At 46.6% G+C, this 117,199-nt stretch overlaps 2 long non-coding RNA genes and 2 pseudogenes across 2 annotated transcripts; 3 read left to right on the forward strand and 1 right to left on the reverse strand.

The window, feature by feature from the left end:
- The first annotated feature begins 9,609 nt into the window (after positions 1 to 9,609).
- On the forward strand, positions 9,610 to 12,064 carry LOC102548832 (uncharacterized). Its single transcript, NR_190610.1, is given in 4 exon segments — positions 9,610 to 9,726; positions 10,297 to 10,410; positions 10,749 to 10,900; positions 11,213 to 12,064. It is a non-coding gene; the product is annotated as an uncharacterized LOC102548832 (long non-coding RNA).
- Positions 12,065 to 33,465: 21,401 nt separating this feature from the next.
- Positions 33,466 to 48,258, forward strand: LOC102548900 (uncharacterized). Its single transcript, NR_190611.1, has 4 exons — positions 33,466 to 33,583; positions 42,319 to 42,415; positions 45,797 to 45,920; positions 47,740 to 48,258. It is a non-coding gene; the product is annotated as an uncharacterized LOC102548900 (long non-coding RNA).
- A 19,921-nt stretch (positions 48,259 to 68,179) lies between these two features.
- Positions 68,180 to 85,147, reverse strand: LOC148002005 (bolA-like protein 2 pseudogene; annotated as a pseudogene).
- Positions 85,146 to 90,753, forward strand: LOC148002006 (intraflagellar transport protein 25 homolog pseudogene; annotated as a pseudogene).
- The last annotated feature ends 26,446 nt before the right edge of the window (positions 90,754 to 117,199 follow it).

The raw sequence follows: 117,199 nt of genomic DNA on the forward strand, positions 1-117,199 counted from the left end.
CTCTCTCTCTCTCTCTCTCTCTCTCTCTCTCCCTCTCTCTCTCTCTCTCTCTGTGTGTGTGTGTGTGTGTGTGTGTGTGTGTGTGTGTGTGTGTGTGTGTTCGGGGGGAGGTGCTGGTGGTTCTGAGTAACTGTTTTCTGGCCTTGAATTGAAGTCCCGAGTTCTCCCTCTCTACCTATAATTGGTTCCTGAATCATCTTAGCTTACAGGTAGTTCCTAATCTGATGCTATTCTGGGCTTCAAAGCCAGGGCTCAGGTTCTCCGTCCATCACCTTGAAGATGAAAACCAGGGGGTGGAAGGTTCAAAGTTCCCTTGATTCTCATAGCAAATGAAACATGAAGAAAAGAGTTTTCCTAAGCCGTGCATGGAGCAAGGAGGGGACCATAGGGCATTGCTTTCCTAGTGTGATGTGTGGGCGCCTTCCTCTGAGAGGAGACAGAGCACAAAGTGAACCTCTGCCCTCTCTGTCCTCCACCGAGGACTTTATGACAAACTGGGTACAATAGAGACGGGTCAACGGTCGGAGCCCACAAGTCCAGCAGTGACATGTTGCCATGGGCTTTAAGTGACTCAGAGCAGGGTGGCGGAAGGTTAGAGGGGCTCCATGGGCCCTTTGCCCCCAAATATTTACTTCACTCATGCCCATGATGTCAGAGTTGATTCTCTTATCCCAAGACTTTCTTTACTGAATCTGCCTTTTGTGAGAGTCCCTCTCCTCGGTGAGCTGCCTGAATGGTCTCAGTTATGGTGTTCTATCAGGTCAAGATATTTACTTCAGACCATTTTATGCTGTTACAGGTCCGAGGACAATGATGATGATGATGATGATGATGGTGGTGGTGGTGGTGGTGGTGGTGATGATGGTGATGATGATGGTGGTGATGGTGATGATGATGGTTGTTATGGTGGTGGTGATGACGGTGGTTATGGTGGTGGTGGTGATGATGATGATAATGGTGGTTATGGTTGTGATGATGATAACAATATTTTGTATACTTTTAAAACCTAGTTTAGAGATGAAAGATAAACACGAACATTCATCTATTTTTATGCCCTAACAACTTTACTGTGAGTCACAGATTCCATCTAGGGTCCCCTGTCTTCCAGCCTGAACCCTTCCACTTTACCCCCAATAGTTGGTAAGGACCCATTTGTCCACTATCTCCAAGCCCTAAAGTCTCCGTTGATCCCTGGCTGTCAGCTTGCTGCCTCTCTTCCCACGGCCATCCTTCTCTCATGGGACCTAGAATGTGAAACCAAACCCATGACTTCTCTTTTCTTCGTTTTCTTTTCGTTTTCCGAGTCAGGGTTTATGTAGCCAGGACTGGCCTCAAACTCACAAAGAACTGCCAACTAGTTCTGCCTCCTGTGATGGGATTAAAGGCACAGAGCACCGTGTACAACTCATTAAGTGTCTATTGTATTATTTTTGTTGTTACTGTTGTTGTTGTTGTTGTTGTTACTCTCCCAGGGAAAAACCAAGCAATATTAGATGTGTTCTCTGGTAGCGCACTGCACCACATGCTCGGCTGTAATTTAGAAGGGTCTTAGTCCTTTGCGCTGTCTGACAAACTGAGTGGCAGGAACACAGTAGACCTTTACCCCTCTGTCTGGAGGCCAGGAAGTCTGAGCTTCAGGTGGCGATGGGTCTGCTGTCTGGCTCATACACCAGCTCTTCACCCCTGGGAGGTCTTTCATAAGGACATTATTAAAAACTCGTTAAAATCATGTCCCAAAGTCTTTGCTTCATGGCCATCATGTTGTGGGGTTAAAGTTTAACATTTAAGTCTGGGGAATCACACATTGTACCCAGCAGCTGGGACTTCAAACATCTCTTCAGTGCTAGGGAAGAAATCACAGAATACCAGGAAAATCAGATCTCACTCTTCGAAGGTATTTTTAGATACATTTCTAGACATTTGGATGATCCCAAATACCATGGGTCATCAACTTCTTTACTGTAGTACAAGACAGGATGAAAAAAAATTAAAAGGAAGGCATGGCTGTTCCTTGGTGTGGTGGAGGAGGAAGTTTATTGAGGGAGAGCACAGCCAGAGGCAGGGGCATCTGGGAGAGTCCAGAGTGAATGCGACCTGAGGAGGAGGGAGGGAGCACCAGGAGACCAAGAGACCAGGAAGGTAAATGATTTTTTGTTTGTTTTAATTAATTTATTATATATAAGTACACTGTAGCTGTCTTCAGACACACCAGAAGAGGGCATCAGATCCCATTACAGATGGTTGTGAGCCACCATGTGGTTGCTGGGATTTGAACTCAGGACCTCTGGAAGAGCAGTCGGTGCTCCTAACCTCTGAGCCATCTCTCCAGCCACCCCCCCCCCTTTTTTTAAAAAGTAAATACATCAGAATAGCCAAAATGCCTGGCTCACCAACCTCATAAAGGGGACAAAACCAGGCAGAGGTATGGAAGGTAACCCTCAGAAAGTTAGAGCGAACAAAAGCAGGCAAAACAGGAAGTGAGGACCAACCGTGGAAGAGTGTTCTTACCAACACATAACTAAATTAGATGTCACTTATGATACTGTGGACATCACAGATGCCCTCATGTACGATCTGAATCTTTTCCCGCTATGACATGAGTTCCTCAGAGAAGGCCCCAAACATGAGGACAGTCTACACCAAACACTGTGTGGAGTTTAGTTGTTGAATTAGCCAGTGTGAGAGATAAAGAGGAGAAGAGAGGAGAGGGCAGTCAGAGAGGCTGCGGGTGTTGGGGCAGGCAGGACAGACTTCTGTAACCAAGGAAGTAAATCAGAAGAAAAGTCAGTACATTCCTGTTCATCTGGGCTGACATTTTCAGCAGCCCTCATTCCCTAGAGCAGAGCAAGGGGCTCCATTGCTGGTGGCGGTTTCCCTCCAAGTGAGGGTGGTTTTCAAGAAGTTAGACATGAGCAAACCTATTAAGAAATGGGGTTCAGATCTAGACAGAAAATTCTCAACAGAACAATCCCTAATGGCTGAGAAGCACTTAAAGAAAAGTTCGATGTCCTTAGTTATCGGGGAAATGTAAATCAAAAGGACTCTGAGATTCCACCTTATGCTGGTTAGAATGGCTAAGATCAAAAATTCAGCTGACAACTCAAGCTGGTGAGGATGTGGAGCAAGGGGAGCGAACACTCCTCCCCTGCTGCTGGGATTGTAAACTCATACGTCCACTTTGGAAATCAATTTAGCAGTTTCTCGGAAAATTGGAAATAGTTTTACCTCAAGACCCAGCTGTTGTTGCAAAAATAGAAAAAATAAAAAAGTATGGTTGTCTTTTACCCTCTTTAGGTCCAGTACTGCAGTGCCAAGATATCTTCTGGATATCTTAATTCTCAGTCAGCAAAGCTTCTCACCCAATTTGCTCCATCCCATATCACACTGCTGTAGGCCTCTCTCTGAGCCTGGCAGCAATCTCTCTACCTATCTAGATCCCAAGGCAGGTTTCCCAACTCTGTGGTGGCCCAAACCAGCCGCCCCACACTCCATTACACTTAAATCTACACATGAAAGGACACACAACACAATAACCTTTGACCCAACTGGTAAGATATAATTGCCCACTTAAACATACAAAATCCAGTACCATCCATCCCTTAAGAACATTAATAACAACCTTCAAATACACAGAGCAGAATCTTAACATCAGCCTCCATTGTCCTGCCACGACTTCTCTCTCTCTCCCTCCTGTCTATTCCTCCTTTCCGTTCCAGTCTCCTCCTCCTCCTTCAAACTTTTCTCCCGCCCATCCTTCCTTCTCCTCCAATGACAGGCCTCCTTCTACCCTTTACCTGCCCCTCACCTGTACTTTACAAATTCAATGGAGAGAAGGTTCTGGTGAAGTCACCTGAGTCCTGAGCATGTGACAGGGCAGCTGTCCTTGGGGGCAGTGGAATTAGCATCAAAATACAGATAACTCCAGGGCAAACCACAACACCCAGCTATACCACTCCTGGGCATATACCCAAAAGATGCCCCACCATCCCACAAAGACACGTGCTCAACTGTGTTCACAACAGCTTCATTCATAATGGCCAGAAACTGGAAACGACCCAGATGTCCCTCAACCGAAGAATGGACGAAGAAAGTGTGGCGCGTCTACACAGTGGAACGCTCTTGTGTGGCGCGTCTACACAGTGGAACGCTCTTGTGTGGCGCGTCTACACAGTGGAACGCTCTTGTGTGGCGCGTCTACACAGTGGAACGCTCTTGTGTGGCGCGTCTACACAGTGGAACGCTCTTGTGTGGCGCGTCTACACAGTGGAACGCTCTTGTGTGGCGCGTCTACACAGTGGAACGCTCTTGTGTGGCGCGTCTACACAGTGGAACGCTCTTGTGTGGCGCGTCTACACAGTGGAACGCTCTTGTGTGGCGCGTCTACACAGTGGAACGCTCTTGTGTGGCGCGTCTACACAGTGGAACGCTCTTGTGTGGCGCGTCTACACAGTGGAATGTCTAGAAAAACAAAGACATCGTGCAATTTGCAGGCAAACAGATGGAACTAGAAAATGTCATCCTGAGTGAGGTAACCCAGACCCCGAGAGACGTTGTGGTGTGTGTAATCACTGACAAGTGAGTATTAGCCATGAAGGATAGCCACGCTACAACCCCCAGACCCAAAGAAGTAATAAGGAGGGCCTGAGGGAAGATGCTCCGATCTTCCTCAGAAGGGGACACAAGTTGGGAGGTGGATGGCAGGAGGGACTGGTCGGGAGTGGGGTGGGGTGGGGGTGGGAATCAGGTGTGGGGAACAGGGATTGATGGGGCTGGGAGAGGAAAGGGAAATCTGTGGGTATGGGGCTGGGTGGCGAGGAGGCATCTCTGGGACAAGCAGCAGGCGACCTGGCTTGGGGAAGCTCCTGGGAGTGGATGGGGGTGACCCTAGCTGAGACTCCTAACATCAGGGGATACAGAGGCCGGGTGGCTTTCTCATATAGCCAGGTAGAACTTCCAGTGCAGGAAGGGGGACACCAACCCATCCACAAAACCATTGATCCCAAATTTGTCCTGCCTACAAGAGGAGCAGGAATGCAGATGGAGCAGAGACGGAGGGAATGGCCGACCAGTGCCTGGATCAACTTGAGACCCATCGCATGGGAGAGAGCCAGCCCCTGGACACTATTGTAATATTCTGCTAGGCTTGCAGCCAGGAGCCTAGCACAACTGTCCTCTGAGAGGCTCCACCCAGCAGCTGGCTGAAACAGATGCAGAGGCCCGCAGCCAAACATTAGGCAGGGCTAGGGGAGTCTTGTGGGAGAGCAGGAGGAAGCATTGAGGAGAAGGGGAAGGGAGAGTGGGGGAGGGGTGTGTGTGAGGTTGGGTGTGGGAGGAGAGGAGGGGAGGCTGCGATTGGGACGTTAAGTGAATAAGTAAATTAAGGGGGAAAGAAGATAGGCACCTGTTCTTGTATGAAGGCAAGGTGCTTGAGTGACTTGGCTGTTTGGATATTTTATTTATATAAATATATATATATATAAAATTTAAATGTATGTATATATAGTATATATAGTATGCATGTATGTACAACTGTTAAGAACAGCCATAAACCTCAGACCTGGGCTCTGGAAGGCTCCCTCTCTGGCATCCGGTAACTTTTTCTTGAGACTGTGAATCTGGCTTCCTTTCTGAAGCGATAAGCAAGCCCCGGGGTCCTATGCAGAGATGTTTAGCATGTGCCTGGTGGGAGGGGGCGGGACTGGAATTAATGCCACTGTGCAGTTCAGATAGCACAGCCTCAAAGCCCCACAGTGTCCTCCACCACACACCAGCAGCTGAGCAAAGGGCAATGTCCCCAGGCTACCAGCTTGTTCCAACAGTTTGCCTAGGGACAATCACAGTAACAGAGCCACCTGGATGGCCAGAGCTGGGAAAGAAAGTAAACTCTTTTTCAAAAAAAGCATTTAAGAGGAAGTGGCTAAATAATGTTCCAGGCCCCAAATGAACTGCATTCTTTGAGACTTTATCTGTTTTCCTGGTGTCATTTATTCAGTGTCACATTGTAGGCATTCTTGTCACACAGTAGGCACCTAGGAAACATTGATAAATTTGGTTTCTGTCTCTGCCTTTGTAAGTGGGGATTTGGGAATCATAGGTAGTTGCAAGCTATGTTTTTATGTTTTTCTCTTCCTAGGAACAACATATATCTAAACAACCCCCTTCTCCCCTAAGACAGATCTCATCATGTAAGTCTGTCCTTTCCTCTCCACTCTTTCTCTCTCCTACGCACAACAGGCTCTTTCTCTGTAGCCTATGCTAGCCTTGAACTCACAATCCTGCTTCAGCCTCCTGAGACCATGTCAAGATGCGTGGACAAAGTCCTAAGGATGAATTGCAGCCTTGTGTCTTAAGGGGCATATGTCTTACCTGGAGGGTCTTTTCCAGGGCAGGCTTTAGTTCTCGGGGCCTGCAGTGGGGCTTACAAGTCTGCATTCCGGTATATTTTCCGGATCGTCGTATGTAAACTTCTGAGTCCTGTCTATCCTGTTCAAGCACAGGTTTCACAGTGCACACACCAGGGGCATGTGGGGGCAGAACTCAGCCACAGGGATGGCTCCCTTCCTAGAGACAGGTTTGAGGGCACCAGGGTCCCGGGTATTAAGAGAAAAGGGGAGACAGAGGTCTGATCCCCAGGGCCAGCTCTCAGCTTTTCCTGTCTGGATTTTCTTTCTCTTCTATAACATAGTCTCACTGAGAAGGTTGTAAGCCACTTGGAATCAGGTAGTTGCCCGGGGGTCCAGAATTATAACAAAGGAGCTGATCAGTGGGATTCTGGCTCCTTGCAGGTTTTTCTTGCGGTTCCTCCCATCAGCACGTGTAGAAAAAGGACCTTAGAGAGCTCCAGTCCCATGGCAGCCCCTCCAGCTTGTTCCTCCCTCCTTCCTGGCCTGTATACTCTCACCCCTCACCCCAGCAGCAGATCACTTTTTTCTCAGGAGAAGTTTGTCCCTTGGTGGGTGTGTTTTTGGAGGGTGTAGGGGAAGAAAAAGGGAGAAAGCTTGGGCACCCAGTTGGTGTCTTGCTTCCAGAACTTCCCTTCCAGATTTGTGAGTGGAATGTGAGCTCAGGTATCTGATGTGGTTGACCTCTGGGCTTTAAAAATTGCCATGATTTTATTGAGTCTCATCTGGTTTGATTTGGAAAGATGTATCCCAGAATGATTTGAATACCTTCAAATGCTTCCCTCAAATGAAGGAATTGCTTGACCACTGGGAAAATGTGCTGCCCCCTCCTCAAAGGCATTTGTCTCTAAGTGCTAAAGACCTGGAGAAAACTCAGTGTATTTCAAAGGCAGGGTTGCCGCTCTGCTGGTCTGCTGTTCCCTGTTCTGAGGCCTAGGGAAGCCTGCCTTCTCCAGATAGAACACAGGGCCCCACAGGAGTACAAGAAAGCTCTCTAGAGCCATGGGGTTTGCTGCATCTGACTATCTGACATGGCTTGGAGACAAACCAGAGCCACATCAAATGCTCGGGGACCTGAGGAAGGCCAGAAATATGACAAGAGTAAACATAGAGATCAACCTTCAGAGCACCACCCTAGCTTCCTGGAGGAAGCTGCCTCTTCAGACTGTGCAGTTCTGACTCCCATCTCTCCTGCTTTCCAGCTTCAACCAAGTTATTTATGAATTTGTCTCCACTCCCTAAGTTATACATTTCTTTGAGACTCTGTTGACCCTGTTCAACTTGGGAAGTCTTTGTGCATGGGCTGGAGATTATACATATACATATGCATATGCATACACATATGCATACATCATACACATCCACGTATACATCAAATACATCATATACATCATATACATCCACATATACATCATATACATATACACATACACATATACATCAAATACATCATATATATACACATATACATCATATACATACACATATACATCATATACATTATATACATCATGTCCATCATGTACATCATATACACCCACATATATATCATATACATATACACATATACATCATATACATCCACATATACATCGTATACATTATATACATCATGTACATCATATACATCATCTATATCATATACATCCACGCATGTATCATATACATATACACATCACATATACATCATATACATACACATATACATCATATATCCACATATACATCATGTACATCATATACATCATATACATCATGTACATCATATATGCCATATACACATACACATACACACATATATGACATCTACATATATACCATATATACCATATACATCATATACATCATATATACCATACATACACACACACACACACACACACACTTATGTTTTGTCTTGTTTTCTGTGGAGGTGTGGGAGCATTTTCTTGTTAATGTAGGAAGGCCCCGCCCACCAGCACAGGTGGCCCTGACTGAGAAGGTCAGGAAGCAGAGAGTTCCTCTGAGGAGACTTCCAAGAAAGTGTGATGGCACTTGGTGTGGACCCATCTCTAGCTGACCCTTCTGATGAGGGCTGACTCCTCAACCACAGCCTGGAGGAAGACAGAAGCAGGGTACTGTATGTTCCTACTTCCTGACTTGTAGAAACTGTGAGGAAGTAACAGTTGTTTTAAGCCACTGGGTTTTAGGGTGGATTGTTACGTATAGAAGAGCAGCACATACCCAGTGATTCTTACTGATGGGATACCCAGACTGAAGCAGCCCCTCTCTCTGCCTTCCCTAGTCTTCTGCTCTCTCTACTGAATCCCCTATGGCTTCCTGTCTGCTTGTGACCGGCACTTAGACACATGCTGTATGGGTTCCTTGCACTTTAAAATAAGTTAGACTATAGAGATTGATAGAGGAAACAGATTTATTTATAGTTTGGTAGAGAAGTGCCAAGCCCAACTTCCTCCCGACAGTGCCTGAGGCTACCTTGTTATTTATTAGAACCCAAGACCAGGGCTAGCGCGTGTGCACTTTATACCGTGAGACAGGCTTGTCAGTCCTTCTCTGGGGAACGTGGGGACCTGGGCCCCAGTTATCTTGATGCAGCCTATTTTATTTACATCTGGCAGAAGAAAACGGAGTCTGAGAGATCCGTCTTTGTGAAAGCTAAAAGGCCCGGGCTTATCAAAGGACTCTACATCGTAGCACAGGCCCTTACACATCCCTGCTCTCTGATGCGCTCTGTGAGACGGCCGGGAAATGGGATCCATCTAGATGTCAACGGATAAACGGATAATGAAATCGTGGTGCAGTTACACACAGGAAGACAACAGAAAGCCATGAAACTTTCAGGAAAATGGATGATCTGCGAAGTATCGTGTGAAGCAAGGAGACGCAAACTCAGAACAACACACACACACATTCTCTCTTACGTGTAGCCTAACGTTTAACATTTGTACCGGGGAATCTAACTAGATGTGAGTGTGAGTACAGACCTAGAAAGTAGAGAGTCAGTCGGAAAGTGGGAAAAGGTGTGTGGATGTGAAAGGAGAAACTGAGGCTGGGAGGGAGAAAGCAGGGGAGGAGGGAAGAACAACCCAAGAAAAGAACAAACTGAAACCTAATATTTTGTATGATAAAAGAAAATGGGGGCTTGTCAGAAGGGAGGGGCTCGTCAGAAGGGTGGGGCTTTCAAAAGAGTGGGGCTTGTCAGAAGGGCGGGGCTTGTCAGAGGGGCGGGGCTTGTAGATGTTCCATTCATTCTGGGCCAGGTAGAGTTCTCACTTGATGTCTCCCTTCCTTTGATTGGAAGATACTTTTGTATCTTTCTTCGGAGGTCAGTGTCAAGACCAGGGTTCCTATGCTCCTGTTAAATGCACTAATGTTGCAAGCGAGGAAAGAGAGATCACAGACCGGTGGAAGGGTGGGGCACGGGTGTGGAGTTGATTTTGAATATTTGTTGGTGCCTGCTTCCCTGCCAGCCTGATACTCAGCCCAACATCTGGCCTCAGGAGCGGAGGAGGAACCCCGGAAGAGTGCGGGGGTCCCAGAGGAGCTTGGGAAGAGCCCCAGAGCCCTTTCTCATTCTTCCTGATCCTTTATGCTATGTCTTCAGTCCTCCTCCCACACAGTGGTGTGCCTGCTTCCTTTCCAAGGCCTGTCTGCTATAGAGATCTCCAACAGACGTGAGACTCCTCTCTCTTCCCAGGCCATGCTGGTATCTCCTTCCTTACTCTGTTTCCACATGCTCAACCAAGATGCCAAATTAACCCTTCACTGTCACTCTCTGAAGAGTCTATCAAGAGCCCTCCGTGGCTAACTCTTTTCTCCTCCTCTTCTACCAACTGGCCTGCTTCTGAGGTCTTCTTAGGTCTGACCCCCTCACACCCCTTTCCCTCCATGACAGTTAACTTTGAAGGTCAACTTGATTAGATGGAGAAGCCACCGAAGAGGGAAGAGAAGTACACTTCCAGGCGTGTCTGTGAGGAAATTTAACCGAGTGAGCAAGAGCCTGTTGAAAGTGAGTAGCATTGCTTCATAGGCTAGGTGATAGAAGGGAGAAAGGCCAGACCCACCATCACAGCTGGGAATTCTTCCCCGGCTGTTTTCTTCTTATGTGAACCGACACATTCTCCCTGGTATTGATGAACTAAAACCCCTGAAGCCATGATGCATAAAAAGCCCCTCCATCCTTTCTTGGTTTTCTTGGGCTCTTTGTGACTTGGATGAGAACTCTCCGGCCCCCCTCCCCCGCTTCCGGCCCTCCTCCCCCCCTTTAAGTTTTGGATGTCTCCTGAACCTTGTCTAGGGATTGTGCCTTTCTTTGGGTCTGACTTGTAAATTCTATACTCCCCTCAGAGTTCATCTCAAGCTCCTGTCAGCATCAACTAATACCAGATCTCATCTGAGTGGCCACTATGAGGTCAGATTTTGAACTAAGGGCCTGAAGTTCAGCAAGAAGGAACCAAGCCGCCCTGTACTCACCTGTGGGAAGCCCAGCAGAGAGACAGGTAACAATAGATATAAAGTAAGCCAACACCACAAGTTGAGACAAACTCTGAGGGAGAAAAAGTGAGGAAAGGCTTGGAAGTTCCTAGAGGAGGTAACTTGTTGATAAGATAGGCAACATTTGCCAGGCAGAGAGAACAGCATGTGTGTAAGGATCTGAAGCACGGCCAAGTCGAGACTCTCGGTTCTGCTGTGTCTTTGTATTCTCCAGTTCTCTACAGACAGTTAATGACTGGCCATGTTAAAAGAACTTGCAAGCTTTAGTCATGTCTTCCAGTGATGTTACAAGACGACATCTTGTGTTATTTCTTTAGGACATCAGAGTGAGTTAAGATTAAACCTCATCAGCTGATGGCCTGAAACCCAAGGGCCTCCCATGGAATCGTCAGTGTGGATACGAACCCAGAAGGAGGCACGGAACACACAGAAGTTCTGGTTCCAAGAACAGCACTGTTCCACTATTGTAGGATGAGTCACTGGTGACTCCATTAGAGCTCTCAGCAGCAGGATTGTCCCCTGCTGGGCACAGAGGTGGAAGGGGCTTGGGGGTGGGGAGAAGGAGGGAGGAAGAGACAGAGAGAGACAGACTGAGACAGAGAAATAGAAAGAGACAGAGAGATAGAAAGAGACAGAGAAATAGAAAGAGACAGAGAGATAGAAAGAGACAGAGAGATGGAGAGACAGAGAGACACACACACACATACAGAGAGAGAGAGAGAGAGAGAGAGAGAGAGAGAGAGAGAGAGAGAGAGAAACCATAGATTCCTCCCACCTCTTCTGGATTACCTTAAAGCTCAGAATGGGCTTTGAGTCATTAAACTCAGTCATTCTTCCACCAAAGTGTTGACTCACAAGGTCCCTGTCATCATCTGTGCAACTGTCTCCAATTCCTAGTGACGTTAACTCAGTGACAGGAGACATTTAGCCACTGTGACATATGTAGGTCTACATTCCACTTCCCTCTGCACACATGTGAGCCAGAGCCTACAGGACTGCCCTGTGGAGAGATCCAAGGGTGTGAGCAGAGGCAGGAACCTTCTGCATGATCAAAACAAATGGAAGTGTCAGAGAGGGATAAAGGTCTCCCTAGGATCTTGTTCTAACTTCCCCTCTCGACTCCTCTGGTCCTTGTGATCCCTGTGGGAAAAATAAAACAAAGCAAAAAACGGACAGACTCATCACCCACAGGGTTGGGTGGATGGATAAGAAATGGAGTTTACTGCATGAGAAAATGGCATATCTTCCAGGTGTGAGAGTGGGCAGGGGTCAGAGGGACCATGTGGAGGAAAACACTGTCGCATGAGTGTAGACAAAGACCAGAGGTCCCTCTGGCTGTATTAACCCATATTTTTAAGGAGGATTTTATACTATCTGTTGTGTTTATAAAAAGATAGAGAGAGGACATGTCCCGGGGTTTGTCACCAATGTTGTGTTGATAAAAAGATAAGGGGGGGTAAGTTCTGTGGAGGTCTGGGAGAAGGGGGTGCCTCAGTAGGCCCATGCTGAGACATCCCTTCCCCTGAGGGACCAGCTACACAACGGTATATATAGAATAGAGTTTATTCAGGGCGTGGGGAGGGGAGTTAAGAGGGTAGTAGGGCAGAGAGAGATAGACACACACACACACACACACACACACACACACACAGAGAGAGAGAGAGAGAGAGAGAGAGAGAGAGAGAGAGAGAGAGAAATAGATAAGTAGAGAGGCCAGTCGTGAGCACGTGGAGAGAAGGGGGGAGCGGAATGGGGAGAGAAGGGACAAAGGGGGAAGAGGGTAAGAGCAAGAGAGCAAGAGAGCAAGAGTGAACAATAGAGAGAAGAGGGAGCAAGCAGCTCCTTTTATGATGTCAGGCATACCCGGCTGTTGCCAGGTAACCGTGGAGCTTAGACAGAACGCTCACACTATCTGTTAAAGTCTCTAGAACAACATGAGTTGGATAAACTCTTAAGGGAGTCTTTGCCTTTAACAGAAAGCCTCAGACCAGAGAGTCATTTTACAATCTGACCCTTTGGGCAGCTCAGAATGTCAGGTCTTACAAGCGTCCGTTTCTGAGAGCAGATGCCCGATGTCGAAACACTAAGAAGTGCCCAGGATATCGGGACCCCAAGTCACAGGGAGATAAAGTTAGTAATGGTTGTTGCCATAGGGGTCAATACTACCTTCTCCCCCCATCCCCGGCGCCTAACCTCAGCTGTCAACTTGATGATAGAGTGACCAGGGACATGCCTCTGGACATGCCTGGGCAGGATTATCTAGGTTAGTTGAGGTGGGCGGCACCATTCCCTAGGCTGAGATCCTGAATCACGAAAAAGGAGAAAGCGAGCTGAGGACAGGTACGCGCCTCTCTCTACTTGTTGACTGTGAATGCCGTGTGGACTCCTACCATGGTGGACTGTAACCGGAAGAGTGAGCAAGACAAACCTTTCCTTCCTCAAGTGGCTTTTGTCAAGGTCTTTTATCATAAGCTCAGTGCTCAACACTTCACTGTCCACTGCTACTCAGGGTTGTCAATCTCTTGTTGCTTTGTGGAGTTCATTGGCCTCTTGATTGTAGTTTGTACTCTGTATAAAAATATAAAGAATTTTGTAAAATATAAGCAATTTCTGGGGCTGTGTGTATTTTCTGAACCTTTTCAGAGGAAGGACACGAGGGTTGAATGATGTCTCCTCTCTGGCTCCAGGAGGTGGGGGCAGCAGATCGAGGATGGTCCCTTCCATGGGGCGGTTTTCCTCTGTGGAACTTGGTACAGACCGACAGCTGTGTGCAGTGGTCCAACCAGTGAGAGTCGGTTCTCTCCACACTGTGCTTCTGCATCTGCCCATCTCAATACTTTTTCGAGCAACATCTGCTCCTATTTCCCATGCGATATCTCAGACTACAAAAATAATTGCACACTTGCACTAAATAACCAGCCCCTCCCGAATCTTCCCAACCAGAGAGCCGGTAAGTGCTATTTCAACAGAAGTTACTCCAGGGTTCCACAAATCAGGAAACTTTCCGAGGCCCTTGGCTTTGGATGCAGCAGGAGAGAGGCAGGGATGGCTTTGCCTCTCAGAGTCATGCTAGACCCAGGACATCTGCCTCCTTTTCCTTCTTGGAGCTGAGCTGTTGTATGGGTGTGAGAGGAATGGTACAAGCGAAGAAACAAAGGATGGTGTTAGCCAATAATAGCAGAATTAAACACATTCTCGATAATGCCCGAAAGGTATAAATTAAGCCAACTGTAAAAATCCAAAGGTACACAGTGCACAGCAACAACATCATTGCTGTTTGAGCCCCTGCATGTCACCAGACAGTGAGGGGGTGGGGTGATGTTCTGAACTCCTCCCCTTCCATAAATGATGGTCCTCGGGGAACTGGAAGTCTTCCTGTGTCCTGTGAAGAGGTGATTACTAGACTTTTAAAAAGCAACAGTACCAGGCATGGAGGTGCATACCTTTCAGCCCAACGCCAAGGAGGCAGAGGAAGGCAGATCTCTGTGAGTTCATGGCCAGCCTGGTCTATAGGTCGTAGGTCAGCCAGGGTGGCGGAGTGCGAGTCTATGCTAGATATTAAGGAGACCCAGTGTACCGGCTGGTTTTGTGTGTCAACTTGACACGAGCTGGAGTTATCACAGAGAAAGGAGCCTCCCTTGAGGAAATGCCTCCAGGAGACCCAGCTGTGAGGCATTTTCTCAATTAGTGATCAAGGGGGGAGGGCCCCGCCCATTGTGGGTGGTGCTGTCCTTAGGCTGGTGGTTCTGGGTTCTATAAGACAGTAAACTGAGCAAGCCAGGGGGAGCAAGCCAGTGAGTAACATCCCTCCATGGCCTCTGCATCAGCTCCTGCTTCCTGACCTGCTTGAGTTCCAGTCCTGACTTCCTTTGGTGATGAACACCAGCATGGATGTGTGAGCTGAATAAACTCTTTCTTCCCCAACTTGCTTCTTGGTCACGATGTTTGTGCAGGAATAGAAACCCTGACTAAGACACCCAGAAAGTAAAGAATGGTTCTAGATCTTGGGCATTTGATAGGGACACTTGCTATAGTAACTAACATACAAGTAAGCACCAGGGTTTGTGGGGTTACAGAGGCTTGACGAAAGGGCTCCTTGGGGCACACGAAGTGTATCTTGCCGGTTAAAGGTGATAAACATATTAACAAGTCCAGAGCAGAGCAGGCGTACTTCCGGAAGATGGATCAATTCAGTGGGTTTGTTTTTTTAAGATTTGTATTTTTCATCTTATGTATGAGTGTTTGCCTGTGCGCATGCGTACTGCGTGTGTGCGTTGCCTGCAGAGGTCAGGAAGAGGGCATTGGGTCCTGTGGAGTTGGAGCTACAGATGGCTGTGAGCGGCCATGTGGGTGCCGGGCACTGAAACCAGGTCCTCAGCAAGAGCAGTCGGCGCCCTTTAGCTGATGAGGCGTCTGTCCAGAAGGATTTGAGTCCTTGTCGTGGAGTGCTCTAGAGAAGAGTAAAGGCCCAGCTGTCATACTTGGGAACTGGAGGGTGTAGGCCTGTGGCATGAGCGTTCCTGTTCCGATGAACACACATGTTCTGAGAATGATGTAAAAGTACAGGATCTCGCATCCTCCCGAAAATGCCCAGAAATTACTGACCCAACCCAGCAAAGATTCCTCTTAAATGGGAAACCGGCTTTATGAGAACGTGGGAATGTCCAGGCGTCTAGAAACAGAGAGAGAATGGAAGACCAAAGGGATAAATCCACGTTTATTCCCTGGGTCAGGGAAAGACATAGCCAAGAAGTTGGATTTTAATCCTCATCTGGGAAAGGGATCTGAGCCGAGGATCCAAACTCCTCCCTTAGCCCAGATGTTCCCATGGCTGTGTCCTCAGTGAGAGTTGACATTTGTGCCCTAGCTCAGAAATACAAGAGCGCCTTTGTTGGTGACTCGTTCTTTCTCTCCCCTAATTCCATAACTACATGTGAGCTTTAATTAATGACGTCGTACTATATTGGGTTCAGCAGTGGTCAGCTTTAAAAAAAATCTCCCAGATTGGGGATGTAATTAGGAATAAATGTAAACATTTGTTTTTTTAAAGTTCTATCTATCTATCTATCTATCTATCTATCTATCTATCTATGAGTGTGTGTGTGTGTGTGTGTGTGTGTGTGTGTGTGTGTGTGTGTGTGTGTAAGAGAGTTGCCCTGACAATCTGGCTCAGGATATCATATGTGGGAGAGAAAGTTCATTCTTTAAGCCACTGTAGCCTTGGACCTTCTGTTATAAGAGTTCAGTGCCCCCACCTTAGTGCAACAGGGAGTGTTTGTGTAACATTTAGCAGTCATCTCAACTAAGAAACCCAAATTATACTCAACATTTATATCTTACTATTTATTTATTTATTTATTTATTTATTTATTTATTTATTTATTTATCTTTTTTTCGGAGCTGGGGACAGAACCCAGGGCCTTGCACTTGCTAGGCAAGCGCTCTACCACTGAGCTAAATCCCCAGCCCCTTACTTCTTATTTTAAAACAACTTTAGACTTTCAGAAAAGATTAAAATAAATCTGTCAGGTGTTTTACGCAGGCTCTTTATGGCTACCCCCTAATATTAACTCTCCAATTTATCTGCAGGATAGTTACAGAAACTGGGTACTTTAACATTGAAGTAACACTATTTTTAGTAAAATTTCCTCCAATTAAGGTACTTTTTCAAGGCCAGAGTTTGACCCCAAGTCCCAGGTCTCATTTAACTGCCATATTCTCTGCTTTTCACAGTCTTGGCTAATATGTTGGCCGCCTTCTGTGTCCTGTGACTCTGACAGTTTTAAAGAGCCTCATCAATTACTTTAAGGAATATCCCACAGTTTAGGCTTTCAGATATTGTCTCGTGGTTAGATCAAGGCTGTGCATTCCTGACAAGACAGTACCCAGGTCCTGGGACATTTTGGTCCTTCAGTCAAGAGGCAGTGCTGTTGACCTACCTTTTGTATCTTAAACTTTTTTACTGGTTCTTTGAGTTTCACTGCATGTCTTCCAATGCATCCCGTCTCTTCATACCCACCCTCTGACCTTGCAACTACCCCCCCAAAGAAAATAAAAAACAAAAATAAAAAATTAAACAAACAAAACATAAAAAAGCCATGTCATTGTGGAAGCCATAGCATGTTACACTGTGTCCCATACATCTTTACTTGCAAATGTCCATTTCAACGAGTCATTCATTGGTCTGGTTTGAAGCCTCTGGTTTGGATTACACCATCAATACCGGATCCTCACAGGGACTCCTCTGGGATATCCTGTTGTTGTCCTATGACTTGGAGTTTGGGGTCTTCAGGACTGGGCCTTGGATGTGCTTCAGCTGTTCATTCCTGAGGCAGATGTTGGGACGGAACAACTCAAAGCTTTGGATGTGGGCCTGGGGTGGGAGGTGGTTGAGTTAGTCACATGCCAGCTGTCTCATGCCCACACTGCCACAGCGGGCTCTCCAGTTAGCCCTGGCTAACTTACCCAATGCAGCCACGGAGGGGCAGAGCCTGCTCTCCTGTTCTCATGACCTCAGGGCCAGCTCTACTGTGTTTCTCAGCTTAGGCATGGGACCAGCTCTCCCAAGCGCTGTAGCTGGCGACATGTGATCGCATGTGTTTAAAACAGTGTCTGCTGAATTTCTCCACTAATTGGCTACTGTTTTCTCTTTTCATTTAATACATCTTGGGGTGTTGGGAGGCAGGCTAGTCAATTGAGTGCTTCTTGCATAAGTCTGAAGAGCTGAGCTTGGATTCCACTTCCCATGTAAAGAAACTGGGTGTGCCAAGGATCCCTGTCATCCTAACTCCGAGGAGATGTTCTCAGACTTGCTGGCCAGCTATTAGTCAGTGAACTTCAGTTTCAGTGAGAGATTCTGTCTCATAATCTATGATAAAGAGTGGTTGAGGAAAACATCTGCTATTGATCTGTGGCCTACACACACACACACACACACACACACACACACACACACACGTGTGCACGCGTGTGCACAGGCACACAATCTAAATATCTAGAGAGGCAATACTTATAGATAATGCAAACACTATGCCACTTCTCATATTTTTGCCTCTTAGCCTACCACACATAAATTTTCCTGCAATTGCAATGGGTATTTGCCTACTGATTACCCCTCTATCCTTCCCTCCCTCTCTTCCAAATCCAGATGAAAGTGGAATTTGGAGGCTGCACAGGGAGTGAGTAGATTAACCCACTTAGGATTGGCTTTGCTATCAAAGCATGGGGCACATTCACGGTGCCTCCACTAGGTCACCAGGCGGCAAGAAGGCCTTGATCACGGATTTTGTAGCTTCCAAATCTGTGAACCAAATAAAGTGCTCACTTATAAATTATCTAGTCTCAGGCATTTTGTCATAGCTTGTTCAGTGCTTGGATGCATGAATATCTTTACCTATTGCTGTGATGAGACACCATGACCATGGTAACTCTTATAAAGGGGAACATTTCATTGGGGCTGGCTTACAGTTGCAGAGGTTCAGTCCATTATCATCATGGCGGGAAGCAAGGTGGCATGCAGCAGACATGGTGCAGGAGAGGGTGACTGAGATATCTACATCTGGATCAGCAGGCAGCAGGAAGAGAGACGTTGGGCCTGGCCTGAGCATTTGAAGCCCCAAAGCTCACCCCAGAGACGTACTTCCTCCAACAAGGCTTTACCTCCTAATCCCTGTCAAGTAGCACCACTCCCTAAAAACCAAGCACTCAAACACTTGAGTCCAGTGAGGGACATTCCTATTCAGACCACTGCGAAGACCTTGTACTAGTTGGTAGAACGGCCTTCCATTTAGGGCTAATGAAGGACCCTAGTTCTTACTGAAGCATAAGAGCTATTAGGAGGCTTGGCATGGTAGAAAGTAGGTAGGTAATGAGGACCCTAAGGGCATTCACCAGCCTTACACCCACCGCCTCAAGTCAAGATTAGGCCAAGTACCAATTTCTTGCCTCGGGTCAAGGCTAGGCCAAGTTCCATTCACCACCACAGTTTTGGGAGGAGCAGGGACATTCTTGAAAATCCACAGAATGTACTGACTGGTAGTCATCTGACCTTCTTGTCCCAGATAGAGCTCAAAGGCATGTCATGTAGGTTTAAACTGTAAACTTGCTGATGTAACCTGTACCCCTAAAAGTATAAAAACTGCTTGTTATAGCCATTCGGGATCGCCTTCTAGTCACTCACCATGAGGGGCTGATTGAAGGTCAACCCTGACGCGCTGGAAATTAAACCTCTTGCATTTGCATTGAACTCTGTTCTCGTGCCTCACTTCGGGGGTCTCCTGGTAGTTAAGACTCACTTCAGGCCTTACATTACCAGGGAGATGAGAATACAGGGCAAAAAATTGTCCAAGCTACAGAGCTTCCTTTAACCAGGGAGAAGAGTATCATTTTTACCACCGGTATAAGGGCTAAGTCTTGCCCATCCAACACATCTAGCTGCCAGGAAGACAACTTTTTCATCAAAGCTTAGGAAAAACTACATTAGTTTTTGAAGAGAGTAGGAAGCAGCTTGAGTGTTATTTGTGGGTGTCAGTGACCTTGTAATTTCAAGCAAGATCCTCTCCAGTTTTGCCGCCCTGGGGTCAGTTCTTTCTACAGAAGCATCACTCTCTTCCCATGCCTGCTCTGCTAGGATGCCTGGCTGGCCATCAGGGGGCAAAGTCAAGTGTGTTCTCTTGTCATTTTAATACATCTTTTTCTCCACAGAAGCAATCAAGTCTCCTTGAGGGATGGAGACAGAGGCCTGTTTCTAGCACTATTCTTTTCAAACTTATTTTCTAAAACCCCAAGATGACAATTCAGGATGGAGACTAAAAATGAACCACTGCTGAGAGTTACAAGATAAAGAGATATTTATCATTATTAATTAAATAGTCTACAAGTAGCTTAAAGGGCCATGTGACTCAGACAGAGAAGGATGAAACTGGAGTTGGTTTGATCTCTTCAGTGAACCGAGGACTGGGGCCAGGACTGGGAAAATGACGGTGGGGAGTGCTTGGTAGAAGGGGATTTGGTTGGGTCTCTGTATAGAAATACAGAGAATGTCAGGTGCATCGAGTCTCCCAAAGGAAGGCCTGTATCTATGACACTTACCTTCTCTCTGTTTCTGTGGATATAAAGGCACTGTGTTTGTAGCAAGTTGAGGTCTGGGGTTTCCATCTTGTCTGTCTGTCATGCTGCAACACTGTTGGTTGCTCTCCCTCTCAGCCCACTGGACCTTTACAGGGCATCTCAGGTGGAGGCAGCTTGAAGGTCCCGGAGGATGGGAAGAAGGATTGGTAGCACCAAGAAGGATGGTGAGGCAGAAACACTTACCATCTACTCTGCTTTTGGCATAGCCTGCCCTTGTCTCCACAGACCTAGACCTTGATCCACCACTGCCCATCTGTGGGGACATGAGGAAGGCCACTTGATTTGGTAGAGAGAATGTTTGAACAAATTTGGGGAGCCTGAAGCCTGGCACTACCCCATTTTAACAAAACCAACAGTTTCCCTCCTCTCTGGCTCACTGTGAGGTTCTGGGGGTGGGACATGTAGCTGACAGTTCAGCCTTTGACCTGGATTCAAGAATTAAGGCTCTTAACTGGGTGTGGTAACACACACACATTTAATCCCAGCACTTGAGAGGCAGAGGCAGGTAGATGTCTGATCTCAAGGCAAGCCTGGTCTACAGAGGGAGCTCCAGGCCCAGCCAGGGCTACACAGAGAAACCCTCTTTCAAAAAAAAAAAAAAAAAAGAAAGAGGGGCTGGGGATTTAGCTCAGTGGTAGAGCGTTTGCCTAGCAAGCGCAAGGCCCTGGGTTCGGTCCCCAGCTCCAAAAAAAAAAAAAAAGAAAAAAGAAAGAAAGAAAGAAGGAAGGAAGGAAAGAAAGATCAACAAAAATAAAACCAACTGACCAAACAAAAGAATTAAGGCTCTTCCCAAATTATACCACAACAATTAGTAGGAGGAAATAGTCAATGAGAAGAATACCAAGTAACCAGTAAATAATGTAGCTCTATGTTTAACTTGATCTAGCAGAACCCGCTGGATTGGTTGCATCTCAGTGGAACCCTCTTGTGGCCACAGACCTCTGCTTGGGAGCTAAGTCATCATCACAGAAGATTTCCCTTGGTTCCTTCCTTATATCATCTTCGGACTTGTTCTCTTGATGTGTCGTACTCCTTCCTGTGTCACAAGTTGAAAGATGTCCCTTCTCCAAGCTCAGCTTACCACCTATGAGTCCGACTATTTCTGCCCTTTCTATAGCCTCTGGGAACATGACTCTCCCTCTTGGGCCTTCAGCTCCTCTATTCTGCTCATGGTTGCATCTTTTTTTGACCAGTCTCAGTGCTGGGCAGGGCAAAGGCAGGGCTTAGGGCAGCAGTTGTTCATAGGGACTTGATGGCGCCTTCCTCAGTGGACTAATTCTACATGGTTATTTTGGAACCCACTCTCATTTCTCCAATGTCTGGGGAAACGCTGCTAACAAAGGTCGACCAGATAGCCTTCAGGGGCTCTGCACAATATGGAGGACTTCCTTTGTTTGACAGAGCTTTTCCTTCTCTGACCTTGTCTGGAGAATTCAAACCCCTACCTACTCCCAACCCCACCCTCACCCCCACTCCACTGTCCCCTGCAGAATGTCATGCAGCCTTAGATTACAGGTTTGACTTCCTTCTGATGAGAACCCATTCAGCGGGGCTGGGGATTTAGCTCAGTGGTAGAGCGCTTACCTAGGAAGCGCAAGGCCCTGGGTTCGGTCCCCAGATCCAAAAAAAAAGAACCAAAAAAAAAAAAAAAAAAAAAAAAAAAAAAAGAACCCATTCAGCTAGCACCTGAGATTCCTGAAATGCTTCCCCATGCTAATGAGGCATTTCAGTGCCTTCAAGCCTTCAGCCAATGACCTTTGTTCATCCTGGATGTTCCTACCACCAGTCCCCAAAACTATATAAGCTTTGAATTACCCCAAGTAAAGTTGATCTGTCTCCCTGCAGCTGGGCCTGCTGTGGTCATTCACTGTAAGCACTCACAGGGCTTCCATACCCCACACCACCCCCTCTTTGTTGTCTCTGCTCCCTTTGCCCTCCTGTCCTTGAGGACCTATATTGGCTGACAATCCCCCAGGACAGGGAGAGTCATGTTAATGGACTATGGGGAGAGAGTTATTTATTTCATTACGAATTTTAAAACCTGCATTGGAACATGGTTGTTTAAATTACTATCCTATTGCTCTGAAGAAACACCATGACCAAGGCAACTTAGACGAGAAAGCATCTAACTGGGGACTTGCTTATAGTTTTACAGTTACACGGTGGGGAGCATGACCGCAGGCTAGCAGGCGTGGAACTGGAATAGTAGCCGAGAGCTTACATCTGACCCATAAGCAGGAGGCAGAGACAAAGAGAGACTAGGCCCCCTGTGATCTTTAAAACCTCACAAAGTCATCTCTGGTAACATATTTTTATTCCACAAAGCCACTCCTACGCCATCAGAGCTACACCCAATCCTTCCCAAAAAATAGTCCACTAACTAGGGACCAAGCATTCTGATATGAGCCCGCCAGGCCATTCTCAAGCTGCCAGAGTCGAGACCGTTACACATACCTGTAATCTAGCAATCTGGAGGTTGGAGCAAGACTGGGAGTTTCAGCCCAGTCTAGGATACGCAGCAAGACCTGTCTCAAAAGCCAAACAGCACAGCAGCAGCAGCAGCAACAACAAAAATGAATAAATGAATGAATGGACAAACAAACAACAAATAAAGCTTTCCCAGAGCCCTTGCCCATCCAGACTCAGCTAATAGAAGGGCGTCCTGGGCAAACTAACTCAGACTGCTTCACTGCTCTCTGCCTCTTCCTCCTCAGCCGTGAATTGCTGCACAGATTGTGGTGAACAAATTGGCATTAAGAATTATTAAAGGAAGGGGTTGGGGATTTAGCTCAGTGGTAGAGCGCTTGCCTAGCAAACGCAAGGCCCTGGGTTCGGTCCCCAGCTCCGAAAAAAAGAAAAAGAAAAAAAAAAAAGAATTATTAAAGGAATGAGTTTACAATTAAAGGAATGTGAAGTTTTCACAGAAGAAGCAGGCAGGGCTACTGGGTGGGGGTGATTCATAGAGGCCCCTGGAACCTCAGGGCAGCCTTGTCTGTACCCTAACTTTGGTGGTTGGTGGTGGAGAGTGTGTTAAGTCTCTCCTATCTTTACATGGGCATCAGTGGTTTCCTGGGTGCCCCACCCCTCCCCAAAGTGACACTTGGCTTTTCCCTATCACCTCATTAGCATATTCGCAGGGAGCACAGCAATCTGTTGCTCCTCTTGGCTCCTCTAACTCAGCTCTTGTGTGCCACCTGTGCTTGTATATGGCTCATTTTCTCTACCACTTTGGGACTTTAGGGGTGCAGGAAAGATGGCCCCTTCCTGATGTGTAGGAGCCTGGCTGCGCTACAGAAACTGACACACTTCTGGGGCAGACATCTGAAGGAAGATGGTCCGTCCCCGTGACTTCTCACGTGTGGACAAAGGGCAGATACACTCATGGGAATTCACTTCGAGACATGATGAGGCTGGTCTCCATGTTAGTGACCGTGCTCTGGTGCCTCGGTCTGTGTGAGGTTTGTTTGGTCATTTCTTAGATTGTAATGGCTTCCGAATCACGGTGGGATTTATTTACATGGTTATTGGGCAGAGAACATTCTGCAGACTGTGTGTGTGTTAACGCATTTAATCAAGGATTGCAGGAGAGGCTAAACCTCTTATGTTTCACAGATGTGGGAATGCAGATGTATAGAAATGAAGTACCAGGCTCAGGAGACATGGCTAGCCAATTAGGAAATTACAAATTTGAATTCAGACTATCTGGCTCTGTGTGGGTCATATTTTTTTTAACAGAAATGCATTAGGAGAACTTAAATAATTTTAAACACATGCCCACTTGCCCCCCAGTAATCTAAGATTCCTATGAAAAAATAGATTATTTAAAATGGCCATGTCCTTGAGAAAGGCATTAAATCTTTCAGGCCAGCTGCTCTTAGCTGTTAGCTTGGGCAGAGAATGTCTGCAGAAACAGCAACCTTGGGGAGGAGCTTGCCAAAACACCAAGAGCTGACTGTCTGAGATACTTTGATACCATATCTAAACATCCCAGAATCCCTTGTGTCATCCATATCTGCAAGGGGAGTTTTCTCTTGTTTTCTGCATCCCATTCGGTGTGTTAATTTGCAGTTTTATATATGTATTATTACTATTATTATTATTATTATTATTATTATTATTATTATTATTATTTTGAGACAGGGTTTCTCTATGTAGCCCTGGTTGTTCTGGAACTCACTATGTAAACCAGGCTGGCCTTGAACTTCCTTGAACCTGCCTCTGCCTCTTCGAGGCTGGAATTAAAGGTGCGCATCACCATGCCCAACTATAGTTTTGTATCTTTTTCCTCCCTGAGCTTGCGAAGGCTTTCTACCCACTAAGGATTAAATAAGGTTATCCACGAACGTACCTTTGGTCTAATGGAAACACCACCGGCTCCTTAAAGCAGCAAAAGGGACTTGAAGTAGACCTGGGACTCGGGACTCAAGCAGCTTCCTCCCTTGTAAGGGAACAAAGTGAAAGACCCAAGAGCATTCATTCTATTGCCCTCGCTTCCCAACATTCCTAGTTCTGTTTCCGGAGGACTAAGCATGCTCACTGCACGTTTTTCTTACTGTGCACGTCACCATCACACCTCATCGTCGGTACTGGGATTTTGGCATCACAATGCTTAGACGGTCCTTTCTATCTTGGAGAAATAGCATGCACCAAAAGGAATGATTAAAATTCTCATTTTAGACCAGTTTAAAAAGAAAACTCCTCCCACTGCTCTTTGGAATTGCTTGCACTTTACCCTGCTCCAGCTTTGGGGTCCAGGGGCGGGGGTTGGGGTGTTCCCATCACCAAGCAACCTTTAATGCTGAGCCTTGACCTACAACCGCTCTCTGAGCTGCTGCAGAACCACTTCGCAGATTAGCAAGGCCTTTCAACGGGGATAAAATGCTGGTGCAGCCTCCAGGTCTCTTGGCTCTCATCCCGGAATTTTGCTAATGTCGTCTTCATATTCTAGATTTGGCTCTTTATGCCTCCTGTTCCCTTAACATATCTTTGTTGTTAAAAGAGAAATTCAACACCATTGAAAACCAAAGCAGAGGGCTGGAGAGATGGCTCAGTGGTTAGGAGCACTGATTGCTCTGCCAGAGGTCCTGAGTTCAAATCCCAGCAACCACATGGTGGCTCACAACCATCTGTAGTGAGATCTAGTGCCCTCTTCTGGTGTATCTGAGGACAGCTACGGACAGTGTACTTATATATAATAAATAAATAAATCTTAAAAAAAAAAAAAAAAGAAAACCAAAGCAGAGGAGTCCGAGACCAGCAGCAACTTCGTGGCATGAATAATAATAGTTAGCATTTACTGGAGACGCCTTGCATCAGACAAAGACAGACAGACTGACAGACTCATTTGATTTTTTTTTTTTTAACGAGGTGGATATTATCTGTTCGAAGAGAAGTGAGCTGATCCATGTCACATGATTAATCTTAAGGGTGGAGTCTAGGTAGGTTCTAGGTTAAAAGTCTTGCTCAAAAGATGAGGGAGACTGTAGTTGATAGGAGATGGCCAACTACATTCTTGATGTTAGCATTTTTTTTTAAAGATTTATTTATTTATTATATATAAGTACACTGTAGCTGTCTTCAGACACACCAGAAGAGGGCATCAGATCTCATTACAGATGGTTGTGAGCCACCATGTGGTTGCTGGGAATTGAACTCAGGACCTCTGGGAGAGCAGTTGGGTGCTCTTAACCACTGAGTCATCTCTCCAGCCCTGATGTTAGAATTTATTGGGGAGAGATAAAAACCATTTCCAGATTAGGGCAAAGACATCGATGCAACATCTGGTATGGATAGCGGCCTCTGGACCCTTTGAAGAAAGTGCTGGCGAATTGAACCACTCCCTGGATGGGAGTAGGATTGGGGTTGGCGCTCTCCCAGGGAAGGGGAAGCCCTTAGACTCAGGATCTCTTGTTTCCAGGGTTGTCTGGGATGATGTTCATTCTGTAAAGAACTAAATGAAGACTTTTCCACGTCAGTGTCATTAGAGCTTCAAGAAGTTGGCTCATTCCAAAAATATCTGCTTTACCGTCAGTTTCATGAAGCCAGAATAAACTTTTCAGAAGTTCCCTATTGTAAGGGGAACATTATTTAACATCAGAGATAAAGTTTATAATTTTTTATGGTAATGATGACAAATGTAAATTTTAGTGGGATGGAGTATTGTCTTAGGGTTGCTGTGAACAGACACCATGACCAAGACAACTCTTATAAGGGACAACACTCAATTGTGGCTGGCTTACAGTTTCAGAGGTCCAGTCCATTATCATCGTGTCGGGAAACATGGCAGCGTGCAGACAGACATGGTGCTGGAGAAGGAGCTGAGAGTTCTACATCCTCATCTGAAGGCAGCAGAAGATCATCATGGGCCACACTGAGCATAGTTTGAGCTTATAAGAAATCTCAAAGCCTGCCTCCACGTTGACATACTTCCTCCAACAAGGTATTCAAATACATGAGTCTGTGGGTGTCCCTAATCAAATCACCACAACTATTGTGGCAAAAGTAATGCTTTTTAATTTTCTAGAAGATTTTATTTGGTGCTTTGTCTGCATGTATGCCATGTGTATGCATGGCTGGTGGAGACGAGAGCTTCAGATTCTCTGGAACCGTAGTTATAGATGTTGTGAGCCTCCGTGTGGGCGCTAGGAACTGAACTCCAGCTCTCTGCAACAGCACCCAGTATTCTTACCTGCTAAGATGTCTCTCCAGTCCCACCAATGGTTCTCACTAAAGAACAAACAGGGAAACACATCTGGAGCTTGAACGGAATGGGCCGTGAGTCATACTTCGCCAGTTAAGCTGAAGTATTTTGCTAATAGAGAAAGAAGGTGTGATATCACAGTGCAACATCATCGCAGTGACAGTAATTGAGCTACAACATTTTTGTGATTTATATTATTTTTTTTTCCATTCACCAAAAATGGATGAAACTTCCTCTCTGCTTCAAACTAGGATGCAGTGCTTGGTTACATCTGTGCCACTGACGGGTGGCTTTGTGTTACAGTGGCAATGAACTTTCTGAATTTCGTTCACAGTTAGTTGGCATTTTTTTGCTTCCTTTATTTAAAGGATGACACACGAGCAACTTCATCCTCATGAAACTTCTGGTGAATTGTAAGTTTTGAGAAAACAGTTTACAAATGGGAAGATCTTAAATGTCACTTTAAAGGAAAACTAGGGCAAAGCAGACAATGATATCTCCCATTTTAAATTTTGATCTTCGGATTAGTCTGTTTTCACCTTGGAATGTGGTGACTTGCACAAAGGTGTTTGATGGTAACTCTTACTTTAATTAAAACTTTGTGTTCTGTATCAAAAGAAAGTCTTTGAATCGGCAGTCGTGACATTTGGTGAAACTTTGGAAACAATTGCAGAGGGAGACAATGACGTTGTTGTTTCTTTTTCCTCATAGAAATATCTGATGCCAATAATTGTTCCTTTTTTTAAAAAAAGTACTTTGTTGAAATGCACTCACGCATTTCAGGATGAGAGCGGCAGAGGATGCAGGAAGCCTTCACGCGTCTAAGAAGGGCATGTGTGCAAGTGTTGGGAGAGGGGAGGTGGACGTGTGCTCTTCCTACGACATCGAGGCATGACTTCTCTCCTGGCAGTGACTAGGACACTCTGGAGGGCTATGCCATATCGGGGGCTCAGTGTTGACTTCCGTTTCTGGAGAGCAGTTGATCATGAACAGTTATAATGAACTCAGATGTTAAAGAGGAGGCCACACGTGCAGCATGTCAGCCTCTGACGAGCCATTCCTGAGCAGCTGAGTGCCAGGCACCATGCATGCTACTTTTCCATACCTGGTTACCAGGAATCTCCTCCATCACTGATGTCAGTCAGATGTGTGTGTGGGATGCAGATACGTTCTTGCTCTGTGCTTGTTCTGAAAGGGACACCCACACATCTCCGCCCCCCCCCCCCGCACTTCTTTGTCACTTATTCTTTGAGTGGCCATCAAATGAGTCATTGGGGATTTGTTCCCCAGGCCATTTCTCCTTCTGCATGAAGTGTGTGACCGGATGTACCACTCAATATTCTACCCACAAGGTTAATTACCCTTCGTCTACACCTTACCTCACCCCTGGGGCCTTGTGGTGCTGTAAATAGTCACTTCTGTCGAGTTTCCACATACCAGCCTGATTTACCCTTACGTAAAGCCACTGCTTTATCTTCTGCACATACTGGACTCACTTCAGAGCCGTGGGTGTGGGTGTAGGGCAGTCTGGAAGTAACAGAGCTGGGAGAGCTGGCAATTAGAACCAATTTTGTCTATTTTTTTTTTCATCTCTCTTGACTATTCCGGTGTGTCATTAGCAGTGTGCAAGCAAGTGTCACTGTGAGTATTCAGTTCAACCATTTGGTAGATAAAAATCACAATAGGAAATTGGGTTGCATTCAACTCCATATTCCCTAGTAAGATATAAAACTTCTCTTGGGGACCAGTAGCCAAAACTGGCTTGCTTTTAGGATGGGGAGTAAGGGGCTGTGGTATTAGGCTTGCTGTCTACTACACTGGGGCTCCTTTGACACTTCTATATCATTGGGTCTGCTGTGATACCCTTTAAATAACGTCAGGGGAGCTTGAACCACAGCCTAAATCTGCTGGGAAACCCTTTCTTGATGTTTACTTACCACTCCTAAAATTCTGGCTTCTCAGAAAAAAAATCAATCTATCTATCTATCTATCTATCTATCTATCTATCTATCTATCTATCTATCTATCTATATCTTCCCTAAAAAAAAGTTGACCCAGGTTCATGTTTTTTTCCTCGTAGTAAGTGGTGGATGCCACACTGGAGAGAGAGAGAGAGAGAGAGAGAGAGAGAGAGAGAGAGAGAGAGAGAGAACGCGTCATACTGTGTCTTGCCCTAGACTCATAGAAACTTAAGTATAGATGATCTTAGAGATTCTCTCCTGATCTGGAATGCAGATATAGTTTTAGACATAAAAGGAACTTGACACAACCTTCTCCCCATGACCAATTAGCCTGTCATGATCAATATAATAAAAGCACACAGAGATTTGTGACACATCGAGACAATCTTGGATGCATGCTGGCATTCAGCCAGTCTTGGCGCTAACTGTTCATCCTGTCAGTGCAGATCCTGCAGTCAGAACTGTGCCTCCTGCCGTCGCACACAGCACAACCCACAGTCATTCTTCACAGCTGATCTGACGTTTGCTCCCACCAAAAGAGTAACTAGGGGCGAGACAGGACCCACATTGTTTTCTCTCTCAAAGTCTTTGATGCTGGCACTCACGTCTGACGTTCTAGCTTCTCCTCCTCACATTAAGAAATAGAGTAACGTTTGGCCCATTGGTCTGTTATCCTGGTTCTACTGCACAGTACTTCTGGGTTGGGGGGTTTATGGTCCCACAGTTAGATGGATGAAGACCATGACTTCTAGCACCTTCCACAAGTCCCTACCCTAACTAACTGAGGGTCCAGAAGGAACTCGCATGTCTTGTCTGTGCATATGAAACCGAGGAGATCTGCAGCCTCTAGGGCGGTAGCAGTGTTGATTCCTTGACCGTGACCTTCTGTTGTGTTGGAGACGATACTGTCACAGAGGGAAGGGAGGGGGCGCGGGACTTCCTAGTATAGTCCTCTAACCTTTGGTATATAATTAGTCCAAAGTGAAAATGTGCCAACTCTTGCTTTGCTCGAACAAGTTCAGTGTCTAGCACAGGGCCTGGGCCTCTATACAAATGTGCACACATTTCCTGCTGGTGAGGCACAAATGTCGAGCTGTTTGTCCACCACACGTAACTCTGTAGTCTTCCCTTTGACCAAGGGCACCTCCGATAAAACAGCAGGTGGAGATAAACCCCTCCCCAAAGTTGCTCCCTAACCAGCCTCTGTCAAGATGACCTTTTGAAATCGGGCATGCTGAAGCTCCGCTCCCAGCCCCTGGGGGCATCTACACAATGGTGCAGAGGACACAGTAAGAAAAGTAGGTTCTGTGAACCTCGTTTCCACAGAGGAGGATGCTGGGAAGAAGGATGGGGGTGAACAAGAGACTTCTCTCCTGCTGAAAAGGAATCATCTAGAAACATGGCGTTGCTGTTCGTTCCCCGGCTCAGGCTTGTCTAAGAACCTGGGCCCAGAGTCTAAATATGTAATTAAAGTTAATCTTGTTACCATTACCTTACTCATCGAGGAGATTTGCTGATTGCTTCTGAGGATCATTGTAAAACTAGTTTCGAAGGAAAGTTGTCGCCTCACTTTTCTACTGTAATTTTTGAGAGTGCCTATATTCTTCGGTTGCTAAGAAACACTCGGATCATGAGTTATCATGGTTCTATCTGGTGCCATTTGGATAATTTCAGTAACCACTCAAGAGATGGCTTTAATAGTATATCTTCTTAAATGAGAAGAAATGACTAATTCTAGGCTGTGTGGAGAAAAATGGCTGAAGTATTTCCTCAGAGGCCGGAGGTTCAACGCTTGAGGGAGAGAGGCCAGTGCAGGCTTCACCCCTGCCTTTCAGAAGTTCTCTGCTTTCAGTGTCTTAGCAGATGCACATACCCAGAATGCTCTGGGCTGTCTGCAAGCTGACAGATTCAGAGGAGGGGTTTTTTAAAAAAGGACTATTTTGTTCCAGGGACTTTGTTGTTCTTAGTAAAACTGAGTAGAGATAGAAGAGGGCTTTAATAAGGAGATCCCATGACATACGTTGTCACTGGTTGGAGTTACTGGACCTGAGACTTGCTGGACTGGTCAATGACATATCTCCTGGATGGCACATTTTCCTCTGTCTTATCCAAGTGTCCTGGAACAGGAGGCCCACACTTTGAAACTGCTCACTTGGGCACAGGAATCAACTAGAAACGACTGCAGATCTTAGCACCTTACCTCCTGATCTCTTCAAGGGCTGCTTCCGGCTGTACAAACACCACAGCAGGTCTCTCCTGATGAATCAATACTTCCCTCAACCCACCCTTCTCTTCCTTTGTCTGTTTTCTTTCCTTTATCTTGGAAGGTTTGGAGGGAGAGAAGTTGCGTCTATGTGACCTAACTGTTCCTTCAGGCTCTACCAGGTCACTAATCCATTGTTTCCAGCAGTGACCCTTGCTTCCCAGGTCTGTCCGTGACCCTCATCCTGCAGGTCGCATCTGTAAAATTTCCCACAGGACAGCATCCACTCCTTATCCCTGAATCTCCACTGTTCTTTTGACGCTCTGTCTCCCAATGCTCCATCATTTCTTACCATTTCTTCTTCGCTAGCTCCTCTTCTTCCTACTCCTGTGGCTCTCCGGGGACTCTTTTCTTAATCCTCTATGCCGTCACCTGTCTGGGACACCCTTTGCCCAGACCTATAACTGTCGTCTCTGTCCTACTTTGTGCCTGCACCATGCGTGTGCTGAAGATCCACAGATGATCAAGCTCGTGACCTCTGGCCTTCCCAGCACTCCAGGTCAAGAAGGAAAGACGGACAAAGCTGCAAAGAACACATTAGTCAGCTGCGAGCTGTTCCATGGGTAGTCAGCTGTGAGCCTTTCCTCAGGCTCTAATGGAGGCCAAATCAACTGCGCGTGAGGGAAGATAGGTTAGAGGATGCCCTAGTAGGAACTCAGTGTGCTGTTTGGTAATTGAATGGGCTTGGATCAGGAGGGGGAACGGCCACGAAGGGATATGGGGCCGGGAGGCAGATGGACCTCTTCAGAGAACATCGCTCAAAGCGCGTCCCCCAGAAAATCCCCTTTAGGACTAAATTCCTTGAGCGAAGGGAAGGTTTGACTTTTTATAACCGTTAAGGATGGCGGAAAGTGTCCCACCTGAGTTAGTGTAGCATTTGCAACAAGAAACATGGAGGAGCCAGGAGCCAGTAGTCGCGGCATGGACCGTTTATGAATTCTGTTCCAGAGAAAGCTGCGGGGAGGTTTGCTCTGACTGAGGCTATGGAGCCAAAGCCTCAAAGCACAGGCCAGCCAGCCACTTTTATGTCAGCTTGACACAAGCTATAGTCATCTGAGTGGAGGGCACCTTAATTGAGAAAATGCTTCCCTAAGATCAGGTTCTAAGCAGACAAACCTGAATGATATTTTCTTAATTAGTGATTCATAGGGGAGGGCCCAGGCCATAGTGGATGGTGCCATACCAGTGCTGCTGGGTCTATAAGAAAGCAGGCTGAGCAAGCCATGAGGAGCAAACCAGTCAGTAGTACCCCTTCATGGTCATCAGTTCCTGCCTCCAGGTTCCTGTTCTGTTTGAGTTCCTGTCCTGACTTCCTTTGATGGTGAACAGTGATGTGGAAGCATAAATAAAACAAACCCTTTCCTCCCCAAGTCGCTTTGGTCATGGTGTTTCATCACAGCAATAGTGACCCTGACTAAGACACCAGCATTCTGGTAAATGTGACTTGAATGTGATGGGACATTTGAGAGCTCTGCTCCACACCTCCTCTCTCTGGACCCAGGCTGATGAAGAAAGCCACCACTTGACATGAGAGGTCACTAGGACAGAGGGAGAAAAGATGTGACAGGTTATGGAATCTGAAGCTTCTGCCAGAGAATGACATCACCTCTGCTGGAGAATGACATCACATCTGCTGGAGAATGACATCACCTCTGCTGGAGAGTGACATCACCTCTGCTGGAGAGTGACATCACCTCTGCTGGAGAATGACATCACCTCTGCTGGAGAATGACATCACCTTTATTGGAGAATGACATCACCTCTGCTGGAGAATGACATCACCTCTGCTAGAGAATGACATCACCTTTATTGGAGAATGACATCACCTCTGCTGACATTTCTTTGGCTGCCAAATATCTTTTATAAAAGATGTGTCCAGTCCTACTACAACTAGATATACCAAGGTGGGTGAATATCCATGGGAGGTCTCCCCTTCTCTGAGGAGAAAGGGAAAGGGACATGGGGGAGGGGAGTCTGAGGGAGGAACTGAGAGGAGAGAAGGGAGGGGAATCACCCATCAGGATGTAAAGTAAATAAATTAATTAATAGGAAAAAAGGATGGTCTTCCTAGGTAAAATGTGCTTGTTCACTCTGGGCTCCACACCTTCAGAATTTGCTAGGGGAACAGTCAGAGATAAAGTGGTGGCCTGCTGTGGAGATGAGATGTGCACCACGGCTGATCTTGAAGGAGGAGCAGCTTTTGGTTCAGAGAGAAGGGAATTTCTTAAGTAAACTCTGCCAGTGGCGTAGTATAATTGCCCCACCCTAGTGGAGCTTAGGCTCAAGTCCCACAGACTTCTGTGTCTAATGTTTGTTTTAAGATTGGTTTTTATTTAGTGTATGAGTGTGTGCCTCATGGTTTGTATATGCTTGGCCCAGGGAGTGGCACTTTTAGGAGGTATGACCTTGTTAGAGTGGGTGTGGCCTCGTTGGAGTGGGTGTGATCTCATTGGAATGGGTGTGGCCTTGTTAGAGTGGGTGTGGCTTTAATACCCTTGTCCTAGCTGCCTGGAAGCCAGTATTCTGCTAGCAGCCTTCACATGAAGATGTAGAACTTTCAGCTCCTCCTGCCCCATGCCTGCCTGAATGCTGCCATGTTCCTGCCTTGATGATGATGGACTGAACCTCTGAACCTGTAAGCCAGCCCCAATTAAATGTTGTCCTTATAAGAGTTGCCTTGGTCATGGTGTCTGTTTACCCTGTAAAACCCTAACTAAGACACACTTATATGTGGAAACTAAAGCAATTGAACTCCCAGATAAAGAGAGTAGAACGGTGGTTGCCAGATGGCATGGGGTATGGAGACATAGAAAGGTAACTCAGGGCACCTTGTTTCTTGTGGCCAAGAAACCTAAGAGCAGAGAGAGACTTACCTGTAAGGTAAGGGGTTACTTCTAAAACAATGCCCCTGATTCCTGACAAGGGAGAGGAAAATGTTATTAAGGCAGTTAATTATATGTTCACATAGGATAGTCACTTTGGGGGTAAGTTCATCCTGGAGCACACTCAGTTTAAAGTCATAGTTCAAGAGTTCAAAGATATTGGACACAGACCAGCCCTAGGAGATCCGACATTCTCTTTTGGCCTCCACTGGCATTGCATGTATGTAGTATGCACACATACATATATGCAGGTAAACTCCCATATACATACAACAAAATAATGAGTCTATTGCCCAGTGTGCTGACTACAGTTAATAGTGATGAACTGCTTCCCTTTAAAAACTGTGAAGAACTGAAATTTCAAATGTTTGTTGTCTCAAACAATAAGTACGTGAGGAGATGGATTTACTCACTAGTTTGATTAAATAATTTTATATTATAACATGACCTCGTTCCTCATGAGTCTACGGTATTATAATTGGCTAAATCTCAACGGCCAAACAAATAAAAGCACGGGGACCTCATTTGGAAAAGAAATACCTTGGCAGATGCATTTAATGAAGATTAGGCCGGATGGAATTAAAGGGGCTGTTGACCCAATAACTGGGGTCTTAGTACGAGGAGACGACAGAGCCAGGGGCGCATGCGCAGCCCCAGCCAATGTCAGGATTGAGGAGAGGTGGGAGGGCCCTTAATGGAGCTGCCACGGAGTCCCTCTGACCTTGTTACTCTGACATCTGTTCTGTGGAACTGTTCTCTTAGGCTGCTCAGCCTGTGGCATGCGCTTAAGGGAGCCACAGGAAGTGGACACACATGCGGCTTCCTGTGCTGGGCACAGATGGTAACTGGGGAGGCAGCCCTCAGATGTATAGCGCTTCCTATTCCCAGCTCCCAGGGCCTCCCAGCTTTTCACACGGCTTGAATGTGAACCCAGTCATCTTGGATTTCTGCCTGTTCTTCCCATGGCTACCTTGTCTTCATCTTGCTCAGGAGGCATTTCAGAGAACTATTTCAGTGCAGACATCTTTGTTTGTTTGTTTGTTTTAACAGGTGGGAAAGGCACAGGGGCTCTTAAGGAAATTGTTCAGCCTTACTGTCTGGCATCCCTGATGGTGGAAAGTGAAATGGTCTAGGACATCATGATAAATAGTTAACGTCCTATGAGCTCTGTCCTGTTTGTGCCTTTGCCTTGTTCTCTGCCACCTGGACCCCATTCTCAGCTGCCCACCTCCACTCCCCAACCATAGAATTAGATCGTGCTGTTGTGATGCCAATAGCTGGCGTTTGTTAAGTGATATAGATGCCACACAATCTATTTAGTGACACAAATAGAGAGCCCTTTAACCCTTTGTTACTGAAATTCCTTCTTTAGGGGAGACAAACACCATTTGCCCTTCCTTCTGAGATCCCAGAGACAAACTGAGTTCAGTCTAGGAACCAATGAGTTTATTGGGCTCAATTACAGAGTGATGGGTTAGGGGTGAGGGGCAGAGGCATGGGTGACTTTAAAGCTGCTGAATTGTACCCCATGGCTGGATGGATCACCCCCTCATCCTCCCACACTTATGTCCTTTAGCCCTCCCACTAGTCCATACACAATTAGGCAGAAGTATATAACTGGGTGGAAAAGATGGGTGGATACTCATGGAGAGGATCATGGGACCGTGATCCTCTCCAGCCTCCCATTCTATGAGAGAAAGTCAGCGTCAACAGGCTATGATGATCTTCTGTGAGAAGGCCCAGCAGAATTCCTGAAGATGGCAGCTGTTTGGCTCAGAAGATGACCCTTTACGATAGAACGCCTCCTCACAGACGAAGAGGCAAAGACTCAGAAGCTATCCCAAGGTCACACGGCAAGCAAGTAGCAAAGGGAAAACTTGAACTCAGATAGTGAAACCACAAAGGTCCTGCTCTTACACGACCCCCGTCCCAAAAGTTATGCTCATCACAACAGCCTAGTTCTACATGATCCCAGCTGATGGGTAATCTATCTATCTATCTATCTATCTATCTATCTATCTATCTATCTATCTATCTATCTATCTATCTATTCAAGTGCAAAAGGCTGGGGCCATATAATTTATTTATTCTTCTTAGGTGTCATGCATAACAGGCCACGTGTGCTATCACCCAATGTGAATAGGCTTGGGTTTGCTAGGTTTTTATTTGAAGCTTGACCCTGTTATTTACTGACCAAATGTATGTGTATGCATGATGATTTATGTGTGCAGATGTGCATGTGTGTGTGTGTGTGTGTGCACGCATGCATGTGTGTGTTCGTTAGAGAAAGAGAGACAGAGACAGAGAGAATGTGTAGGTGGGGTGGGGGTGGGGCATCATTCTTCAGGTCCCACCCACCTTCCAAGTGCTTTTAGGACAAATTATCTCCTTCGTTTAAACTCCGGCTTCAGTTCTGTATCTGTGTGAGGTTGCAAGGAATGAAATAGTGTTCTCAAGTGCCTAGAACATAAATAAATGTTACCACCGAGGCAGCACTCACTGTCTCTCCCGCTCAAGAGGAGCAAGCAGAGTCGTCCACAGATGGCTCTCACACACGCACACTGACAAGTAGAATAGCCTTGGCCAGCCGGCTGACCTCAGGGTGCAGCTAAAATGAAATTCAGGCTCTTCTTTCTCTTGGCTCTTTTTGCTGTACAGGAGTGGGTATTGAACGGACCTGGGGACAATCCTTTGATGTCAGGTGGTGACCTTTCTCTCCTCGAGAAGCACAGGATATACACCTTTGCCTTCTGACTGGCTGAGACAAAGATGACAGCAGGAGGAGGCAAGGCGTTCTGAGAGGGGGATCCAGGATCAATGTCGGAGACATCGATTAGATGAAGGCAGTACAGAGCAAGAGACACAGGATGCTGGCCAGAGGAAGGGACAAGGGGGCACATGGGAGGGGGGAGCCCTTCCTGTTTGCCTCACTCTATAATTACTACAGAAACAACAATCACTATGAAGTAGATTTGTCCTCAAAAGTGCCCGAGGGACATGTACGCCAATGCTGTCTTTTCAGTGATAACCTTATTTTGGCAGAAGGATCATTAGCCTGAAATGACCCCATCTGAGTCATCTGATAAAATGAGAGAGAAAGATTAAATTTCGCCAGTTAACCCTGGAAGGAGTGGCTTGCCTGGCTTGTCTTCCGTGTTGTTCTCAGTGAGTCCTTTAAGGTGGGGCGTGGGATGGTACAGGACGCCTGGGTAAAGGGGTCAAGGCCACCCATTGTGTGGCTTCTCTGGTTCTCCCAGGCGCACCACCAGACACTGATAGCAAGTCAGTTTATGCTGTAAACAGAAGTCAATGGCTCAACAGCACTAAGTACCAACTCATGGCTCCAGGCTGGGGTGGGGGCTGGGGATAGGTGGGTGGGCTTGGGGGGTTGGATGTCTGGGAAAGGTCTCACCAGGCTAGCACCATTGTGGGTAGGGCTCTGTTCCAGAGTCTGCCACCCATGTCTTGGCTCTCTGCCCTGTTCAGTCTTTAGAAAAGGTGCTTCTCTCATGGTACAAGTCCAACTTTTCTTCCTCCCTCAGAAATAACGTTGGGTGTCTCTGGACAGTCGACCATAGTCTCATTCTACGTAAGGCTGATTAGCAAACTGAATCCACTGCCTGTCTTTAAAGGGGCTCTAGTGGGCCCAGCATGGTGAACACGGCTCAGGCAGGCCTTGTCCTTCTCCCCTTCACATTCCTGAGGCTAACCACAAAGATCTATCTGCTTTTTTGGACACTTCCTCCTCCCGAGGCTGACCACCAAGGTCCAGCTATCAAAATATTGAAGTCCAGCAAGCAAAGCCCCCTTTGGCTCACCTGATTAACAAGCCCAATTAAAGTTAAACACCTCTTCCTTACCTTTATTAAGTTGCCATTTGCCTTTGTCCTCCTGTCCCCCTCCCTTGTTCCCCTCCCCTTCTCCCTCATCTTCTACCTCCTGTCTTTGTTTCTTATTCCCTGCCCTTTGTCCCCTCTGGGACAAACAAATCTCCTTTGTGCTGGGAGCTCATCTTGGGGTGTCCTGAGCCGGTTCATTCTTCATGGTTCTTCGCTTCCTGGTTTGATGGATTCCCAGGTCCTAGGGGTTTTGGTGAGGATTTTCTTTTTTTTTTTTTATTTTATTTTTTTTTTTTTTATTTTCTATTTTTCGGAGCTGGGGACGGAACCCAGGGCCTTGTACTTGCTAGGCAAGCGCTCTACCACTGAGCTAAATCCCCAACCCCTCTTTTTTCTTTTCTTTTTCCCTGTTTTGTTTTAGTTGAGACAAGGTCTTACCAGATAGGCCAGGCTGGCTTCATACTCAGGATCCTCCTGCTTTTTGCCTCCAAATACTGGGATTATAGGTCTAGCCTACCACATTGGGATTTTATGGAGTCTTTCCTATGACCCCATTCTCTCTGTCACTCGATCCATGGTCCCACTCATCCCAGCCAGACACAGCTATCATAACACCAGTCTAAGGTCTGGAGGAAATCCACGGTCAAACAGGGTGCTGGTTCTCTTCCTGGGAAAGGCTCTTTTTTGTCCTGGCTTCCGGATAGCTACCCTCATTCTGTGACCTCGCATGGAGACCAAAGCAAACCTTCCTGGTGTCTTATGCTAATTCAGTTGTAAGACCCCATCTCCAGGTCAAAGGGTTAAAGGGTGTGTGTGTGTGTGTGTGTGTGTGTGTGTGTGTGTGTGTGTGTGTGTGTATGACATGCAGGTCAATGATTTATGTTGGATTTCCTCCTCATCTGCACTGAAGCTGGAATATGCCAGGGCTGGCCAGCAAATACCAGGGACTCTCCCGCATCTGCCTCCCCATCCATTGGCTTGCACTACCTGGGTTTTTACTGGGTGTCTAAACTCTGGTCATGGAGCATGACTTAAGCTATATCTCCAGACCCAGGGGTTAGACTCAGGATTCTGGGGTAAGAGGCAACCCAGCCCTTTGCGCTCTCTCTCTCTCTCTCTCTCTCTCTCTCTTTCTCAGATTTATTTATTATATATAAGTACATTGTACACTGTAACTGTCTTCAGACACATCAGAAGAGGACATCAGATCCCATTACAGATGGTTGTGAGCCACCATGTGGTTGCTGGGACTTGAACTCAGGACCTCTGGGAGAGCAGCCAGTGCTCTTAACCACTGAGCCATCTCTCCAGCAGTCCTTTGCACTCTTGTTGATGTGTTGAATCTTCCATCCAGTTATTCCATATTAGACCCCACAAAGAAAGTCCTGACAGTCTTTGAACGTCCAGGTCAAGAAAAAAAAAAAGACCACTGACTTTGTTCTCCTGTTTGCTAGAAGGACCATCTCATAACCATGGTCCTCTAAGCCAGTGGTTCTCAACCCTCCTAATGCTTCAAACCTTTAACACAGTCCCTCAGGTCGAGGTGACCTCCAACCATGAAATTATTTGCGTTGCTTGCGTCATAACTGTAATTTTGCTCAGTTATGACTCACAGCGGTGTAAGTATCTGCTGTGCGAGGTATCTGATAGGAGTCCTCTGTGAAAGGGCCCTTTGACCTCCCCAAAGGGATCATGACCCACAGGTTGAGAACTGCTGCTCTAAGCCATGGAGTCACAGACATACTCCCTCCATAAGGAGACGTGATTGCAGCAAGGACAGGTGTGGTGTTGGGGGCTTCCTGGCTCTAAGCTGGGCAGCAGAGGCCTTGCTCACACGGCCAGTCCATGAGTTGTGGCTGGTGAGGATCTTCGGCTCTTTCCTACTTCATGTGTTGATGAGGACGTGAAGGTATGGGGTGTGGTGGGGCAGGAAGCTGGGCCTGGAATCCAGGTCCTCTGACCCTGGCTGGAGAGGGACCATTTCATGGCCCTGGTGTCTTTCTCCCTTTTACTTAAGAACTCTGAAAAGCCAGAGTCCCCCGCACATTAACATGAAAGACCAGCCCTTCCCACCAAAGTTAAAAAACAGTTGCAAGTGTGTCATCTAGAGTGCTGTGTCCATTCTGTGGGGGAGAACAGTCCTGAAATGTGAGCCTAGGATCAAGGCTGTTGAAGGCCTTGTCCCCTTGGGTAGCTGTCGGTTTGGGTGTTAGCTTATTGGCAATTCTACTAATCCTCCTGGGGACCTATCGATGGCTTACTTCACCTGCCAATGTCATGAGGTGCACATGGTGTGGATTTCGTATAAAAGGATTGCTTGACACTCCAGCGCTGGCTCTCTCTCTCTCTCTCTCTCTCTCTCTCTCTCTCTCTCTCTCTCTCTCTCTCTCCCTCAAACCCAACCCCTTTCTGTCCTTCTCTGTGCCCCATCCTCTTTTCTACCCTCATGGCTCTGCTTCTGTCTGTCTGTCTGTCTGCCTGTCTACATGTCCACTCATCTGCCTCTACCCCTTTTCTCCAGGTCCTCACTTCTCTCCCTATCTGCAAAAACCTCCCTTTAAACTAGATCTGTTGCATGGCACAATTTTGCAGGGGGTCACCTTGGCACAGGCCTGTCAGGTATCCCCTTGCCGCATTGTATTCCATAACAGGGAGCTCATAGTGAGAAGAACTGAAGTAAAAAGGGTGGAAGAGATGACTAGGGCTGCATCATTACCGTGACTGTCTCAGACCCCGGGGATTTTACTAAGGATGTCAAGCAAAGCACCAAAGCACACACACATGCATGCTTGCCTGATGCTTAAGGTCCTGTTCCCCAGTTGGTTCTTGATTTGTCAGTAAAGAAGGCTGAGGAGGGCCAATTGTTGGGCAGGAGACAAACGGGACTTCCGAATCCCAGGAGGAAAAGGCAGATTCGAGGAAGGAGAGGGAGGAGGTTTGTGCCATTCTTTGGAGGAAGAAGAACACAGCAACCATGTGAGGTCTCAGGGAGAGCTGGGGCCTGTGGCGTGGATGTTTGGCAGGGGCTAGGTGGGACAGGTGGAAAGATGGAGATAATAAATTGGTAAGGGAATGCCTTTCCAGGTGGGAGACAGCAGCACCCAGAAATTGTGCCAGCAAGGGAAGTTGTAAAAGAACGAACTGTGTCTATCTTTCATCCAAGGATTCAGGGAAGCTGGGAGGGGGATAGTAGCCCAGGTCACCTCCCAAAGCAAAAGGTGGCAGCTTAAAACTACAGGCCACATGCCCGTAATGCATTCACAGAAAACACACTTAACATTTTTAGGTCAGCAAAAGGTGAGGAGGCTGCACTGGGGCTGCATTCATGACTGATTGTCTGAAGGACAGAAAAGCCCACAAATCCGGTCAAAGACATCTTCCTTGTGAAAACACTCTCCTTTGATAAGTGCATTGAGGTAGAATGAAGCGTGAATCAGATTCAAGGCTTGGCCGCTGCTTCTTATTTTCAGGAAGCAGCATATAACCCGAGTACCTGTGGACAGGCAGGGGCTGAACAGAATTCTCAAAAGTCCCCGTGACTGTTTGCAGCCCCTGCACAACTGTGGCCAGAAGACCAAGATTCCAGACTGTGACAGTTCATCTCCATGTCTCCTGCACCTTGTGGGGACAGAGCCATGTGCCTGGGGCTGACAATGTGGAGAGTTCTGGACACATCACAGTGCTTGGCTTTATACCAAGATTTCTGCACAGCCCACAATGAGCTCAGACATGAGGGAGAGTGATGTAGAGGCTTGTGTGGGATCAAAAAGGAAGCAACGGGAAAATAGAGAGAACGGGGATGGGAAGGTGCTGGGTGTGATGGGGCATAAGGGGAACAGATGTGGAGAGGAAGCTAACAGGGCTTCACTTTTCCCTGTACCACCCTGTGCCCAGATAATTTGCCTCCTTCCTCAGCACTGACTTTGGGGGACCACATGGCAGGCCAATGCAATAGAACTAAAGCAAGAAGGTCTTCACTGTGGTTGAGGGCGTGCTTCTTCTTACATTCTTGCACTAGATCATTGTCCTAGGCCATGGGAATGGTGTCCCTCACCCTTACCTGCAAGATGTAGAGTAAAATCTTATTTCTGAGGTAACATTTTTCTTGCACTTTCCTTCCATCTTGGAAGGAAGCTCTTTAAGACATAGGGTGCCTACAAAAAGGGAAGGGAAACAACAGGATATTTAAGACAGTTTGTTTACAGAGAGGTAAAACATCAGGATGTCCTAAGGGCAAGTGGCACTCTCTATCCTGCAGGGAAGCACCTTAAGACAGGAAGTAGACAACTCATAATAGTTTCAGGAAGTTCCTGAAACTGTCCAGACTCACCAGGCCCCTTCCTTTCTGAGAATATATATAAGGCAATAAAGAGTTCAGAGAGTCACTTGTAGACCAGCTGGGCTCCCCGGAAGAGGTTCAGACCTGCTGAACCACTTGGAAAGAACACAAGTGTCACCTGTGTTGGGGAGGGCTTTGGTGATGCAACTCGGTGAAACATTTTTGCTTTTCTAAATAACCCCTCACGCCAAGTCCTGTAAGCAGCCCAGTAGAGCGCATTGGTATGCCAAGTTGGACTTTGGTGGTATCTGTTCGGTCTGTCATGGGTTCCCTCTCTGGAGTGAACAGACATTTGCTCATCTCTTCCCAGGAATCATTCCACAGAAAGTCATGTGGAGCAGAGCATCCCAGTGATCAACAGCTGAGCTGAGCAGAGTCATCGGTGACCTTCTGACCCAAGGAGGACAGTGAGTGTGGATTTAAGCCATTGAGTTTTGGAGGGTGTTTGTTGTACGTGTCAAATACCCTACCTTCCTGACCCTTTTTTTCTATCTTCTGAAATTGTGATTTCTTTTTAAACGAGGTCAGTGGGTTGCCATTCATGTAACCCAATCAAGTCAATTTTGTTACCCTATTGCCAGACACCTTATTTCCCAGACTTCCTCGCAGCTAGAGGTGACCGTGGATCTAATTAGGGCAGTAAGATGTAGAGTAAAATCTTATTTCTGAGGTAACATTTTTCTGATGGAACCAAAAGTCCAACCCCCCCCCCCAACTCATTTCCCCTTTCTTTTCTCTGGGGACACTGGAGTGATTATACGATGCTCAGACCTGCTGTAGCCATCCTGTCACCATGATCCAGAGTATCACAGATACTCTGGATAAAGGAAGGCTGAAAAGATGGGGATGTCTTATTTGTATTACTGAGTATTAGCATAAACCTTGGGACTACCTCCCTCTATTCCTCCAGTACAGAAACTATGACTGTCCTTAAACCACCAATACCCACACTTCTGTTGTGTGTGACAGTCAAATGCATTCTGGGGTGACAAGGGATGTGCTGAAGATGCAGAAGAACAGTGTCAGGGATGCGCTAGGAGAACGTGTCAGGGCACGGGGAGATGAATATTGTTTGGGGAGTCAGGAGCCTTCTGCTGAGAGGCAGTGTGGCCTTGAATTAGCCAACCCTCTCCTGGCTGCAATGCCCTCCAAGAGGAGAGCCACCTAACTAGATGTCTCCAAGAGTTTGGAGTTCTCTCATGAGCACAAAGGGAGGGCTCCAGGTACCCCAGTAAATATTCACAAATGGTTTTGAAAGTCATCGGATTATTTGTGAAAAGGGGAGACTGTGGTTGGTTGTTCTGTAGCCAGTGTTCTACTCTTCATGGAAATGGTGGGTTTTTCATTTCCATTTGGCTTTGTGTCCTCCTCTGTGCTACCTGCTCTGGGAACACACTGAGTGGACTCATGGGACTTCTCATTTATGGAAACCATTTGCATGTGCTCACGGTTAGGGAGCAGGTGCTGTGGGGTGGACATGCTGGCTAATGCCTTGTCATCCAAATGCCCAAGAAATGTCTGAGCCCTTGGGCAGGTTTGACAGCATTCTGGGGAGAGAATCCATGGGGGGGGGGGAAATGAGTCAGGTTATTTAGCTCCTGATTCAGCAGAAGAGAACCTTGGCGGGACCCCAGGACTCGTGTTATTTCAATTACCAACACCTCCTGCCCAGACCCCGCAAATCAAACTGCTGCTCCTGGCAGCCTCCCTGGACTGTGGTGCTTCTTCTTTTCTGCCTCATGCCCCTCCCCCACCCATCCTTCCCGGCTTCCCCCTCCCCCCGCCCCCTCCCCCATCCTCTCCACCCCACCTCCACCCCCGCACCCCTCCTGCTCAGTCAGTTGCTCTCAGTCCTACTGCTTGCTTGCCCCCCAAACTAGTTCTCTTTTGTTCTGCACAACTACTGCATTCTTTTCCTCCCACCTCTCTGGTCGCCCTCTCTTTCCTTGCTCGTATATTCTGAAAGGCTCTGTGCGCCTTCGCCTATTATCCTAGAAACCTACCCAGAGTTCAGTCACAACCGTCTTTTTTTTTTTTTTTTTCAAGTATCACAATGTTTATTGATAGATACAAGTATATAAAATCAGGGCATGAACATGACTTGATAAATTAAGTAGACTTAATTTCAATACTATAATAAGAGGGACCAATTCAAATTCTCACCATTTGTTTCACACCCACAAAAACCACTTCAAGGGCATTAATGATCTCTCAAACTGATCAGTTTTGTGCAAGTAAACCATGTTTCTTTTAAAAAGACTTGTGCACTTGCCCAGGCTCAAGGATATTAAAATCTAGCACATAAAGCCCATTACTAGAGGTAGAAATACAGGCAATATACTATTACGGCAACAACCATCAATTACAGTTAAGAATTTTTCTGTAACAACCAAATGGATAATCAAATATTGCAACAACTCAAGTATTACTGAGCAAAGTGCATCTCTACAGTATTCAGTGTTGCTATTCAGTTTTCTAACTTAAAACAGCCTATGGTAACTGGCAGCAAAGAAGGTCCTTGCAATAGTCAGTCACAACCGTCTTATGCAGTCACAGGCGAGTATTTTAATTGCCGACACTTGCTCCTCAAACTGAGGTTCACAGCATGTGCGCTTGGCCTACTTTTCTCAGAGTAGTCCGCACTTTAACCGTTAGCTGTGTTCTTGTACTGAGTGAGCAGCGCAGTGGCCTGAATGACAGCGGACCCCATAGGCCTGTGTTTGAATGTTTGGTCCCCAGTTGGTAGAACTGTTTGGGAAGGATCAGGAGGTGTGGCCTTTTGGAAGGAGGTATGTCACTGGGGGTGGGCTTTGAAGTTTCTGAAGCTCATGTCAGGTTTGGTCTCACCTCACTCCCCACCTCTGCTTGTTGCCTGTGGATTAGGATGTGAGCTTGTAGCTACTGCCTGCCTGCCACCATGCTTCCTACCATGATGATCATGGATTCAACCTCTGAAGTTGTAAGCAAGCCCCCAATTAGTGTCCTCCCTCCCCCCTTTCTCCCTCCCTCCTCCTCCTTCCCCTCTCTCTCTCTCTCTCTCTCTCTCTCTCTCTCTCTCTCTTTCTCTCTCTCTCGTGTTTCATCACAGCAACCGAACAGTAACTAAGACAAGTGGAATTCAGAAAGAAGGGCAAGTGCCAGGCACAACCAGGACGGAGCAGTGGAAGCCTGCTGAGCACCAGAACTGTGCTCACACAGACATAGCTCTTAGTACCACTGCTTCCAGGCTCGCAGACTCAGCCAGATGCAGATGGAAAATATCTGAAAAAAATTGTCCTGAACATAGACAGACTTTGATTTTTCTCATCACTTTTCTTGAAGAGCACAGTTTAGCGAGCACAGTCTAGGACTGTTTGTTTAGGGAGCACGGTCCAGTGACTGTGTAGGGAGCACTCTCATATCAGGCATTACAAGCAATCTAGAAATGACTCAAACTCTACACAGGTTATATGCAGGCACCATGCTATTCTATACAGCAGATTTGAGCATCTTCTGACTCTGTCATTGGTTACAATTTCTGAGCCCATGCCCTGTAGAAACAGAGGACCACCTGAGACACACTGTGCATTTGCCAAGGATAACTGGAAGAGGAAACAGATCTTGTCCTCATTTACTTGTCATGCGTGGAGTTTCGTGTGTGGTGTGGTGGCTTGTAACTGTAATCCCAGTTCATAGAGACCGGAATCTGTAATAAATAAATAAATTAATTAAACTTTAAAAAGTTAAAAAATCCCACTTTCAACTCCAATTACCTCCGATCTCAAAGTGAATGTGTTTCACCCCAACAGACTTCGCAGCAGACACAGACGCAGACGCAGACGCAGACGCAGATGCAGACGCAGACATCAAACCTTGATGGGACCAGCCAACAACCATTTCCTAACCAACAAACAAATGGGCCATCTCTTGAAGGTTCATGTCCAAGCTGTCTTAGTCTAGCGTAGTCGTAGCCTCTTTCTAGATTAAAAGCCTCCAACTCTCCCATTGCTGTGGTTCAAGTGTGAGAAACTTGGTCTTCAGTTTGGCAGTCTTGAGGAGTGATGGGAACTTCCAAGAGCTGGGAGCTAGTGGGTGGTCATCAGGGCTCTGCCCTGGGAGAGGATTAAGTAGCCCTCAAGGGAGGCACCCAGGTTTGTTATGAGAAGAGGTTTATTTTAAAGAGAAGGCAGATTCCTCCCTGGTTTCTTTAGCTTCCTGTCACCCTCTGACATCCCTCCCCCAAACACATTCTTCTGCCTTGAAGCCATTTGTCAGGGAGTGAAGGGGCCTTTCCAAAGCCACCTCATGCTGTTCACACTTTTGCCCTCTGAAAGTGTAAGCGAAGTAAACCTCTTCTTTACGTTACGCTATACAACTCAGTCGTTTTGTTGTTAAGCATGGCGAATGAACCAGTATCCCTTGTCAGTTACCTTTATGGCTTGCGCTTCCGGGCCCAGCAAGTTAAAAAACTTGGCTTTCATTTTTATGACTGTGTAGCTCTGGTGGGAGCGCTGCATTTTACTGCCAAAGAGTTCTGTAGGGAGTCACACTAACTAACAATTACCATCTATGGCAGCCTAAGACAAGCGTGTGAGTCCTGTGAAAGGTGGAAAAACCAAAACTCAACCCTCAACCGACCTAAACCCAATCAAAAAACAAGAGCTCAGTGACAGTTAACTCCATCAGACAGACCACACGATTCAGCCCCGAGGAGTTCCCAGTTAGGAATTGGTTTCAATGGAACCCAGCGAGTCTCTTCAGTGGTTTCAACTTGAGTGTGGCTTCTAGATGTATGTGGGGTGTGTCTGTGGTTTAGCATTTAGTTTACCAACTGTTAAGGATCAGAAGTCAGGATTTTTACAACAACAACCAAACCAAAACCAAAACTTGTTACTTCTTAATTATTTAGCACATGTACTACAAAAATCTAATTAATTTTGGCAGGGTCTGTGCCTGCTCAACTCTCATGATACAAAACCAGGGCTTCTCAGAAGAACCTCCCACCCCAGAATGTTAGCTAATCTCCCTTCCCAGTCATATCAAGACTACCTGGGAGACTTACACTCTAATTAGGGTTTCTATAGCACAACTTTGAACTTGGGGAATTACCCGCATCCCAATCATTATGCCCCAAATAAGAGTAACATCCAATGTTTTCCCTGTAATAACCCTTTCCTCCCACTTCAAGATGCTATTGCAATGTGCTTCTCTTGTTGAAGATTATTAATGTGCTTTGTATTTGGGAAGGGAACACCTGACAGAGTCTATTTTGATGTATTTCTCGCTCTGCTTCTAAACTATTCAAACCAATCTTGCTTCTGCCCCTATCTCTGCCTTTTGGTAAGTTTGTCTCTTGATATAAAATGCACAGCGTTTTGTGTGTTGTTGGTGTGATCAGACCCAGTGTCTTGAACAACAGCATTTCCTCTTACTGTTTCCAGAAATGATTTGCTCAGTTGCTGCCATGAGTGGGTAGCAGCACCAGGCACCTACATTGTGACGTTGGAACGTATTCCCTCTGTTCTTACAACTCAACTCTGAAGTGGGAATTTCTGATTTTTTTTTTTTTTTTGGAGGTTCAGTGATGTCCTGAGCTGTTTTTCTGGACGTTGACCTATGAGAGGATGTTTGGCTGAAACAGACACGTGAGAGGACACATTACGTTTGGAAACAGTAGCAGTAGAACCCAGCAGACACTGAGTGATGCTCTTGCGCTGGTTCATCTTGCAACAGTTCACTTGTGTCTTTGTAGAGAGAAGGGAGCGGAAGAGCTTCATGTGCTACTCTGGCTGCTTCTCGCTGCTCCCGCGGGATTGTCCTGACTTGGCAGAGCCTTGCAGGTTCTTCTGGATGGAGCCACTGCTACAGACTCGTGTTTGACGTTTTAGCCTGGGCTGCTGAAATCCTGACAATGAAGATTGAAATAGCCCCAAAGAACTACTTCCTGACAGGTCCACATCCTCCTTGTCCTAGTAACCATCTTTCTCCCCTTCCTTTGGTCAGTGGGCTAGAAGGGAAGCATTTAAGAACCCTTAGGTTTTGAAAAAAATCTAAACTTACACAAGTTATTTCTTTTTTCCTTCCCTCAAACATTTGATAATGGGCTGGAGAGATGGCTCAGTGGTTAAGAGCACTGGCTGCTCTTCCAGAGGTCCTGAGTTCAATTCCCAGCACCCACATGGTGGCTCACAACCATCTGTAATGGGATCAGATGCCCTCTTCTGAAGACAGCTACACTGTACTTACATATAATAAATAAATCTTAAAAAAAGCATTTGATAACAATTTGATTCTAAAACATCCTCTGTGGGTTGATATATTTGAATATCTGGTCTCCAGTTGGTAGTGCTGTTCTGGAAGGTTATGGACCATTTAAGAGGTGGAGTCTCAATGGGGGATGTTGGTCACTGGAGGAGGGCCTTGAGGTTGTATAGCATGACTCATCTTCCTGTTGGTCCTCTGCTTCCTGTTCCTCTAACGTGTAAGGAGGCCAAGAGTCCCTAGCTCTACTCTCCTGCTGACAGAGAGCCCTGTTGCCACACCTTCCCCTCCATGATGGACCCTACACGTTTAGACTATGAGCCAAAATAAATCCTTCTTTTCTTCCTTCTTTCCTTTTCTCTACCCCTCCTCTCCTTCCTTTAGCTATTTCTTGCCAGGTATCTGGTCATAGCAACAGAAACGCTAACAAGTGCACAGGCAGAAGTGTGAGCATAAGATAACTTCTCTCTGACTATAGAGAAACCATAGCAGAAGCTGCCTGCGGTGGATGCCTAGTGCCATGTTGTCTCTGGAATGTCTGTGGTAAGACTCCTATGTGCCGGGGCTGGGAGACGGTGGCCCCAATGACGGCAATGATTGGCTATTGTCACCATTAAGGTTGAGAGTCATCATCAATAGTTGGTTCTGGCTGAGGGCTGATGGATAGGTGTGGGGGGTGGTATTTGAGGATGTGTGTGTGAGGTGAGAGAGGATTGTAGTGTGTGGGTGTATGGGGAGCAATACATGTGCATGTGTTAGGAGAGAATGGGAGGGTTGGGTAGGAAGAGGTGTACATGGTGTGTGTATATGGATATTTCTGGGATCTATGTGCATGTATGTGTAGGGTCTGCTGGTGTGTGTGTACACGTGAGAGTGGGGGGTGCTGTGTGGGGGAAGTTGTGAGAGGTTGTGTGTAGGTGGAGGTTTATGGTGTGTGTTTGTGTTAGTGCGTGTTTGTGTTGGTGTGTAATTATATATGGTGTGTGTGTGTGTGTGTGTGTGTGAGAGAGAGAGAGAGAGAGAGAGAGAGAGAGAGAGAGAGAGAGAGAGAGAAAGAGAGAGAGTCTGGGGTTCTGTTCCCTTTCACATATTTCTTAGCCTGAACTTGCACACATGTTAAAGGTTCACAAGAGTGAGTCACTCCCTTATGTTTTGAATATATACTATAATATTTTTTAATAAACCTGCATGGGGTTGCTTCTTGCCTCAATGGTTTATTTTCCCAAATGAAAGATACACAACAGGCCTTCACATTTAATACGCCTTTAAGCAGCACAATGCTGGGCAGCTCCTCCCCTCCAGGTTGCTAGAATCTACCTCCCGCTGAGCAATCCCGAGTTACTACTGACTGATTTCTATGTTCTATCTTCGCTGCTCTAGACCCAGTCCTCTGGGCTATGTCCTGTGCTCCTCTCTCCTGTCCGCACCCCAGCCATGGTGTTTTTCCTTTTTCTTCTCTTGCTTCCTCGCTGCCCCAAGCCTGGGAGCCCTAAGTCCCGCCTCCATCTCTTCTCCCCAGCTATTGACTGCTGTCATTCTTATTTACCAATCAGAATTAAGTGGGGGCGGGTTTCCAGAAGCCGTGTACAGATTCTCTACGTGTAAACAGTTTTGGGGAACATAATTAGCATTAGAATACTAGTAGGTACACTAATACCTTCTTTTTTTCTTTCTTAAGCGGGACAAGTCAGGTAAACAAGAAAATAAAAATCACTTGGAGGTGACCACCCATGAGCATGCATGCGTCTTAACTATAACTTCCCAGCTGAAGCACTTCTTGCAAAGTGTTCTAGTTAGTTCTAACAAGCCTGCCAAACTGATTTCACTCCATGCCTCCTAGAGAAAAAAAGGCAGATGAATGTCCGTGTCCATTATGAGAGGCCAGCCTGCACTCTGTTTTAAACTGTAGTGTTGTCTCTCCACGACTTCCTGTCCAGAGACGTGTATGAAAATCTCAGAGGGGTTTTGTTGTTTTTGAGAGGTAGGGGTTTGAGACAAGGTCTCATGTAGCCCAGGTTGGCCTCAAGCTTGCTCTGTTGTATTGTTTCTGTCTCTAATGATCTGGTGCTAGAATTCCGAATGTCAGGCACTCACCACAGCTTGTAGCCGATTTTTTCTTGTTTCCCAGTGTTCTGAAGGGAGTTCTGGTGAGTAGTTAGCCCACAACAATGGCATCCCCAAACTTTATTTCAGTATGACAGGGAAAGGTCAAAACCCAAAACCTGCTCAATCTTGAATTATCAAAGTTGGATGAAAGAAAAGTTGTTCCAGGCCCAACATCTGGTGTTGTAGCCCCAAGGTCCTAGGCAGGATCTTAGGCTTGGAAGCGTCATAGCCCTTACCCTTCATGTAGTACCATTACAGCTCCCACGGCTTGAACTCAGTTAATTCCCACCATAAAAGTGGAAATAAATGTGTCAAAAGTTTCTGCATCAGAAGCAGTGTCCTGCTGTCATTCTGTCATTAGCAGGAACACCTTGTCTGCAACTCCAGGAGTCATCAGGACCTGCGAGTCTCTGGCCTGGGCATCAGGGACTGCAGGGGTCTCTGCTGTAGACCACCGCTGCTCTCAGCTAGCCTTTGGTAGGCAGGCGTAGCCGTGACCGAGGGCAAGTGCAGATATGGCTGAACTGTCTGTGGACAGACAGCAGTACATGGATCATGACTCCCAGTGCTGGTGAGAAGGGACCCAGAGGAGCAACTGGGGCTGTAAGAGCAATGAGGTCTGGGTAAGTTGGTCAGTGGCTGTGCTCTGGCTTAGCACAGGTGAGTGCAAAGGGTGAGGCTCTGGCTTCTAACTCCACACACAGGAACAATGAAAACTAGAGTGGTGGAGAGAGGTGGCGCAGTAGTTAGAGCCCTGGCTCCTCTTTCAGAGAGTCTGTCTCAGCACTCGGCGTGCACATGGCAGCTCACGACCAGCCACCCAACATCTCCAGGCCATGGGATGCCTTCTGGCCTCTGTGGGCACCTGCACTCACATGCAGTTATACATAATTAAAATACCCAGATCATAAAGATATCACAGTGCTTCTTTTTTTGGAGCGATTTGGCAATATGGTTTCAGGACAGCTACATACCGTTGTTTTAGTTGTCCATTTGGTGTTTCCCTGGGTGAATATTCTAAAGTCTATTTTCTTTAACCAATATTTAAATTGTTTCTATTCCTCCCACACTGTTATCAACAGAGCTCAATGAATATCCTTACATGTAGTTCTCTGGGGATTTAAGATGGTTCATTGTGTCCTTGGGGAAAATTCCGAGAAGGCAAGCAACCGTGGCGTCATATTTCAAAATGCTGACACAGTGTCAGACGAGCGTCTCACAAGGTGGGCTGGAGGACTGTAAGTCAGTGGCCTACACTTTCTTTCCACAGGTTAATTGAAATGCACACTTTCATAATCAAATATTTGCCCCATCTGAGATTCACTTTGGTGTAAAAATCCACCCCTTTCGATTTTCTAAATGACTGTTTTTCTCATACCATTTTGCTCAAGGGTTCACCTTTACCACGTGTCAAGTTCTCAAACACATGTGGACCTGTTTCTGGGTTTTGTACTGTCGAGCTTTCTGTTAATTACTGTGCACTGTCTGGACAGTTAAGCTTGCAGAGTGAGCTTTGATATTCAGTAAAACAAATACTTTGCTTCCTACTTATAGATACATATTCTTAAGTAAGAAATATAAAATCATTTTTTTCCATGCCAAAGATATCTCAAGATACTTCACACCGGATTTGTATTGGATTTACAATGCAATTTCATACTGGAAGAATTGACATTTTTGCAACATGAAATGAATATCTTAAAAAGAGAGTGTAGGCTTCCATGGATTCTTAGCATTTTGTGTCTTAGTAAAATTTTGTTGTCTTCATGTCAGTCACTCACATACGGTACGCCAGATCAAATTTGTGACTCTCCTGCCTCAGCCTTCTCAGTGGTAGGATAACAGGGCTTTACCACCACATCAGCTCGGAAATCTAATATTTTCTGATTATTGTGATTAATGGAGTCTTGCATCCCCAGTGTGGTGGTAAAAATGTAATATTAATTGGGGGCTTCTATCCTGCCAGTTCCCAGAAAAAAGACAAAACCTTTATATTTATGAGAAGTATTTAAAGCACCAGAGCTGGGCAGATATCTGCCCTCTAATCTAATAGTATCTACTTTCCTACCAGTAACCCTGAGTTATAACTCGCCATGTTCCACCCGGGCTGCTCTTACTCCAATTGGCCAGCCCGCATGGCCATGTTTTCATAATTCACCTACCCCATGGTGTTTTCTCTTCTTTTTACCTCTCTCTGTCCTCACCTAAGATTCCAAGTCTGGCAACTGAAACCCCGCCTACCTCTTGTCTGCCCAGCTATAGGCTGTAGGCATCTTTATTGACCAATCAAGGATGACCTTGGCAAGGTTACATAGCATCACTTGGTTTAAGTGAGGATCTCCCCATCCCTGACGCAACCAGGACCAGCATTTAGCTTACAATACAAAGTAACAGCCAGGACCAGCAGTTAGCATTTTAATACAAAGTAACAGACCTGAGCCCCAACACCCAATTGCAGCTTTCTGGCTTGCTACATTGCTCTCTGTCTCAATTTCTCCACTTGCAATTTAGACCTGAGCATTGATACTAACTGGAGGGCTTTGATTCACCCCTCTCCCTCTTGTATCTGTCCCAGTTCTAAAGAGAGCATCTAAGGCTTTCAGACTAGAACAATAGTCCCCCAGGAACTTAAATCCCCCCAGGAATCTCCTTTTGAAGGAAAGGTAAGGTGGGAGCCTAGTCCCAGCCAGAAGAGGAACCTGCCTCCCAAGAAGAGATTCAACGTGTTTCCTGATACTGAATAAAGTTCCCTCTCCTTCCTTGCCATCACTTGTGGCATTAATTGGCAGATTGAGGATGGGGGCAGAGCTGCCACGCTCCCGGCTGTGACTCTGCCTGTCCAGACAATGTCCTTGCTCTCTGTCGTTCTGTGGTATACATTACCAGGCCTCCCGAGGAAACACGGACCAACCAAAGCTCTTCAGCCACCGGTAATCAAAATAGGGGCTTGATTCTAGGTGGCTTCGGGTTAGCTTTGCTGGGCAAGGTAAAGTGTCCCGTGCCTCTGCCAGCACGGAACAAGAGCTGAGGCTGGGGGCTTGAAGCAGTTCTGACTTCTCAATGGGCTCCAGGCCAAGATAGTGCCGATGTGTCTCATGGGAAGCTCCAAGACCCCTTTCTGGGTACACCCTTCCAAGTTCCATAGGAATTAAAGATGCTGAGTCCAGAAAGACCTTCTCTGCTCCTCCAGGAGCCACAAAGCTCTGGAGGCTCAGAGTGACAGACAGAACAATTTCTAGGGAGTTAGGTTTGGCTTCCATTGTGATTTCCATCTCAGTCATTAAAACCCAAGCTTTAAAAAGAAAAGGCCCTATGAATTGTGTTTTAATAACCCTCACCAGCTACAGGGTGATTTGCGATGGAAAGTTTTTGTTTAAATATTAAACGTTAATGGTTCTGTTCTGCTCTTGAGAACCCAAGGCAGACAGTTGGAAATGGGCTCTGCCCTGAGGTCTAAGTTGATGACTAAGGTGACCTTTGAGAAATGGCACTGAGTCAGGATTGGCTGCACCCCACCCTCTGCACATGGTTCCCACTGGGTCCTAGGCTGTACCATCTCCTAGCAGCTAGGGACTTAATTATTTTGAATGGAGCTTTTGAAAAATTGTTTGCCCCAAATGGCTGATGGATCGGTTAGAACCTGTGATCAATCACTTCTTTGGATACCACAGCACTACCCCAAGGCTCAGAGGCGTCATATTTCAAAATGCTGACACAGTGTCAGACGAGCGTCTCACAAGGTGGGCTGGAGGACTGTAAGTCAGTGGCCTACACTTTCTTTCCACAGGTTAATTGAAATGCACACTTTCATAATCAGATATGAATTCCCCCACTCCCACCCCTTCTCAGTAGCTTCTGTCTAGCATTGAGCTAACATTTGTATACGTTATTCTATTTAAAGTCTTTACAGTACCTTGATGTCTGTGGCGTAAAATCCTGGTTTTAAATATGAGGGGTCCAGGTTTAGAGATACTGGCTTTCAAAGGACAGCTTGTAGTGCAAGTTTGTAAACCAGTTTTCTGTTTCCAAATAGTAAGTCCTGTCTAATGCCTTGCTCAGCCAACTAAATCAGGATTCCATGGCTGACAGAGCCTCTGGAGATGATGAGTTGGAAAACCTGCATTTTTTTTTTTTGAGTGAGTGGTGTGCTAAGGTGATCTCAGAGTGTGGGTCACTGGGGTGGTGACACAGGATGACATTGTGCTTTGACCAAGTCCTGGTGCCTTATGAGTGCCTCATGAGACGTCATGGACGTCTCTGTAGTGAAGGAAACGGCTCTCACATGGAAGGACCTCAGTGACAGTTTATTCTAGAGTTTGATGTGAGTGACTACAGATTTCGTGTTCCAAGTTGTGAAGTCTTTAAAGTCCTTCTAGTAAAAGGACAGAGGAAGTCAATAACCAAGACACATTGATGGAAATACTAAGTAGGCGGGCTATAAAGCAAGAGGGGAAACCTCTGGTATAGGCCTGTAAGATGATACTCTGGGCCTTTTGATTGGTGGGGCCTGGTGTCTGTCCATTCCAAGGGATTTGCCTAATGCTCACAAAGATGGTAGGTCAGGCACAGAGGAGGGAAATAAATGGCCATTAAGAGGTATCCTGAGACACTTGGGCTCTGGACTTGTAACATTCTCACCTGTTTGCACTCACTGAAGTTCTGCGAGTCAATCAAGCCTGCAGAAGGCTCAGTGGCAGGTTCGGGTTCTTTTCTGGAACTTTTTTTTTTTTTTTGGTTCTTTTTTTCGGAGCTGGGGACCGAACCCAGGGCCTTGCGCTTGCTAGGTAAGCGCTCTACCACTGAGCTAAATCCCCAGCCCCCTTTTCTGGAACTTTTGTTTACCTCACAATAACCTTTACTAAGTTCTCCTCCTCCTCCTTTTCCTCCTTTTCCTCCTCCTCCTCCTTTTCCTATTCCTCCTCCTCCTCCTCCTCCTCCTCCTCCTCCCCCTTTTCCTCCTCCTCCTTCTCCTTCTCCTCCTCTATCATCATCATCATCATCACCACCACCACCACCATCATCATCATCATCATCATATCAAAGGAGGAAAGATTTATTTTGGCTCATGGCTTCAGTCTCTGATGCAATGGCCCCATCGCTATGGGCCTGTGGTGATACAGAAGGTCAAGGGTGAGCCAAGGCAGAGCTGCCCGCCCCATGGTAGATAGGAAGTGGAAACAGGAGGAGACAGGAAGGAGCCAGGATAAGATTCCTTTCAAAGGTGCACCTCCAGTGACCTGCTTGCCTTTGAGAGCTTTGCCACCATCCCATGGTCCGTTCATATTCAGTTAGTTAATTGTGAGTCTATGTGTCTTACTTAGGGTTTCCATTGCTGTGAAGAGACACCATGACCAAGGCAACTCTTATAAGGACAACATTTCACTGGGGCTGGCTTACAGTTTCAAAGGTCCAGTCCATTATCATCATGGCAGGAAAGCATGGCAGCATCCAGGCAGACATGGTGCTGGCAGAGCCAAGAATTCTACACCTTGATCTGAAGGAAGCTGGGAGAAGATGGTCTTCTGCCAGCAGCTAGGAGGAGGGCCTCTTCCACACTGGTTGGAGCTTGAGATTAGAAGGGGATTTCAAAGCCCACTCACACATTGACATGCTTCCTCCAACAAGGCCACACCCCTCCAACAAGACCACACCCCTCCAACAAGGCCACACCCTCCAACAAGGCCACACCCTTCCAACAAGGCCACACCCCCTCCAACCCTCCAGTACTGCCACTCCCATGGGCCGAGCATTCAAACACATGAGTCAGTGGGGGGCCATTCCCATTCAAACCACCACACCATGGATGTCAGAGGAAATCTCAGGAGAGTTGGTTCTCTCTTTTCCACCATGTGAATCTTGGGGGATTGAACTCATGTCATCAGGCGTGGAAGCAAGTGCTTCATGGTGTTTGAGCCAGGATTTCTCACTGACCTTGGAGCTCATCGGTTGGCTAAACTGATCAGTCAGTGTTGCCCAGGGATCCTCCTAACTGTGTTTCTCTGGCACTGGGATTACATCCTGCCATGTATGGTTTTTATGTAGGTGCTGGGGATTAAACTCAGGTTCTCTTGCTTGTATCACAAGCACTTAGATGACTGGATCATCCCCTCAGCCCCCATTTATATTTAAATCTCTCTACTTATGTTTTAATGCTACCTGATTTCGGGATTGACACACCCCTCTGCTGACACAGAGGACACAGAACATCAGTAGAGAAAAAGAATGCACAGTTGAAAGCTAGAGATGCTAACTAGAAAGGTAGAGTCCAAACACTTCTCCAGCTCTCTGTGTCTCTCTGTCTCTCTCTGTGTCTCTGTGTCTGTCTGTCTCTCTCTGTGTCTCTCTGTGTCTCTGTCTCTCTCTGTGTCTCTTTCTCTGTGTCTCTGTGTCTGTCTGTATCTGTCTGTTTGTCTCTCTGCCTGTCTGTATCTCTGTGCCTGTCTGTCTGTCTCTCTCTCTGCCTCTCTCTGTATCTCTGTGCCTGTCTGTCTGTCTGTCTCTCTCTCTGCCTCTCTCTGTGTCTCTGTGCCTGTCTGTCTGTCTGTCTGTCTGTCTCTCTCCCTCTTTCTCTCTCTGAATGCTGCTTGCATAAGGGACCAGGTCTTGAAGTCATAAAACATTTTGGGGGACACTCCATTTCTAAGCCCCATGATGTCATTTATTCATCTGTTAGACCACTGGACCAAACTAACATGAAATAGGTGCTTGTGAGTAATGGCCAAGGAGCAGATGGTGCTGGCAGGTGTGGTTCCTGGTAGATGTTTGCCTTCAGGCTCATCATGGTGCCTTCTCAGTGTGTCCTCATATAGGAATAGGCTTGCTTTGAGATTTAAAAAAATAAGGATATTAATCCTGCTCTTGACAAATTTCTCTCAGTACTCAATCATCTCCCAAGGGTCCCATGCTGAAACCTGTACTCTGTGGGTGTCATAGTTAGCTTCATTTTCAGCTTGACACACCTGGGAAAAGTGAATTCTCCATTGGTGAACGGCCTCAGTCAGATTGACCTGTGACCTTGTCTATGGGGAATTTCCTGATTTCTTTTTTTTTTCTTTTTTTTTTCTTTTTTCTTTTTTCTTTTTTTTCTTTTGGAGCTGGGGACCGAACCCAGGGCCTTGCACTTCCTAGGCAAGCGCTCTACCACTGAGCTAAATCCCCAACCCCAATTTCCTGATTTCTAATTGATGTAGGAGGGTTCAGCCTACTGTGGGCAGTGCCATTCCTAGGCTGGTGGTCCTGAGCTGTCTAAGAAAGGTAGCTGAGCAGACCAATAAATGGCATTCCTCCAGGTTCCTCCTTCCATTCCTACTGTCTCAGAACTCAATTATCGATATTCAAATTGATCCTGGCATGTGTTCCTCGTTACCCGACCCAATGCGCTGGGCTCCTGAATAAAAGACACACACACACACACACACACACACACACACACACACACACACACACTCGCTCACAGCTTTTAGACCTTAAACAGCTCAATGGTTGGGACACTACCATGTTGCTGACGTACCCTTCTCTGATATTCCTGAGTTACTATTTACTAAACCTATTTCCAATCTTTGCTGCCCTGGACCCAGACCTGCAGCCCCTGAATTCTCTGGCACCTACATGATGAAGTTCTCTCTGTCTTCTGCACTGCCTCAGGCCTGGTGTCTCCCTTCCCCAACATGGTGGCTGTCTCTCCTCTTGCTTGTTCCTTAGTCCCTTGTGGAGGAATTCTGAAAGTCCCACCTCTGTCACCCTGCCCAGCCATTGACTGCTGGCAACTTTATTTGTCAATCAAAACCAACTGAGGGCAGGGTTCCTCAGTGTCTTACCTGTGGATGTGCGAATTCTTGTGCAATTTAGCCAATTAACATAATCCAAGCAGCTTTAGACTGAACCCACAACATCCTACCTCCATGTTCCTACCTTGACTTTTCTCAGTGATGAACGGTGACATGGAATTATACGCCAATAAACCCTTTTCTCCCTCAAGTTGGTTCTGGTCAGTGTTTTATCAGTGACAGGAAGCAGCTAGAGCAGGGAGGGAAGATGGGATTTCGACACATATAATGGGGCACAAATGGTCCAGATGGGACCCAGAGTGGATTGGATTCAAAGTCCTGTGCTGTCCATTTTTCCATTCAAACCCCTCTAACCACGGTAGGGGTGGCTCCAAGCTGGCATTGCCAAGAGCATGCTCAAGGTTTAGGAACCTGAGTGGCACCTCCAAGAGGAATCTGTGTACTAATTTCACACGGTCAGTACCTCCGTGGTGGGTCAATCCTGATAACGGCATCGTTCCTGGCAAACGTCTATGTGGAGAAAGGGAAGACATTCGTGGCTCCTTCCACATCCTAAAGTCAACCAAAGAGAGTTGTCAGAGGATGCCAGCGACTCTTCCTTTTCTTCCCACCTCACATTTGGGTCTCCAGGCAAGTCTGTGGACTCCATGCTGGCCTAAGTTTTCCACATGACTGACAGCTTCCATGTAGAGGAGCCCCTTCCCATACCTCCCCATGAGGTACTCTCTTTCCTCTCTGGCTGCCCCACACTCCTTTCTAAGTTCCTGCTGTACCTGTCCTCCTGTCTTGAACTCCTCAGAGCTCCTGCATTTACTATTTGACATTTCTACACAGCTTTCAGCAGCTGTGACAAAATGACTGGGGTGCGCGTTGGAATCAACTTAGAGAGAAAAGGTTGTTTGTCTGTCTTTGTTTTTGTCTCAGCCCCAGTGTTCCCTCTGAGAGCGTGCCCAATGACTTAACTCCTTTAGGCTCTACCTTCTAAAGGCCCCATCACCTCCAGTCCCATTAGCCAGGGACAGATCTTTAGCACATGGCCCCTGTGGACCATTTAAGATGCTAGCCACGGCACACATGTTTGAGATAGCCTTCTCCAGATGTTTGCATGGCTCCGTCATGGCCTTGTGTAGATCCCTGCCCAAGGCGCTTCCTCACCACCCAGCAGTCTCTGCTGGCGGCCTGCTGTAGTCTTCTAGTTGCTTTGCACATTCACTGACGAACTATCTCCCTCTACACGAGTGAACACACTAAGAGTGGGGCTTTATTCACTACCAGGTTCCTAGTGCTTAACGGATTGTTGCAAGGAGACAAATAGTTGATTAAAAAGCAGTAGGTGTCCGTAGGAAGCCGGTGAGGCGATGTCGTTGTCACAGAAGCTGTGTAAGAAGGCGGGACATCCATCCATACTGGATGCCCATGGGAGGGCACGGATGGAGAAGGGGCACAGAGTTTGGGTGCAAGGTCAGTGGGGGTGGGGAGACAAAGCAGTGACTTTCGGTGGGGATCTCCTTCCCAGTTTACTGGCCCTAGAGAAACTCATGTGCAAGATTGTTCATTGTGACGGGGCAGGTTAGCCCGATATTAAACAGACATCATTAATGTAATGATGGAATAAATTTGATTTGTATTACATAATATGATGTAACCATCTGAAAAGAAAGACAATCTACAGGATTTTCTGCAAAGATATGTGGACATGTTAAACAGAAGAATAGTAAGTCAACCATGCAACCCAGGTTTGACTACTGGTGTGGGGATGTTAAAATTTGACTGAGTGTGGCAGGGCGCATCTTTAATTCCAGCACCCAGGAGGCAGAGACAGGTAGAACTCTATAAGTTTGAGGCCATCCTGGTCCACATAGGGAGTTCCAGGTCAGCCAGGGATATATAGTGAGATCCTGGTTTGTTTGTTTTTTTTTTTAAATAGTTGGAGTCTAGTATTTTTTGTTTTTGTTTTTAATTTTTCTTAGTACATATATGTATATATTGTAAATATAATTTAATTATAAACATAAATAAAACCATAAATTTATTTCCTAAATTGGATCTATGGGGTACCTGGGCAATTTGCACATCTGCCTTGTTATGGTTGCTTCTGAAATGGTAGGGTAATGGGGACTAATTAATTAATTAGTTAATTAATTAATCGCTATCAATTTTGAAATAGTTACGGCAGGAACAATGGGTAGGTTAACTTTACATGAACTTGCATGAATAGATGAGGAGGTGACTGAGGGGTACCAGCTGCAAGTGGCCTGAGGAGAGACTCAAAGCCCAGCACCCTCGCTACTTCTGTTTGTTTCAGAGCCTCAAGCAAGCACCATACACTTGGCTCTCTGGGGTCACAGCTGTTGTGGGACTTCTGTGGTGTGTGCAGAGCTCCAACTCAAGCAGGACACCAACATTTACTCTGCTTAATACTTGTCATTCTAAGGCTCCCGGGACCTGTAGGGTTAGCTCTGGTGAAAGCACATAGCACTAATGTGGCTCTGGGCTTCCTGAGCTGCGCTGACTGCTAAAAGCAGTGTGCACCACTTGGCTTGCCCCGTACATGCTTCATGGCATCATAAAAATCCACTTTTATTGAGTTGGCGAGCGCCAACGTCAAAAGGAAATCGACTTTCTTGGAAAGTGGAGACTGGTATCCGACCCCGTGAGTTATATTTTTAAAAACAGAATGCTACAATAATGAGAAGTGGCAATCGCTCTTCCTTTCTTAGTGTGTTAAAGGATCAAAACCGAGGTCACCCCCAGGCTGGAGAAATGGCTCAGCCATGAGGAGCACCTGATGCTCTTGCACGGGACCCAGTTTGGTTTCTAGCGCACACAGAGGCTCTCAACCATCTATTGTTACAATTCCAGGGGACCCAGCATCCTTCTCTGGCCTCCATAGGCGCTGCATGCGTGCTGTGCACATATATACGTGCACACAAACCTGGGTGTGTAGAGACTCAGTGGAATCCACTCCTTCCCTAGTCAAAGCTCTTAGGAGGGGGGTTCATATTGACTGTTCCTCTTCAATCCTTGCTGTTTCCCCAGAACCTGCAGAATGACTGTCTTCTCTCCTCTCACTGCCCCTCCGTCTCCACCTCTCACATGCCAAGAAGCTGTTTCTTGTGTTCCTGGAGCCTCCCCTGACCTCTGGTATGGCCACCTCCCTGCACATCACACCAGTGTCCCAAACACTCACACACTGCCCTTTCCTTCTCAGCACATTCTTTCTGCCTGGTCTATCTTTTGCACCCATTTTCCCGATGCCCTGTGTGACCTCCCACAACTGTCTAAGCTGTAACTTCATTTGATAACATTCCTTATGGTGTCTGAGAGTAACCAAGCTCACGTTCAGAATGCAGCAGTAAAAAGGATGTCATGTGGCTATGGGCTATTTTGAGTTGGGAGCAACTGAAAAGAGCCACACGAGGGAACTGTCTACCCTCCTCACTGATGCACAAAGGTAGAGTATAAACTCCCCATGCTAGTGTCCCCTTTCTTCTTCTCCACGCCAGCAACAGGGACAGAAAACTGGCACCAGTTGGAGGTCATGTGCCACTTCTGCTGGTGTCTTTTGCACATTTAGCCTCCTGTGATACACCACCCCAGAAGCCACCTCGGCAGTTGTATTAGCCTGCTTTCTGCTGCTGGGGTAAAATACCATCCTCGACGTAACATATAGGAGAGAGAGAGTTGAAGGTGGAAACCTGAACTGGAAAAGATGCTACAACAACAACAACAACAACAACAACAACAACAACAGCAACAACAACAACAAGAAGGCAGAACTTCGTAGATCAGACTGAACAACACTTGGCAATACAGCCATAGGGAACACTAGAACTAAAGGTACGGGGTGTTATAGGTCACGATAAGCAACAGAGAGGAAAATGAAGGTTGGAGGCGGGAGCTGGAGAAGCAGTAGAACAAATAGTGAGACAGCTCACAGATCAGACTGAGCAGCAGAGAGAGAGAGAGAGAGAGAGAGAGAGAGAGAGAGAGAGAGAGAGAGAGAGAGAGAGAGAGAGTATTGAGGATTGGAAGCAAGACTTGGAGGAGAATCTTTTAAAATTAATCAAAATAAAATAGATGTCAGAATATCAGAATTACAATATAAATAATGTTAAAATGTGGAAGCAGAACCTTGAACAGAGAATACAGGAACTTAAGGAACAGGAGAAGCGACAAAAGGGGAGAGGAGACTGAGAGGGGAAGGCCTGGAATGGAAACCTGGGGTCCATGACCTAAACTGATGAGTGAGTGTGAAAGCAGAGAGTGAGCTGGAAACGAGAGTCTTTAAACTCTAAAAACTGTCTCCAGTGACATAACACCCTTCAGCAAGGTCACAGCGTCTAAATATCCCCAAACAGTGCCACCAACTGGGGGGGACCAAGTGTTCAAATTCATGAATGTATGGGGGTAATTATCGTTCAACCTACCCCAGTCAGGTTGATTCCCAACCCCCACTCACTGAATGTAAGACCCTTTGTCGTGGTGGTCTGGATTCAAACTGGCCGTCTCTCTGATGTATGTATGTGAGTATGTGAATGTGTGTGTGAGTGTGTGTGTGTGTGTGTGAGTGTGTGATGTGTGTGAGTGTGTATATGTGTGAGTGTGTGTGAGTGTATGAGTGTGTGTATGAGTATGTGTGAGTGAGTGTATGAGTGTGTATAAGTGTGTGTGAGTGTGTGTGAGTGTGTAATAAGCTCCTCTCTAGCTGAGGGTCTCCATGCCTGCATGCCATGCCTGGTGGTATGTGTTCGTCACATAAAGGAATGGTTCACAGTTGTTTTTTTTCTTTTTTTTTTCTTTTATTCGGAGCTGGGGACTGAACCCAGGGCCTTGTGTTTGCTAGGCAAGCGCTCTACCACTGAGCTAAATCCCCAACCCCTGGTTCACAGTTTTTTTGTTTGTTTGTGTGTGTTTTTTTTTGTTTGTTTGTTTGTTTGGTTGTTTTTTTTTTTTTTTTTTTTTTTTTGTGACCTATCACTTGGGTGATAGAAACATTGTTGAGGTGTTCTGGGAACTCCTCCAGTTACTGCTGTGTCTCTTTTTCCAGGTCTCTGCCCCAAGAGTTTTAAATCCTGCTCCTGACTGTGTCTGACTCGTTCTTCCTATGTATACAACCCACTTCCTGTCTGTAATGGTGTTTGTGAGTTTCTAAGGCGAGGTGACCCTTGGGAGATGATAGAAACTCGAGGCTTATAAACACTTCCAGAAAGCCACCGGATGATGAATGCTGTCATGTACCAGTGATGTGGATGGGTGAGTTGGAGCCATTAAACTCTCTTCTGGATTGCTAACTGCTTTATTTGTCAAATTAAAGGAGTGCTAAAGTCACCCCAAGGGGAGAGACTTGCTTTTGTGAGTGATTTCTTATGAAGAATAACAAATAGACAGGAAACCAGCATCCTAGCTAAGGGGTGGGTGGGATGGGGTGGGTCTGTCGTCCTTGCTCCCAACGCCACTTTCGGTGCATACGACCACACGCCTGCAACAGGAAGAGACGTGCAGGGTGCTGTGCTCTGCTGTCTGCTCTGAGAATCTTCTCAGTGATGCTCTGAGGATGCAGCCCCTCATTTTCTTCAGGGTGGATATCTAGTGCTGTCGGGCCTTTGGCCTGCCCCACGACAGGCGCCTGATGGATCACAATTAATTAGCTAGCTCATTTAATGGCCGGCGGCTGAGGCAATGCCAAATGCCAATTAGCTTGGCTTAAAGATGCACAGCTTCCCGGCAGGCAGGACAAATGAAAATATATGACAAGGGCTAAAACACGACAGGAGGGGTCTCGGGGAGCAAGGGTCCTGAGTGACAACTGGCCTCAGTGAGACAGACACTGTTGAACTGCCTGGATTGTATCCGATAATCTCATCTAATGTATCCTGTACACCCGCAGTCATTCTGTCAGTTCTGTCCCTTTAAAGAGCCCTGCCTAATGTTGACAGGGCTGTGTTTTCATTTCTCTGCTTTAAAATTTATAGTTTGATGGACACACACACACACACACACACACACACACACACTCCTATATGTGTTTGTATAGTTTAATGACTAGTTTAGCGCACACATACACACACAATGCACACATACAATACTCACATATACACAATGCACACATACATACATATACATAATTCACAGACATATACACAATGCACACATACATATACACAAGCACACATACATACACAATTCACACACATATACACAATGCACACATACATACACATACATAATTCACAGACATATACACAATGCACACATGCATACACAATTCACACACATATACACAATGCACACATGTATATACACATACACAATTCACACACACACACACACACACACACACACACACACACACACACACACACACCAGGGATGGGGCTGTAACCCAGGATGACTCAGTTTGAAGTCAGTACTCAGAGTTGTGTAGCTGGGGGGAAAGGCAGTAGCTGGTTAGACACGTCTGCAAAGGAATGCGGTTTGCTCCCACCAGTGTGGGAGAAATAAAAATCACACTGACTTGGGTTATAAGTCTGTTGGGTGCATTTTGATTTGATTTGAGTTTGTTAAAATAACAGTGGCAGGCACTGAGTACAGAGTAACAGCCTTCTCCAAACATCAAGAGCTCAACTAGAATTTGTGTAGCAAGTGGAAAATGAATGGCTCACTTTTAGGCAGGAAGTGGAGGAGGAAATTGGTGAGCTCGTTTAAGCTAATTATGTAGGGAACAATCCACACCAAATGAAATGCATGTGTCATCCCTTAACTGAGATTAGCCATGTTTCGTGATTCCTCACTATCAACTTAAACACTGCTTCATAACCGTACTCTTCATGAACAAACAATGGGGTAAGACGGGATTTTATAGCAAGATGATTTCTCTGAAAACTGGATGGTGTTTTCGTTCCTTTTCGGTTGCTGTGGTAAAACACCAGGCTGAGTGAGGCAACCTATGGAAGAAGGACTTTATTTTGGCTGAGAGTTCTAGAGGGGGATGAATCTGTCGTGGAGGGGAGGTGTGGTGGCTCAGACAGGGCGCATGAAGTGGAGAGAACAAGCCTCCCAGTGAAGAGTTGTGTGTGCATGTGTGTGTGAGTGGTGTGAGTGCGTCTCAAACAAACAAACAAACAAACAAACAAACAAACCAAAAACAAAAACAAAAACAAAAAAACCCAAACCAAACAAAACCCAAACAAACAAAAATTAAAGATAAATTTAAAACATGAAACCAAAAAGTTCACATCCCCAAGAACATCCTAGCCCAAGTGCCTCTGGTTCTCAGGACATGCCCCTCTGTCTAATGCAGAGGATCTACATTGACCCCCCCACCCCAAGCCCCCATCCCCTGTAATCTCCCTGCCTGGTGTCAGGAATGCTTCACGATCCTACATTTCATCTCTCTCTGATCATGTGCTTTTGCTGCTCATGGTAGCCAGACTGCCTGCTTGGGACAGTGGATTAATAGAGGATTAAGCACACACATGCAAGCGGGGACAGATACCCTTTGGAGGTCTCATCGCCTCTACTGCTGTGCTGAATAAACTTCGTGCAGATTCCGAGTGTCGGGTTGTCCCAGACTGCAGGCCGATGTCTATGAAAGGCTCACCCTACAGCTGCTCTCCCTTTCTCAAAGCAGGGCAGGCTTTGGGCTGAGGGAAAGAGACGGGGCATTCTGATTAACAAGAGCGCAGGCTATGTGGGAACCTTGACTTGGATGCCTGATATGTGTGACAGTGAGAAGTCACCGAATATCTCTGTAGCTTGGCAAAATGTTTTTATTTACTTTTCTAGCTAAAAAGTAACGTAACGGTTGGGCATTCTGCCAGTGTGTATCTGTGCACCGAGCGTGTGCAGTGCCCACAGAGGACAGAAGAGGGCGCTGGCTCTTCTGGGTCTGGAGTTACAGATGGTTGCGAGCCACCATGTGAGTGCTGGGACTTGAAGCCATGGAGCCGATTCTCCGTGCCTTTTTACTATTTGGACATTGTAGGATAAAGTGGGGGAGAGCATGACGTCAGACATGTATATTTATACAAAAAAATGGAGGCGTAGGGATGTTGGTTGGTGGAGAATGAAAACAGAAAACTGTTGCCAAAAGAAAGACCTGGAGCTGGAGCACGTGGGAAACCCCTGACCTCTGAGAGACAAGGAGAGGTTGCGAATAGTAGGGGAAGGATGGGGGAACGTGGTGGGAAGGTGGGAGAACTTTGGGAATTTAGTTGAGAGGCTTCCCTACTAACCAATAAAATCTGCAAAACAGTGCTGATACAAAAAAAAAAATGTATGCTTTATAGCGACCTGTGAGTACACTGACCTAGAGAAAGTCAAACAGCCAAACACTCAGAGACATTTATAGTGTGAAATAGGAGGAAATAAAATAAGTGGAAAAAAGAGGATTAGTAGTGAAATGATCGAAGTTCAATTTCAGGGGGTTGGAGGTGTGGTCTGGTGGGGGAGTGCTTGCTGGACACATAGGTATCTCAGTTTGTGGAAGAGGAAAATAACCATGTTTTGCACAATCTGTACTTTGGGGGTGAATTAACAAATTCTGTTTTAATTTTCCTCCCTGTTAAACACTAGCGAGTGATGTTTTTCTCTCTTGGTTTCTGTGTGTCTGTCGCTCCTGGGGAAACTTGTACCTAATGTACCATTCTGTGGCTCCAAAGATTGCCTCTGATCATCTGGAAGATGTCAGTAGCCAGGGAGGAGGTGAAGACCCGATCAGCTCATTAGATAAACCCTAAGATGGGTTGGCTGCATTTAATTCCCAGGGGCCTCTCATTATATTTCTGTTTTGCTGTGGTGCAGTATTTACAGATAGGGAGGTTGTCGTCTCCAAATTTTGTCCTTTAATTTGAAGGGTTCAACAAAAACGATTTGCATCAGGATGATTAAAAATCCACTAATGGCTTTAAACTATTGGAAGTGTATCTAGTGTTTCTATATTGATAAAGAAACCTGACACATGCCTTTATCCCAACACTTGTTTGGCAAAGTTGGTGAGATTTCTGAGTTCAGGAGTAGCTTGGTCAACACAGTGAGTTCCAAGCCAGCCAGAGCTTCAGAGTGAGATCCTAGAGGAGGAGGGAGAGAGGAGGAGGGAGAGAGGAGGAGGGAGAGGAGGAGGGAGAGGAGGAGGAAGCAGTGTTGGCCGCAGCGTCAGTCTTGTACATGGTATTGTCATGGTTAAATTGGACGTGCTGACATTCCAAACAGATGTTTGACAACCGAGGGTAATTCTCTGTCTTGTGCAGCTCGAGGCTCGGGACACTCATTTCCCAGTGTCACTGATGGGGCCCTTGGCCACCACAATAGTGTGTACTTCACTACCTCTCGTCTTCTCTTGATAGAGGACCTCCTGCCCTTTGCAAAAACCATTCCCAAAGTATGCTTACGTATTTCTGAGAATTTTGCCGGAGTATTTCCAAATGAGCTTTCTCAGAATGCTTGCTCTGTTGCCTTTCTCTTTTGTGGTAAAGACTTAGAAGCAGCATGGGAGAGCATGAGGTTGATTTTTTCCTTAGGAGGCGTGTGGGTCGCAAGGCTGTTGTGTGCTCCACGCTTTTGGAGATGGCAGGGAACTCTCTCTACGTTCCTTGACCCCCCCCCCATGCCATCCACAAAGGATAAGGGATAGTCCAGAAGCAAACACCAAGGCGCTCAGATAGCTTTGCTGTTGATTCTGAGTCCGGACTGCGTGTCCAAATGGCATGTTTCTGGCATCTCGGTCCCTCTCAGTGTCCTGCTTAATCTTTGTGGACAGCTTGTCTGGTTTAGAATCACTTAGGAGACAGACCTCTGGACAGACCTGTTGGAGCACTTCTGGAGATGTTCAGCTGAGGTTGACGATGAAGAAAATGAACCGAACACCAGCGGGTCACCCTCTCTCTGCTTCCTGACTGTGATCACAGTGTGACCAATCACCCGGATCTCCCAGTTCAGGGCCTTTCCTGGTAGACGGACAACGTCCTGCAGATTGTGAGCTCAAATAAACCATTCCTTCCTCTTTTTTTTTTTTTTTTTTTTTTACTTCTTCCAGGTTTAAAATTTAATGGCTGTGCAGTCCTGGGTCCCGCATTCCCGCCGCTGTCGGGTCCACTGCTCTGGCGTCAGAGTTTTCTGCTCAAAGGCATGGATGTGCGAGAGCTCTTCGGCGAAGCACTCATTCACCAGCTGGTGTCTCTGGAGCAGTGGCTTTCCCTCGAATTTAGCAGACACCACCAGGAATCGGAAGCTGGTCGCGCAACGGTTCAGAGTCGTGTCCTCCACCTCCTCCTGCTCTGTCTCTAGGTCCTGCTGCAGCTTCCCGCGGAGGTAGTCAGCGCTGAGTTCCACGATCTATCGCAGCCGGGGACCACAGGCCAGCATGCACAGAACCTCGCCTCCGGTCCCGCAGCCTTGCTTTTTAACCAGTCCTTCCTTAAGCTGCTTAAGTTAGGTCACTTAAGGTTTTTTAAACCAGGTCACTGAGTCATGTCCTCGAAGGGGACCCTGGACATTTCCCTTTCTCACTTCCTTCCCAATTTCATGACCTGAACGGCCTTCTCTACCGCATACGGCCATGTTATATATGTCGCCACAAGCAATGACTGACTGGAAGCTTTGAAAGCAGGCGGCAGGAATAAACCTTTCTTCCTTTGCCAGCACCAAGTGCTTTGTCATAGTCCTGGGAAGCCAATTAACACAAGGACCCTTCTTTCGGTTTTCCAGGTCCCCCTGAAGCACCCTGGGTTCCGGGACAATGACCATCCCTCTTCCAATCAAACCGCACTGAACCCCAATTCAAGATTGAGTTGGTCTGAATAGAGTTTTAGTTCTTTGGCAACTGAGTTTTTGGCATGAAAACCGTTCCTTCTGTGCTGTGCAGTTCTCTCCTAAAGCAGTGTGTGAGCTTGTGTGTGTGACAGCATGAGGCTGTGGGAAGGGTTAGAAAGGTCACAAACAACAAATGCATGCAGGGGGAGACAGAGGCATGCACTGACTGGCGTGGAAACAACCGCCCCACCACATTAACTCTGAAGCTGCGGATACGCCTGGTGTCTGGTCAAAGCAGAGCGCGTCTCTCCCTTGCACAACAACATTGGATGTGGCTGGGTATCTATATCTTCAGGGCTTCCTGGAGGGTCAGAACGAGTACATAGCATGGCTAAGGAGGCCATCATGCTTGGGTTAGACTTCATAGTAAGCAGGCAAACAGGAACAGAAGAAAGGCAGAATACAAATCGTTGTTTTCTTACTTAATTATCAGTCATTTCTATTTACACATGCGTCTACTGCTGAACCCAGGAACCTTACCATCAGTTACAGAAAGCTCCCAGACAGGAGGAGCATGCCCCAGACCAAATACTTTAGGGTGATGACAATATACCGGCCATTTTGTCACCTGGCACAGGACACTCTGATAAGTACCAGGCTAATCCACCTTCGGTGCTGATAGAAACTTGATTTGGATTCCTGCCCTCCACTCTGGAGCCCAGGCTCCCAACTCAGCACGGCAGGTTCGTCTTTACAGAACCATTTGGTTTTCGCTGTGAGACCTTCTTCAGGTAAGCAGCCCGGTTTGCCAGGGCATGGGTAATCCTGTAATCTCAGTGCTCTGTCTGAATGGGGGTTGGGGGAAGCCCCTAGGAAACATTAATCAGGTGTGACTCTTGCAGATGAGAACGTTTCGAGGGCTACAGGGTAACGGAGGTAAAGCAACTGTCTAGTGTTTGCTGCATCACCAAGCCCAGGAGGATGGGTTGCCTAGCAACACCTAGTCACTCCAGACGGGTGCTAGGCAACAAGATACAATCTGTCGGGCTGCATTCAACTGGCATTTTCTCCTGGTTTTTAGGAGTCATGTAGGTATTTCAAAAGCATCTAATTATCTTCTATTTCATTCACTTCCCCATGTGCATTGGGAATTTTATCTATATCCCATCCATTCCCACCTCCCTCCTCCTGTGATGCTCAGTGCCCCGTCTCACAGGAAAGGACTCAGCCTCTGAGAAAGTGCTTCCACTCGAGGAAATGGCGGGATGAAAACGTGTTGTGTTTTTCACTTTTCATTACGTCATTGTGCTGCACTTGCCCTCCCCCTACACCCCTTCTCTCACTCAAATGGTTAGAGGCAAAGCAGAATCAAATGATGGGTGCCAGGAGAGCCAGGCTTCCTATCTTGTCAGGAGGGCAGCCCTGTTACCCCTTCCTTTGCTCCTGTTGAGGAGGGAGCTCGTGGGGCTGCAGGCTTACCTGACTTCTGTGGCAATGAACTCGATTGTCCCGACAGAGCTGATGGAGCGCTCTCTTTGCATTTACCCTTTTGTGTCTTTTTTAAATCCTAGGTTTTTATTTGCAGAGGACTGGGGAGCTATACAAGTCTGAGTATCTAAGATACACAGTTCCTCGGTGGCTCCAACTGTTACTTGTTGCCTCCCTGAAGGTGTATGAGACGTGGGCTCTGCTCACCGAGAAGACTCTAATCTAATTAGGAAACATGTAATGATTTTTAATTAGTGCTTCTGTTGTGGTTGTTGTTTTAAATCAGAGACAATGTGTACTCTAGAAGGATTTTGAAGGGAACATCTGTGGTTGGGCATCCTGCAGGGACCAACCTGGAAAATGTTGAAGAACAGAGGAGACCGTGCTCATCTGAACATCCCTGCAGCAGACTCCTGAGAACACAGCAGCTTTTTTCTCCCTCTGCCTGGTTTTCAGACGGCTGTGCAGAAACTGGAGACTCAGGTGAGGCCCGAGTGTGCTCTGACCTTCAGTGACAGTTGAACTCACCAGCCTGGAATGCACGGTCTCAGTGTAAGTCACCTCCTCATGCAGGCCCTGGCTGTGGTGCAAACGTCTACTCGTACAAAAACTGGGTGTCAAGTGACATTAAATATTAACCCTCTGTGGCTTTCCAGTACCCACGTAGGAAATGAGTGCTAAGCCAAAGGGCCTAAACATCAGACAGGAGGCACGAGGAAGAGTTAGGAGGATTCCGTCACGAGCAAAGCGAGTGCTCCCTTTTTATTTTTTTCTTTTCTTTTTTTCAGAGCTGGGGACTGAACCCAGGGCCTTGCGCTTCCTAGGCAAGCGCTCTACCACTGAGCTAAATCCCCAACCCCTAGAACAATCTTTTAAAAGCTTATTGTGCTGATAAGATTTGAATGCTCTACTACCTGGGTACCCTCTCCACCTCTCATACATGTACACACATGTGTGTCCTCTACAAACACACATACACACATTCACACACACACAAAACATGACATACAACATATACATACACATATATACACAGACCCATACAAAACACACATAAATACACACACATACACATATACATATATACACATACATATACACATTCACAGACCCATATATATACACATTCACATATAACACACACATACACAAACATATTTTTTTTTTTTTATTTTTTTTTATTAACTTGAGTATTTCTTATATACATTTCAAGTGTTATTCCCTTTCCCGGTTTCCGGACAAACATCACCCTCCCCCCTCCCCTTCCTTATGGGTGTTCCCCTCCCAAACCTCCCCCCATTGCCACCCTCCCCGCATAGTCTAGTTCACTGGGGGTTCAGTCTTAGCAGGACCCAGGGCTTCCCCTTCCACTGGTGCTCTTACTAGGATATTCATTGCTACCTATGAGGTCAGAGTCCATGGTCAGTCCATGTATAGTCTTTGGGTAGTGGCTTAGTCCCTGGAAGCTCTGGTTGCTTGACATTGTTGTACTTTTGGGGTCTCGAGCACTTTCAAGCTCTTCCAGTTCTTTCTCTGATTCCTTCAACGGGGGACCTATTCTCAGTTCAGTGGTTTGCTGCTGGCATTCGCCTCTGTATTTGCTGTATTCTGGCTGTGTCTCTCAGGAGCGATCAACATCCGGCTCCTGTCGGTCTGCACTTCTTTGCTTCATCCATCTTGTCTAATTGGGTGGCTGTATATGTATGGGCCACCTGTGGGGCAGGCTCTGAATGGGTGTTCCTTCAGTCTCTGTTTTAATCTTTGCCTCTCCCTTCCCTGCCAAGGGTATTCTTTTTCCTCATTTAAAGAAGGAGGGAAGCATTCACATTTTGATCATCCGTCTTGAGTTTCCTTTGTTCTAGGGATCTAGGGTAATTCAAGCATTTGGGCTAATAGCCACTTATCAATGAGTGCATACCATGTATGTCTTTCTGTGATTGGGTTAGCTCACTCAGGATGATATTTTCCAGTTCCAACCATTTGCCTACGAATTTCATAAACTCGTTGTTTTTGATAGCTGAGTAATATTCCATTGTGTAGATGTACCACATTTTCTGTATCCATTCCTCTGTTGAAGGGCATCTGGGTTCTTTCCAGTTTCTGGCTATTATAAATAAGGCCGCTATGAACATAGTGGAGCACGTGTCTCTTTTATATGTTGAGGCATCTTTTGGGTATATGCCCAAGAGAGGTATGGCTGGATCCTCAGGCAGTTCAATGTCCAATTTTCTGAGGAACCTCCAGACTGATTTCCAGAATGGTTTTACCAGTCTGCAATCCCACCAACAATGGAGGAGTGTTCCTCTTTCTCCACATCCTCGCCAGCGTCTGCTGTCACCTGAGTTTTTGATCTTAGCCATTCTCACTGGTGTGAGGTGAAATCTCAGGGTTGTTTTGATTTGCATTTCCCTTATGACTAAAGATGTTGAACATTTCTTTAGGTGTTTCTCAGCCATTCGGCATTCCTCAGCTGTGAATTCTTTGTTTAGCTCTGAACCCCATTTTTTAATAGGGTTATTTGTTTCCCTGCGGTCTAACTTCTTGAGTTCTTTGTATATTTTGGATATAAGGCCTCTATCCGTTGTAGGATTGGTAAAGATCTTTTCCCAATCTGTTGGTTGCCGTTTTGTCCTAACCACAGTGTCCTTTGCCTTACAGAAGCTTTGCAGTTTTATGAGATCCCATTTGTCGATTCTTGATCTTAGAGCATAAGCCATTGGTGTTTTGTTCAGGAAATTTTTTCCAGTGCCCATGTGTTCCAGATGCTTCCCTAGTTTTTCTTCTATTAGTTTGAGTGTGTCTGGTTTGATGTGGAGGTCCTTGATCCACTTGGACTTAAGCTTTGTACAGGGTGATAAGCATGGATCGATCTGCATTCTTCTACATGTTGCCCTCCAGTTGAACCAGCACCATTTGCTGAAAATGCTATCTTTTTTCCATTGGATGGTTTTGGCTCCTTTGTCAAAAATCAAGTGACCATAGGTGACATACACAAACATAAATACACACATATACATACATACAATATACACATGTGTACATACATATACACACATACAATACATATATATGCACACACATATACATACATATATACATATGCACATACATACAATATATGCACATGCACATATACATACATGTATACCACGCATACACACATAACACACATTCATACACATACACCATGGGTTTGTTTACCTACTAAATCACAGATCACCTGTAAATTAATCAGATAGGGTAATGACTTTTTTTTTTCCTTTTCTTTTTTTTCGGAGCTGGGGACCGAACCCAGGGCCTTGCGCTTGCTAGACAAGCGCTCTACCACTGAGCTAAATCCCCAATCCCGGGTAATGACTCTTAAGTATATATATATATATATATATATATATATATATATCATATTAAAATGTAAATACTCAAGTAGGAACTAATAGATTACAGCTACAGGTAACCATATTGGGAGTACTAAGGCTGCAGAGGATCTTTGATTAGAGTTAGAACTTGGACTATAGGGTCCATAAATTTCTCTTTACTTGCAGATAGTATAGACAATCAGGATATTTAAATTCAGCCCACCAAACTTGTTGATTTTCATTATTGGAAACCTCTCTTTGTTCCCTGGAAAATTCCCTATTGATACAAACTATTCTTTTGTTTCTCCCTAGTAGAGATCAGGTTTGAAGTAAGCCTTGACACAATGGCCCAGAAGTCCCCAGAGTCCTCCTCCCAGCTTTCTGAGGCCGCTCTATTTATTTGTATTTCCCTGTGAGGAAGTTAATGGGAGTGGCTGTACACACTGGGTCTGAGCACAGGCAAAGAGAAGCAAACCATTATTAATAGCAAAGTCCAATGTCCGCTCCAGGTAACTTTATTACATTGGATCTAACAGCCTCGTTAATGGTTTAGGAGAGGTGGCTGCTAACAGAACTTTAATTAAATTCCCGGTGGATATTAAATTGGAAGCGATTGTGAAATTTGGGGAAGACAGAAAGGCAACCTAAGGCTCTGTGATGAGTAATAAAAAACCAAACAAACAAACAGAATTCAACAGTAACAGGTGAAGAGAAATGCTGAGGTTTCTGACGCTGCCGTGTGTTGTATGCCAGGTGCATCTCGGGTATGTTAGAGATGGTCGAGTGCTATTTCCAGTATCATGACAAGTGGGTGTCTCTGTGAATCTCTGAAGATAGGCGATTGAGGCAGGGAGGTGGCCTGCGTCAGGTATGTCCTCGGCAAATAGTATTGGCTATTTTTTCTGCTGCTGTGATAAAATCCCACAGCCGAGGTGATTTGCAGAAGAAAAGAGTTTGTTTGGCTCATGCTTCCAGAGGATGTGTCTGTCGTGGCATGGTAGCAAGTGTCATGGAAGGAGCAGGAAGCAGAGAGCTTGCGCCTCAATCATAAGCACAAAGCAGAGAGAGTCAGCTGGAAGTCCTCCGGCAACATTCTTCCTCCCGAAAGGCTACAGACCTCCTGAAATATTGCCGCCTACTGGGGACCATGTGTTCAAACATCTGAGCTTGTGGGGGACATTCTCGTTCAAATCCCTGAATGTGTGGTCTAGACAGCTCCAGGTTCTCTTTGATCTGCCTTCTTTTGACATTTCTTTGCATCTAGAATTACAAAGAACTGATAAAAACAATACCTTTCTCTCTCTCTCTCTCTCTCTCTCTCTCTCTGTGTGTGTGTGTGTGTGTGTGTGTGTGTGTGTACGCACACCCGCACATGCGTGCCTAGGGATAAACTATATCAAGAAATTCCTTTCCTAGTGATAGGTTCCTGACCAGCGCTGATCCGAGGATGGGGCAGATTCGTCAGAAAGTGCTGCTCGCTGGGTGGGGGTCTCATCATCTCGCTTGCTAGCTGTCCCCAGGTTTTATAAGTGTACCGAGCATCCAGTTAATGTTCTAGAAAGAATTACTACCTACATTTCAATTATCCTGGTTTTTTTTTAATATTAGCTTTAACTTTGGATTCAGAAAGCATTTGGGTAGGGTTTTATAACAGAAATATTTTTAGTATAAATATTACAATATTTGAGGTATAAAGAGAGACCATTTAGAAGACCCTTTAGTGATGATAACACTCGAGGTTCCCTTCTCTTTGATTTTTTGAGGGGTGAAGAGCCCACAGGGACATGCATCTTATTACTTATTACAGTTAGTATCCTATGTAACAGACCAATAAGCTCATGCCTCCTGAATAACTGAGATTGTGTACGCTGTAGTGCATACACTCCTCTCTCTAGTGCTCGCAATACTCCCTCCCCCCGGTACCCGTTACTTCTGTGAGCTTACCGTGTTCAGAGCCCTTCATAGTAAGACCAGACGGTACTTATCTTTCCCAACCTGGTTCTCTATTCACTCTAACATCCCTCATGTTAATCCATATTTTCACAAAGGGCAAAATTGTGTTCTCTCTTTTTATTTTTATGTGTATGGGTGTTTTCCTGAATGTGTGGCACCACGTGGTGCAGTACCTGCAAAGGCCAGAAGAGGGCGTCAGATTCCTCTGGATCTGGAGTTACAGATGGTTATAATCTACCATGAGGGTGCTGGGAATTGAACCTTCGTCTCTGCAAAAGCCAGTGCTCTTAACCGCTGAGCTGTCTCCCCAGCTGCACAACTGCCTTTTTTTGAAGAGATGATCCCATGGTGTCTGCATTTTCTTTACCCTCCTGCTGATGGACTGTTATCTGGGCTGTTGTGGACATGTTTGAATAAATATGGGAGTTGAAACTACTCTTTGATGTACTGAGTTATTATCTTTGAGTGGGAATTGCTGGGTCACATGGGAATTTATCCTTATTCTTGGGGGCTGCACTGGTTTCCATAATGGCAGGAATAATGTTAAGTGGTGGTTTGAAGGCTGTAGTCATCTTTGGGGGTGTGTGGTCCTAGCACCCCTCCTAGTGTAGCCCGAGAAAAGGAAGCAGCTAGTACAGGTTTCCCTGTATTAGGAAAACTATGGCTGTGCACTCTCCAACCTACACAGGCTAGGAGGATCAAGCGAGAGGAGCTGGGAAGGCGAGCTCTGGACGCTTGCTGGTATCTCATATTGGGACCTCACTCAGTGTCTATCAAATTCAATATCCCCAGCAAAACATCACAGATGTTAGCACTGTGCTCCGCCTGGGGGGAAGTGCGGTTCGTCATTTAAGAACAGACTTTAATTGGGGAGGCTAAGTCTGGGAGTGCTGGTATTAAAAATGCCTCTATCTGACTGTCTCACCAGGTCCAGGAATGACGATTAGGGGCTGAGATTAGCTTGCATGGAGATGGTAGGGTTAGGGCGAGAAGGATAAGAGGTTAGAAGGAAGGCAAAGGGTCACAGTGCTGGGGAACACTGAGCAGTGTTCAGTGTGGATGGAGAGGAAGTCAGGGGGATTACAGCACCCCATTCACAGCTGAGCACCAGTGGGATCCCCTGTGTCTGTGCATGAAAGAAAGAGTCAGTAGCCACTAGTCCTGGTGATAGGAGAGCCTCTGCAGACAGAGGTAAGAAGTTCTCTGGCTGGCTCTCCTGCCTGAGCGCCCTCTGCACGTACAGCCTCAATGCTTTCCCTTCTACTCTTGGGCCCTTGCACGTGACCATGGTAAAGGTTAACTGTGACCGGCTGTCAAAGGCGGTTATCTGAAAGTCCTCTTCGCCAGGCCTTACGAGACTGCAGGAGGCAAAGCAGACATGGCCCCCAGACTCTTGGCATTCACTGTATGTTGGGGAGATGCATATGAAGGCAATAAACAAGGAAACAAACATCCAACAGCCAGGATGTGCCATGGAGGGGATGCCTGAGACCCGTGGGAGTTTATACACAGGCCTTCACAGTGATGGTGCCGTCAATGGCTCCTCAAGGTGGGAGCACTAGCTCATACCTGAGGGCCTGAGGAAGCTGATTGCATGAGGGAGTTGGGGAAAAGAATCTTCAGTGAAGGAATAACCCATCTCAAGATGCTCAGGGACAAGAAACTGTCTCAGGAAGCTGGCCATTGCCAGAGGGAACAGGGGCCTGGCGGAGCCTTGAATCATGGCTTCATAGGTTGTACTCAGGGTCAGGGTTTCTGTCCTTAGGGAAAAGGGCAACCCTAGAAAAATTTAAAGATGCATGTCTGTGTGTACACATACATACACAGGGACAAATGAGAGAGAGAACAGAAGGAAGAGGAGCAGGAACAAGGGGGATGTGGTGGTTTGAATACACTTGGCCCAGGAAGTGGCACTATTAGGAGGTGTGGCCTTGTTGGAGGAAGTGTGTCACTGTAGACATGAACTTTATGACCCTTGTCCTAGCTGCCTGGAAACCAGTATTCTAGCAGCCTTCAGTTGAAGATGTAGAACTCTCAGCTCCTCCTGCACCATGCCTGCCTGGACACTGCCATGCTCCAGTCTTGATGATAATGGTCTGAACCTCTGAACCTGTAAGACTGCCCCAATTAAATGTTGTCCTGATAAGAGTTACTTTGGTTATGGTGTCTGTTCACAGCAATGGGAAGCCCTAACTAAGAGAGGGGACAGGGGGAAGGAGAAAGACAAGAAGGAAAGAGAAGAGAGGAGGGGGGAAGAGGAGGAAGGGGGCAGGGAGAAGAGAGGGAAGAGGAGGAAGAAGAGGGGTAGGAGGAAGAAGAGGGGGAGGAGGAGGAGGAGGAAGCACTTTTATTAGTTTGGAGGTAGCAGCTGTATTTGTTTTCTTGGGCTGCCATAGAAAGTACAACAGATTAAGCCAAGGAAATTTCTATTCTCATAAAGCTGGGCATGATGGTGTGTCCCTGAATCCCAGCCCATGGGAGATAGGCAGGATAAAAAAAAACCCTGTTTTTTGTTTTTGTGCTTTTTGCTGAAGTTTCATTTGAAATAAAAATAAATAAACACACAAGAGCCATATGTCAGTGATTTGTCAGTAATCTCAAAATGTGAGAGATAAAGCAAAGTGATGGTATTTTAGCTTCTGAAAATCCATTTTAGGATCCAGTGAAATGGCTCCGTAGCAGACATGCTTGTTGCAAAGTCTGATGATCTGAGTTCAGTCCTTGGGCCCACACATCGGAAAGAGAGGAGCAACGCCAACAAATTGTTCTCTGAAGTCCACACACTTAACTGTGGCACACACACACACACACACACACACACACACACACACACACACACACACACAGAGGATAGTATAAGGAAAAACTTGACCAGCCCAGCAAGGTCATCCACTAACTTCCATTATCATTACCATAGTCGTATCAGGAAGACACACATTCTAAAACTTAAAAAGTGGCCATTTTGAAGAGTTGCAGAGTCGTATGGTAACCTTGTTACCTTGATGTGGACTACCTGAGCAACATTGCCTAGAAAACATGTTGCCCATGCTGCTCTGCAGGACTCCTTCTAGAGCAAATGCAGGTGTGGGAGCGAGTAGCTCAGGGATCAGCAGCTGCACACATCCATCACAGATTAAACCAGCAAGCCTAGAGGACCACTGTCATGGGCAATGCCCACTGTGGCCTGTGGTCCCATTCGTGCACTCTTAAGAGTTCCTTACTGACCTGGGAAACCTACATGGAAATAGAAACCATGAGGAAGTAAAGCCACAGAGCAGGAGGCTGTCACTGGTTGGCCTAATCCTTTTATCCTACAAGTGAGCAAAGACGCTGAGGGTGCAGAGCCTGGGTCACACACTGGGGGGGAGTGTTGGGGACTGAGTCCAGGTCTCTTGTGTGCCATTTGGTTCGCCCCCTGATGACACAAGGACTCTTGTCTCATCTTAAATATATCCAGACATTGGGCTGGAGACATGGCTCAGTGGTTAAGAGCAGTGGCTGTTCTTCTAGAGGACCCGAGTTCAACTCTCAGCACCTATATGGCGGCTCACAACTGTTAACTCCAGTTGCAGGAGATGAATATGATGCCCTCTGCTGGTCTGTGGGGGCAATGCATGTACATGGTGCATACGTGTACATGCAGACAAAACTCTTATACATGAAATAAAAATAAAAAATAAAATCTAGGCCGACGCAAAATGACTGGTTCTCACGGCAAGGTCAAGTCTTGCTTTTAACTGAAGATGTTGGGGATTTATTGTGTTAAGGAAAAATGTATCTTTTCTTCTTTCCAAGTTTGGAAAAACAATCATGCAGACAGCATGGCCTGGGAAAGCCTCTCCATCTGGACCATCAGCTGGAAAAGACCACGAAGGTCACCCAGTGTGACTCGCCGAGCTTCACTAATTCCTGGAATTCCGTAGTCATTTCTCCAAATTAATTTTTAACTTCTTTCAGTATGTCACTTAAAATAAAATTTTTATCTCACTAAGGGGGGGAGGGAAGAGGGGGGAGGAAGATGACTTAACTTTAAAGTATTAGCAGCACACAAAATTCAATGTGCTTTACATAAATTGGAATCAGGAAAAAGCCAAGCATGGTGCCAGCTACTCCAGAGACAGAGCAGGAAAACCACCCACAGTTTCAGGGCCAGCCTGCACTGTAGAGTGAGGTTAAAGCTAGCCCACGCTACAGAGCCAGTTACTTTGTAAACCCCTCTTACCTTAGTGTCTCACGGAATTTCCTGACCCCTCGACTATCCAGGTAAAAGCAAGACTTATCTATAGTAAAGCTACAGTGAGAAGCTCCTGGGTCTTCTTTTCAACCTCTCCTCCATTCATATCATATTTGCTAAGGAAACCTTTAATTTGTATCCATCTACTTTTTATGTATATAGGTGCTTTCTGTCCTCCTGCAGGTATATACATGCACCGTATCCATGCAGTGCCCGTGGAGGCCAGAAGAGGGTGTCAGATCCCCTGAAACTGGTTAAGGACAGTTTCGAGACACCCTGTGGGTGCTGGGAATTGGACACAGGTCTCTGAAAGAGCAGCCAGTGCTCCTAACGGTTAAGCCATCTCTCCAGCCCCATAATGAACCTTTCTAAACCTGTGACAGAAGTGTCTTCTGTAGAAAGTGTCCAGCGGGCGTTAGCTAATGGCTTCTAAGGTCAGTGAGTGTCTGGGCTCGCCGGGGCTCAAATGCCTCCAGGCTGGGAGGAGCAGTGCAAGGCAGTGTGAGGCTGCAGCTAGCTCTTGGGGCTGTGGTGCTGGTGTGAATTGGACCCTTCCCGGGCAGGAGACACTGAGACAAGTACACAGGAGTCAGCATTCTTAGGGTGGACTCTGTTGTGGGAGAGAAGGAAGCAGGAATCTGACAGCAGTTATGTTACCCAAGCCCATGCGAGAATCTGAAACTGGCTGGCTATTGGCTTGTGCCCCATGTGGACCTGTCAGGAGATATGAACTGTTTCAGAAAGGAGGCAGCATTTTTCACCTGAAGTGTGTGTGTGTGTGTGTGTGTGTGTGTGTGTGTGTTTCTGTATGTGTGTCTTCATGGGTGTATCTATGGTGTGTGTATGTGTGTATGTGGTGTGTATGTGTGTTCATGTGTGTATCTATGGTGTGTGTATATGTGTTTGTACATGTGTGTATGGTATGTATATGTCTGTGTGTGTATGTGGTGTGTGTGTTCATGAGTGTATCTATGGTATGTGTCTTTGTACATGTGTGCGCATGGTGTATATATGTCTATGTGTATGTGGTGTGTGCTCATGTGTGTATCTATAGTGTGTGTATATGTGTTTGTATATGTGTGTATGTGTGTGTATGTGGTGTATGTGTTTCTTTATGTATGTCTTCATGTGTATATCCATGGTATGTGTATACATGTTTGTATATGTGTGTTCATGTGTGTATCTATGGTGTGTGCATATGTGTTTGTATATGTGTGTGTGTATGGTGTGTTTATGTCTGTGTGTATGTGTGTGTATGTGTGTATGTGTGTGTGTGTACGTAGGTGGTGTGCATGCGCATGTGCCAGAGGGTATGTGTGGAAGTCAGAAGATGACTTTCAGAAGTAAGTTCTCTCCTTCCATTACGTAGGTCCCAGGAATCGAACTTAGGTTACTAGCAGCAAGCTCCTTTACCATCTGAGCCCTTTCATCAGCCCAGCCACAGTCATTCTTAGGGATTTCGCCAGCTAATACGTGTTAACAAACCACCTTTCTAGCAAGTAAGTGGATGTCCTTCCATCCCTGGCTAGGGGATTTTGATGGACAGCACTCTACATCTGTCTATAGCTTGACTTTCTTGGAGTCTTTTTCTTCACATAGGTCTTGGGATTCTGTTCCCTGGGACTCTGGTGAGTCTGAATATCATGGTGGATCATGGTTCCCGCTGCCTTGACTTTCTCGTTCCCTCATTCCTCTGCTCCTTTCCACCTACCCCGAGCCTCATCTGGCACTTGAACTGTTCCAACAGTGTATGAAGGGACCATCCAGGCCTTAGCCCAGGGCACACAAGGCCTCACTTGCATTTGCTTCTTGGGTCATGAATGTTCATAACCTAATTCAGTCTCTATTTCTGTGATAAGGACCTGGACCAAAAGCCGCCTGGGGAGGAAAAGCTTTATCCTTTCCTCAAAGGAAGCCAGGGAAAGAACTCAAGGCAGAATCTGGAGCAGGAGCTGAAGCAGAGGCCTTGAAGGGGTGCTGCTCTCTGGCTTGCTCTACATGGCTTGTTTAGTTTGCTTCCTCATACAGCCCAAGATCGCCTGCCCAGGGATGGCGCCACCTAGAGTGTGGTGGGCCTTCCCCATTAATAATTAATCCAGAAAAATGCCCTATGGACCTGCCTGTGGCCAATCTGAGGAAGGCGTTTTCTCAAGTGAGGTCCCTCTTCCCAGAGAACTCTAGCTTGTATCAAGTTGCCAAAATCCTAACCAGGACATGACCAATTGGCAACGATTGGCGACTGGAGATGCCCAAGTGGCTCGCTTGTATGCCAAACACATTGCTTCCTGTGTCTATTTATGTAAACAGCAACTCGATCCCTTTCTGCTGACGAGGGTCTGTTGCCTCGGTCAAAGAAGTGATCTGATCCTGTTTTCGTGTCTGGTGTCCTGGCATAAGGAACCACAAAGTCCTGGTCGCAGAGTGTTGAAAGTTTACTGTGTATTTTACCATGTCCGCCAGTAGATGTGGCTCCTTTAAGTACCAGACACTGATTGCTCAGAGAGGTGCAGGGGCCCCAGGTGAGCGGTGAGATCCCTGCTCTTATGCCTGCGCCTGGAACATGTGCTCTTCCCGGAGAGGGTAGGACATTACTGACTGCTGATTTAGCACGGGAACTGTGTCTTGCAGAGTGTAGCCGGCTGTGCCAGGGATGCTGTCCAAACTGTCTGCTCAGTCAGGTGTGCATCTGTCCGACGTTGGAAGGTTCTGTCGCTCTACTCTCCCAGCCGTTTTAGGAGCCATGTGAGGTGCCAGAGTCACACATCATGTCTCCTTTGCTGTCAACAGGGCTCTTAAATGTTACACGGGCTGGTGTGGGGGTCATAAGAAGTGAAATAAACCCTCGTGGGGTGTTCAATAGGACTAATGTCTGAGCACCCCGTCCCCCAAGCGAGTAGGGCAGCGTAAAGCAGTAGTTTACATCAGAGCACAGTCAGTCATGTCATACCAACTACAGGCGCTCCCAACATGGGAGGGGACCGTGACGCCAGGCTTCCTTGGGGGAAGTGGCCTTCCTGGGGAGCAGCATTGATGTATGTTGCTGATATGGTTTCATCCAGCCTGGTAGTGTCTAAATAAAGGGAGAGGAAGGCTGCATTGCTGGGCCCATGAATAGCTTCTACTCCTGCTCTTATGGCTACTGTGCATAAAGTCAGCACAATAAGGCAGTATTTGTAAAGCTCTTGAGTTCAAATGTCAAATAGAGTAATTATCTACAAGCCTAATTCACCTTGTCAAAATCCCCAGGAGTCTTCAAGACATTGTATGAGTGTAAATGGGTTTGAGAGACTTGACCACAGTCTCTGTCTCTCTGTCTGTCTCTCTGGTCTTTCGGAACACCGCACCGCCACCCACGGGATGGGAGTAGAGGATTCGTTGAACCCCTTAATCCCTGTACTTTGAATGTTGGATAAGGGATGCCCCAAAGAATCCTGGGAACTACTGTCCTCCAAAAGGAGGCTGCAGACATTGCTTTCAACCAAGGAAAACCACAAAACTAAACCTGGGAGTCCCATTGTTTATTACCACCTGACTGAATGAACAGAGGACGGATGAAAGAAGCAAAAGATTGGCACAAGGTGGTATCTTCCAAGCTCCCATAGTCAAAGGGGGCACAGAGAGAATAGGGCCAGCAACCAGCTAATGAGCTTAAACAAGTTGGCCAGTCACTAATCATCTTTCTCCCTCCTCACTACTCCCCAGGGCAAGCAAGACACAGGGATGGCTCGTCAAAGTCCAAAGGTGGCAGCTGGGAGCCCTGATGCAGCTCTGAAGAGGTGGTCAGGGAGTTCACGGGTAAAAGACAAGGGTTGGGAATATTTTTGAATAATACAAGTTCACGGACCAGTGAGCCACGGTTGTGCATTTAGGAGCAGTGGCCTTTTGCCAGTGACAACACGCTGTCCATGTACTTGAGCGGGAGAGATAGGAGTTAATGAATGAACACAAGGGACTCGGAAGGAGCGTGCTGACAGAACACAGTCCAGCCAGGAGCATGCCAAACAGCATGGGCACGCAGCGGTCAGAGGAGGAACAACAGAACCACTTTTCAACAAATAGCCTCGCTGCGGGCTCTGAGGGCAGAGAGAGACTGCTTAAAGGAGCTGGATCATTGTGCTGGGCCAGGAGGCTCAAAGTGAGTTTGCTGCTCACATTGGACACTGGGCCACACGTTCCCAGGCTCCAGGGGGCTGCAGCCAGAACTCTGAGCAAGCCCAACATGACCTGTGCCCAGAAGTCCCTCTCCCTCTGCAAGAGAAGCTCCAGGGACATCCTGGTTCCAACTGCCTAAAATGGAGGCGTGTGAAACTGGGTCGTACTGGTCAATTTGCCCAAGCCTAGTAAGGCACAACATGCCCCAAACCCCGCTGCCCATCAAAGGGGGACTAATTCAGATTACCTGGAGGGAAAGTTCACACGGGTCACATGCATCTCCCTCTGATCTCATCCCATGTCAGATGGGTGCACTCTCTTGTGGCTGAAAAACTCAGGAATACCAGGGCTTGCTAACTGAGGTATCCGGTGGAATGAAGCCAAGGATCATCTGATCTGTTTTCATGGAACAAGGGTTTGCCCATAGAGATAAAAAGGTTTATGCAAACATATGCGCTCATCCATTCATGTTAAGATGAATGCTGGCTGGGAGTCAGAGCCTTCATTAGAACAGCAATTAGTGACGCCATGGCCATTGAACTGGGATTTGCTTGATTTATTCATCTTACGATCGAGCTACTTGTGTAGAAGGAAGGTCTTTGGAATCAATGGTAGGCGGGTCTTTATTAGGAGACCTCATATACATTTTTAAAGGTAATACAGGTAGGTCTTCAGCCTGTCCTGCATGTGTCATGGCTGATAGGCTGGGGTTTGGGAAAACTGAAGCCAATGACAGAATTATGTAACCTTAAGCCTGCTGGCAGGGAACACACAGTGACGGGCTCAGTGGGAGCGGACAGAACAGAAAAGTAGAAAGGAACTTGTGAGGTGCGCATCTGTTAGAAAGGTTAGGCTAAGGAAACATCGTGTGTGGGGAGAAAACCGAAGCGGCAATCTAACCAGGACCACTACAGCTAAAAGTGAGTGAGCGGAGAGGCGGCCAGCAATCAGTGTGACCCGATCAGTTAGTTCTGTGATTTCACATGGGATCTGTCCTCATTAGCACTCGGTAGAGTGCTGCCTGCCTGCAAGGTTTCTTACAATCTCCAAGAAGTGGAAGAAAGCTGTCATGGCCCCAGGGGAGCTTGTGGGTGGTGCCCGGATGTGCAAGCTTTCCAGAGAACGCCGAGGGAGTGCAGACACAGGTAAGAGGTGTGATTTAGATGTCAAAGTAGAGGCCTGAGTGATTTGAAAGGAAGACAGGAGCTTGCGGGTGACATAGCAAAGCACCAGGTCCAAACACAAACTCACACAGACACGGAAGGATGCTGTGAAGAGACAGATTTGGCTGCAGGATAAGACCTGGATAAAGGGAAGATGTGTTGGCCTAAGTCCCAGATAGAAGGCAGAGGGCCTGAGTGTTGACAGTGAGGTTTGGAAGTAAGACACATACAGAAGAACCCCCAGAACTCGGTGGCTGGTTGGATACGGAGAGCAGAGCCTCTCGCCTGGGGGCAGCTGGCAGTCAATGCCTTAGCAGGAAGAGATGCGAACTTCGAAGGGACGCCTGTGAACTTGAGCCTGTGGCTTATTCAAGGGTACCGAGAAAGTAGTTTAGGTTAAAAAAAAATATACACTATTTCCCCTCCTCTATGCAAGGCAACAGAAGTCCTTTGACCTCTGATCTCCAGGTGATCATGGGAAGGGGAAAATGGCTTCCATGGCCGACCCAGCCTCGTTTGGTCTCCTTAGTGAGGTTCTCAGAGTTGGAAAGATCCCAGAATGATACTGTTCTTGGCAGTTATGAAGCTGCTCAAAAGTAAGGGCCATGGAATTCTCAAACTGCGTTCTGCCAGTTGCCGAAACACCTCGTTCAGTCAGTGATGTTAAACACTCTCACCTTTTCCGTCATTTGTCTCGTAAGCTGAAGAGTTGCCCCGAAAGATTCCACCAAAGGCAGCATCTTCACCGAACGCTACAGCAGTGGGAGCTCTGCCAGGGTGCTACCCAGGGACCTGGTACTGACTGAAGTTCATTGTCTGAGTTTGCCCACATGGCAGTAGCTCTGGGCTCAAACTGGGTCCTGGGGCAGCAGGAGCGATGAGGCAGATCGATCTGCTAATACTCGATACTCGGCTACCATAGCTCACAGCCTCGGGGGGGGGGGGTGTCCGCTGCCGCAGCCTCATGTGCGCATGCGCGAGCGTGCGTGCGTGCATGTGCGTGCGCGTGTGTGCGCGCATGCATGTGTCCTCTGGTACTCTTGGACTCAAGAAGAGTGCATGGGAGGAGCTGGAGTTCCAGGCTACTGTGAGCTACCTCATGTGGGTGCTGAAAATCCAACGTGGGTCCTCTGGAAGAGCAGCAAGTGCTTACTGAGCCACCTCTCCCGCCGCTTGCTTCCTACTTTAATTTACAATCCTTTTCTTCTTTCTGTCCTTATTCTCTCATATATTACTTCTTAACTGCAGTTTTCCCTCCCTCTACTCCTCCAAGTCTCTCCTCCTTCCTCCTCCAGGTCCAACCCTGCTCCACCTTCCCTCAGAAAAGGACAAGTCTCCCAGGGGTAATGTTGAATAAATAGATATGGACCCACAGACTTCTCTTGTGTTTGAATGCTCCGCCCACAGGGAGTCGCACTATTGGAGGTGTGACTTATTGGAGTAGGTGTGGCCTCATTGGAGGAAGTGTGTCACTGGGTACCGCAGGCCTTGAGGTCTCATATGCTCAGCCTCATAAGCTATGCCCACTGTGGCTCACAGTTTCCTCCTTCCTTTGTATCAAGATGTAGAACTCTCAGCCCCTTCTCCAGCACCATGTCCGCCTGTAGGCCGTTAATGGACTGAAACTCTGGAGCTGTAAGCCAGCTCCAATTAAATGCTGTCCTTTATAAGAGTTGTCTTAGTCATGGTGTCTCTTCACAGCAGTAAAACCCTAAGACAGAGCCAACCACACTTGGCATAACAAGATACAGCAAGACCAGGTACACACCTTCCCATCAATGCTGGACTAGGCTACCCAGTAGGGGGAAAAGGGTCCCCAAAGCAGGCAATAGAGTTAGAGACAGCCCCACTCCAACTGGTAGGAGCCCACAAGAAGACCAAGCTGCAGAACAATAACATATATGAGGAGGGTATAGATCAGACCCTCACAGACACCGTGAATGTTGGTTAATTTGAAAATCTTTAATGGCATATTCAGCCGAGATGGAAAGACAGGAAAACGAGGGAAACATGAGAAAAGAAAGAAACCACCCTCCCTGAGGTCTGGTTTATGGTTCTAATTGGCTAAAAGTCAAGTGTTCTGACACAGATGACCAAATCTGTACAAAGTCTGTCTGCATAGAGATCATGGCCCCTGTTTTGAGAGGTGTCTTAAGAAGACTATTAAAATACCTGGTGAAGTACGCTGAGGATCTAAGGCATGTGCCCTGGAGACCTTTGGTTTTGCTTACAGGGAGAGATTCTTCGGAGAGAAATAAGTAACCAACGCATTTGTACTTAATTTTAGAACTTCACTTACCTTAAGGTAGTTTACACCCTTCAAACAATGTGAGCTCACATCATGGCTTTTGCTAAGTCATCGAAATTTTATTAACACGTGTTACAATGTCTCCGCCCACTTTCATTCTCTTGGTAAACACTAACCTTGCTTCACATTTCCTCACCCTTTATAGGGTGGAGTGGCAGCTCCTGCTAGCGCTGACAACGTGAGAGATACCTTCTTGTGTGATCCTCTTACTGTTAAGAAACGTTTATCTTATTTACGTGTGAGCGCCTGTCTTGTCTGCATGTGCGTCATGAGCATGCAGTACCTGTGGTGGCCAGAAGAGGGCGATGGATCCCCTGGAACGGGAGTTACAGGCAGTTGAGAACTACCTGTTGTGGGTGCTGGGATTTGAACCTGGGTCCTCTGCAGAAGTAGCACGTGATCTTAACTGTTGCATCATCTCTCTCTCCAGTGTGCTTGTTGTTTATTTTCAGTCTTTGCATATCTTCTTTGGTAAAGTGTCTGTTCAAGTGATTTGTTTTCTTATTGTTGAATTTTGAAACTCCTTTCTGTTTGGTTAATAGTCTTTTATCAAGTACTTAAATACACTGATATTTTTCTAAGTCTGTGGTGTGTCTTCTATCTTGACAATGCCTTTCCTAGAACACAAGTTTCCAGTTCCACAGAAATCCAGTTTGTTAACTGTGTCCTTCACAGAACTTGCCTTTGGTGCTGTGCCTGGCTGGTCACCACCAAACCCACAGTCCCATCTTCCCCTCTGCTGTATCTTCTGGGCGTTTCATACTTTTGTACTTGACATTTATGCCTGTGGTCTGTTTTTAATTAATCATTGAAAAGGGCATTAGCTCTGTGTGCAGATTTAATTGCCTTTGCATATGACTATCCAGTAGTTCTACCCTGAGAACAGATTTAGTGGTTCACAGGATGTCCTCCTCATAAGCTCTGCCTCCTCTTCCTCATTCTCTCTGTCTCTCTCTCTCTCTGTCTCTCTCTCTGTCTCTCTCTCTCTGTCTCTCTCTCATCTCTCTCTCTGTCTCTCATCTCTCTGTCTCTCTTTGTCTCTCTTTGTCTCTCTGTCTCTCTCTGTCTCTGTCTCTCATCTCTCTGTCCCTGTCTCTCTCTCTCTCTCTCTCTCTCTCTCTCTCTCTCTCTCTCTCTCTCCCCTCTCCTCCCCTTCCAGCACTCATTTACTTCCGGTTCATCAGATGATGATATGGGTACACGTAGAGGTCACGTCTCTGTTACAATAAGCATTGGATAGTATTTATTATTATTCGGTGGTAAGTGCTGTGCTTTTAGAATTTGGGGCTGGAGAAATGGTTAGGAGCACTTCCTGCTCTTCTAGAGGATCCAGGCTCAGTTCCTAGCACCCCTGTTGGGTGGCTCACAACCCCATGTAACTCCAGTTCCAGGGCAATCTGAAGTCTTCTTATACCCTCTGTGGTTACTGCACACACACACACACACACACACACACACACACACACACACACACACTTAAAAATAAAAATTAAAAAAAATCTTTAAACTGTAAACGTTCAGTATGTGGTATTTGTGCTGCACACTGAGATGGGACTGACGTGTTGAAATACGGGCGGTCTAAGCTTTGCTGTGTGAAAAAGTACACGCAGGACACTGAGCTGTGACTGGGAGTGCAAACTCCTCCTCTCCCATATGTAGTTCCTTTCTCCTGTCCTCCCTCCTTCCCTCCCCCTCTCTCTCCCTCCTTCCCTCCCTCTCTCCCTCCTTCCTTTCTTCCAGTCCCTCTCTCCCTCCTCTCTCTCTCCTTTCTTCTCTCCCTCTCTATCCCTCTTTCCTTCCCTTCTTCCCTCCCTCTCTCCTTCCCTCCTCTCTTTCTCCCCCCTCTCCTTCCACAGCACAGGCAGTGTTGATCTTGTCTCCCTTCTTCTGTCAGGTAGCGAGGTTTATGAGTTCTTTCGGCCTCACCTTCTTTTCCTATAGATCTCTGCACCTGCCTGTTAATTACTGAGTGCTCCTCGGCCCTGAACAGGATGTGGGTGTCACACCCCTCCCCTGCAGCTCAGGGATCTGTGTGGAAGAGGTAGGTAGACTGTAAGAGCCACAGGTGGAGGATGACTCTACAGAAACAGAATCTTCCAGATAGGACAGGGCTACTGCACATAGGAACTCACAGCATCATCAGTGTCCACAAGGCCTGCACATGTTCCAACCACACAAAATCCCAGCATGGGGGAGGGGAACAGGGCACAGAGCTCCACTGTAGCCAAGAAGCTCCTGCAAATGATGGCTTCTGGGAAATTAGTTTTCTTTTGTAGAGTGACATTGGGTAGATCAACCACACTCCAGGGCAGGCCCTGTGCTCAGGAGTAGTTGCCCAACACAAATCACTTCATAGTTTGTATGTGTATAAATAAATGTGTGTGTGTGTACATGTATGTATATATAGTATGTGTATGATGCATGCACATATAATAGATGCACATGTGTATGATATGTGTGTGCTCTTTTGGTTTTGGTTTTCTATCTTTTAAAAAAGAGAAAGAACATGAAGTTGGTTGGTTGGTGGAATGGATCTGGGAGGAGTTGGGGAGAGGGAGGAAGATCATTAAAATATAATGTATGAAATGCTCAGAAACGCAAGTGAATACATATAAAACACTGGTTCTACCTAAGCACCTGGGGAGAGGGCGTGGTAGCCCAAATAATTGGTTATTTCCTAAATAAAAAATATGGGAGATGGAGAGGTGGCAGTCCCTTAGTGGGAGCTCCCCGAGGTCCAGGGGGGCAGATCTGTGCTGTGTGGTGGGTTGGCGCTGGAGAGGTTAAAAAGCAGAGATCAGGAAGGGTCAGTGTTTGAGCACTGAAGAGACTGAAGGGATTCTGGCTACCCCAGAAAAGCACCCGCCTGAAACTGCCATTGACCGGAACCCAGGGTCACCACAGGCACGGTTCCCAGGAGTTCCTTATTTGTTTCACAAACATGTCAAGATTGAAAATCTTGTGACCCAAAGTTACTTAGTGCAGACCTTGAGGACTGAAAAGACCATGTGAAAAGAACCATTCGATTTTGAGCAGTGGGTTGAAAAATATCTAGAACTCGATGAAGAGGGGCGGCTTCAAACCCCTTCATGTTGTGGCATGAGATGGCCACTTCCTTGAGATTCACTCTTGTCTCAGCCTTCAATCATCTTGCATCTGAACCTAGCATCCCTACAGAGGGACAAGCAGTCTCAAGTCTCTCTTAATAATTACAATGGAATGCTCTGTACTACTTTTGAAATTTATTTATTAAATCACAAAGTTATTTTTGATGTTTACTATGGAATACATTTGTATCAAGAAGATGACCGCCCTCCCACAATAGGCTCCATTTCAGAAGAAGAAAAGGTGGAGGGCTGTGTTCTGAGTCCTGTTGAGATAATCAATGCCCTTGGTGCCCTCAGCCAATAAAACCAAACACTGTGGACCACAAACTGTGGAGAAGGCTTCAGGGGAGATATTTTATTCCAACTCAGAGCCCTCTTTTAACATTTAACTCTTTGAAATGAAAATTCTCGTGACCCACCAAATCCCTACACACAACCCAGAGGATCATCCCCATCAATCCCTCCTCCCTACTTCAGAGGATTGTCTTTACCAATCCCTATCTACCACCTCAGAGTCATCTGCAGCAAGGGTCATCTCAACCAAGCCCTACTCCCCCTTGAAGGTCATCCCCACCAATCCCCACAAACCCCCAGAGGTCACCCCCATCAATCCCAGTCCCTCAGAGGTCATCCCCACCAACTCCACCCCCTCAGAGGTCATCCCCATCAACCCCACCCCTCAGAGGTCACCCCCACCAACCCCCAAGCCCACACCAGGGTCCTCCTTTAGTTTCCCACAGAGCAGATGATTCCTTTTTTTTCCCTTTCTTTCTTTCTTTTTTTCGGAGCTGGGAACCGAACCCAGGGCCTTGCGCTTGCTAGGCAAGTGCTCTACCGCTGAGCTAAATCCCCAACCCCCAGATGATTCCTTTTTACTCTTAGGAAATTACTGTTTCCTGACTCTGACACCAGAGAAAATTTGATTCAGGAGATTAAAAATATGTTCTTGGCTAATGTAATTATAAGATCGAAGTCACTGGGCCTCATTTCAGCAAGGCGCTTAGAGAATTAAATACATTTGTCCTGAGTGTGTGAGTGTGTGTGGTCCTGAGTGTGTGAGTGTGTGTGGTCCTGAGTGTGTGAGTGTGTGTGGTCCTGAGTGTGTGAGTGTGTGTTGTCCTGAGTGTGTGAGTGTGTGTGGTCCTGAGTGTGTGAGCGTGTGTGGTCCTGAGTGTGTGAGTGTGTGTGGTCCTGAGTGTGTGAGTGTGTGTTGTCCTGAGTGTGTGAGTGTGTGTGAGTGTCCAGCTCTCACAGACTGGCGTATCTCATGTGGAGCTACCTGCACGGAGCACAGGCACCACGTGTGGTGCCGCCCTGTGGAGACACAGCAACACCTCACAACCAGGGACTGGCGAATGTCAAGACACACCCGGCTGAGCTATTACAGTGCTGCAGATGTGAAACATGTAATGTGAGGGTTTTTCTGTACTTGACTGTATTTGTGCTTCATTTTGGAAATGTCTTTTGATGGCTGAATACGTAAATGGAGCAAGAAAACAATGTACCCTGTATGTGTCCAAAAGCACAGAAAAATGGTAATGAAATGGGAAAGATTACCTACCGTGGTAACAGTCAAAATAATTTTTTTCAGATTTTCTTATTTTATTTGTACCAGTGTTTAGTCTGTGTACATGTGTGTGCATTCCTGGTTCCCCTGGAGGCCAGAAAAGGGGGAATAGATTCCTTAGAAATGGATTTACAGGTGGTTGTGACCCAACACATGGATGTTAGATATTAAATTGGGTCCCACCTGAGGGCAGCAAGTGCTCTTAATTGCTGAACCATCACTCCAGCTCTGGTCATTTAACATTGGTTCAATTGCCTTGGATCAGTGAAACTTCGTACCCCAGCTTATGAACTACCCAGGTTCCGGGGATTAAGTTTAAATAAAGGTTGGTTTGTTATTGTTTTTTTTTTTTTTTAATTAACATTTTAACCAGTGAACTCTGGGTACAGCGAATTGTCAACCATAATGTGTTGTGGACCTCATCCCATCCTTCAACACAGACTTCACAAACAAGTGGGCATTCTTTGGCAGACTGGACATATGTAGAAAACACACACACACACACACACACACACACACACACGTGCACACACACACACTCACACACTGTATACACTCCTTCAGTGCTGCTTCTCTGGAGATCCATACTGACCTTTTTCTTTCCCTGAATTTACATTTCTTTTCTCTCCCTGAGTTCCTACTTTTAAAGGGTGAATGTATCTTTATTTTTTAACTTAGTGGAAAACAAAATTGACAATTTATTCTATATAACTATAAAGGGAGACATTGTCTATTCTATTAGGTCAATCAGTCAGTCAGGCATCTAGCAAGAGAGAGAGAGAGAGAGAGAGAGAGAGAGAGAGAGAGAGAGAGAGAATATTCCACTGAGCAGAGTTTAATTAATCAAAGAATCATCATAAACATGAAGGCAGAATTGAGGAAGCTGACCAGGCAGAGGCAGTCTCTCCAGGAAATATCACCAGGAGGATATGGCGTGTTGAATGAGAATGTCCCCATTGGTTCATACGTCTGTATATTTGGCTCCCAGTTGGTGGTGCTGTCCAGGTAGGTTTAGGAGGTGTGGCCTTGCTGAAGGAATTATGTCACTGGGGTGGGCTCTGAGGTTTCAAAGCCACACCTCACTCACAGTTTGCCCTCTCTGGTTCCTGCTTGGGGGTTCAAGATGTGAAGCCTAAGCTCCAGCCGCCATGTTTGCTGCTTGCTGCCTTGCTACTCTGCCATGATGAACCATCAACCCTATAAGGCCCGAAGAGAAAAGAAGAAATCTTACCAGACCAGTGAGAACCGGAGTCCTAAAGGAGTCACCTGACAGAAGCTGTGACTGGAGGAAGAGGTAGCCATGGCCAGACAGTGTCCGACCAAGGAACAATGGAAAAAACCATGGGTTCATTTTCTTTCCCCACCCCCTGATCTGCCAGTGCTTTCGTTGTACAAGTCCATCCGTAGCTAGGAGATGTAATCCTGAGACTCCAGACTCCTGGGTATATTGACACACAGACAGAGCAGACCAGAGGAAGCGAGCAAACCATCCCACACAGGAGGAAAGTCCAAATGTCTTGTTAAATGTGAGAGAATATTCTCCTTTCAGGGGCCACAGACCACCCAGGCTTAACAACTCTGTGGACACACATTGTTCTGCTCCTGTGGAGTGGACCCAACCATGCCTTTTCCACCTTTATCCCAAAAGCCTGACTCAGGTGATATATTTCTTTCCTTGTTGCTGTAACAAAAATGCTTGAGAAAGGTAACTTAAGGGAGAAAGGGTTAGTATTGGCTCACAGTTTGGAGAAATAGTCCAGCAGAATGGGAAAGGTCCGCAGGCAGAAATGTGAGGCACCTGGTCACATTGTATCTATGGTCAGGAAGCAAACAATGAAGGTCGGCTCTGAGTTTAGCTTCTCCTTTTTCTTCAGTTCAGGATCCCAGCCCATGGGAGGATGCTAACCACACCAAAGGAAGATTGTGTTTCTTTGTATCCCTGAAAACTTCTTCTCAAACACACCACAATGTTGGTCTCACGTGTGATTCTAAATCTAGCCAAGTTGACAACAAAGATTCATCCTCAGAGGCAGGGTGGCTCCTGCCTCTCAGCCTGGTGCCAGTGAGGAGAGTTTCTCAGACATTGTTTGCTTGTCTTCTTACGAGAGCTTGACCTAGCTTAGCTTCCAGCTGACTAGAACCAGTGGTACCCATTACCAGCCCAGGCATCTAAACTCATGAAATCCTTTTATCTGTTATTCTGTTCTAAGATTATGTGCTGGTTAATCTTATGCCCACTTGACACAGATAGACTTATTGGAGAGGGGGGATCTTCAGTTGAGAAAACGTCTCCATGAGATCTGGCCTGTAGGACAATTTTCTTAGTGTAGGAGGGCCAGCCCACTGTGGGTGGTGCCATCCCCTGGGCTGGTGGCCCTGAGTTCTATAAGAAAACAGCCTGAGCAAGCCAAGAGGACCAAGCCAGTAGGCAGCACCCCTCCATGGCCTCTGCATCAATTCCTGCCTTCGGGTTCCTGTCCTGTTTGAATTCCTGTCCTGCCTTCCTTCAAGGATGAACATGTGTAGAGGTATAAGCCAAATAAGCCCTTTCCTCCCCAAGGTGCTTTGGTCATGGTGTTGCAATGGTAACCCTGACTAAGACCTACGGTGACACTTGCGTTCATGTTTGTTATGGTTGATTTTGATGGGTGGGTAACTTAATTTAAAAATACATTGGAAGGGAGTGGAGGATAGAGTTGGAGTGGATAGGAAAAGACACATCACTTACATGTATGTAAAAATGAATAAGCGAACAAGCCCCGAACACAAAGGGAAAATATCCTCATGTTATCTCTATCTGGAGTTCTGATTTCTGTTTATTTTACTTTTATTACTCTGAAAGCTAATAATGACCCCAGCGAAACTCACTGGGTCATCAAGAAGGACAAAGAGAGGGCAGAAGTGAGCTCAGCTGGGGAGAGGAGGGTGACCAACGGGAGGTAGACGAGAGTGAGGACCTGGGTGTGAATACAACCAAACTATGCCATACAGGGTACACAAGTGTGAGCATGCCCAACCCCAGTTCAAGGTAGAATCAATGCGCCATGTCTTAGTTGGTTTCTTATTGTTGTGATATTGGTTATGCCCAAAAGCAACGTGTGTGTGTGGGGGGGTGTATTTTTGGGATACAAAAGTGTTTGTGCCACAGAGCATAGGGAACCAGGAATGTTAAACACTGTTCTCTTCTCAATGGAGGAGATAAAATAACTGGTTTTTTTCCTGCCCAGAAGGCTGGGAGTGGATTTTGTTAATGACCTGGTGTCCATTTTGCTCTCTGTGGAGGCAGACCTCACCCAACTTCTTCAGAATATTTTTTCTAGACCCCCGCCCCCACCATCCCCTTCCCTGTTAATAGAACCCATCCTTAGGGGAAACGTCTATAAATGGTGAAAGGAACTGTCTGGAATAGCCGTGGAGGATGAGGTGGCGTAGAACAGACACACAGCCTGCTGTCGAGTGAAAGCAGAAGAGCTGGAAGGGTCACAGTTGGGCCTGTCTCACTGGGTCAGGCCCTCGGCTGTCCCGAGACACCATGCATTTAGCTGCAAACAGGCAGACAGCAGCAAGTATAAGAAAATGCAAATGAATGGAATGGTGATATTCACCAAAAACCACCCCACCGTAAGACAGTGAGGGGGGAGGGGGCAAGCAGCCCCTTATATAGTGAGTCAAGCATACCAGGCTGTTGCCAGGTAACCGTGTGGTGGAGCCTAGAAGAAATGCTAATAGGAATGGTGTGTTGAGCTCATATCTTATAAAAGAAGAGAGTAGAAATGCTGTCATAATCTTCACATCGTCGTCGTCGTCATCATCATCATCATCACCATCATCATCATCATCATCACCACCACCATCATCACCACCACCACCATCATCATCATCATTTCTATTGCCACTATTTTAATATGGAAAGCAGGTTGATTCTGGCAGCTCCAGTTTTCTGTTTGTGAACCCAGGGTGGGAATCTTTTAGCCAGTTCGCTTTACAGTGTGGGATTCCACATGTAGAACAAAGAAAGACAAGCCACAAACGCCAGCACAAACAGAGTGTGTCTATTCCAGCCCAATTGTCTCGCAAGTCACACAGTGCAAAACGGCCCTGGAACCGTTTGCAAGACATCTCTAGGAGAGTGGCCAACGAGTTTTGGACCAGTTTAATTTTAATTTCTTATGTTAAACGTATATGTGGTCCAAACAGTCAGCAACAGATGGCTGGCAGTTTTAAAACTACTGAGAAAACATATTAAACACAGTGAAACAAAAGACCACAGCTAACACTGAGCCTTTTTTTCTTCTGTGTATTTGGATTCTTAACAGTTTCCTAATGTGGAAAACGAAAGGACTGAAAATAATGTTAGATGCATCAACAGGGCCTTGAGAGGTGGTTCAGTGGTTAAGAGCACTTACCGCCCTTGCAGAGGACTGGATTCAGTGTCCAGAAATCATGATAGCGTTCAACTACCTGGAACTCCAGTTCCAGGGGGAACTGACGCCATCTTCTGGCCTCTATGTGTACTACACACACGGTGCACATACAAATGTGAAAGCAAAATACTTGTGCACATAAAATAAATAAATCTTTTTTTTTTTCCCGGAGCTGGGGACCGAACCCAGGGCCTTGCACTTGCTAGGCAAACGCTCTACCACTGAGCTAAATCCCCAACCCCAAAATAAATAAATCTTAAAACTAAGCATCAATAGAGAATATACCATTTAAAGTGTTCGGTGTAGTTTTTTTCCCTGTTTGGGGGATTGGTGGACCTTGTGGGGAATAGATTGAACACAACTAATTATCGTCATCATTGTCATCATTGTCGTTGTCCGTCGTAGTCGTCATTGTCATCGTCGTCCGTTGTCATCATCATTGTCGTCGTTGAAGATCTGAACTGTTCTGAATGGCCGCATGACAGAGTGGGAAAGCTCACTGCACGAATCCTTGTTGACCTAGTCAGAATTAACCCACCGGAGTCTAACTCGGCCTCCAACACATGATATTTACAGTGTACCTCAAAATAGTTCCTGTGTTCAGTCTTGGGTACCAAGTCCAATTATCTTCCTGTGTATATTCAAATATTTCCAAATTCCGCACTCTCCAGAATCTGAATCATCAGCAGTCCTAAGCATTTTGGATGAGGGACGCTCAGCCTGTGAAGTTCTAGGGGGCCGTTATGTAACAGGGGCTTAAGGAAGAGCTTGTTTCTGCGACTGGAACCTCACACATGTGAAGAAGCTATGATAGTCATAGGAAAAATGACCGTCATAATATTTTGTATGTAGGTAAAATATTAATGGGAAGTCTCAAAAGAATTAGAAAGTTGCTGCCGACCAATTGAACGGCAAAATCAAAAGGCGCCAACACGACTCACTTTTTGAAAACTGTGGATATTTGCTGACATAATATATAGATATATGTATGGGTTTACGAGCAAAAAAATAACTGGGATGACAGTCTCATTATTAGTGAAGATATTTTATAAATTCTAGAAATAAAACTAGGTAGAAAAAAAGCTTCCTGGGCTCACAAGCAATTCTCTTTTTATTTATATTAAGTTGGTCGAGGTAACACATTGTAAGAAGGTATTAGAAAGGAGAAATTCTGTGGTGTGCCTAAAACTTCCTGAGTAGCTGTCATAGCAGAAGGCCTGGGCATCATTGCTGCTGTGGTCTACAGGACACAAGCATAAGGTGTCCCTGTGTCATGGTGCAGAGGACACAGGCATAGAGTGTCCCTGTGTCACTGTCCACAGGACAAAGGCATAGGGTGTCCCTGTGTCATGGTGCACAGAATACAGGCATAGGGTGTCATTGGCGTGTCATGGTGCACAGGACACAGGCATAGGGCGTTGCCCTCTGCAGGACGTGTCCCCTGTCCTGTGAAGACCCCGGGCACTGTAAGTTACAGAGGGAACCTAGGCCGCAGAGACTTCCCTTCCTTAGGGAACACTTCTCACGGGCACCTCACTTCTCCCTCATAGGCTACTTCCAAAAAACTAAATTGTCACCTCTCCTGAGGGATTTAACTGTTCAGTGTGCAAGTGACTCTTAATGTGAGAAACAGGGTCATCATGAAGTGACAGGAGGGGACAGAGTCAGGGAGACAGCATCGCTCCCGGGAGGGTAGTAGCAAAGCCTCAGGGCTGCCAGTGCTTCTGACAGTTAGCTCCAATTCTTGCACTGTGCGCAGCCCGCGGCTCTCCCATAAATGAGTCAGTCCACTGGACCGTGTCCATGTGTGGGTGGTTTTTTCTTGTCTCTAATAATGTTATTAATGCCTCTGAATCATCTGGCTGATAAGGAAGACAGTGACCCCAGCTTTCAGTAATGTAGACATGTCTTAAGGCAGTACGAGACAGTTTCAGGAGAAAATGGAAGCAGTGGGTGCTTAATCTATGCCAAAGCATCCTAAAGAAATTGTGTTAGCTAATTAAAGTCAGGGAACAAATACAACAAAAACATACCTTTTATCCTTGGTAACGTTGATCAAGCTTTTAAGACCTGGAATTACTAAGTAAATAAAATTAAAAGAATGCATTTGAGGTCTGATACAATGGCTACACAGACGGGTAAAATGTTTGCAGTGCCTAGATCTGAAAAGGCTTACTGTCTGATACCATAAAGGGAGTTTCCTGCACCCGCAGCCATGTCGAAAGGAAAAGTAGGCAGCAGAGGGCTGCTTCACACAAAAGAGTATGTACAGGCTGACTGACATGTGACAACATGTTCAGACTCATTCCAAGATGTGATAAGTAACCCTGACTGTTAGCTTGACAGTTGTCAAAGATCTGGAGGAAGTCTCCTGCTGGTGAGGTTGGGGGTGGATTATGTACTCTCATTTGGTGAGAATGGGGGTGGGTTACTCTTCTGTTGGAGAGGGTGGGGGTGGGGTTAGGTACCCTTCTGTTGATAAGGTTGGGGTGGGTTAGGTACTGTCTGGTGTGTTTATAAAAAGATAAAGAGAGGTGGAATTATGTTCTATGGAGGTGTGGGGAAGAGGGGCCTCCAAAGGCCCATGCTGAGGCATCCCCTTCCCCTCCCCCCATGAGGGACCAGCCACATGACAAAGGTATAGTATAGAATGGAGTTTTTTCAGGGCAAGGGAGGGGAGTTAAGAGGATAGTAAGGCGGAGGGGGGAGGAAGAGGAAGAGGAGAGGTGGAGAGGCTGGACATGAGCATGTGGTGGGGGATGGGGAGGATGGGGAAGGGAAGAGCAAGAGAGGGGAGCAAGAGGACAAGAGAGAGAGGAGGGGGCAGGCAGCCCTTTTTACAGTGTCAGGCACACCTGGTTGTTGCCAGGTAACTGTGGGGCAGAGCTTAGACAGACTTCTAATACTCTCTTTTGGTGAGTGCTGGGGTGGGTTACTCTCTTGTTGGTGAGGGTCAGGGTGGGGTTAGGTACTCTCTTTTGGGGAGAGTGGGGGTGGGTTGCTCTCCTGAGAAGGGAGAACATCAGTGAAGGAATTGTGTCCATTAGATGGGCCTATGAGAAAGACTGTGGGGGCATTTTCTTGGTTAATAAGAAAGACAGTGGGGCCGCTCTCTAGGAGATTGCTCTAGTTTGGTTTTCTGTCACTATGTTGAAAGTTTGACCAAGAGCCGCGGCTTACCATGCAAACATGGCCAAGTCCAAGAACCACACCACACACAACCAGTCCCGCAAATGGCACAGAAATGGCATCCCCGGTCACAAAAAAAGAAACCCCGGTCACAAAGATACGATCTCTTTTTTTTTTTTTTTTTTTTTTTTTGGTTCTTTTTTTCGGAGCTGGGGATGGAACCCAGGGCCTTGCGCTTCCTAGGTAAGCGCTGATACGGATCTCTTAAGAGGGTCGACCCCAAGTTCCTGAGGAACATGCGCTTTGCCAAGAAGCACAGCAAGAAAGGCCTGGAGAAGATGCAGGCCAACAATGCCAAGGCCGTGAGTGCACGAGCAGAGGCCATCAAGGCCCTCGTGAAGCCTCAGGCCATCAAACACAAGATGCCATAGGGCTCCAGCAGCAAACCCAGCCGTCTGGCTTTCATCACTCACCCCAAGCTTGGGAAGAAGATTAGAAGCTACATGGCCAAGGGTCGTAGGCTCTGCCAACCAAAGCCCAAGGCTCGAACCAAGGCAGAGGCCAAAGCGCCAGCTAAGGTCCAGGCTTCAGCTCCAGTCCAGGCTCCCAAGGGTGCCCAGGCCCCTGTGAAGGCCCCATAGAAAAGGCTCCTGCCAGTGTGAAGACAGACGGATGGCTGTGACACACCTACCTACACACTATTTGCAGATGACCAGTGTCCTATGCTACTTTTACAAATAAACTTGAGACAAGAAAAAAAAAAAGAAGAAGAAAGAAAGAAAGAAAGTTTGACCAAAACCACCTTGTGGAGGGGAGAGTTTAATTTGATTTATATTTCTCCCATATAGTCTACCTCTGAGGGAAAGCAGGGCAGAAACTTGAGATTGAAACCTGAAGGCAAAGGCCAGGCCATGGAGGAATGCTGGTTACTGGCTTGCTTCTCATGGCTTGCCCAACCTGTTTTCTTATACGACTAAGACCAACTGTCCAGGGTAGCATAACCTACTGTGCGCCAGGCCTTTCCATGTTAATTATTAACTGAGAAAATGCCCCACAGTCTTTCTCATAGGCCCGTCTAACGGACACAATGCCTTCACTGATGTTCTTTCTTCTCAGGTGAGTCTAGCTTGTGTCAAGTTGACAATGAACCAGCAAACCAGAGGTAATGACATTTCTCAGCCAAACTCTGTGCCCAACTCTATGGGCCTCCTGGCTGTCCTACCATGGGGTGTTCTTGGGGCAGAGATTCTCATGGCTATGCCATGAGGGATTGTACATGGGTGTGGATTGCAGGATGTGTGGTGGCGTCAAGATGGCTCTGACGTTTATCATTGGCAGTGGTGGATCAGCAAAGGCTAAGCAACCAGAGAGGACTGGGCCACAGCCTAAAGAACAGGCTCCATTTCGTCTGGTGACAGGGATGTGACTTAAGAAGTTGCTGGCTGAGTAAAAAGGATAAGAAACAGGGAGGAGTGCTGTGGGGGTAAAGGTGTCCCCCTTAAATCATGAGCTGGAATCGTAATTCCAGTGCAACCCTGCTGGGAGGCAGAGCCCAAGGGCAACGAGAATGAGTCACAGAAGTTTGCCCTTGGGAATGAATGATTGGCAGGTAGGAAAGGGTTTGAGACTGCAAACTTGAGCTAACACTCACTCGCTCATGTAGGTAAGGATGTGTTCCCCCTTCTTCTCTGATGGGACGATGTAGCAAGAGGTCCTCGATGACTGCGTGCTGTTAGCTTGGTCTTTCCAACTTCAAAGCCCCTACGCTTTGTAAATGACCTAGGCTCAGCTTCTCTTAACAGCAGTGCCACGGCTCAAACTACGCTCGTGAAAGGTGGCCAGCCTGAGACTGTCTTAGAGGCCCAAGAGACACACTATGGTTTGAAGTCTTGCTGTGCAAATTATTCTTCTATTAATCATGCACTGAGAGCAGAACAAACCCATTTCTCATTCTCTGAGGAAGTTTTGTTCTGTAAAGGCACTGAAAACATTGAATTAGCAAGCACCACCCATCGTGGAAGCAACCCCGAGCTGGGTTCCTAGCGGGCCTCTAGACACAGTATTGATCAATCAATCAATCAATCAATCAATCAAGTTTTTTTGTGTATTTCTCTTAAGAGATACTATACTTAATCCGGACCATTGACTGTTACATTGCAATCACAGCACACAGCACTGTGTAATTCACTTTTAAATAAATGTGTACATGTGCTTTTTTTCCCCAGAAGCACATTATGCCCTTCCTGGGTAGGGAGACTAAACGGGAATGAAAGAAGGGCCTGGCAGCACAGCCCGCAGTCCCAACACTTGGGAGGCGGAGGCAGGAGGAGCGTGCATTTAAAACCACCCTGAGCTACGTCATACGCTTGAAATGGCTTAAGCTGCATAAGATCCTGTCTCAGGCAAAGATAAACCAAAACTCAAACATAATACACAGATAACATTTAAACACTGTATTTTGTGTCTGAACAAAAGGCACAAAAATAGGGAAATCTGGTATCAAATGATCTGCAATTCGAACGCGGGTTTTCTGTATGAAAGCTAAGACAGGAAGGTGGGGGGTTGAACATACTTTTGTTGGTTTCTTTGCAGAACTGGAACGTGCTAGGCAAGTGTCCTACCTCTGAGCTGCACCCTAGTTACCTGTTTTGCTCAGTTTCAGTTGGGACTGTGTGACTAGCCAAGAGAGTCGGCACCAGGCTGGAGAGATGGCCCAGCGGCTAAGAGCATTTGTCGCTCTTGTGACAAATTTGATCCGGGTTTGGTTTCTAGCACCACATGTTGGTTCACAACCCTCCGTGGCTCCAGCTTCAGAGGATCCAATGCCGGAATACTAAATACTGATTTGGTCGTCAGCCAGTCCAGTGGTTCTCATGCTTCCGAATGCTGCCATCCTTCCATACAGCTCCTTGTGTCCTGGTGACCCACAACCATACAATTATCTTGTTGCTACTTTGTAACTGTATCACTGCTGTGAATCCTAATGTAAATGTCTGATAGGCAGGATATCTGGTTGTGACCCACATGTTTAGAACCGCTGAGCCATTAGCTAGCTGGTCTGGAACAAACTAATCCCATTCCCGTTTGCTTTTAATTCTGGGTCCCTCATCAGCCTCGCTAAGGGCATATTTGACAGGCACAAAGTTACACAAAGAAGGAAGCATGTTTGACAGACACAAAGTTACACAAAGCTGGAGACATGTTTGACAGACACAAAGTTACACGCACCAGAGATGGTTCTTATCAAAGGTTTGGTGAGCGGTAAGTAAAGTTAAAACATGGGATGATCTTCATTCTTTACACGTCTACTTTAAAACACAGATCAGTGTGCACAGTCCACCCCACGGGTCCGTTCACTTCACTATTCCTTAGTTTGCAACCCAGAAATCCCTCAGAGTTCAGCTCCAGATGTGCATTATAAACTCCAATCGGGATAAAGTGAGTGATGTTCAAGGTTTTCTAATCTAAGGCACATTTTTAAAAAGCTCCATTTGTATTCCTCTGTGGTCTGGAAAGTGAATGACGGGCATCGTGTCTGTATACAAACCGTGCATGTCTTAATTGAAGTGCTCTATTGCTGAAAATAATCATTTTCACGGACAGAAGATGCCAGTGGATTTTTAACATCATCTTTTTTATTATGTGTGTGTGGGGGTGTTTGGCACCAGGTGAGTGTGTACCATATGTGTGCAGTGCCCCCAAAGGTCAAGAGAGGGCGTCAGATCCCTGGAACTGGAGTCGTGGATGGTTGTGAGCTGCCATGCGGGTGCTAGAAACTCAGTCCTTGGCAAGGGAGTCACTGCCCTTAACCTGGTGAGCTGCCATCATTGATCCAGTCTCTCTTCCTCCTCCCTTCTAATGCACTCAAACCTTTGTGTGTGTGTGTCTGTGAGTGAGTGTGTGTGAGTGTGTGTGTATGTGTGTGTGAGTGTATAACTGTGAGTGTGTATGTGTGTGAGTGTGTGTATATGTGTGTGAGTGTGTGTGAGTGTGTATGTGTATATGTGTGTGAGAGTGTGTGTATGTGTGTGTAATTGTGTGTGTGTATGTGTGTGTGAGTGAGTGAGTGTGTATGTGTGTGTGAGTGTGTGTATATGTGTGTGAGTGTGTGTGAGTGTGTATGTGTATATGTGTGTGAGAGTGTGTGTATGTGTGTGTGTAATTGTGTGTGTGTGTGTGTGAGTGAGTGAGTGTGTATGTGTGTGTGAGTGTGTGTATATGTGTATGTGAGTGTGTGAGTGTGTGTATGTGTGTGAGTGAGTGTGTGTATGTATGTGAGTGTATGTGTGTGAGTGTGTGTGTGTGTGTGTGTGTGTGTAAGTAGAGCGTGTAAAGCATGATAAATGGAGAAGTGCAGCAAAAGGAGGCTGTGCCTCTGTAAGTAACAAGAAAATGTCCTTTGGAGCAGCTGCTGAAATCGTGTGCACAGAGTAATTTCCATTACAGTTTTGTGTATCTGAAGAAAACTTCTAACAAAATGAGTTTTAAATCCCTTCGTATTTTTATTTCAGCAAGCGGCTTTCCAAACAGTAACTTAGGTAGTGATTTTCAACAGATTTAGAAAGTATGAAAGACCAATTCCTCTGTCACTGCATCTTAAAAACATCCACACTGTCGCCGCAGACTCGGCCGTGTTCTTTCTCATTCTGTGGGGCCAGCTCCATTCCGCTGCGCACAGCTCAATGTCCACGCTCCTGTGCAAGCTGTCGTTCTATACTTCGAGACTCAGACCCTCATGTTGTTGGTGCGTCATTACTCTTTCTTGTGTGCGATATGTTTTTCACAGATCACCAGCTCGATTTCTTGAAGGCATAAAGTAAATGTCTCTGAATCTAATATGAAGAGCTGATATGTATGGCTTCTAATTTCAAAGTAACTTCAAAGCTGGTGCTGCCCCATACTCACGGACTCTACTGTTACTCTAAACACGAGCCGGCTTCTTTTGCTTTTCTGTTCCAGGAGGTGCCTGTTGACACAGTGCTCTCAACAAATGCGCTGAGGAGAAAGTGCTCACGAGCTCGCATGGCACCACTAATCTTTCCACAGAGATGTTCCTCATCCTTCTGTAACACAGGCTGATGTCTTTTCACCTTCCTGGCCTGTCCCGTGCTTCGTCTCGCCAGCAGGAACGACGCGGCACACACAGGATCCTACTACAGAAAAGCTTTAATGCGTCTTGAGAGGGAGAGCATAAGCTTACAATGCGGAGACCGAGAGTGAGGAATAACCGTCCCTTATATAGGAAACTATCCTCGCTTAGGACGTGTCACTCTCTGACTGGTCGCTGCCAATTATGCCAGATGACGTACCAAAACGTACGTGTCCCTTTGAGTAGGGACGTTACCAGGCGCCTGCGTATTGCCCTTTTTACTAGGTGCGTTCTTCCGGATGCCGGTGCCATCTTGTAATGGAGTTTGTGAGGACAGCTCCTCACATATGTGAGGACAGCTCCTCGGACAGCTCCTCACATCTCTGTGAGGACAGCTCCTCGGACAGCTCCTCACATCTCCCCCTTTTCTGTTTTTTTTTTAAGCAAACAGGACACACAGATATAGGAGGGTGAAGACAGAGGTCATATCCTCGTACAAAGTTGGCGAACCTGTACAAGAGAGATACCCTTAGGCTGTTGTTGGGACCCAGGGCACTCCCGACCCGACGCACTGCCATTTTTCGAGGGAGGGAAAACTGGGGCAGAAACCCTCATGTAATATGACATGCCTTCCAGGGAGCATATTTGGTAGAACTTCCCTGTGCGATGCTAAGCTCGTCACCCCTCATGGGCTGCTCAAGCCGGACACTCTAATCCTGTGCAATGAACCGAGGTTCTAGGAGTGCAAGAGCTGTCCAGCCGGCGACCTGTTGCTTGAGCATGGTCAACCAGATTTCGGCTGACGCTCCTTGTTCAAGGGCTACAAGCGCCTGGGCGATCACTACTTTGTCCTTTCTTGTTTGAGATCTCAATTTGCAAAGCAACCAGAGGAGTAACACTAATCCACAGCAGAGGATCACTCCAAAAAGTCCCACTCCCACCCATTCCTTGAAATAAGAGACTGCTGAGGTGATCCAGGACGACAATCCCTCCGTCAAAGACAGGTCCAATCGGGTAGAATTTACTTGAATGATGGTCGCTCTCAGCTCCTGAAGTGTCTGTTCAAACTCCGAGGTCCAATTCTGTAACAGATGCTGTGAAAGACTCTTAGACAGATTAGCAGCTCAGGTAAATTTGTCATATTATATGGAGGTGACACAAAGGCCTGGGAGTTTTTGCTCACAGCCAAGCTGGGCCAGTTGCCATAGAATGTCTAATTGCTCTCGGACCAGATCTATACGTTGGTTGACAAGCATAAGGCCTCCCTATATCTGAGTATTGGCCGAGGCCTGTCTGTCCCGAGCCACAGAGATGGTGGCCGATAAATCATTGATAGTTTGGGTTGTCTGTACTGAATTTGACAAGGCCAATGCCGAGGCAGTAACCGAGGCAGCGACTGCTGTCGTAGCAATAATGCCAGCAATAATTGCAGAAGTACCAAAATCTCTTTTTCCTCTAAATAAGGTCATGGTCCCCGGGGCATCAACAGGGATCGGGATAAAGCGAGGCATGCGGGTAACTACTGCGATATTTTATATGAGTAGCTGTCCAGACAGAGGCAGCAGGTTTGATGTTCCCCGTCCAGGAAAATGACAACCGTCCCTTTTCGCCCTTTCCTCCAAGTAGCATCGCCATGGGCATAAGATCAGTGCAGCTACCATTAACCCAATGTAAGGCCACCACCATAGAGAACTGTGGCGTTAGCCACAATGTCCTCCTCACCAGTTCCCCATGTGGCCTCCCTTAACCAAGCAGAAGATTGATTATATAACATAATGCAAGGGAGATCAAAAGATGTTTTGTTGAATATGCCAAAACAAAGGCTGCCCTTAAGGGGAATAGTCCTATTTTCTTTTAGTCGTTCAACCTGTGGATCCTTAGGTAAATAGGCCAACCCTAAATCCCTGTTAGTGGTACATCACCGGCATCGGGAGTGGAAAGGTTGACATTATTCCCCATCGTAGCTCGCCCTGCACCGTTGCTGGCATCCATGGAAGAAGAGTGAGGAGGTCCAGGAGTCCCAGTCCCTTCTTGATCACTTGCTGTGATGCTCCGAGTAAGTCGTCCTGGGATCCATATGGGATTTTCATTGTCCTGTGGAAAAACACAGACAGCTCCCCTGGATCTTATTAAAACAGGATCCGGGCCTTTCCATTCATTTGTTAATACATCCTTCCATTTGACTAATTCTTTTGTCCTCTTGGGCTCTGAGCAATGTCGCTCAGCCGCTGTTTGTCCAGCTTCATCAAGATTTAAAAAATTTAAGGTAAAAAGGGCCAGAGCAGTGGCCACTCGGGGTGTTGGGGGGAGTTCTATCATAATTCCCCTTCTTTGTTTTATTAAATATGATTTGAGCGTCCGATGAGCACGCTCTATGATTCCCTGTCCTTGAGGGTTGTAGGGCAGGCCCGTCAGGTGGGTAACCTGCATCTGAGCACAAAACTGACAGAATTTTTGAGATGTGTAGGCAGGGCCATTGTCAGTTTTTACACATTTTGGCTTTCCCCAAGCACTCCATGCTTCAAGGCAGTGCTGAATGACATGTGTTGTTTTTTCTCCTGTAAGTGGGGTGGCATGTAGAATGCCAGAACATGTGTCTATAGATACATGCACATACTGTAATTTTCCAAAAGTAGAATTATGAGTAACATCCATTTGCCAGATTTGCAATGGCTGTATTCCTCTCGGGTTGACCCCGATGTGAGGAACTGGGAGGAACTGGCAGCACTGTTGGCATTGGGTGACTATATCACGTGCCTCTTTTCTAGTTATAGAGAAGAGGCGGCGTAAAGTTTCTGAGGTGACATGGAAATTGCCATGAAAGGCTTTAGCGGCCTCTAAAGGAGAGGCCAGGGCCACAGCTATCATTTTTGTGGCTTTGTCAGCCAAATCATTCTCTGAACTCATTGGGCCAGGGAGTCCAGAATGGGCCCGTATATGAGTAATGTATACAGGGAATCTTCTATTTAATAGGATAATTTGGATTTTTCGGAAAATATCTGCCACCTTACTAGTGGTTTTAATTATACCGGCGGTTTCAAGAATACCAACAGCATTAACCACATAGGAGGAATCTGAAACAATATTTAGAGGAACCTGGAATTTTTCAATGACCTCCATGACCACTAGGCATTCTACCACTTGGGGTGAGGTTTCAAAATATTGTCGTGAGAATACTTGGGAGTTTACCACATATGCTCCCACCCCTGTTTTTGACCCATCCGTATACACCGTTATCCCCTCCTTTAATGGTCTGTGGGATGTGATGCGAGGGAAAACAATAGGTTGTGATCTTGCGAAACACAATAGGGGGTGTTTAGGATAATGATTATCTATCTTCCCTGTAAAGGATGTGAGCAGCACTGCCCAATCATCAGAGGTAGCGGCTAGAGTTTGGACCTGGTAGGGTGTATATGGGATAATCAAGGATTGGGGTGGAGTCCCAAAATGACAGATGGCAGCTTTTAGGCCCTTAATAGCCAGATGTGCTACTGCGGCTGGATACCAATCAATAATCTTCACAGGGGAAGCATGTGGATGGATCCATAACAGTGGACCTTGTTGCCATAAAACGGCAGTGGGTAAATCCTTGGTATCTAGTACACAGAGTGAAAAAGGTAGAGACCAATCAATGCGTTGCAATTGGACCTGTTTTATGGCATCTTCTACTTTTAGTAAGGCCTTGGTTGCAGCGGGAGTTAGCACACGAGGGGAGGTGATGTGGCTGTCCCCTTCCAATATTTCGAACAAAGGTTTTAATTCCGCGGAAGGGATTTTCAAAAATGGTCTCAACCAGTTGATATCTCCCAAGAGCTTCTGAAAGTCATTAAGAGTATGGAGGTGGTCTCTACGGATTTCCAGTTTCTGGGGTATAATCTTATCAGGAAAAATAATGGATCCTAGAAAATGACCTGTGTCAGCAATTTGGACCTTTTCTGTAGCAATATGTAAGTCCCATTGTTTAAGGGTTTTTTGTAATAAGGAATAGGCTTGTTTGAGTAATTCTAAGTCTTTATGACACATCAATATATCATCCATGTAATGGATTAACAGTAAATTTGGATAGGTCTCCCTGACTGGTTTGAGGGCTTCCTGAACATATAACTGACACATCGTAGGGCTGTTGGCCATGCCCTGAGGTAGGACCTTCCACTGGTATCTTTTATCAGGTTCAATATGATTAATTGATGGGACAGTAAAAGCAAACCTGGGCCTATCTGGGGGGTAAAGAGGAATAGAGAAAAAACAATCCTTGATATCTATTATTACCAAATTCCAATCTTTTTGTAGGGCCGAGAGTATAGGAAGGCCCCGCTGAATGGGTCCAAGGGATTCCATCTGATCGTTAATGGCCCTCAAGTCATGGAGTAGTCGCCATTTTCCTGATTTTTTCCTTATTACAAAAATTGGGGTGTTCCAAGGAGAGGTAGAGGGCTCCAAATGTCCCAATCTTAATTGTTCATCCACCAGTCCTGTAGCCGCCTGTAATTTCTCAGAGGTTAATGGCCATTGGGGAACCCACACCGTGTCTTCCGTCCTCCATGGTATGGGTCGTGCTGCCCCAATGGCGCCTAGGAAAAACCCAGGCCTTGTTTATGGGGGTTGGCGATCGGTTCAATGGGCGTGAGACAACCCTGTTCTAATCGCCCTAGGCCTTTCCCTTCCTTATAGCCCATTCTTGACATCATGTGGGCCACTTGTGGGGGGTATTCATTAGATAAGGTCAGTCCCATGGTCTGCATAACATCCCTCCCCCAAAGATTAACGGGCAGGGGAAGTACATAAGGAATAAAGTGTCCCTGTCGGCCATCGGCAGTTGTCCAAGTTAGAGTGGCAGAGCTGATCATAGGGCATGACTGGTAGCCTAATCCTTGTAGTGAGTGAGAAGATTTTGTGGTAGGCCATGATTGAGGCCACCATTTTGAGGAAATTATACTTTTATCAGCCCCAGTATCCAGTATGCCTTCGAATTTCTTTCCATTAATTTCTAAGCTCAATTTTGGGCGGTTGTTAAGGTGAACCACCAAATATGCCAAATCATGACCAGTGGACCCCATGGGTCCCTTGGTATCCTGTATCGTGGCCTGGAAGCACGGAAGGAGTAATAACTGTGCTATTCTATCTCCTTTACTTATGGAAAAAACCCCATCGGGACTTGAGCAAAGAATCTGAATATCAAGAGAGCGCTGAGCTTCAACAAGGCCTGGATGGACTATCAGTCCTTGTAGGGCGAGAGATCCTCTCCCAAGGACAAGGCCTATGGTTCCCGGGGGTAGAGGCCCCACAGTCTGAGCAGGAATTGGCTGAATGCCCATCTGGGGCATTAGAAAGAAGTCTGAGGCGGCACGCAGGTCCAATTTTGTGTCGCCTCTTGGGGGACCTCCTCTGCCGGGGTCGTGGCCCTGTGAAAGCGGTTCCCATATCTTTGAGGGCCCTGGGACCGGGGGCCCACCAGCCCGTTTTTTGACATCTCATTAGGTCGAGTCTCCAAAGGAGGGAGTAGTTTGCCTTTAATGTCTCTCACTGATCGGCACTGGTCAGCCCTATGGTAGCCTTTGCCACATCGGACACAGAGGGTTGCAGACCCCCTGTCTCTTTTTGTCATCCTGCAGTCTCTTTTTAGATGGCCTGTTTTCCCACATTGAAAGCATGATTTTTTATCCGTCCCTTTAACGGGGCGTCGCTGGAACTGGAGAATGGCAGCCGCCAGGCCTGAGTTAGTAAGGGGCCCTCCAAGTTCCCTGCAAACTCTAAGCCAATCCTGTAGCCCTTTATTTCTTCGGGGGGCTATGGCTGTTCGGCACTCCTGGGTGGCTTGCTCGAAAACGAGCTGTTCTATTAGTGGTGCTGCTTGTTCAGGATCGCCAAAGATTCGTCCTGCAGCCTCTGTCATTCTAGCTACAAAATCTGAGAAATTTTCCTGGGGTCCCTGAACGAATTTTGTAAGTTGATTATCAATCCCTCCTCTCCTGGACAGTGCCTTCCAGGCTCTAATAGCTGTGCTGGAGACCTGAGCATAGGTGCCCCAGTGGTAAGCAGACTGATCAGCTGCAAAGCGGCCCTGTCCTGTTAAGAGTTCGAAAGTCCATTCTTGTTGCTCAGGTATTAAGGCCGTAGCATTTGCTCTGGCCTGTGTTTGGGCTGCCTCATACCAGAGCGCTTTCCATTCCATGTATTGGCCCATGCTGGCAAGGGCTGCCTTAGCAATCATCTGCCAATCAGCTGGTGTCAATGCTGTCATGGCCAACCTGTCGAGTTGTGTTAGAGTAAAGTTGGCCGTGACTCCATACTTTCTAACTGATTCCGGTAATTCCTTAATCTGATTATATTCAACAGGGGCATGGACCCGTCCTCCCTCCGGAGTCTCAAAGATAGGAAATGTCATACTCAGCTTTCTTCTCACCCTCTCGGGGACTAGTGAGAAGGCGCGTGAGCGTGTCTCATATGGAGGAGGCGCCGTTGGTGGCGGCCGCGCTAGAAGGCTTCTATTACTTCCCCTACATTCATCTGGGTAATATCTTTCCTCCTATATTTAGCTGCTTCCTCATCTAGCTCGGCCTCCTCCTCTGAGTCTAAGGTTTTATTTTCAGAGCTTTCAGAACTGTCGAGGTTCAGCGCTTCTAGCTCTTTCACAGGGTATAGGCTGGCTCCCCCTCCTGGTTTATGTGTAGAGGAGGAAGTGCTGGAATCTGAAAATTTCAACGCTCCCTTGTCTGCGGACTTACCGGGAGGGCACTTTTTCTTTCTTAGGACGTCTTTTTTCTTGCGCGCGCCCAACCTCTCACTACGTTCGGTTTCTGACAGACTTTCCCAGACTACCTCGAGAGTGGCCTGTCCTTCTACTACTGCTGCCTTACACGTTTCATCCTTTAAACAATTCTACCAGCTTCCATATAGCTTTGGTCCCTAGGCGCAGATCCTCTTCCGCCAATTTTCTGTCAAGGTCTTTTCCAAGTTTGTTCCATGAGGCAATCGTAAACGAGCCTGAACAGGCAAACCAAGGCGCCACCCTCTCCACCTCCTTCACAAAGTTTTTAAGTGTTCCTCCTCCAATTTTGATGTCCCTCTGCTTTAACACTGTTTCCAAGGCCGTGACCACAGACTGTGAGGATCCCATGATGGGCCAGGAACGCCGGCGGCTTATCTACGTCCGTCTGACAAGGCGTGAGGTGAAAGGGTCGAGACAGACACGCTGCTCTCTTATGTACGGGAGTCTTACACGCGCCTCCCCGGATGGTGCCGCTTATCTACGTCGGCCTTATCGCGTCCTTGTTCCTCAACAGTCAAAATCGAAGGTAAAAGGGAGCTGCGCGAAGCTCACTTATATACGAGAGACTGAGACGCGCCTTCAGCTGCTGTGATCGTCCTTTTAACAGTGAAAACGGTGAAAACAGAACATAAAGAGTAGGGTGGCTCCCAGGACAAATACTATAGCCTCAACAAATCCTTCCCAAGGCGGTGACAACCCCAGACCAAAGTCCAAGAGAGGGCTGCCTCTCCGAACGTATCTACCAGCAGTTCTGAATCCTCCTTGTCGCCAAGGGATCTCCGAAGGTGCTGACGATGGTGAGGTCTTTCCCGGGTTTTCAGCACCAGATGTCCCGCGCTTCGTCTTGCCAGCAGGAACGACGCGGCACACACAGGATCCTACTACAGAAAAGCTTTAATGCGTCTTGAGAGGGAGAGCATAAGCTTACAATGCGGAGACCGAGAGTGAGGAATAACCGTCCCTTATATAGGAAACTATCCTCGCTTAGGACGTGTCACTCTCTGACTGGTCGCTGCCAATTATGCCAGATGACGTACCAAAACGTACGTGTCCCTTTGAGTAGGGACGTTACCAGGCGCCTGCGTATTGCCCTTTTTACTAGGTGCGTTCTTCCGGATGCCGGTGCCATCTTGTAATGGAGTTTGTGAGGACAGCTCCTCACATATGTGAGGACAGCTCCTCGGACAGCTCCTCACATCTCTGTGAGGACAGCTCCTCGGACAGCTCCTCACACTGGCCTACTTTCCCACTCAGCAGATGTCTTTATTCGCTCCCTGTGATGACTCCTCAGGGCTCCCTGCAGGTTCAGTTATGCTCTAGTCAGCCAGCATGCGTGTGCAGCTGACAATTGTTTCCCCTTCTGAAATGATCTCTGTGAACCTTGAATTTTATCGGACAACCTGCTGACCAGGAGTCAGTTTTGCTCTGTGCTCTCCGTTCTTGGACAGCCTCCTGGCACGGTCTATGGGATGCTCCTTAGGACCAGCTCCGCAGTGCTAACACCGCCATTCTGGCCTTCCGGTCTCTGATTCTGCTGAGACTGCAGAAGTAGCTGCCAGCCGGGCCCACAAGCAGAATGCAGATGGCTTTAATTACCTTCTTATGAGCCTTCATTATAAAACTAATAATCCAGAAACTTCAAAAAATATAAAAAGAACAATAAAATAAAAATGAAACTACCTGTAATCTCACGGGGTGGTGCTTTTAGCATTCTCGCACGTTTCCCATTGGCCTTAAGATAGTTGTGCAGTGAGGCCGCACCTCCACCAGCAATGCCACCGGGTATCCGACCCCCAGAGCCCATTGGGGACATTTTCCATCGAATCATCACAGTGAGCCTGGGAATCAAGTAGAGTCCTGTGGCTGGAGCAGAAGTTGATCTTTTCTCACTGTTAGAAAGTTAGGTCACAAAGGGACAGGCAGGCTTCGAGAGGGCAGTTAGCTCAGCCTCAAGCAGGTTGAAACACAAGTGAGAGACAAGGACCATCCAGCGTCTGATTTCGGTTGCTTCAGAAACGTCCATGGAGGAGATCTGTCACCGAGCTGTTCCTGGAGGCTAGACTGCTTTGGGGAAGAAGTGGCAGCTGTCTCCACCGTCAGACACATAGCAGGTTTCTGTGAATACTTAGAATGTGAATGGGTGAACAAAGGAATGTACAAGCAACAAGTTTTACAGAAAGAACTGCTGTGTGCAGTGGGCTGTATTCATGTATGTGCAATGGGCTGTATTCACGTATACCTTGCACAACGTTGTCTGCACTTACAACTGTCTGCAATAGTGCATTAACAGATTAACAGTGCAGAGTTCATTCACCAGACCTCTTCTAAGGCCCAGTACAACTTCTATTGACCTTAGGTTCATCTGGCAAATATTTATGAAGACAAATTAGTGGCTTTTACCACACGTATTCCCTATCCACTCTGTCCATTTAAATATCCGAGGACACTTTTAGAGGCCCATCAATTTGGTAATTTCATTTTTAAGTGGGATCTCTATCAGACTAGAAAACTACATTAATATCTGATATACATTTATATCAAATTACACACACATACACACACACACACATGCATGTGTGATGTATAATCTGAATTTAAGTTAGTGGGAAAACATTGTTATGTAGTCAGTGTCATGCTTGGAAATGGGAATGCTGGGTAGTTCCTTTAGCCGGGCAGCACTTGGGAGGCAGAAACAGGTGGATCACTATGAGTTTGAGGCCAGCCTCGTTTACAGAGTCCAGAGACAGCCAGGGCTACACAGAGAAACCCTGTCCTTAGGGGGGAAAACATTGTCAAACACCAAGGATGTAAGCACGTAATTACAAACATCTGGAAGAAAACCTGAGCCAAGCAGATAGATTTTCCACATCACCAGTTTTAATGCGAGGTAGGCAAAATCAATTAAAAGCCTCTGGGTGTCTCACTGTGGAAACGTGACAAGTCCATGGGCCTCAGCCGTAGAATTCTGCCAATTAACCAACTCAATATATAAATTTTGTGAGGGCTTTTAATAATAATTATTGAGTGTATCTTACACTGTTTTTCTAGACGGCAGACTCGATTTTCTAATCAGTTTACTTGCTCTCTTTCTACTCTGGCTCTACATCATCACAGAACCACTAGAGTAAGTGACTGGTTTGTCCAGTCGCTGCCTGTCTCTCAGAACTCGACTTGGAAACATGGCCCTACAAGGAACATTGTGCCAGTGTTTGGAGTTGAGACCTTTGGAGACGATGGATCCATCTGTGGGGTTAGGAGATTAGGGGTATCTCAGGAGGGGTTTATAACAAGATCTCTCCAGTGTGTTCCGTCTCTCCACGGTGACGCCTGGCATGTCACTGGGAGTCTGCAGTCCCACCAGTAGGATGTCCCTCATCGGATGTGGCCTCTCGCTTTTGTGCTTTCAGTACCCCCCCCCCCGCTCCCAACTGTAAGAAATAAGTTTCTTTACAAACTTCTTTGTTATAGCAGCAGAAAATGAAGTCGGTTTTGTTTCTCCAGGACGACGTGGAAAGTTCTGGTTGTCATGGAGGAGCTCTGAAGGGCCGTGACTGGACCACTGAGTCCAGCACAACTCTTAGCAGAGACTCGGTGTTCTCTCCGAAGCCAAGGGTTGGTGCTTAGGCTGTAAGGCTTCCGGGTGCCCCATAGAACCCATCAGGACTTTGGAGTAGCCTCAGCCAGAGCCCACCACCAATGACTCACTGTCCACAGCAAACCACACCGCACAGCTCCCCAAAGGGTGGAGGACTCTACGTCCTTTCTTTCTTCAGAATTCTGCTCTCTTCAAAAGCATGAGAGAGTTTTTAAAAAACGACCCCAATGGGGGTTGGAGATTTAGCTCACTGGTAGAGCGCTTGCCTAGCAAGCGCAAGGCCGTGGGTTCGGTCCCCAGCTCCGAAAAAAAGAAAAAAAATGACCCCAATGCCTTGTTACACATATATATCAGAATTTAGTAAAAATGAGAAATAGCTCAAGAAACCTAATGTTGTATTTGTTTCTGGAGTGTTTGCTGACAGAAGTCGGAGCAGGGCTCTACCTCAGATTCTCTCTGCTCCCTCACTGACCATGTTGTCTCAGTCCTAATGGCTTGACTCAAGTCCACACACCACCATGGTTCTATCTCCATTGTGACCAATGACCTCTGTGTTGCCACCCTTCTCTAACTAGCCTTTCTGTCCCTGTCTCTCTTATGACCACCCTTTATATCAAGCCCAATCAGAGAATTCAGAATAATCTCTCCATCTCAAGATATTGAACTTCAAGCCACACCAGTGCAGCAAAACTCTGCAAATTGAGGTTGAAGTCTATCACTGACCAGATGGCCTCTGGGCTCCACAGGTAATGGAACCCAACTTCATTAGCAGGGTTTCTCCTTCTCTGACCTTGCCTGGGGAATTCTAAGCCCACACATATGTCTCTACCTGCGGAATGTCATGCAGTGTTAGATTTCTTGATTAAGTCCTTTCTCCTGATAAGAGACTGTTCAGCTAGCCCCTGAGATTCCTGAAATGCTTCCCCAAAGCCCTAAGCCCTCAGCCAATGACCTTTGCCGATCCTGGATGCTCCTACCCTCGGCCCCCTAAAACTTTATAAGCTTTGAATCACTGGAAGTGAGGTTGACCTGCCCTCTGATAGCCAGTCCTGGTGTGATCATTCACCACACACCCTCCCAGGGCTTCCGAAACATCCCACCCCGCCTCTCTGCTCCCTCTGCCCATGTGGACCATATTGGCAGATGATTCAGAAGGTGGGAAGGACCACCCGCCAGCAAGGTCCTCTATGCCACGCTCGCAGGTTCCGGGTACAAGGACGTAGACATCAGTGTGCCTGCTCTCTCTACACTGTAGAGCGTTAAATGCATTCCTGGTGTTAGCCTGCTTGTTGTAAATGATTTCCAGCCCACGCCAGGCTGTCACCATCTCCCATCTTCCGGCATATCAATATTCCCTTAGGACTTTGGCTGTGGGCTTGCCCACCGTAGACTGGGACAGAGTGCCCCAAGTCAGCAGCCCTGACTCATCGCTGTGAGCGCTCTCCGAGGAGTTCTATCAGTTCACTCTATACTGCGTGGGAATAATATTCCACATTTTCTTCTCTTTGCCTGATTGATCTTCAGGTTTCTCGGCCGTTAAACACTTTGCAGCCTATGACTTGATATTGTACCCTTGGCACTTACGGTTCATATTGTCTGACCGCATCCCAGGGGTAGGGGAGCGCTTTCCTCTGTGGTAGGATGGGGAGTGGAGCCCGTGTTGGCATTTCATTTCTGAGACACTAAAGAAGGCAGAATTGGAACAATGGTTTTTTATTAGAATGGCGACCGTAAGCTGAGTGACTGCACTTACACGGAGACCTGTTCCTCATTTTTAACTGTCCCTGATGTCGCTGGACACTTTGCCGAATGAGAGATTGTCACCTGCTTCTTACAAATCACAGGGAACTTCCACCCTAAGATAGAGGATCTGTGTGGCTCTTGGGACAGAAAAAGACCCTCCACTAAAGGATCTCAGGGTTCTAGTTTGATTTCTGTCACTGTGATAAACCACGTTGGGGTAAGAAAGTGT

Source organism: Rattus norvegicus, chromosome 12, assembly GCF_021556685.1.
Source record: "Rattus norvegicus strain SHRSP/BbbUtx chromosome 12, alternate assembly SHRSP_T2T, whole genome shotgun sequence".
Classification (NCBI taxonomy): domain Eukaryota; kingdom Metazoa; phylum Chordata; class Mammalia; order Rodentia; family Muridae; genus Rattus; species Rattus norvegicus.